Source organism: Grammomys surdaster, unplaced genomic scaffold (genome assembly GCF_004785775.1).
Source record: "Grammomys surdaster isolate TR1022 unplaced genomic scaffold, NIH_TR_1.0 166, whole genome shotgun sequence".
NCBI lineage: Eukaryota > Metazoa > Chordata > Mammalia > Rodentia > Muridae > Grammomys > Grammomys surdaster.
In genome coordinates, this window is record NW_021604614.1 from 7268872 (window position 1) to 7394074 (window position 125203).

The 125203-nt window shown below is 49.0% G+C and overlaps 2 protein-coding genes across 7 annotated transcripts in view; both read right to left on the reverse strand.

Moving 5' to 3' along the window:
* Nucleotides 1–7909, reverse strand: part of Mmp17 (matrix metallopeptidase 17) — a 21489-nt gene extending 13580 nt beyond the window's left edge. The window contains exon 1 of the mRNA XM_028766240.1: nt 7754–7909. Coding sequence (XP_028622073.1) covers nt 7754–7909 — 156 coding nt within the window. The remainder of the gene's footprint in view (nt 1–7753) is intronic.
* Nucleotides 7910–18822: 10913 nt separating this feature from the next.
* On the reverse strand, nt 18823–87315 carry Sfswap (splicing factor SWAP). 6 transcript variants are annotated; one of them, XM_028766252.1, is made up of 19 exons: nt 86950–87292; nt 84392–84561; nt 83663–83794; nt 81570–81655; nt 74953–75178; nt 73649–73761; nt 72418–72553; nt 47576–47816; nt 46153–46281; nt 45453–45546; nt 44149–44230; nt 38912–39142; nt 37646–37836; nt 33806–34071; nt 28822–28974; nt 27675–27800; nt 20741–20914; nt 19674–19746; nt 18823–19209 (listed from the first exon to the last, which is right to left on the reverse strand). In XM_028766252.1, exons 1-19 carry the CDS (start codon nt 87165–87167, stop codon nt 19144–19146), a joined length of 2907 nt encoding a protein of 968 aa, XP_028622085.1. In that variant the 5' UTR covers nt 87168–87292; the 3' UTR covers nt 18823–19143. The 6 variants fall into 6 exon arrangements, with proteins under 6 accessions (XP_028622085.1, XP_028622084.1, XP_028622089.1 ...); XM_028766251.1 differs by having other exon boundaries at nt 44065–44230; XM_028766256.1 differs by lacking the exon at nt 28822–28974 and having other exon boundaries at nt 44065–44230; nt 84439–84561; nt 86950–87315.
* Between the last annotated feature and the right edge of the window lie 37888 nt (nt 87316–125203).

Below are 125203 nucleotides of genomic sequence, written 5' to 3' on the forward strand. Positions count from 1 at the left end.
ACACACACACACACACACACACACACACACACACACACACACACACACACGATGTCAAGACTCCCTGTCAAGCTCACAGGCTCAAGCCAGGGTACCAAGGCCTCATGGCTGCTATTCCCTCTTGCAGGGAGCCTCCCTGGAGCTTCCTCAGCCCATACATGGAACACCTCAGGGGGAACAGGTCCATCTCCCAAGAATGAACGTGAACGGGGAACAGAGAGGATTGAGGTCCTCCTCCAGGAGGGTCATTCTTTTCCCTCTAATCTGGGATGGCAGTTGGTGCCATCTTGTCCAGAACAGAACATACCTGGGGACTGGCAACACTGCACCTGCAATCTCAGATGCCCTGCCCCCACCAAGAGAAAGCACAACCTTTTGCCTGTTGGTAGCCCTTCCCTCCCCATATCCAACCAAGTAGTTTCTCACAGCCCTAAGTCCTGAGAGGGGCTGACTACTGTGGGCATTGGTTTGGGGAGGTGGGTAACTGTCAGTGCTGGCCTCAGGTGGACTCACAAGAGGCAGCCTCTGACAACATTTACGTATCGTCACAGTATAGGGGTGTGAAAGCTCACCCATCTCTAGAGGGCTGAACCCCAAACACCCAGAGCTTCACACTGTCATCTGAGACTAATAAATGTCAAATGAGGATAACAGGCCACTGAGGTGGCGCTTAGCCTTGGGGACTTAGAGCTGCCTAGGCTGACAAAAGCCACCTAGAGGACAAGATTTCTGCAGAACAGGCAGCCTTGACCAGCTCCTTGCAGCTAGCAACCAGTCCCTTATCACCTCACCTGACCCGATCTTACCCTTGAAGGTGTACAAGCCCCTCCCCACCTCGACATCTGCGACAGGGTGGCCAGAGGTAGGACCTCCTCCCCAGTCTCTTTCTCTCCCCAGTCTCCTAATACCTATAGAGCCGGGACCCACACACCCTGTCCTGGGCCGCTGGCTTCCTGCTTGCCTGCCTGGTCCTCCTTCCACTGTCGCCACGGAGACAGACCCGCTGTCTCCAGGGCAACGGAGGCTGCAGCAGGCGGGTGCTGTGAGGCTCAGGGTGAACCTTCCAGAAGGCCACTGGGGAGTGGGAGGGGCCAGGAGAAGGGGAGTCCCACCCCCAAGGGCGGATACCCTTTCCTCTTAGCCCAGTCAGAGAACAGGACCATTACTGCAGACCAGTACTGAGTCAGCTGGCTGGGCAGTCAGGGATTCCTGCACAGATGTAAACACGCAGGGAGTGACTGAGTGAGTGCCGGGCCCCCTCCTCTTCCCCATCTTGCTGTTGCGTTTATCACCATTTGACACAATGTGCATCTTTTTACAGCTCTAACGAGGCATAATATATACAGCGTTAAAATCCTTCAGATGGTTTGAGCAAATTTATAGAGTGCAGCCGCCGCCCAAGCCCCTGGTGCTGACTCTACCCAACTGTCTCTGGGAACTTGAGCAGCTCTGCCCACAGCCTTGGTCAGGTGCCATCTGTGGCCCCAGAAGCCTGCGGAGCTTGCCTGGCACTGGGGCTATTGATGTTAAGCTTACAACCACTCCTCATCCCTCTCCAATTGGACCCACCAGCTGGAGGCAAACAGATCCTACCAGCCACATCTCATAGGTAGGGAAACTGAGGCAGGCTCAGAATCTGAATTTAGATTCTTGTCCTTCTAGCCAGTGTCAGAAGCAGGAGCAGCTCCTGGTGTGTGTGTACATATGTATGTATAAATATATGTATATAAATTTTGTGATAATTACTAATGCATAAATGATAACTCTAGGTGCCGTAGTCCACGGGCAGGGCCACCTTTGGTCACCTACTCCTCCTACCTACTGTCTTCTTTCCATCAAGCCCCTCAGGCCCTTGTAAGGGCACCACCAGTGGGAGCCTCAGTTACAGGGGAGGAAACTGAGGCCCAGATGAGCCGGGTAACCTGTCCACAGTCACACAGCACACGGGATACATGACTCATTTATTTATTAATGAGTGCATATGTGTACAGAAGCCAGAGGATAGCTTTGGGGGTTACCCTCAGGAGCACTGTTTAGCTCCTTTGAGACAGGGTCTCTCACAGGCCTGGAGTTCACCAAAGAAGTAGGAATATTTGGTCACAAAGCTCCAGGGATCCCCCAGTTCTGCCTCCCCAGTGTCAGGAATAAAAATATATTCCACTATGCCAGGCTTATATTTTTATTTTATAATATATATATATATATATATATATATATATATATATATATATATTTGATGTGTTTGTGTGTGGTACCTGTACATGAGTGCAGGTGCCCATGGAAGCCAGAGAGATCTGATCCCCTGAAGCTAGACTTACAGGTAATTGTGAGTCACCTGTTGTTGCAACTGGGAATTAAATGTAGGTGCAACATACATACTTTTAACTGTCGGCCACCTCGCTAGGCCCATGACCAGCTTTGTAAACATGGGTTCTGGGGAGTTGAACTCTGGTCCTCATGCTTGCATGGCCAGCACTTTACTGGGTAGACCTCTCTGCAGCCCCTGAATGGCTCTTTTAAAAAGACAGACGCTAGCAGGTAGCCGGAGTGATCCCATGTCTATTCCTGCCTGCCATGGGCTGGCTGTGAAGAGCGCCAGGCAGACAGGAGCAGATCTGGCCAGAAGTGTGCAGAGTGGAGGAGAGGACAGAGAAAGATCATGCACACAGTGTCGCAGCCTGCTTTGGTCCTGGTGACAATGGCTCCAGTGACCCTGAGCTGAGGCCCACTGAATGCTTCCTACTGCAGAAGCGCCACACAAGCCCCAGGACGTGTGGAGGACAGAGGGCGCTGGGTTGAGTTTGGTTCTGTTTTCTGTGCTCTCCTTTGAGCAGAGTGGGACACTGTGCAAGTCGGCCCGATGAAGTGTGCGCTACTGTGACCCTATTTTACAAATGAGGGACGAGAAGCACAGAGAGGTCAGGGCACAGCCCCAGTCACACAGCACGTGAGTGCAGAACTGGCGCTGGAGCCGTCTGGCTCCTGAGTTTATCCTGTAACTGCTGCAGGGGAAGGGAGGGATGTGACAGAGGGGACAGTTAGCTGGATGTTCAGGGAAGCTGCTCTGGATAGACACAGGATTGTCTAGGTAAAGGAGCCCTGGGAAGAACATTCATGCCGGGAAGGGTAGGTGTGAGCTTTGATGCAGAAAAGCAGCTATGCATCAGAGTGAAGGGTCTGGGGACCGGCCCAGAGTGACACTTGGAGCTATGAGGGGATGCCAGGCTGTGTGCCTACCACACATCCATCTTTTCTGCATGCCATTCCAGCATGCTTGAGACAGTTCTCCATGTGCCGGCACTGGCCTGTATGCAGATCAGTGAAGTGTTACTAAAAGCTCTGTGTTTATAGCTAAAGTGAAAGGCATCTAACACACCTTAGATAGCCCCCAGCAGTGTTCTCACCGGAAAATGCCCAAACACCGCAAGCCTCTGGAATGTCCCTAGCTTCCCTTCCTTAAGTACAACCTTCGAAAGGAAAGAAGACTGAAGGCCTGTTATCTGTTGGGTCACAGAGCAGGTAAACTGTAGCATGGGACCCAGCTCAGATCTAGGTAAAAGGGTCCCACATTAGCTATCCACAGGGTGGCCAGGTATGGTGACACATACCTTTAAGCCTAGCACTCAAGAAGCAGAGGCAGGAAGACCTCTGGGAGCTCCAGGTTAGCCATGGCTATAGAGTGAGACCCTGCCTCAAACAGAAGCAAAACATGAAGCAGGGGACATTGAGATCTGTTTCCTATTCTGTGTGTGTGTGTGTGTGTGTGTGTGTGTGTGCGCGCGCGCTAGGGCAGAACTCGGGACCCTTCACACGCTAAACAAATGACCTCTTCAGTGGTTGGATGAAAGTGACCACCCCACACCAGGCTCATACGTATGAACACTCGGTCTCCAGCTGTTAATGGAGATTAATAAAATGGAGATTAATTACAGATGTTACTGCTGTTTGGGGGAGGATCAGGAAGTGTGTTCCTGGGGACCTGGCTTGAGGTGTCAAAAGAATTGTCATTCCTAGTGTACTTGCTTGCTCTTTGTCACCTGAGATATTGAGCTCTCAGCTGGTGTGGCAGCCGGCGAGCTGTTGGGTCAACCTTGCTAACGTTACCTCTACCCCTCTGGGGCCGTGTCAATAAACACTTTCATTTCGAAGTTACCTTGGTCACAGCAATAAAAAAAAAAAAAAACCTAAGCCAGCGGTTCTCAACTTTCCTGAGGCTGTGACCCTTTAATATAGTTCCTTATGTCGTGGAGAACACTCCCCCAAACCATACAATTATTTTCATTGCTACTTCATAGCTGTAATCTTGCTACGGTTATGAATCGCAATGTAAATATCAGATATGCAGAGTACCTGACACATGACCCCTGAGAAAGGGTCATTTGGCCCCCAAAGACATAGATTGAGAACCACTGAACTAAGACCAGCTAAAACTAACACACAGCCTCATCCTCTATTTTCTTGAGACAGCGTCTCGATAGGTAGCCATGGCTGGCCTGGAACTCTCTACATAGACAGGTCTTGAACTCTTAATCTCCTGAATGCTGAGATTATAGGATTAAAGGTACATACACCACCATGGCCAGAATTAGTCCTTTTAAAGAAGTAGTCTCACATTGCTTGGGCTAGCCTTGAGCTCCGTGTAGCCAAAGATGACTTTAAACACTATCCTCTTCCCTCTGTTTCCCAGTGCTGGAATCACAGGTGTGTGTCACCATGCTTGGCTTATTTGGAGGCACTAGGGGTGGCAGCCAGTGCTCTGTGGACAGCAGGCAAGCTACAGAACTATAACTCTAAGCCTTCTTTCCACTTTAAAAGAGAGTCACTCTGTAACCCATGTTGGCCTTAATATCAATCCTCCAGCCTCAGTTTCTGTGCAGTCACAATGAGTGCCTGTCTCAGCAGGTCTGGCTCAACCTCTAAAGTTTAACCACCTGGCTACCTTGGTTTGGATTCACAGTGAACAATTGTTAATTCCCAGAGCACAGCTATGAGGATAAGGGGGGACTTCCTGCATGGGGCTATAGGAGCTGAGGTCCACACAGGAAGGTGATTTAGGCTTCAAGAGGGGGACACACAGGCAAACCCTACACTCTATGTCCCTGCCTTCACTTGTCACCACTGGTCCTAACCCCCAGGGTCTTTGTTTATTTGTGGCCATCCTTTGCCCTAGCAACTAGCCCTCAGTTGTGGGCATATTTGCGATGAAGATCTGAACCTGCCCTGCTGTGTGGTGCCAGCAGCGGGAGAGACTTTGCAACGGGAGACTTCTGAGTAGAAACTTGCTGGGACTAGCTGCCACCACGAAGGGGCCTCTCAAGCAGACTCCTAGCATCCACAGGCCATCAGATGCCATGAGTGTTTGGTGCTGCTGAGACATGGTAACACAGCATCCACTACAGGGCCAGGCCGGGCTCAGTGGTATGACATTTGTAAATGAAATATGAGGGTGTGACCAGACAGCAAGAACCTGCAGAGCCAGGCAGCGGATGAAACACTCTCCAAGACAGGTGGTGAATGAAAACCGAAGGGTGTGCGACCTGGGGCCTGATCTGGCTGTCTGAAAACTGTCCACTTCCCCATGGCTACCCAGCGGGACACTGAAAAGGCCGCCAGGATGCCACTCTCTAGAACCTTCCCTGGGGTTGCACACTTTGCTGTGTGCAAGCACTCAAGAAATGGAGTAACAGAACAAGGCCCACTGAGCTGTGAGGAACCACATCCTGGGTGTCCTTCCAGGGGGCCTGGGGGCCTCTTCTGGGCTTTATTCACAGACGTTCGCCCCTCCCAGCCCAGCCGTGAGTTCAGCGGTGTCTGGCAGCGGCTGATCACAAACACAAAGGCGTCCTTCTCCTCAGAGGCATCCAGACCTGAATAAGCTCAACAGCCCGCAGAGGGCGGTCTGAGGGGCATCTGAAAGCTCCCACCCAAAGCCCGCCCATCTTTTGCAGCTCAGTGCCCCTGCACCCCAAGCTCTTAGGTGCCATTCCCCAGAGAGCCACCAGAGGGCGGCCACCACCACCACCACAGGAGAGGGGAGCAGGACCCGGTTTCCACACCCGAGAAAGGGTATTGTCCTGGTCAGGGGGCTGCCTGCTGCACCCTCCTGCCTTACCCAGGATTGGACGACAGGGTTTTGCTGCCTCTGGCAAGCCCGGCATCACACACCCTGGTTAGTAAGATCTTCAGGGTGCGAGTGGGCTGGTGACCCTGGGGTGCTCAGGAACTCAGTAGGGGAGGGGAAAAGTCGGACGAGGCCTACAGGTGCCAGGGAGGAGCCAGCCCCTCCCCAACCTCCGAGGTCCGGCTGCTGCAAACTTCCTAAGTGCACTGGGCCTGATTAAGAACTTGGATGGGCAGGGGCTCTCTCGCCTTGATTCCACCTCAGTGTCTCCTGTCCCCTAACCAGTTCCTTTTGAGACACCCTGAGAGCTGAAGAAAGAAGGGGTCTGGACTCTGTTGTCACCAACCAAAACTGGGTCTGTATGTCCCAATGGTCGTGGTATTGGGGTGCCAGCTCTGAAAGCCTAGGATCAGGAATGTGAGGAACCCCTATTTTAGAGACCACTGGAGTAGGAGGAAGCCACCTCAGGGGACCCTCAGACATCTGCAAGTGGGCAGAGAAAGCACGGAGCCACTGCCATCTCAGATGCCTGGGGGTGGCAGAGCCAACCCCTCTCTTAGACCAGGGGCAAGTGTTGCCAAACAGGGGGTCGCTCCCACCCCAGTGTCTCCTCCAGCATGAAATCTCCATGACACCTTGCCTACCAGACCTGAGGGTGTAGGAGTCCTCAGTGCCAACCGCCCGTGGAGAGCGGACTCTGCCAGGACCCCATTAGGATATTGGCTGGTTTGTGCCAGTCAGGAAGCCGCCCCTGGCCGGGTCTCCAGATCTTGGGAGCCCAGGCCAGGGCCTTCTCCTCCTCCTCCTCGAAAGCGGGCTCTATTCACCGCGCGCGCCTTTGCAGAGGGCTTCGCGGGCCTACGGAGCCATAAAGTCTGATCGAAACCTTCCGGGTCTCCTGCGGGTTTCCAAACCCGACTTCAGTCAGGAGAGTGGACGAGAGGTGGGAAGAACCCGGTGCCCTGCCCCCCCCCCCAAGACAGGGGTGCCCAGCTAAGCTCTGGCAGTGGGAGTTGGCGGGATGCGGACGGCAGCGGGCTTGACACGGCAGAGGTTGTCACCCGCACCGGCGGGACAAGGCCGATCGCTCCGGAGGAGGAGGAAGGAGCCGGAGTCGCGGCACGCACGCCGTGCAGGAGGCTCTTTTAACATCCTCGGCGGGGCAAACTCGGGAACCCCAGGTTTTCAGGACGCCCACAGGCGCGTCCCCGGCCTGGAGTGCGCGCCCCTGACCTCCCACTCCGGCCGCGAAGCTCGCGGGGCGCACCGCTCCGGGAGTCTGTGACACTGGTCACCCCGCCAGAGGTCTCTGTGGAGCTGCTTTTAACCAGGGACCCGGCTCCGACTGGGCGACCACCTCCCCGGGGCGTCCGCGGTTGTGGCGCACGACCGTACGGAGCGAGAAAGGGACCTGCATCCTCCTAGACCTGCAAGCGTGCGCCTCGCGCAGCCGGATCCCCAGCCTCAGTTTCTCTGCCTTGCAAATGGGTTCCCCCCACCCACCCCCGCCCGGGATTCGCGCACCTCTCCGAGAAGAACAAGGGAGAGTCTCCCTTCTCCCTTGCACCTCGTGAGCGCCCGGGAACTCGGTTCTCAGGTGCCCAGGGTCCCGTGCCCGCGTCGCACACTCACCACCCCGAGGCTGAGGTCCTCCGCGCGGGGCGCGGGCGCTGCGCAGCCCCCGTGGGCCGCCAGCGCCAGCACAAGCAGCAGCGGTGGCAGCCCGGGCCCGGAGCGTGGAGGGCCAGGTCCCCGGGGGGATCCAGGTCCCCGCGGGCGGCGTCCCATCCCGCTCTCCCAGGCCGGGTGGCGAGGGTCCCCGCACCCGCCAGCAGCCAGCTCCGCGCCTTGCTCGGCTCCGCGCCCGCACCGCTCCGCTCCGCGGGACTGAGCCGTGCGCCCGCCCGCCTCCGGGGCAGGGCCATGCTAATGTATGCTAATAAGATATCGCCCCGCCCACTCCCTTAAAGGGACCCCCCCCCCTCGCGCGGGCGGGACCGGGTAATGTGCACGGAGGTTTGCCCTCCCCGAAGGCTGGAGCACTGCCGCAGGCGGGGAGCCGGCCCATCCGGCTGCGAGTGTTCTAGAGTTCCCTGCCGTCCTCTGGACGCGCCTCCCCGGTCGCCTGCTAGAGCTCTCGGTCTAGTTTCAGGTCACTCAGGACCTGGGGACCGCCGCAGCGCGCGTGATGGGCACACGGGGGAGCCCGCGGGCCACAGAGTCCTGGGGCGAGTGGGAGTTGAGCAGCCCGATGCGGAGTGATCGGAGGTGGGGGAGGGGGTTAGTGTGATACAAGAGGGTGTAGGAGGGAGCGGGGGCGTGGGGTGGGATGGGATGGGTGAGAGTGGGCGGGAGTGGGGGGCGTAGGATGGGAGGGCAGGCAGAGAGCACACCTGAGTCCTGTATGGAGCCAGCCTTGGGCCCAGAGCATCTTTTCCCTCTAGTCCGCCAGGAAGCACCTGGCCTCGGCTGCTGAGGGTCTGCAGCAGGTGTGAAAAAGGAGAATTTGTTTTGAGGGGCGGGCTGGACCCGTTCGAGCTCCCTGAACCGCGACGGAAAGGAAGGCTATAAATAGCAAACATTAGCTGGGATCTGGCACCCGCTCCGCACTTTACAGATGAAATTTTCTTTCTCACAACCCTTAAGAGGTGGAAACCATAGTTCCCAATTTGTACACAAAGAAACTGAGGTCCAGAGAAAATAATCCCTAAGGAGGGGACAGTGTGGAGAGATAGACTGGAAACTGGCTGGGCCAGGGGGCGGAGTCCCAAACCAGCGCCCACCCTCAGCCCCCGCCCCAGTTTAGCTTCTCATCACCTTGAGGAGCGACGGGGTCTCCAACCCTTCCCCACGGGTCTCTCTAGTCACTCGGTGTCGTTAAGATTATTGTTTGCAAAGAGAAACTGAGGTTCAGGTGATGCCCCTAAAGGGGAGGGTGGCTCCCTGCTTCAAAGACCATGGTCTCCCCCAACTCCCAGCTGGTGCCTATCCAGTCCCTGTTGCTCTCAGAGTCTGGGTGGTTTGGGGAGAAGGTTAGATCCTTCACATGCTTGTAGTAACAGCTGAAGATGGGTCCAGCATAGACACTGTGTGTGTGTGTGTGTGTGTGTGTGTGTGTGTGTGTGTGTGTGTGTGTTTGTCTGGTGTCTGTGTGTGTGTGTGTGTGTTGAGGTTGAGGACCTTGACTTTGAGAAAGCCCTGGAGGGCCTGTGGCCCAGGGAGTGCCCAGCCATCCAGCCACAAGACAGTAACATCTCCGAGTCCGTGGGAACGGACTTCTTATCAACCCGCAGAGCAGTACTGCCCACAGTTAGAAATGGGTCTTCCGATCTCAATTAACCTAATCTGGATAATCCCTTCAAGGCGTGCCCTGGAGGCTAACCTGATCTAGATAATCTCTCACAGGTGTGCCCCCAAGGCTTGTTTCCTAGGTGATCCTGTCTGGTTTACAATATTAACATCACGGGGCGTTAGAAGAAAGCTCGGTCCCTACTGAGAAGACGGAACATTGCATTGGTAGGCACTTTGAGATCAGCTTCAAAGCTCGGGTGGTCTCATTTTCTGTCTGTTCCAAGGTCTCTGGGCCTCTCCTGATTGATGTCTCTGTGAGGGAAGGAACTTCAGAAATGCAGAGCAAATGGAGGGAAACGGCTTCAGGCATGGGTAGTTCAAGGGGTTCTGGTTTCAGACACTTGTCCTCTGGACTCTGCCAACTCTAACAGGTACCTTCTCTCAAGGTGCCCTGCCTCCCCCCCCCCCCAATCTGGCTCTGGGAGTTTCTTCCAGGTCTTCTACAGTATGGCAAATGTCCACTTGACACTACAGATATACTCTTAGTTGGACAGGACTCCCATGCCCAGCTTGGATAGGGGTCTTTGTAGTTATAAAATTGAATTGAGACTTGGAGATGAGCTCACTGGGGATTGTCCGGGTGACCCCCAAATTCACTGTCGAGTGATTTGATAAAAGCAGTAGAGGCCGGGCATGGTAGTGGGGCTTTGAAATCCCAGCATTTGGGGAGGCAGAGGCAGGAGGAGGGTGAGCTGCAGGCCAGCTTGGCTATAGAGTTCTGAGAGGGTTTTTAACAAAACTCCAAGCAAGCAAACAAAAGAACAGGGGAGAAGCCACGGAGAGTTTGTTGGCTTACAGACAATTTCACTAGACTCCTCTCAGGGACCTACCAACAGAGAAGTACCCCAGCCACCTTCTCTCTCTCCCCCCCCCATCCTCCCCCCTCTCTGTGTATTCTCTTGTGAGCCTGGCCATGTGATGGCCTCCAGATGCATTCTTCCCACAGGACCTTTGCACCTGCTTTGTGTGGGGGGGGGGAGTGGGGATGGGTCTTGCCTTCTGATTGGCTGAAAGCCTATGTCTCGGATCTCTCTGCAAATGCTTGCTTCATCTCTAAGAAGCACTCCTTGCCCGACTCCCTTTCACTCTTTCTTCCTGTCCTTCTCTATTCCCCCTTTCTCTGCCCTGTGGCTCTATCTGCCTCTACCCCTTCAACAGGTCCTCACTCCCCTCGGTTCCAAATAAACCTCCCTTAACACCAGGTCTGTCTCATGGCATGACTTCTCAGAGGGACACCTTGGCGTGGGTCTGCCGGGTCCCCCTTTACCCCCGCTGCCACCACATTGTATTTCATAACAAACAGGGTTGGCCACATGACCAGGGAGGTAGAGGGTATGATGTGGCCACAAACAGCAACCCCAGGGTAGTGTCACCATTCAGAGCTGGAGATGGTTCTTTCTAGCCAGTGAGTCTGTGGCCCTTTGCCCTAGGCCAGGGGTCTCAGGTCCCAGAATTAGGAAGGTTGAGAATCACTGGTCCAAAACCCCCAAGGCACCTCCTACCCAATCTCTAGCTTCACCCTAGCTTCCGACAGGCAGACTGCTGAATCAGAGCCAGGCCATCAGTTCCAAAGATGACTTAGATGTCATCACCCACAGCACGTTCTACAAAAGGTGCTTCCTGCGCTTGGAAGACAAATCCAGGCTCCTCCTCCCAGCCCCGTGGCACCTTGCTCTGTTCTGATGTCACCCTGCTTGTTCCCACCTGCTTCCCCCATCCCGTAGAGCCCCTGATCTCTCCTGATGGCTTCCAGATGCACTCTTGCCACAGGACCTTTGCACCCGCTTTGTGTGTGTGTGTGTGTGGGGGGAGTTGGTCTTGCCTTCTGATTGGCTGAAAGCCTGTGCCTCCGATCTCTCTGCAAATGCTTGCTCCATCTCTAAAAAGCACCCCTCGCCCAACTCCTGTTCACTCAGCATAGCTTCATTCACACTCCAAGCAGCCATCCCCCCACCCCCCACTCCCTGCTCTGCCATCTGTTTGGGCCTGATGTGTTCACTGCCTGGCTCCTGGAGGCGTCAGCCCCAGAGGGCAGAGATATCTGCCATTGGGCTTAAGAGCTTGCTAGTGCCAGGTCCAGTGCTGGAAACAGTAGGGGTGGCAAGAGGACCCCACTCAAGCCAATGTCACTTGTTTCCCATCTCACATTGCACACGTGGGCAGGAGCCTGGTGATGTCATTGTTAGCACCCACTTGGCCACTCCTTCTTTGCTTTGACAGGAATCATGATATTCCATCCTAGGGTTGGCAGATCTGAGCCCCAAAGCTTAGGGGCTGGGCTGGCAGACCCAGAGACTTATGGCTCCTGAGACCTGGGTGGCCTATCGTTGCTCCAGATTTTAGATGACGGAGACTTAAGGTTCTCGATTTTCCGTCACTCCGAGCTTTAACCACTGTCTTGAAACTTGGCAGCTGATGTAACCAGCTTCCAGTGGCAGTGAGCAGCGGGGCACTGTCTCTGAGTATTGCATTTAGCAACGTGTTGGAACTTCAGCTTCCTGGCGCCCAATTCTGCAGAGCTCAGGCCTTGTGCGTTGGGATCTTTCCCTGGTGCCGAAGGTTTTACGAGCTCTCAGAATTCTCCCAGCCCGGCCTTTCTGGCAGCCTTGGCTGGCCGATTCCTCCCCTTCTCCCTGCTTCTGCTGTCCCACATTTGTCTCTGTTGTTTCTGCTCTCCAGCGCTCTGCCCAGGCTGCTCTCTGGAGTCCTGCAAATCTGTAGATAAGAAGACAACTTGTGGAAGTCTCTATCCTTCCAAAGTGTGAGGTCTGGGGGGATTAAACTCAGGCTGTCAGATTTGTGTGGAGGTGGCTGTACTTGGCAAGCCGTCTCTCTGACCCAACTTTTTAAAAATAAAGATTTATAATTTATATTTATTTACTCAGTGTGTGTGTGTGTTCGTGCATGCATTTATGTGAACCATGAGCATGCAGGAGTCCGAGGAGGCCAAAAAGGGCATTGGATCCCCCAGAACAAGAGGGATGGATGGATGGTTGTGAACCACCCTGTGGGTTCTGGCAATCCAACCTGGGTTTTTTGTGAGAGCAAAAACTGCCCTTACCCACCGAGCCATCTCTCTAGCTCCCCAACCAAAGGTTGGTTTTTTGTTTTGTTTTTGTTTTTGGTTTTGGTTTTTCGAGACAGGGTTTCTCAGTGTAGCACTGGCTGTCCTGGAACTCACTCTGTAGACCAGGCTGGCCTCGAACTCAGAAATCCGCCTGCCTCTGCCTCCCAAGTGCTGGGATGAAAGGTATGCACCACCACTGCCCTGCCTTGTTTTTTTTTTTTTTTGTTTTTTTGTTTTCATCTTGTTGAGGGATTTGAAGTTGACTCCCTAACTCCTGGCTCTGGCTGTACTCTCTCTATGGATTTGAGGGCTCTAGCATTTTCACAGTATTGAGACCCGGCAGGATTGCTCCTTCTTTGAGAGCCGGCAGGATTCCTCCTTCGTTGGCTGGCTTGTGTCACTGAGCATGTGAAGGTACAGCCACGCTGTAGCCTGTGTCAGAGCCTCCTATTTTTTTTTTTTTTTAAAGACTGAATGATATTCCACCGTCTACAGGGACCATGTGCTGTTTACTCTTGGGCTGTGTGTACCCTCTGGGGTCACGCTCTGCCCCTTCACTTTCTTCATATCTCCTTGACAGCATCTCATACACACGGGCCCCTGAAAGTCCTCCCTCGTCGCCCCCGTGGGTTCTGATCCCGTGACCTATTCTGCCCCCTCCATCCTTCTGGTTACCGGGTAACCCCCTCCCCCAACCCCCAGTCCCATGCTGGCCTCAGCTTAACCTCTCATAGGCTTCCTGGACACCCCTGGCAAGCAAGCTATAGGCCTTCCAACCCATTGGCCAAGTCTAATGCTTTGCCCTCTCCCCGCTTTCCCGCCTTCCGGAGAGCTCTTGGCCCAGAACCGTGGTCACCTCATTTACGTATCTCTTAACATGTTATTCTAGAGCTATTCATTCCCAACCATAACAAGAAAGGAAATGTCTTGCACTCCCTCCCGCCTGTATTAACGCCAATGTCTAAATACTGCCTTTGCAAGTGTTCCGTGCCTCCAGTTACTGCTATCTCTTGTGGAGGAAATAACAGAATATCAATCATGAGACATTCTGGAAGTGAGCTTTGAAACCCAATCATGGGAGCCCTGAGGCAGAACGATGCCTACCAGGTACGCTGCCAACAGTGCCACGCCTGCCTCACTCCCGCGGAAAAGAGGCCACGTGTCTCAGTGATGCCACGACCCCATCCTTCCCGATGCACTCTTGCGGCCTAGTAGGGCAGGTGGTTCAGGAAGGAAGCAGAATGTGTAACAGGAACGGGGTCTCGGTCCCCTCGCAGGCAGTCAGATCGCCGGCCTTCCTTCTTGACAGGCATGGAATGTGCAGGTTGTCTTCATGTGCATTTTTTTTTTTTTACAATATGATTCTAAATTTAGGATACTTGAGTCATAAAAATATTGTGGAGGCAGAATAGTGTGTTCTGAGATTTGTCACCAACTTCTACCATAACTACTTATGCTGCCACTGCTCATGGGGACTTAAGGGACCCTTACATCAGATTGAACCAAGAGTAGGTATCATAGCATATGACTGTAATCCCAGAATTTAGGGGATAGAGGCAAGTGGGTCAGGAGTTCAAGGCCAGCCTCAGCCACATAACAAATTTTAGACCAGCCTGAATTCACCATGTGAGATCCTGTCTCAACAAAACGAAAGGAAACGAAACAAAACGAAACAAAACAAAAGCTAAAAGATTTAATGAGTGGTTCTTTTTGTTGTTGTTGTTGTTGTTGTTTTGTTTTTCGAGACAGGGTTTCTCTGTATAGCCCTGGCTGTCCTGGAACTCACTCTGTAGACCAGGCTGGCCTCGAACTCAGAAATCCGCCTGCCTCTGCCTCCCAAGTGCTGGGATTAAAGGCGTGTGCCACCACCGCCCAGCTTAATGAGTGGTTTTTAACAACTGTTTTTCTCCTAATGTTGTCAGGCCAAAGATTTTATCCAGGCAGGACATGATGTTTAGTGACTATCTCCTCCTGACAGTTCAAGATTTGGGTCAAGGGGCTGTCTGGTACAATGTTGCTAGCTAGGACTTGGCTCATATTTTTGGGCTTTTTCTGAGGTGGACTGCCATGTCTATGAGTTTGCAAAAGAAGAAAAAAGCCATGGCAGAATTTATATTCCAGTACGAAAGAATCTGTGAGTTAGCCAGGCGGGTGGAGGCACACTAGAACTCTGGAGGCAGAGAGGCAGGCACATCTCTGAGTTCGAGGCCAGCCTGGTCTATAGAGGGAGTTCCAGGACAGCCAGGACTACACAGAGAAACTCTGTCTTGGGGAGGGGTGGGGAGAGAATCCGTGACTTACCTTGGAGGGTGGTAGCCTTGACCACCTGGTCAGAGTGTTTATATCTTTGCTGTGTGATGTTATTCAGCCTGTTCCATCCCTGGGGGTGGGGGAGGGAGGGCAGCCCCACCACCTGCAGGGTGGGGAAGCAGTTTCCAAGTGGTCCCACGTGAGTCTGCTGCACGGTGATGTTGTAGCTGTCTTCTTAAACATGCTCAGTGATGTTCGCCTGGTGACAAATGACCAAGCACACACACTGTTCGGAAGAAGCCTCTTAAGTGACATGTGACTAGGCTTGAGGGCTATCTGTCCTCTGGCTGGGAGCTGACCTGAGGACGGTAGGTGTCCGTGTGAGGGATGAGTACTCCCCATTTGTCTCTTTCCCATTTACTTTGCTGTCTTTTATGGGCGTCAGCATGGATTCACGGATATTGACTCACACGCTAGAATCTATTGCGACGTTAATTAGGTTGCTCCTATTGTGAGGGCTCTTCAGTTGGCTCCTCCGCTAAGCTCCGCCTACCCAGGATGGCAGTCATTTGGGGCACTTCTGAGCCTTGCTTCTACCGCGCCCTTCCTTTCTAGCCTTGGTGTGAGCCAGTTCTCCAAGGAGTCCTGTCACCGGGAAATGGACTCAGGGGCCAGTCTGAGCATTGGGTGTTATTGCTACGGGGGTGGGGTGGAGGGCTCTGAGCTGGTCCTTCTCTCCCTTCGTTCATCTCTCTTCAGCAGAATGCTAGCTCTTACTCCCAGCCCCACACCTACCCCTACCCCACTGCTTTTCTGTTCCCCTCATTCATCTCTGCCTGTGCCATCCGTTCCCACCCCGCCTCCTCTCCTGTCTCTTCAGTTCCAACACCTGCCCAGTGCTCTTGAAGGCTTCAATGGTCGATGGACTTTTCTGTATGCTGGCCTCCCACTGCCCTCTTGGGGCTGAGGCGTGCACAAATCTGGGGCTGCTGTGTTTTTCATCTCTCTCCCTGGAGGCATCTCTATGGGAAGGATGTTCCTGGATGGTCCCAGTAAACCTGAGCAGAGGGCGTGGCCAGGACAGTGAGGCCTCCTCCGGACACACTGAGCCCTAGGCTGCCAGGTGACAACAGAGGCACCCTCAGGAGCCCAGGGGGCACAGGTCACACATGGCCTACAGTGTAGCCATTCCATTTGTTTTGTGTATACTTTTGAATTGGAAGATTGTACCCCAAAGGAAACCTGGGTCATTTCCAGGTTGGTGAGGGGATCATCCTGGCCTCATCGCCATGTGATGTCCTGGGCAGGACACAGAGGCTTCTGTTCTGCCTTGAGAGGTGGGGGGAGTGGGGAGCCCCCCAAATGCCTTCTCAAATCTGCTTCAGATGTCCATGGTTCCCTAAACTGTGCCTGCGGAGCAGCTTATGAGCCTGTAATTAAAGCAACTCTTCATGCCACTGAAGTGAGACAGTGCAAGCTGTCCCTCAGGGTTTCTTTGCATGGTCTAAGATGACTGGAACCTCAGTGGACACAGGGGAGCTCAAGACATAGGCTCTTTGACCCTGTGCAGGGCCGGGGTACGTGTGTCATCACCAGCCCTTGTATTATGGAGTGCGGTAAACCCCGAGTATCTGGACCTAACCTCCTTGGGCTTTTTTTGGGTAATAGCACTTCTTGGGTAACCACCTCTGAGGTTGAATGTCCCCACTGGACACATGGTGGTGCTGGCTGTACCCATAAAAGCTGTCCCCTGAACCTGGACAACTGAAAAGGGTGGAGACGGCTGGCTGGCTGGGGCTGGCAGGACCACTGATGTGTGTCTCTCTGGGAGAGTGGGAGGAGGCTTCATCACAGGAATAGCCAGCAGCCTGTAGTCATGAACGCATGGATCAGCTCCCTTACAGACAAGGAGGTCACAAAGGAGGGTGTGCAGGGACCAGCTTTGTCCTGAAGAGGGCTTGGCCCAGCTTGATGTTTATTTATAGGAAGAAGGCACTTGGGGTCCTGCTCAAGTTGTCCAAACACACCCCACATCCTCCCGAGTGCTGTGCTCTTGAACCTGTCCCCAGGTGGCACCACTCTAGGTCCTAGACATCTCAAAACAAAGATATTGTGAAGTTCCTCATTCCATCAGGAGCTGACAGAATCCCACACGGAATTCCAAAAGAAGAGCACTAGTTATTGTCACCCACTGTGCCCTCCCGTGACAGAACAGGCACATTCAGATCAGAGAGGAGAGGCTGGCACTGCTCTTGATGTGGACTCTCGAGTGACACCTTTCCTGCTGACACTGTCAATCCTGGCTCACAGTAGAAATGACACAGCAATGAAAGGGGACTGCGTGGGATAACCAAAGACAAGACACAGACAACCACAGGTGGCACCGAGCAGTTGGCCCTGCTTTACTGGGACAGCACCCTGACACTGTCACAGTATACATGTGACATGCTCTGGTAGAGCATGATTCAGTAATAAACAGCCAGTAAGCAGATCATGTAAGAGCAACATAAAGACGACCAGGTTTTTAAAACAGATAATTATTTTTACTTTTGTGTGTGTGCCCGGTGCCCACTGAGGCCAGAAGAGGCATGCAATTCCCTAAGTCTGGGATTACAGACAGCTGGGAGTTGCCATACAGGTGATGGAAATTGAACCTGGGGTCCTTCGTTGATCTTAGCCACTGAGCCACCTCTCCAGTCCCCTCTGCCCCCTTTTGGAACAGGTTCTCACTACGCAGCCCTGGCTGGTCTGGAACTATGTAGAACAGACTAGCCACTTCATCTTACTGATCACTCAACATAAGAACTCAAAAGGAGCTCCTTCATCCTGGCAAGGTGGTACACATCTGGGAACTTGGGATGTGGAGGCAAGAGGATCAGGAGTTCAAAGTCATCCTTGACTACATAGTGAGTTAGAGGCCAGACACAAAATAAATGTAAAAAAAAAAATCTACAAACAAAACAGACAGGAGCTGACAGACAGACACATTTAATCCCAGCTTGTGGGAAGCAGAGGTGAGATCTCTGTGAGTTTAAGTCCAGGCAGTGATACTCTGTCAACTTCCAACAAAGCCCTTCCATTTATCTGATTCTGTGTAAGAGTCTAGAATCGTGAGTGTGGCAGTGCTTGTCACCTTTGGTCAGCACCTTTGCTCTCTAGACGTATCCCATACTCGGTGGTCCCCATAGGCAGGTGAGTGTGTGTGTGCGAGAGAGAATACAATGTTTTTCCCTGAGGTTTGTGCTGTGGACAGGGAGGAGTGGCTGCCTAGGAATTGGGAGACTCAGATTAGGCACGCTCAGTAGTGTCAGGGAGTCCTCTGAGGACATCTTCAGTACATATGTATATAAAAGTCACCATTTGTGGCTGCAGCCACTGGGGCTAAGGAGGCGGAGGTCTGGGCACTGATACAAGCTGACACACCTGAGGGAAGGAAGCACAGAGCTAGCTGCCACCTGCCTGCTGGGGATGACTAGGCATCCCTCGAACCCCTGGGTACCCAATGGAGGAGCCCAGCAGTTCCTTTCGGTTGTCGGTGCATCTCTCATGGACACTCATTTTCCTGCCCTGCCCACATCAGCCTCTGGAGGCTCTGAGTGTCTTGATGGAAGCACCAGGCCTACAGTGAGGGCCACTGCTCGGAGGAAAGGAACCCATTTCTGGTAGGGCACATGGCAGAACCTTCAAGGGAAGTCTGAGCAGCACAGAAGAGTCCGGAACAGGCTCCAGTGTCAGGATGGAAACGGGGCTCTGGTCTCAGCCTAGCACAGCAGGTCTTCACTTCTGATGTCAGGACCCTGTGTGCTGAGCAAAGGCCTGAACGGAGGGACACACAAACCTGCATCTTCACGGAGCCATCAAGAGCCTGAATGTTAGGATGACCTTTGACTGACGGGCCTGGCAGTGCCTCTCAGGGGCACAGGTGGGACATCCCAGCGCACACCCCTTCCACAGGCACTGGAAGGAAGCCTGCTTTCCCCACACGCTGGCTTATTAACTGACAGACATACCAAAGGAAGGAGCTGTCCCAGGCTGCTAGCTAGAAAAGGTGTTCTTCCCATTTTATTTGATAATACATTTTCACAGAAACATGATATATTTACATATATACAGGTAAGAGACTGCTGGTCAAAAATTTGAAACAGAAAATGTCACCAAAAATTTACAAAAGCCGCCGACTGACCCAGGGAGTCGGGCTGGAGAACCTGGATGGCCGCCTGTAGGTCGGCGCGTGTAGGTCGGCGTGAGCTGGCAGCTCAGCTGCTGACCTCTGGACCGTGGCTGCTCTGAGCAGTAGCCCAGCACCTGTGGCCACAGCCGTGCTGCTCGCCCGGGGCTGCTCCATGGCAGGCTCTCAGGATGCGCTGGTTTGCAGGTTTTTTGAAGCTGCGAGCATTGCTCTTACTTTGGCCATGAGATCCTGTGTGGGGAGACATGAAGGAAACCTGAGCCTCTTGCTGACCAGATTTGTGAGGGCCATGGTGAGGACAGGAGGCAGAACTTCCAGCAGCCACGCCTTTGAGTCATGTACGCAGCTGTGAACTCTTTCCAGGCCATACAGGGATCAAGGTCACCCTCTCTGTCTTGTCACAAACCTCTCACAGCTGTGACCACATGTGGCCCGAGGGTACAAATGTGGACTAGGATGGCAACCCCACGGGACATGAGCTTCCTTTGGAAGATGAGACTCCCCAGGAAGTAATTCCTTCCCCTTCCTGCTAGGCTCTGACCTAGTGATGGACTATGGCAGGCCAGCACCAGAGTCAATAGGTAAGCAGCCCAAGATTTTGACTGGGTCAGTACTGGTGAAACAAGTAGGACAGTTATCAGAAGAGGAAGACATGGCATTACAAAGGTGGAAAGGAAAGCAGAGCCCCTTCTTACCTGAGTTATTTTGCTCTGCACAGAGGAGACGATTGCTGAGGAGATCTGGCCATCTTTTTCCTGAGAAACCCCCCTAATGCAGAGGAAAGAACAGAGGCTCAGACATCCCAGCATCAGAAGGGCAGTTCCCATTTCCTGTAGAGCACAGCTTCAGGTCCCTGTGCTTACACGGTGAGCATTTGCCCCACGGAGCCACCTGCCCATCCCGGGAGCATGCATTTGTGTAGCTGCTTCCAGGGCCTCATAACATGAAACAGCTCACACTTTACCAGCAGCATTACGTAAGCGCTGGGAAAGGGGGCTAGGGAAGGGGCACCCGCAGTAAGGAGCAGGCTAGGGAAGGAGCACCCGCAGTAAGGAGCAGGCTAGGGAAGGAGCACCTGCAGTAAGGAGCAGGCTAGGGAAGGAGCACCCGCAGTAAGGAGAAGGCTAGGGAAGGAGCACCCACAGTAAGGTGCAGGCTAGGGAAGGAGCACCCTCAGTAAGGAGCAGGCTAGGGAAGGAGCACCCGCAGTAAGGAGAAGGCTAGGGAAGGAGCACCCACAGTAAGGAGCAGGCTAGGGAAGGAGCACCCGCAGTAAGGAGCAGGCTAGGGAAGGAGCACCCACAGTAAGGAGCAGGCTAGGGAAGGAGCACCCAAAGTAAGGCTGCTGGGATCAGAGCAGCAGCCTCAGTAGCTTTTGCTTCCCATGCAAGGCTTCCGTGGATGTGGACAGCACCCATGTCCTGGAGCTCCCTACACTCCTTCTAGGATAGGCCTTTCAGATGCTGACCCCAAGGTGAGCTGTGTCCCTCATGGAGCAGCCCTGGACCACTGAAGATCCCTGGACTTCAAGGCCTGATTGTTTGGTAAATGCAATTCCCACAGGAATAAACTCCTGAGATCCTGTTTGTCACTGAGACCCACCAAGTCCTGCATGGCACCTCAGGAGCTCTTTCCCTTTGGAAGGAATCTGGATGCCTGGTAAGGCGTGGATTCGGGAGTTGCCTACAGTGGGTGCTGTCCAGGCCTGGCTGCCCTCCCCTTTGCTCCTTCCCACTGAGAGCCACTCAGCAGGCATGGCTACCTGGAGCGTTCCTGGGAGGAGCCCCGGCTCTCCACAGGAGAGATGCTGGCCGAGTGGGCCGAGTGGGCCGAGGGACGCTGTGCTGCCTGTTTCCTCGGGGATGTTGACTGCGACCGGGCCTTGGCCTTGGTGCGAGACCGTGAGCGCCGTTTCTTCTTCTTCTCATGGGGACTTCTGAAAGGGAAGTGCTCTTGTCAGGGGACATGGAGTGCTGGACAGGAGGGCAGTCTGAACTTGCGTGACTTTTTTTTTTTGAGACATATTCTAGGATGGCTATGAACTAACTATGAAGCTGAGGATGACCATACACTCATTTTCCTTCTTCCTCCTCCCAAATTCTGGCATTACAGAATGCACGATCGTGTGTGTGTGTGTGTGTGTGTGTGTGTGTGTGCGCGTGCGTGTGCGTGTGCGCGCGCACGCGTGCGCGTGTGTTACAGGCAAACTGAATAAGGCATCGTGCATGGCGGGCAAGTACTTTAGCAGCTGAGTCTATCTCCAGCCTCACATGCATGCTTAGACAGCTGTAATCCTTCAGTCAATTGAGCCTGTGCAGCCACAGAGTACAGGGTGTTAAAAGAACCATCCAGAAGCTAGCCTCTGCATAGGGGAAGCTTAGTCCTAGGGAAATGTCTGGCATTTAATGTATGACGAATCATCTATTTGCATTGAAAATACCAAGATAACCACCAAAGAAAAGCCTCTAGGAAAGTCTATTCTGCTTTCTCATTCATGTCAAACGATAAGAAATGATCAGCCAAATCCTGTGTACATCAGCTTCATCTGCTGAAAACACAGAAGGCAGCCTGGGCCCTGTTCTGGGAGTGTCTGATATACGCAGTGCCAGCTCAGCTCTGGCTACTGCCCAGTTCACATCACAGCAGGGCAGGGCTCCCAAGCCTATCCGGCCCCATTCCACTCCTTCTGAGGGCTCTGGCACTGTCTAGCTGTTTATACCATGTACAGATGTATGTACACATGAACACATGGTGGGCAGACCAGGAGGGTGCATACTTGGTGAATACCTTGCATATCCCCTCAGAGCACCTCCAGCACACAGGGTGGTAGCGCCACTGCCAGCCTGCATGCCACCTCCCACAAAGTCCGTCTTGAGATGGTCTGCAGATTTCTCACTGCCTCCGAGGGCTCCTCCCTCCCTCCCGGGCTGCAGGACCCCACCAGGCAGCCTTCCTGCTCAGCTGTACCTTTCACAGTGTGTCCACTTAAATGGGAACACTGATAAATCATTGTTGGCCATTTCTCTCCTGTGACCACCACGAACCCCCAGCTCTGTGGCATTGGGGTTTCCAGAGGAATCACAGAGGCCCTCCCCAACCTGGCCTGGTCCTCTATCCTCCAAGAAGGGCCCACTAAAGCCTGTCCACACTGATCGACAAGGCTGAAACAACTGTGACACTGGGCTGCATCCTGTTTCGTATTAGGCTGCGTGATTCCCCTCTATTTCTTTGGTGCCATGATGCAAAATGTTCCTGCCTAATGAGAAGGTATGGCTGGGGTCTGCAGCATGCAGACTCCATGGATGTGCCACACTCCATACTCAACTCCAGTGCCCACAGGTTTTTACAGGCTGACAAGCATCAGCAGTCGGCCAGTGGGCTCCACGCAGGCACCAGACTCCGCACAGAGGCCCCTGTGAGGCCAGCTGTGTCATTCCAACCAGTGTTCCAGCCTGGCTTTCCGTGCAGCACCCAGGTAAGAGCAGACTCCTGGGCCTGAGGAGCACAGCTGCCTCGGGGATCCAGCACAGCTTCAGTCATAACCAAAGTCCAGAAGGACAATAGCTTGTGACTGAGATTTAGCTCCAGGAAGGCAGTGTCCCTAGGCTGGAGCTGTGGGTGGCAGTCTGGTGTCCTTTGGCAAGGAGACATGGATCTAAGAGGAAATGGTTCAGATACTGGGCACACGCAGGGTGAGCTGCTGGGCTGGGGTGTTTGTGTACACAGATGAACTGGGTTTCAGAGGGGGCAGCTCAGGATGGTCAGGGCCACAAAGCTGGCCAGGGCTGTGTAGCTATATGCTATATACTGAGTAAGAGTGAATGGCTTCCTAACCAGAACTGAACTGTGAGCTTGGCTTGGTGTGTGTGTGTGTGTGTGTGTGTGTGTGTACGTGAGCACGCGCCGTGTACACACTTAAGAGCAAATATGGAGGTCAGAGGATGACAGGATGGTTTCCCATTCTTCCACCCTTTCATGAGCCCTGGGAACAGAGCAGGTTGCCAGGCTTGCATAACACAGCGCCTTTACTTGCTGAGCCATCTCATCAGCCGGTTTCATCTTAACAGTCTGACCTCACACAGGAAGAAGTCAAGCTTTTGCAGTTTGCTCACTTCTGAAGTGGCTGAGGTGCACTTTGCAACTTGGCCTTCTGTGGTGTTGCTGAGTAGCCAAAGCAACACTGCAGCCTGTTGTTCTGGAACATTCCCTCAATGTACTTTTCAGCCTATGCCAGTCTTCACACTCAATCGTGACGTCTTCTTTTTAGCAACCAACCCCCGCACCACTCTCTGTGGGGCTCTGCAGTGCTCCCAAGTCTCCTGCAAAACTGGACATGCCTCTACTTTCTTACACCAACACCAGCACTGTCCTGTGTGCAGTTTCGGTCACCTCACATCTCCTTGTTTCTTAACCAAATGCTCTCAGTGCACCCTGGGGGAAGAGCAGCTATGAAATCCGGCGGGTTTACCTGTAACCTGTAAGAAACAGTGAGCCGTGGTGCAGCTATGAACACGGGCTGGCAAGCACGCTCACCCACTCACACTAAGCAAACGCATGGCCTCACCGTTTCCCTTAGTCCCGACTGGCAATGTTCAGCAGCTTCTAAGTGTACCCTGGTAAGTGTATCTCTGTGCCTCAGTGGCTTCTGGTCAGACACAGGAACCTTTCCAGGGGGACTCACCACACGGTCTCTTGCTTATCTCTGGAGGCAGGTATTTGACTCTGATGACACTGATTATATCACATTTTCCTCCCATGGTGGGGTCTCTTCTGTGTTCTTTTGAGTGGGTGTACACGTGCGTGAGGAGGACAACCTCAGACCTCATTCTTCAGTTGCTATCCTTATTTATTTATTTATTTATTTATTTATTTATTTAGGACAGAGCCTCACTGTGGAGCCCTGGCTGGCCTTAAACTCAGAACTCTGCCTGCTGAGTTCCAGGGGCCTGCCTCTGTTTCCCTGGTCCTGTATCACAAGCACGTGCCATCTGTCCGGCTTTTTACCTGCATCCTGTAGACAGAACTTGGGTACTCCTGCTTGTGTGGCAGATACTTTAGTCTCAGACACACTGTTTTCTGGTTCTGACTTGTGCATTTAGACTAAACTGCACTAACGTGTGTAGTTTGTTCTTTCTCATCCCACTAGAGAAGTCTCTGGTCCCCCCTGACCGCTTCAGGGCTGTGGTCTAAGCACAGGCCCAGGCCACAGTGTGGGCTCTGAGGGAGTTACAGTCAGTGCTTCATGATGAAGCTTGACTTCACCTTCCATGGAAATCTAGGCGGTCAAAGTCCTCCGCCTTTGTTCTTTGACCATCCTGGTCTCAGTCTGTCTCCCAGTTCCTCCATTTACAAGTCTGTAGGCCATTCCTGCTTGATCAACCTAACCACAGATCCATCAATTCTTTGCCTATGTCCTGCGAACAGCCCTTGACTCTGCCCCTTCCCGCTGCCGCTGCAAGTGGTCTCACCTCACTTTCATGACCTCCTTGCTTTGACCCTGCCTAGCTCCTTCCCCACACTGCTGTCCTCTTGTGGTATAGTTACAGAAAGCCACGTCTTTCCCAGCTGGCACCTGCACAGGAGAAAGGCCATACGTTCACATTACCCAGTTCCAAACATGGTTGACACTTCTCTTGGCGAGAGTGAATCAGTGTGCTGTAAACCCATCTGTGGCTTTCCATACTGTCACAGGTCTCTGGCACACTGTGCTGTGGGAAGAGAACATTGAGCACCAGTGTCCTGGTCAGTGTTGTGCCCCTGTGCGCTGGCCATGGCTGCAGAACACTGGTGTCTGCTTTCTGCTTGCCCTGTATTCTGCTGTTTCTCTTCTAAGCCCTGGAAGAGCCATCACTGCATTTTGCACATATTTTGAACATCACATCCCAATGATAAAACGCCTGCCTTGGAGTCAGCTGTCACCTTCTTGCCATTAGAACGGGGAACTGCATCTTCCTCGCCTTTTAAAATCTCCCGTTAGTGTATTTATTTTTAAAGTGTCTTTTTTTCCCTCGAGACAAAAGATCCAGGCTAGCTTCAAACTGGCCATGTAGCAGAGATGACCCCTTTACTCCTGCCGTCCTCACCTGCCACCTTCCTATAGGCAGGCCCTGTTTATGGCCAAGACTGAACCAGGAGCTTGAGTCCTCTACCCACTGAGCTCCATCCCAGACCCCACACTGGCTTGGAGGTTCCTGGAGTCTGTCACAATCAGACAGAATAAGGCAACAGGAAATTGTACTGTCTACCTGTCCAGAGCAGTGCTGAACAAGAGAGGGGCCAGCTAACAACAGAGGAGGGACAGGAACAGAAAGTAGCCATTCTTGCTGTCACTAACTAAGGTGGCAGGAAACTGCTGGGAGAAGGGCTCCCGTGCTTGCTCAGTGTCCACTGGAAGGTGAGCTGCTTGGTCAGAGGTCAAGACAGGAGCAACTTTAGCTGAGGGACCAGGTGTGTGCGTTATCACCAAGGCACTCCTTCTGTGCCAAGTACCACAACCCTGCAGCACTGTGGGCCTGCACTCTTTAGCAACGTAGGAAGGAAGGGCAGTGGGTGGAGCCAGAGGGAAGCAGAAGGGCACAGCAGCCAGGTGAACTGCTGACCACATGTGTGAGGTGCTCTCAGTACCAAGGTAAGACCCGTAGTTAGTGGGCAGGGCAGTGGTGGCGACCCCAGCACCAGGGAGGCAGAGGCAGGCAATCTCTGAGTTTGAGGCCAGCCTGGTCTACAGAGTGAGTTTTAGTACAGCCAGGGATACACAGAAAAACCCTTGTTTTGAAAAACAAAAACCAAAACAATCCCGAGCCCTTGGTCAGCACGGTAACCAGTCTGCAGGCCAACGCTTCCGGCTGAGTGCTATGAGCAGCAGGAGCACACTGTCCTTCTGCCGGACACCAAGGAGCATGGAACCGAGGCCCACGCTGCCTCGGCACCGACACTGAGACGCAGTGAGGGAGTGCTGACACAGGACTAGAGGAGCTGGACGGCAGGCAAGTGGAGCCGCTGCAGGCTCTCAGCGGCTGCTCCTGGGGAAGCAGCAGTGCTCAGCTGAGGCCCCCAGGGTAGCTGTCTGCCTCTTCCCTAGGAAGACAGTGCTGCAGCAGAAGGGCCAGAGGCTTCCTAAGCCCTATGCCTAAGACGGAATGGTTCCCAGCACCGTGGACACCAGCCCTCTACCACCTTCTCCCACCATCTCCCTTTAACGTAAGGGTTAGTTTGAGGGCAAGGCAAGAATTCTGTTGAGAAAGATCTTTGGCTGTAAAAATTAATTTTAGACCGTGCCCTTTACATATACCAAAGGTGATGATGAACTTCAAATGTTAAACCACTTGTTTCAGGAATGAATTCTGTGTACTGCAGTAGCTGGTAGGATTACCAAGGCTGGAATATAATTTATAAATACGAACTTGCATAGCAAACCTTTGCTGACACTCATCAGCCTCAAAGCTCCTCTGCTGCCTTTTCGGGTTACGGAAAGTAATTTCCTTCCCCAATCAACAGCCTATCCTGTGAGCAGCTAACGGGCTGTTTTGTGCTACTTCACCTTAGGCTGCCTCCAGAGGCGGGGATTCTGTGGCCACCACTGAATCCTCATCCTATAGGTAGCACTGTGGGCAATGGCTGGGGCCCGGAAGTGCATTGCTCACCTGTAATCCAGGACTGCTGCCTAAAGATTCTAGCCCTTTCTACCATGACAGGTAGAGAGGTCTGACAACTCCTGTCCAACTGGGAACTAGAGCAATGCATTAAGTGACACTAGGTGTTAGACAGGGACACTCCCTAGCAGCAGCCATTCTGGAAACATGGCTCCAACATCTCCCAAAGGCTATACTTGGTCCCTAGAGTGCTGCTGCAGGGAGGGACCTAGTGGAAGTTAGTAGGTCACTAGGGACATGTCCCTGCAGAGGAATGGGACCAGGCCTTCCTTTTTGCTTCCTGGTAACCAGACAAAGGCCTCAGCCCTAACACATGCTTCCACAATTGACTGACAACTCTCTGTAAGCTCATTCCCTCAGGCAGCGCGCTACAGAGATGGAGGTGAGCAACACAGGGACAGGAGCAGGCAGCACAGAGTAGACAGGCTTCCCAAAGTGAGACAGGAGCCAGAGAAAGTGCTAGAGCTCTAGACAGGTAAGTGCAGGGCAGCCTGGGGCTCTTACTAGGTGGAGGTGCCAGGAAACTATGTCTCACAGGGTAAAAGGGTGTCCCTGGCTACCAGGGCCCAGATTCAAACTTAGTGGCGGGGACTTCTGCTCTATAACCACGTTGGCTGACCTGTTATCCTTAGATTGGAGACAGATGCCTAGAAGCGGTCCAGAGCCTGGACCTATTCTCTGCCCGGTCACTACCACACAGCACCCAAGCTCCAGCGGTCATTACTGGAGACCAAGCAGGACTGAGAGACCTTGGCATTTTCCTAGTTGACGTCTATTCCCTGAAGACAGCTAAGAGGAACTGGGGCAGATCCAGCAAAGACAGCAAGAACCCTGGGCTAGTGTTAAGAAAGAACAGGGTCCAGAGAAAAACTCTGTGAGGGTTCCACAGGCACGGACACACTGTGCCCTGGAACCCACATGATCCCAAGAGACAGCACTACTGAAGACCGGGACTGCACCCTTCCATTATCTGTGACTGTTTCACACAGGTGACAGACACCAAGACTTCAGACATGTTTTTCGCTGTGACACACAGTAGCTTACCTGGAACGGGTCCGTTTCCTGCTGACTCCAGGGCTGCCGCTCATCCGGTAGGCTGTAGGGACACTCCTGTCTTCCCGTCGTCTCTCAGGAGAGTGAGCTCTCCTTCTTGGGGACCGAGACCGTGACCTAGACAGACAACAAGGTGGACTTTAGCTCTGTCTGAAGCCTGGTCTGAGTGGTGCACACCTCCCTAGCATGAGGCAAGAGAGGCCCCTGTCTGAGATGCAGGCTGCGCAGATGGGCCCTGCATCCTTACGCCAGCTTGGAGGCAAAGCCCCTCTCCCCACCCCTACCTACACTACAGCAAGGCTCAGTCCCCAGGAGGCTGAGCCTGAGCTTCCCTGCTCCTGCCTCGTGCTCTCTCCCAGCCTGAGGCTTTCAGCTCCCCAAGCCACTCCTACCCTCAGGCAGGGAAAGGCGCCTAGATATTGGCAGTAGGGAGAAACTAAAGGTTGAGAAGCCAAGAACTGCAGGCTGTACCTTGCCATTCTTCCTGTCACTCATCTCAGGCCATATGGCAGGAGGCACCAGGACCATACTGCAGACCCACTGGCATGAAGCCCAAACCCTGCACCTGCTCAACACATGATGCCCTCGTGACAGTCTGACTACTTTATGTCTATGGGAGGTTTTATGGACTAAACACCACCTATGAATACTTACTCTTTTTTGATTCATGCCGGGATATACTCCACAAATGGCAAGAAAGACCCTCAAGTTCCTCGTACCCTTGGTGGGTAATGGAGGTCCTTAATAAAGGGTTCCTCAATGATGGCTTGAGACTTTTACTTTAGTTCTCTGACCATCTGCTAGTTCAGGAAAATCTGCAATAAGCAGAAATTTAGGGGGAAAGCCCTACCAAACTCAAACTTCTCTCTTTGTTTGGCTTTTATGACAACCTACTCAAAAATAATATTAAGAGAGTTTGATTTCAAAATTTGAGAAAGTTCTACATTGAATCATTCTAAGCAGAATGAATTCCTCCCTCCCAATAAAAACAACACACAGTTGTTCAGGAATCAAGTTCTGGTCACATCCTGGTCCCCATGAGCCCATGCTGGCCTCTCCAGCAGGGCTGGTCTAGGTGGTGTCCTCCCCAGAGCTTCCCTAGGCTAAACAGACTACAGAGGTGGGGGCAGTCAGACACCTTGCCGGTTTACCAGGTTTCCCCTCAAAAGAGCTCCAGGAGTCAAAGCTGCTCGAGGCCGAGGCTGCCTGATACCTCTCCTGCTGTGCTGCCGCCACTGCCGAGCTGCTGGGACAAGGCTCCACACTCAAGATCCCTGGGGAGGCTGAGGGCCTGCGGTCGGAGGCACATACTTCACATTCAGAATGAAATGTGCCGGGCTGGGTGCTACCAGAGCCATGAGAAAGCTCCGCTCACTCAAAGCTTTAGCACCTATGGATGCTTAGCATAGAATTCTACAATAAACTCAACAATTAGGAAAAATAAGTTAGTTTTAAATGCCTGCAGATTCAAAACGTTGAAGTACAATACTGTTTTGCAGCGGCCATTAGTATTATGAATTCCTCAGGACACAGTGGCTGTTCCCAGTAGTGTTCAACTCTTCTGGGAAGGAAGCCCTGCTCAGAACAAGGCACCAAATAACAGCTGGTAATTCGGTAGGTTTCACTTTAATTAAGTAAGCCTTAATGCTTTTAATTCTGTTAACCAGGCTCTTAATATTGATGCCAGGACAGGGCAAGAGCCAGGAATTCCAGCCTACGAGTAAATCAGTAGTTTGATGTCACCATAGGCCTTCTTAAAGAAGACAAACTGGTCTCAATTAAAAAACTTCCAGGCATAGTGCAACAAAGACATCCTTTTCTGAATGACCATAATGCTTTGCTCTTGGAAGCAGGAAATTTTTAATGATAAAACTCCAAACTAACTGTCTGAATGCCAGTGTCTGCACCCACACAAACAACTTGCACTGCTCCTCTCCCTGCTCCAGGGCTTCTCACAGCTGTGGGACATCAACAAGTCACTTGGCAGCCAGGCTGTGGATCTAACCCAGTGGGAGCTGGCTACGGGTGTGAAGGTTAACTGCATTGGGCCAAGCTACCCTCTGTTCATCCCATTCCCAGGTTTAGCATTGTGAAGCACAAGTATCTGAGCCTTGCCTGGCTTGGCCACAGGTCAGTCCAACATAAAACTACTGTTATACCCACAGGAACACAGGAAGTTCCAACCATCCCATTTCTTCCTTTAAAAGGCAGGTCTGGGGGATTAAACTTTCTTTTCTAGTTTGTTAGAGTTTACCCTTCGGAAACGGATAATAAACACTCACCCACTAATTTAAAATGAAAATAGAATGTCAATTTTATAGAACCTCAATGCCTCTACAAGTTCTTTGTGGCTTCTTTCTTTTTTCTTTTTCTTTCTTTTTTTGAGACAGGGTTTCCCTGTGTAGTCTTGGCTGTCCTGGAACTCACTCTGCAGACCAGACTGGCCTCAGAGATCTGCCTGCCTCTGCCTTCTAATTGCTAGGAGCAAAGGTGTGTGCCACTACTCCCAGCTTTCTTACCAAATGCTAAATAAAACTAGTAAAGCCAAACAAAGTCGCATGACCTTGCTTGCACCCCTCCCTCATTTGAAGGAATTTATGAAGTTATCCTTAAAGAATGTCTGTATCCAACAGATCCTCTCCAATGGCGGGTTCAACACTCCGAACACTGAGGGAAAGTGACTTCGGAAGTTAACAGGTAAGCACACCTTCACGCTTTCCTGGTACAGGTCAGTTCAGTAACACCCACACCACCACGCAGGATTTACCTGCGTGCCTGCTGCTTCTCCTCAGTAAGACTGAAAGCTGTACAGCACAAGAGCGAGCAGGAGCCACACCATGGGCAAGATCTACCCTTGCATCAGTGCTGACTCAAATCCTCATAACCACCATGCGTTCTGAGGTACTGAGCGTTCGTTATTATAAAGAAGTTGCCTTTGCAGATCCAAAGCCACCTACAGTTTGACATATGGAGTAAGCAAGCTTCTGTCCTATGAGCAGGTCACACAGTAGACAAAAATCATACTGTCCTGCATTTTATGTGGGACCAGAGCCACTTAATATAGAGAAGATTATGCATTTTGGTTGCAGTATGCTACCACAGGAGGATGCCAACAACTGCAGCATTTTACTTTGAGCTAGCAATCATTTAAAAATGACCACTTAGTCTGTGTCACGCCTGAAAAACACGTCTGGTAAAGATGTCCTACTGTAGGTGTTACCATGGTAATGGGCTCCTCTACCTGAAAGGAGAGTTAAAGACAAGACAGGACAGTAGCAGCAGCCCTCCCTTCACCATGGTCAGAATGTCAACAGCTAATGGTAGTATGAAGCCCGCTCTCCTGTCTCAGTCACAACTGCAACATTGTATTTGGTGTTTTCCCGTCTTAGTATGTACAGCAGGTTGGCCCTAGACATGCTCCCACCTCAGTCTGAGTGCGGAGATCATAGGCATAGCTACTGCGCCTGCCACAACCACGGCTTTCCAGCTGCTTCCATCCTGGGAATGAGAGTGCTGTCAGGGTCTGTGGTGGGCAAGCAGCTCTGGTTTCAGCTCGGGAAAATATGGCCCTTTCCCACAGCATGAGCCTCTATTTTAGCCTCTTGCAAGAAGGACAAGAGGATAAAGGCTGAGGCCCGCCATGCAGCCGAGGACAGTGTGGTGTGGACAGACAGCAGCTAAAAGGAGGTCACAGTGAAAATACTATTACTCTGCAGCAAGCCTGTGCCTTGTCTTGGTATTCTATCTAAACTATAAAACCAAACACTATAGATGGACTTATCTCCTGCCGTAAAGTACCTGGGCTGCTTAACCAGATAAACCAAAAGGTTCTTTTTTGATCCCACCTCAGCCACTGAAACGAAGTTTGGGGACTTTGAGAATAACCTGCCCCTGACACTGTAAAACATTTTCGCCTAAGGTCAAATTAAGATAAGACTGGTGGCCTAATGTCAGAGAAGAAATAATGGTCAGAAAAATTTTGGCTTCATTTTGTCTTTTAACTGAGAATTAAACTAAGGAGTAGGGGTTTGCTCCTTGGACCTGTAGACACTCAAGATGTCCAGACACTGGTAAATAATGCACCTGTATAAAATATGCACATCAAGTCTACCGCAGACTCAGGCTGGACGGGCGGAGCACAGGTAAGGAGTTTGTGCCACACTGAGATGAGCATGGGTAGGTGCGGCGAGCCAGGTCTGGGAGCCCTCTGTTGGCTCAAGGCCTGTGAGTCACGAGGGAATTGTTCTTCCCTTTGAGCCTTTGGAGATCAGGGAGAGCTGACTGGACAGAATGAGGTCGATGGACCTATGAGGTTTGGATCTCTAACACATGTTCTAGGAGTGTTAAAAAATAAACATATAAAAAAATAAAGGACACCAAAACTGTTCATTTAATTAAGAAATAGCAAGGTGTGTGTATAGTAACGGTTCAAAAGTGTTGCATTTTTAAGAACTAGAGCCGGAAAAAAAAAAAAAAAAAAAAAAAACTAGAGCCGAAGGCTCTCTGTGAAGACAAACATACCCCAAATGAAAACAGGAGGTCAGACACTTGTCAACCCTGGGCTGGGTGTGGGTAAAGGAGGAAGCACACCACTTTTAGCACATCAGAGAGAACACTGTGCACTGTGCACCCAAGGCATAGGACACCAGTGTCTGTGAATACTGCTGACACCACCCCAGAAGAAGGCTGAGTATCAGGAGTTAGTGAATGCTGGGTGTGTGAGCTCATCTGATCAGAGTGCAGGACACCGTGGAGATCCAGGGCAGGGTGAGAACTGAAGGCTGGACAGGAGCTCTCCATCACACTGCCGGATGCTGAGCTTCACTTCTAAGCCTTCCAAGCGAAGGGGATGCTCTGGCATCCTTTAAGAACAAGTTTACTAACGCTGTTGCCAGCAATGCTGAGCTGCTTGCTGGACCCCTGGCACCTTACGCACTGGGCTTGTTGGTAGACTGTTAGAGAGGCAGCAGGCTGAGGAGAGGAAACAGATGTACACTGGTGCCTCATTTACATTCACTTCAGACACTGTGCGGAACAACTGAGCACAACCTGAGGGGAGGGCTGCTGCACCACTTCAGTCAGAAGCACTCAGCACAGGAAGTTCACTCACACAAAAAACTCCAGCATGCCAGCCTATGAATTTCTACAACTCAACACAAGTGCCAGGTTCACCTCATAATGTGTACAACACTGACTCCCCACTCCTTAGGAGGCAGTCTCCTGTTCTCAAATCTACTATATGGTTGAAGAGCTCTTGAACACCTTGATCCTCCTGCCTCCATTGTCCAGGCACTAGGATCACAGGCGAGTGTCGCCATGCTCACCTACAATTTCCTTTTTTGCAAATTTTGGTGGGAGGGAGAGGCTAACTCTTTCTCTATGTGACTGTGTGTGTGAGTGTGCCTGTGTGTAAGCCAGAGGGCAACCCTTGGGCTCTTCCTCAGCAGCCACTCAGTGTGGGGTTTTTGCCTGTGTTCTGATGTTAGAGGCTGGTCTCACTATGTAGCCCCAGTTAGTCTACAACTTGCTCTATAGACCAGGTTGGCCTTGAACTCAGAGATCCCCCTGCCTCTGCCTCCTGAGTGCTAGTAAAGGTTTATGCCCCACACCCAGCCCATTTACCGTACTCTATGAGACAAGCTTCCTCACTGGCCTGACTTTCTCTCAGTAGCCTAGGCTAGCTAGACAACGAGCCCCGGCTGTACCCACTTCCCCTATGCTAGAGTTAGAGGCAGGCACCACCAGGCCCAGCTTCCTCACTCAAGTCCGCACGCTCTGCATCAGGGGGTACTGACTGAGCTACAACCCTGCTGCTGTAGCTTAGCCTGGCCTTCAACTGGAGACCCTCTTGCTTCCACCTCGAGTGAAGAGGGAAGCATACGTAAGGTATGCAGAGATAAGCAGCACACACGAGTCATTAACCGGCAGTGACCGCTGAGCTCTGACAAGCCTTGACAAGGTTTGCTGAAAGATCTCCTTTGGATTTGCAGGACACACACACGCCCTCACTCACACTCCAGCCTGTGCTCATTTTAAACTTTGCTGGCTTTACAGGGTGCCAGGAGGAGGCTCAGAGTGTAGGGCAGACAGGAGCAAGAGCGCATGAGTGCTGGCACACCCACCTCGACCGCCGCACTGTCCGGTAGGCACTGGGCAGGGCGTGCTTTGCTTTTGAGTGGGATCTAGACCTGGGCTTGGAGGACGAGTGGTACTTGGGGGAGCGGGACCTCGTCCGAGACCGTTTTTTGTGCTTCTTCTTCTTTTTCTCTCTTTCTTCTTCTCTTGGTGGGTCTCTGCATCTGCTTGAAGGCCTTTCTGGAAGCTTTCCCTCCAACAGGGGCAGAGTTCTACCGCCAACCAGCAAAGGACAGGGCATGACACCAGTTTCCTGGAAACAGAAAAGTGAATGTGTAGGTGTCAACAGAGAACACACCACCCCGGGTAGATACTTATTGTCTCTGAGGAAAGACCACCTTTCAGTGGTTATATATAAGAATCCCCTTGCTGTGTGAGCTGGATCACACCTATGACTGAAGCATGTGGGAGGCAGAGATAAGAAAACAGCTTTGAGTTTGAGGCCTGCTTGGACTACAAAGTTAATTCTAGACTGGCCTAAGTTACAGTGAGTTTGTCGCAAAAGACAAAATCTCTCTGGCCTTTCAGGAGAAATGTAGTTTTAACTAGTCATTGAATACATGGAAGAGTTCTCATTCCGTGCCTGGAAGATTTAACAGTAGGGTTTATGGAAAACTTCAAGGTAGATGCTGTGTGACCAGCTCCCCAACCCCATCCCCCACTGCCCCAGCTGTCTGGAGCCCTGGGATGGAATGAGGACAGAAGTGGTGTCCACATGCATTTGTAAATCTGCAACTGTGGGTAGGAGGGCCTGGTCTTGCTACTTTGCTTGGGCCCACTCTGGAGGCAGCTGGTGAGTAGCCCTGCACATGACTCTTACAGAACTGCTAGCTCACAGTGAAAAGCTGCCCAGTGGGCTGAGCTGAGGCCACATGGCTACCTGTAGTTGTCAGACAGGAAGGAGGTCTCTCAGCCTTTCCCTGAGCTCCCTGCAGCTTAGGCCACTATGCTTAACTACTGACAGGCTTGTCATCACTGATGCAGTATTCTTAGCTACTGTACAGACTGCTTAGAGTTAGTGTGTTATTAACCTTGCTTTCTTCTTTTAGATAGGGTCACACCTGTGTAGCCCTGGCTGGCCTGGAACTCACAGAGATCTGCCTGAGTGCTGGGATTAAAGGTGTGGGCCACCATATCCATCCAGTAATATTTTTCTATGTCAATGAGCATGCTTTAAGACATCACTTAGAATCATACCTGGATATGTAAAATCATCTCTAAGGATCAATGGCACTGGGCAGACCAGCAAGTACAAAAGGACCATGTTACATGTGCATGGTGGAATGCTGCCCTGTGGGCACCTGCCCATCCCGAGGAGCTTGCTGAGCTAGTTTCAGCCCTGACAGATCTAGTAGTGTCACCTGTGACCTTCTCTAATATCCTTTTGGAGCCTGTAAGAACTCCTGTCTACACCTATGTGGCAAATTGGGTGAATGTGCCAACATCTGTAGGCCAAGTACATATATCAAGGTACTTGGCAAAGTCAAGGGCAGCATATTCCACCAAGTTCCTTGAGATTAGTACCACTTTGGGTTTGACTATCATCTATAGAGTATTTACTATGAGCCCTTTTGTTTCAAAGCAGTGAGACACTTATCACCAACTGCTCTCCTCATGCACCCTTTCTGTTGAAGCAGTCCTGCTGAGATAATCTTCGCGTGCACACGCAACCAGGGAGACCATTCCAGAGTCAAACACCCATGGATTACAGACAGGGCCAAGGCTGGCAGACAAGAATGGAGCCACTCTGAGAGAAGACACAAGCTGGGTCAGCACTGTGGTGCTGCCAGCAGGCTGATGAGAAACGACTGACAGACCGAGTTCCCATTGAAACAGCCAGATTCTGAGAACACACAGTGAGCCTTGCAGCCATGACTTGTTCTTATCTGCAGATGTGGCTTTACACATTTTAAAAAAAATAACCCTTCTTTATTTATTGTACATTATCTGTCTCCTTGTGTGTGCATGTGTGTGGAGGTCAGAGGACAACGTACCTTGTCATCTTTCTCTTCCCACCATCAAACTCCTGCTGATTAGTCTTGGCAGCAAGCAGCTCTATCTACCGAGTCTCCTCACACTGTCCTGTCTAACACTCACTCCAACTCTGAGACAAGGCCTCATGTAGTGCAGGCTGACTCTCAACTTGTCATAAGCAAGGATGACCCAGCCCTTCTGAACCTTCTGCCTCTAGCTCCGTGCTGCTGGGATTACAGCATGCTAAGACCCTGTCCACGCCAGGCAAGCACACTATCTGCTGAGCTACATTCCAGGCTTACAGATGTCTTAACCTCTGTTCACTGTACAAAGGATCATGAAAGAACAAGAGATTCAATCAGGCCTCAACCCCAACCACCCCACCCCCCCCCCCCAGTCAGGCCCTTGTAAGCTTCACTGTCTCCTCGATACCAATGTCTCTCCATAGCTGCAGAGCCCATGCTCCTGCATGCCCCACACCACAGCGCCCCCCTCACGAGTGCCTTCATGCAGGGCCACAGTGCATAATGGCTGCCCCCAGCTGTGTGGACTTTGTTCCTCCATTTCTGCAGGAATAGGCTTTGTCTGAGGGACCAGAAGAGTCCATCTTTGTGGGGCTCTGGGAAATGGGGTCATAGTGCCCTAGTGGGGTCCTGCAACCTCTTTGAAAAGCTCATTCTGGGAAGGGCAGTGCTGAGGTTACCCCAAGAACAGAAGCACTACAAAGATGCTAGGCGGACATTGAATCAGCAGGTCTGGACACCCAGGAGGTGGGGACTTTAACCACAGGGACACTGCTGACTCCAAAGGTCCTTACAAGTATCAGTGTAATTACAGTTAAAAAGGGTGGAGGAGCCAGGTGTGGTGGCACATGCCTGCAACCCTGGATTGTGAGTTCTAGCCTCTTTTGTCTTTCCAACAAGAGCAAACCAGAGCAAAGGGCTTGCTCTGCATTATGAAGGAAAGTCAAGTGAGGCAGTCTGAATGAAAATGGCCCCCACAGGGTCAGCCAGAGCGACACTCTTGGGAGGTATGGCCTTGGAGGAAGTCTCACTGGGGGTGGCCTCAGAACTCTCAGGTCCTCTCCAGCAGCATGTCTGCCTGAGTGCTGCAACGCTTCCTGTCATGATGATAACAGACTAAATCTCTGAACTGTATGCCAGCCTCAATTAAATGCTGTTCTTTATAGGAGTTGTGGTCATGGTGTCTTTTCAAAGCAATAAAACCCCAACTAAGACACCAAGCATAAAGGATATTTAAAGACACCTGGAGACAGACAGGCACGACCAGAATTTTCACTGAACTATACACAGCTACCGCCAACAGTGTTGACTGAGGGTTCCAGGAGCATCCTAAGGTACTTAGGAGGAAGCTGTCTGGGTTCTCCATGATCTCGGTGTTGACGATAATCTCGAGGCCTTCCACGCACTAGTGCTCTACCTCAGAGCTACACCCAGACAAGACATGGGTGGCTGCTGTTTACCTTTTAGAAAAAAATTACAGCACAATACAGGATAAAGGTGCTGGCTTTGAGATCTCTGCTCCCTCCCAGTGTAAGCTCCACATTGTAATGTGGCTGCGACCACTGAGGCCCTGCTCTGGCCATAAACTGGGCTTCCTGCTCAGGATCCACACCTATGTGTTCTGAGATTGCAGCTTGAGTCTGGTCTGTTTATAGGGTAACTGGCACAGGGTCTCCTCAGACTCAAGACTATGAGCAAGATCTGTGACTATGCTGGAGGCAGGTGCTAGGCTGTTGGCATGTGGCTCAGGCTGGGGCTCCAAAGCCAGGGGTGAGTTTGGACCAACTAATCAACTACAAACCCAAGCATGCCGTCGGACATCCTACGTACCTCAACTCCAAACGTATTCTCCTCAAGTTTTCCAACTTCCGCTTCTGGAAGAGGATTTTTTAAGGTTTGTAAAAACAAAGCTGCTTTCCTTTTACGTTCAGCCTGAAGCTGCTTCTCCTTTGATTCCTTGGATGCCTGGGCTAGCTTTTCCCGAGCAGCAGCAGCAAGACGGTCCTCCAGCTTTTGTTTTGCTAAATAAAACAAGAAAGGCAGAGTCTACAGCAAGCAGCATTTCATTTCTGATTTTCATAGGCACCTTCCGGCTATACAACACTGCCATTTCAATACTAACCTCAAAGCAGGTAGAAACCTGGGCAGACTAACATTATCAGAAAAATAAACTTATTGTGGCTTTTTGGGGGAGGTACACTTTATTTTCAAAGGCAGCGAGGTTGAAGGAGTTCCATGATGGCAGGAGCTGGGCTTCACAACAGAAATCACAGAATGGCTCTCAAGCATAGGAGCCCAACACACTCCAAGTCGGCATGTAATGATGCCCTGTGGCAAGTGTCTGAGGGCATGACAAACTGCTGAGCTCACACACAGGGAGAGCAGGCGCAAACACACCAGTGTGACTGGAAGTGTTCTGAGACAGAGCACCTGTGGGCCCACGGCATGCTCTTCTCTGGAGGACACTGGTTCCAAGCATCTCCTTTAGTCAGGTCTGTATGGTCTGTTCATGCATACCCAGAAACACATTCCAAGAAAAGCAGTAAGAACAGGTAAAAGCACAAATGCACTCACTGAGTAGCCACTTCACTGTGGAAGACGACTATTTTGGAGGGCAGATGTCCCCAAAAGGCTAGGCAAGCATTGCAGCAGTTCCAGCCCCAGCCCGTATGTGACTGGCCATGCTGTGACCCATGAAGATGAACCAGGGCTAAGAAATCAGCTCTGGCAGGCATCATCTTCAAGGGCTGATGGTTCTGCTGAAAGACAAGTCTCACAAAAGGCCGCTCCCAGTATGGTGCATTAACCAGAGCTGGGCGTCCAGGCCTGGTGTCTCACCCCGGGGCTGTCGTCCAAGTACAAAGTGTGTCTCCATTAGAGCCGACCGCTTAGCGCATTAGGCTGCTCTGAGTACAGATTGCCAAGGGCACTGCATCAAGCTAAGGAGTGCACAGTGCCATGGCAGTGCACACAGGACTTTCAGAATGCTCCTGCATGGCTCCAGGCTTTAGTTTGCAGTCTTAGAATTTCTGGCTTAGCACATAAATCTTATATTTGTCTTCTTTCTTTCAAGAACTTTAAAAGCTATCGACAAACCTTGCTTAGCTTCTAGCTCCTCCTGGGTAAGCTGAGGTTTCTTCTCCTCCACAACTGCAGAGGGTGGGGCCGAGGCTGGGCTGGGGTTGGCCACGCTGCTGGTGCTTTCCTGGCATTCCCTGTTTTCCTCATCTTCTTCACTATCATCGTCCAGCTTGACGCGGTTTTTTTCCAGGGGAAGTAGGTCATTTTCTTTGGCTTTGATGGCAAAGCTTATTGGAGCAAAAGAAGCTGTTGGGAAAAGGTGACAATTGTGACGTATTTTTAGGCACCAGAGGCAGAATGCGCAGACACTGTCACAGGCACTACCACTTGCAAGAGGGATAGCTGACAGGCAGATGGCATCTGCTGTGAAGGCACAGCATGATGTGAGTGTTCATGTGCGTGTGTGTATGTGGTCTACAGGTGGGAATGTAGTCAAAGGAGTATTGTTTAAATGTCTGAGGCAAGACATCAGACTGGGTGTGCTGTCTGAAGCCTGCTACCATGGGCAACGTAACAATACTGCCATAGCCACCTTCAGTTTTAAATGGTCAACTTTTGTCATTTTCCTTTTAAAAACATTATTTATTTAGTGTGTACATTTAAGAGCGAAAAGACTTACACGAAATGTTAATGGACTCACTTATGAGTTGATACGAAAATACAAGATGATATAAGAACACATACTGTTTCCAGAAAAAGGAACAGCTCTGCAGATCATGACAGTAAAGTCCTAGAGCACTTGTCCACACTTAGTCTGGAGAGGCATTCACAGCCAGACACAGAGCCAAAGCACCACTGTCCCCAGCACCTGCCCAGGAACCTAACTAAAGAGCCACCTAACCTGTGTGTCTAGATGCCCTGCCTCACTCAGTGCTGAGGAGACTATCAGGTGCTCCACGCCCCATAGCACTGCAAGAACCAAGAGGCCAAGGTTAGGAAGCTTCTCCAGCTCAGTCAGCATGCCCAACGGCCTTGGGAATTCTCCTGGGGGGATTCTGATTACACAATTTGTATACCACAGCTTGCATCATTACTGATCCTTAGCTCTTTCTCCAGGTGGCCAGGACCTTGTGTGATCCAGCTACCCCTGCCCTTCTGCACTGTACAGAAGGCCTGCACTGAGATGGCCATGCTTGCCTGCTGCCTGCAGGATCCGTTCCTTCTGGCACATCTGATCTTCAGGACTGGGTCCAGGAGTGCCTCCCTAAAGCACACCCACAGCCTTACAGCCGCCTTCACTACCTCTGCATACAGCTGCATGTATGTATTTGGAGATGAGGTCTTAGCCATATTGCCCAGCTTGGTCTTAAACTTCCGAGCTCAAAGAACGCCCCTGCCTTAACCTCCTGACGAGGTGAGAATGCAGGGGAATGCATTTCCCAAAACCCTGGATGAGTGATATTAACAGTGTTTATTAGTTACTGTATATTGTTCTGGTGTGTTGTTGTGTAAGTGGAGACCTGAGGTTGGTGTCTTCCTCTGTATTCTTGATCTTATCTGAAGCTGGTATTTACCAGTAGGTATCCTGGACAGCCAGTGGTTTCAGGGAAAACTGTTTCTGTTCCCCTGCGCCCCAAACACCAGGGCTCCAGCCCCTCCTGGCTTAGTAGTAGGTGCTAGGGACAGGAACTCAGACCCTCACCCTTGCCAGTAAGCACTTTACACACAGAACCATCTCCTCAGCCCCGACACTAACTAAAAACACAAACACAACAACAACAGACCACCTGGTTTTGCAATTTTGTTTTAGATTTCTTTATTCTACGTGCATAAGTGTTTTACCTGCATATATGTACGTGTACCATGTGAACACCTTATGTTCTTGGGAGTCAGATGAGGGTGCTAGATCCCCTACGTCTGCAGTTACGGATGCTGTGAACTACTACGTGGGTTCTGGCAAATGAACCCAGGTCCTCTGCAAGTGTAAGAAGTGCTCTTACCTCTGGAGCTGTCTCTCTTCAGCCCCAACTACCAATTTGAGAAGAAAAACCAGTGTCTTGTGTAAACAAACCCGTCACACTAGCTATGTAGTTTTCTCTTCTGAAGAATGCCCTCGGTCCATTTTCTGACCTAGAAAAGCTCTTTCTATAGGAAGGACATTAACCCTTTATCTTCCAACTTATTGTCACTTGGACATTTGCTTTTAACTTTATTCTGGCTCTGCTTTCCTAGAACTATAAGCTGCTGATTTCTGTCTGGCTTCAATTCTCTGATCCTAAGATTATGTATGCTAACAATTCCTTTTCTTCCTGCTCCCCTCTCTCCCTTTCTCTGCAGGGTCTGTCTCACGGAGGTTCATGAGGCTGTGGCCCTGAGCTTCTGAGCCTCGAGTGCCGGGACCAGGAGCATGCACTGCCCACACTGACTGCACTCGACACCGAACTTCTGGAATCACTGCTGCTAGATACCTTAGTGTTATTAAATCTTTAAAAGTGAAGGGGCTGTCGAGATGGCTCATTGGCGGGGCACTTGCTGCAAGCTTGGACAACCGGAGTTTGATCCCTTGGACACACATGGTAGAGGAAATTGCAATTATCAATACAATACAGAAGTCCCAAAAGCACCAGTGCTTTCTCAGTGCCCAGGAAGGAGTGACCACACCAGAGCCCTGAACAGGTCTCACTGCCCATGTCCCATCCCTGCGTTAGCACATCACCAGATTCCACCCAATACTCTAACATCATGCTTCTCAGTGCTGAGGCCTACAGAACTCCACAGAGCTTGAGAGCTTCTTAACTCCCTATCTCCCACACGCTCGGAAGGAGCTTTCCTCACAGAAATGGTCTGGTTCTCCAGGGTGAATTAAGCCAGACTTTAACTTGTTTTGGCCTCTTGCCTGGTTCTAGCGGCTGCTAACCAACCAGTATTTCAAAAAATCTGCCAGACTAAAAATCTGTCAGGTTTTCTTTCTCTTCTTTTCTTGAAATAATTTTGGCAATTTATGTTTTCTTCGAAATGGTATTTTTCCATGACTTGAGTTCTTTTCCATTTAAGGTGATGAGCATGCTTTGTGTATTTTAAAAAAGATTTACAACTTTGCGTTCATATTTGCATTCTTTTTCTCTTGAACACACACAACATATTTTACTGTTTTTTAAAAATTACTTTCTCAGTAATTTTTCCTTTAATTTTTAGTTCCTTGTTTCTGCTTTCTGTATGAACGTTTTATAGACTTTTGAGGGGTTATATCAGCAAGCTTGTAAGGGTTGGGTTCTCGGCCTGTGCCCACTGGCTGGGCTTCCATCCCAAGTTCTGTTCTTTTCCATTCTGCCTCCCATGCCCCTCTTGCCTTCGTGACAAGGACTGAACATACTCAAGCCACATTGTGCTGAACCCAACTCACTTCCCTAGGTTCTTCCCTTCAAATGTTCACTTAATTTTTTTCTGTCTTTCTTTTTTTTGGTTCACCCAACATAAAGAGGTAACACTATTATCTGCTTTGAAGTAGTATCTTACTGAAGCTTTTGCCCACAGCAGTACAGTGGACAGAACCCAGGGACAAGCTCTGTGACGTTCTTGATATCCTTGTTCTCATGGACTCAGGACTTCAGGGTGCTGACATGCCTGCAGTCTTCTGTCCTTACATTCAGATGTGCAGAGAAATGAGGCACTGACTTGCTTTCTCTCCTCTTCAGGAGCTGTTTCTACCTGTATGAACTTCTTCCACATCTGTCCCTTCCTTTGAGACTTCTGAGAACTTCCCAGTATGTCTTCTAGTCATTCTGACCCTGGTGATTTCATTGTGCTTAACCTAGCAGCATTTCTGAGCCGTGTTCTGGAGTTGTCAGCTTTTCAGTGGCTAAGTTTTATGATAGTCTCAACCTATGGATCTGTCCTGATACTCAGGGCTGGAGGCTCAGCCCCTGTCCTCTGAATCTCAGCAGGGCTGTGCTCCTGTGTCCTGCACCGCAGAGGAGCAGGCCTATCTCTCCAGGCCTCACTGCAGAAGGAGTGTTGTCAAACACTGTGCAGCTTGTACTCACATGTCAGGCTTCTCCTGACAGGGAGAGCATGCTGGTTCAGCAGCTGGGCCTGGGGCTCCTTTCTCTGCGGCTCCGCAGGTACCCCAGGCAAGACCAGTCTGGAGGGTGGCTCCTAGATAACAGCCACCTCCTGGATGTCCCCTAGCTAGTGCCAGCCTTCCACCTTCTCCTTGCTGGCAGTGGCTGTCCTGTGGAATCACTTGTCCATTCTTCTCTTCCAGTCCCAGGTGGATGGCCTGTCCTCCCAGCATGGGACAGCATCTTGAACGGCTTCTGGTACAGAAACTACTGCTAGTCAGTCACCTGACTTTCTAAACAGTGCTTTCCTAGTGACAGCCAGATGATTGTGACTCTGACTTCACTTGGAGGCCACTCCAGGCCAGGCAGGAGATCGCTGTCTGTCTCCCTTGCCATTCTTCTGGCCAGGCTTGTCTTCTACTGCTGCCGCTCCTGTACTAGCCACTGCTCCCCAAAGGCTCTTGTTCCTCTGTTTAATCTCAAAAAGCCAACACTAGGTAGGTAAAGCATCCATTAGTAACCACAGGCCCCAGGGGAAGCCAAGTCCCACATGCTGTGTAGTCCACCTCTCCAGACTGGATGACTAGAGCCACCAGTCCTCAAAGCACAGCAGGGTCTCATTTATCTCTGGACACCCTTTTCTGTGGTCTCTTCTCGTTCTACCACAGGGCTCTGCTAAACAGCCCGAAGCAGCCTTTCTCCTCCGTCTTCCATTGAACCAGCCACTTATACACATCTGTCCTGCTAGACTACATCTAGTCAGTGATAGGGCAAGGAGACCAAGTGTGAGCGAGTGCAGCACTGCCTGACAAGGGTGCCCCAGGGAGCCACTTGGACAAAGAAAACAAACCTCATCACAACTGTTTGGGCTGGAGCTGGAAGCTCTTGCCCAGGATCACAACTGAACACAGTTTTAGAGGGAAGATGAAACATTTGAAAATTTATAGACACATCCACTAAATGATGTAAGTTAAAAGCTGACGGGTCCCCAGACTAGCTTGTACCTTCTGGGTTCCAAACACCATGTTGGAGAAGCAGGACAAGGTGAGCATGTCTGAATATAACAGCTCTAGAAGGCAAGCCCAACAAGCCCCCATGGTTTGAGGTACCTAGTCCTGTCCCTCAGGAGGGAAGCCATGAGGCCTGGGCTTCACCAGGACAGCGCACCTTTTACCAGCTTCCCGTCCACGGTGCTCTTGCTGGACCCAGCCTCCTTCTTCCCGCTGCCTCTTCCCCCAGTCTCTGCCATACCCTCAGGAGCGCAGTCCTCTCCAGCTTCACTCGATTCTTCAACAGCGGTTTCTGTGGGAGCCTCTTCAGCTGTTGTTGCTGCCTGAAGAGAGAGATATCACTGAGTACCGTTACATGTTAACATGTAACATGAGGCCGGGCATTGGTGGCACATGCCTTTAATCCCAGCACTTGGGAGGCAGAGGCAGGCAGATTTCTGAGTTCGAGGCTAGCCTAGTCTACAGAGTGAGTTCCAGGACAGCCAGGGTTACACAGAGAAACTCTGTCTCAAAAAAACAAAAACAAAAACAAAAAAACAAAAAAAACCCCATGTAACATAAGCACATGTTACATGTGAGTGTATTCTGCAGTACACACATGTAATCCCAGCACTCATGAAAAAAGGGCAAGAAGGTCAGAAGTTCAAGGGCATCCTTGGCCAAACTCAAAGAGGTTGAGGTCGATGCTACATGAATCTCTAAAAAACCATCAAAACACTCAATTTCCCAAGCCACCTGCAATGACTGCATTTCCTTCCACATTTCACATCATTCTCTTGGGGGAGTGTGTGTGTGTGTGTGTGTGTGTGTGTCTGTGTGCGCGCACGTGTATGTGTGTAATGGGAAGTGGACCCAGGGCCTCTGGTATGCTAGGTAAGTGTTCTGCCCCTGAGCTGCATCCCTAGTCCCACTGCATTCTTTTAGTATGACAGACTACACAGTTGAAGGAGTACCTTTCTTTAGAAGCCTGGTCACTAAGGACAACTTCAAGTCACAGTCTCCCAAAGACCACAGAAGAACATGCTATTTCAGGCCCAGCAAGTATTTCTGGCAGAATAAGCTCAAGAGTGTCAGGACAGGGCAAAGTACCCCGAGTGTAAGGGACTGTGTGCGGTGGCAGCCGGTCCAGCTCTATCCCTGGAGGACAGTCAACAGCTCCAGCATATACACCATGAGGTGCATTACAGAGCAGTCTAAAGCAAACTGGGTGCAGCGGCACACCCGCAAGCCCAGCACTTTGAAGGCAGAGGCAGGAGGATCAGTAACTGAAGGCTAGCCTGGGCTACATGAGACCATGTCTCAACTCTCCTTCTCAGTATTGTCAAAGTAGTCTCTGATGCTTGAAGCAACAGTGGTTTTTGTTTGGAACACGCTTGACTGCACAAATGATCACCGAGGCATAAGTGGGTGGGCACTTCAACAGATCCAAGACAGTTTCACCTCCTGAAGGGATAGGTCAGACACAGTGTAGACCTCGGAGTCAAGAGGAAGTCCCTTCTGCACCTGTCATCAGCGCTCCATGCCTCCCCTACCTTCAGCACATACCTGTGTGCTACCGCCCCCTTCCTTCTGCAGGAAGAACTGCTTCTTAAACTCATAGTAGGCGTTGTACTGGTGCCAGGGCTGCAGGAATTCAAACCTGTGAACAGGGAAGGATCTGGTGATTCAACATGGCCCACTGCAGCCCTCAGCGTTTCCACATGTGGCCTGTACTGTCCTGGACAACTCATAAACACTAGTCAGAACAACTTCATAGATTCTCCATGGCTTCAGTCCTGCTCTATTCACTGACATGTGAATTGGGCAGAGGGCTAACCCACCTTCCAGGGTCATACCATGGGAGAAGATGCAGTCAATGTTTTATGCATACTGCCAGGCATAAGGGATAAGGACCCTTGAGAAGTGTGAATGCCAGCATTTCAAACACCTACATTATCACCACTCAATAAAGAAGACAACAACAAAAGCCCTCTCCAACTCTAGGTAATTTAATAAGATGAACAAAAATATGCCTATCTAAAGATAGTTTAGGGAAGATGAAAGCACAAAAGAATTCTGACAGGGTTAGAGAATGCTAAATGAAAAAACCCCAATCTCATATACCTGGCACACTTCTAAGTTTTTGACTTTTTTGCAACATGGGGCTTGATCCCAGAAACTCATAAATGCCAAGCAAACATTGCCACTGAAATTCACAAATGCCAGGCAAACACCCCAGCCCAACACTCAAACCCTTTCACTTTACCTTTGATCGTTCTTGGCTCGAACACTGGTCTCAAATTTAAGGCCATTTCTAGCGACGTACTCTGCCAGCTTGTCAATCACAGGCTGGATGTCAGGGGGCGGGGGTATGATGGCCACGGGAGCAAGCGCACTGTGGAGAAGAGCCGGTGAGCAACCTGAACTCAGCATGGCCCAAGCCCGGCATTGGCAGCTGGAGGGGCCTTTTGGGCTCAACCATGTAAGAGCAAGACTCTTGGTCTAAAGACAAGAAGCCCCTTAACCTAATGAAGCCAGCTCCTATATCCCAGAGCACCACTGCTGGAGTGAGCTTACAAGAGTGGCATCTTGTAAGCCCAATAGGCAAGACTCTATCTTAAACAAAACAAACAAACAAACAAAAAAAAAAAAACCAGGACAGTGGGGATTAAAGAATGAGGTCCAAAATCCCAGAGCTGGATTCAAGTCTTCCTCCTAATTAGCATCCGCCTTTAACTATGAGCTACTTCTTAGGAACAAAACAAGGAAAAGTCATTAAAACAGGCAAGAATGTGGCTCAACATCCTTCGCTGTGTTTACTTTCTCAGCAATGGCCCTGGAAATCATCCCCCAACCCCTCCCACATGCTAGGCCACTGATCTACTTCTGAGTGACACCCCCAGCCCACATTTGACTTCTTAGAATGATTAGAAAGAAGGGTTTTATAGTCAAGTATTTCAGCAGCCTTTATGAGTACACACACACACACTCTCTCCCCCACTCCTGTCCTTCTGTTATTGCTGGTTCTACACTAGCTGCTGTACGACTGTTCGACGCAAGCTCTTGGAGCCCTCCCCTCATCCATCAGTATGAGACCCTTTGAGTTCTGACAAGTTTAGTCCACCTCACTTGAACTCCACCTAACACCGCCCAGCTGAGGCTTCAAACATGACAAGAACAGCCCAGAATTAAGGAGCAGATATGGGATAGGGCCTGAGAGCCACATTTACATCTGGTTAGATTTCACCGCTTAAGAATCATTTTTGGTACTGAAATGGGGCTTGCTCTGTAGTCCAATATACAGATGACCCCGAACTCTTGATCCTCCTGCTTATGCCTCCCCAGTGCTAAAAATACAAGAACAGAACAACTACATGTATTATTTATTATCTAGCTGGCTTGGAACTTTTTCTTCTTTTGAGACAGGCATTCACTGTGTACCTCTGACTGGCTTACTCTACAGATCAGGATGGCCTTGACCTCAGAGAATGCCTGACCCGGCCTGGCTGAGTGGCATTAAACTTTCAATCCTTCTGTTTCAGCTTTCCAAAAGCTGCAAGTACAGGTGCACGGTATAATACTAATAAATGAATGATAACCATGCTAATTATGGAGACGTAGGTATGCAATCCAGACCAAGAACACTGGTCACTGTGGCAGCCATCATACTGAGCAGGTGGCACATATACCTTGTGGTGGTGGTTGTGGAGGTAACCCCGCTACTTGATTCAGCTGTGGTTGGGGGTGGAGGAGGTGTGGTCCCAGGAGGCGGTGGTACAGTGGTAGTCACACCAGGTGAGCTGGACACAGTCACTCCAGCAGGAAGGGTACTGTAGTAAGTGGCCACATCGATCCCAGGTGGGGGTGGTGCCAGGCAGTAGGTGCCATCTGGCAGCATGTAGTAGCTGTAGTACATGGCTGCCACTGTTGCTGTAAGAAACAGGGTTTGTAAGCAAGAGGCCAATGGCAGGTGAGCCAGCTACAACATTTTGAGCCTCAAAGGCTCATGTTTTAGATACTTGCTCCCCAACTTACGGTGTCATTTGGGGAGGTTTTGGGGCCTCTAGGAGGTGGGGCCTGGCTAGCTCTCTACTTCCTGTCCTATCACAATATGAACAGCCACTGGCTCTCCCATTCCACCATGGACTTAGACTCTCTGAAACACTTAACGTTGTTCCTGTCAGTTATTTGATCACAGCAACGTGACAATCATTAATACAACAGGATGGCAGTCGGTTAAGAAAGAGACCCCAACCAAGTGCAGCATCTACTCTGCCCAGTCCAACCTCGCTGCTTCTGTGTCTGGAACAATGGACAGTAGCAGACAGGCACAGAACAGCCAGTGTTAACAAGTGTACACTTTTGTAAATAACCCCCTTCCTTCCTTCATGAACTTAATACACAGAGTGAACACCTCTGCAGGAATGACTGCTGGGCAGCCCTCTCGCACCTGGCTGCTCAGGCATCCGTGCACAACTCCTTAACTCTTCCTCTCTCCAACACCAACGACGGTTTTTGGAATGTTTTTTCAGTCTCCTGTTCACTTTAGAAACTGCTGTCCACATGAGCACCATGGGGCTGCTATATTCAGCTCACTAGTCGGCTGTCTCTACATGACCTCTGGCCTTTCCTATAGTCAGCAGTGGTCACTATCAACTTCCAGCTCACTTTATGCACAAAGGACAGCAACCTGCTGTGCTAACAAAGTCCTGAGAGGTACCCATTTCCTTTACAATTGTTTTTTTTTTTTTTTAAGATTTATTTATTTATTATATATGAATACACTGTAGCTGTCTTCAGACACACCAGAAAAGGGCATCAGATCTCATTACAGATGGTTGTGAGCCACCATGTGGTTGCTGGGATTTGAACTCAGGACCTCTGAAAGTGAAGTCAGTGCTCTTAACCACTGAGCCATCTCTCCAGCCCCCTCCTTTACAATTGTTAATAGATGTCTTTTTTTTATTATTTATATTCATGAGTGTTTTTCCTGCATGTAAGTATGCCTGGTGTCCGCAGAGGTCAGGAGAGAGTGTCAGATTCCCACCTATACTGGAGATACAGAAGTTGTGAGCTGACAAGTGGGTATTGGGGATCAAACCCAGGTCCTCTTAAAGAACACCAAGTGCTCATAACTGCTAAGCCAACTCTTAGCCCTACTCATGTTTTTTGGGGGAAAAAAATGTTCAAATCTAGCACTGAGCACATAAGGCTAATGAAGTAACTGGGTCTTCATTTCTAATCCTCGTCCAGATAAATAACAATGCTGGCTACACAGGGAATTAATTTCTTCTTCATTAGGACAGAAATGAAGGAATCTGACTTTCACTTGTTCACAGTGGTGCAGTAAAACACTGTGGATTGGGCAACACATGGCTGCTCCTGAGGTAAATACACAGTGGGGTACTAATGTCCCAGAGGGGAGGAGACGGGCTTTCTAGCTCAGGCTGGGAAGATGTGTACGTATGCAGTCCCCACACGCTGTGGACAGACACACTTGTGGTTGGACTGACTCACATTTTATGCCATACATATCAAGTCCCCAGTACCAACCCAGACCAGTGTTATTTACCAGACTCCGGTACACAGGCACAGCGATAACTAAATATTTCATGGGGTATGTGGCCCAGTGCCTTTCCACCTCTACTCACAGGGCCACCTACTACATCTCTTCAGATGGCGGGGCTGGCAAGACAGCCTCACTGGCACCTCTGTTTCCCACCATGTTGTGCTGACAAGACATCCAATGCAGTAACTTGGAGACCCACCCTATAAATACCTGATAATACTGGACAACAACATTTGGTGTCACCTGCCTTCCTCTGACCTCTTACTCCACATGACACTCAAGACTTCAATTCACACCTCAGAGAGGATACTCGTGCGACCTCAGGACTCCAGAGGTAGGGCACCGACATAAAGCACCTTGTATTCTGGTGCCACACAGACTCAGGACTCATGCTGTAACCACCATGCACCTGCTTCTCCACACTGCTGTTCCCAGAGCTCCATGTACAGTGTCTGGGAGGAAGCTGGATATGCCTTTCCTGTCAGGGTCAGTGGACAGGCCCTCAAAATGGCCTGAGAGATAGGCTTCTCAATAATCCTGAGCCTATTAGCTCATCCTGTCCCTTGGATTTTGGGTCTTGCTACTCCAAAAGCACACAGGTCACCACTCTGTTGCTTCTGCCTCTGGTATGTACAGAGGCAGGGGTACACACACACCTGTGGTAATTCCCTGCAATGCTAAGACTGTGGGCCCACTACTGTGTGCCCCAAAGGAGGCACATCTCAGAAACAGTGACAAGTTCTTGGCAGCTCCTGGTGCATTCAGCCAGTAGAGCTTAGCTGTTCTGTTCTCACATAATCCAGTGCTGAAACACTGCGCAGTGACAACAGCTCACACTGGCCCAGTGCTGGCTAAGACTCTCCATGACTCCACACTCTGCAGCAGGGGAGTCTATAGCTCAAGCATTCTGCAGCCTTGTCATCAGCTAAGCCCAAGGCACAGGTTCCTAAGCACCCTACTAGTGCTAACATCACACACCAAGGAAAAGTATCGCTGTCTCTGTCTCTGTCTCTCACACACACACTATCATACACATGAAAATGTCCCACACTCACAGGCTGTCTGATTTTATATGTAAACTACAGATACACTACTTGACATTTTATAATCTTACTCTAAATCCTTATGATAGAAATCTTTCATAAAACTTAAGTATGTTTTCTAATATCTTTACAAAAACTTAGTTTACATTAAAAGCCACCTAATGATTTAAGATTTCAATTTTGCAAGATGAAAAAGGTGCCAGATATCAGTCAAGTAACAATGTAGATGTGCTTAATACTACTGGGCTGTCCACTCCAACACAACTCACAACATTATCCAAAAAGTCACACTCAGAATACAGCAAGTCATGAGGTTAAATAAGATGCTATTACAAGAAAGAGGGAGTGCTAGAGAGTCAGCTCAGTGGATGAGAGTACGTATTGCTCTTGCAGAGGTTCCAAGTCTGGTTGCTAGCACCCACATTGGCTAGCTTATTACCGTATATAACTAACTCCAGTTTCAGGGGCTCCAACTCCATTCTTCTGGCCTCCACAAGCACCGAAAACATACATGCAGAAAAACACTCATGCATATAAAAGAAACCCCAAAAAACCACCACCACCAGCACCACAACCTTTGAAAAAGTGGCATCTGCTACAGAAGATCTGGATGGTGTAGTCATACAGTGCAGGTACCTGGCTCAGGGCTGCCTGTGCTCTTTGATGCTAGGCTGCCATCCCTAGGATAAGCCAGAGGCCTTGCTGCCTCAGCATGATACACTGAACTTTCCAAGGGTACTGCTTATTTCTCCATCTTGACATGGGGTCTTGCTCTGTTCCCAGAACGGCCTCTAAACCTTGTTCTCAAGTGAGGACTCTTCCTCAGTTTACTGAGGAGACAAGCCTACAGGAACAAAGCACTATGCTTGACCAGGACTGGGTTTTGAAGTGAGTGAAAATAAATGTATTTCCTGAGTACTGCAAAAACCCACACCAAATGAGCCAACAGAGAAACTCCACCAGGTGCCAGGCCATCTAGACAACAGTAACATGGAAGGGTGAGCTGCTAACATGGAGGCACATTTGGAAGCACTTTTCCAGCTAGTCACAAGCTTACAGGGCAAGGCTGGTGCCGTCTGCCTAACCATCTTTTATTCTTTTCTTGAACTTGCTTTGTGGAGAATGGCCTTGAACTCCTCATGACCCAGGCTTCACCTCCCCAGCACCGGAATTACAGTGTGTCACCACACTCAAGTTTATATAGCGGTGGAGACTGCAGCTAGGGCTTTATGCCTGCTAGGTGGCCACCCGACCAACAGCCCTGTCTAATCATCTTCCAGAGCCCTTCAGCCCTTGCACAGGTGTGTGCTAAGGATCCTGTGACTTTCCTAAGACACAGCTATGACATTAAAGGAGTCATGTTCAAAAACTCACAGGTCACCAGCTGAGAGCTTCTGAGGGGCAGCAGTGACCCTGTCCCTGGGTCTGCACACTGAAGGATGGTGCAGGGCCCCTGATTCTGCCCTGAGGCTATGTACCATTCAGGCCATGTCCTTCAACCTCCTTCCCACCTCCAGCTGGCTGACAGGCACTCCTCAGCCTTTTCTGAGGCTAAAGGCTTGCCCTCTATTCCTGCCTCCAGTCCTGGGCCGCATCTGTCAAAGAACTCTTCACTCGGCACTCTTATCTGGAGAGGTCATCCATGTTCCAAAGCAACTGTGTCCAGAACTGCACTGGGCTTTCATCTATACCCTTCTGTCCTGCAGCTCTGGTCTAGGAAATGTCATGCCTCCAGTCAGATTTCCTGGGCCTCTTGGCTATACCTCTGCTCAGTATACAGGCAAGCTTCTGTCTGAGAGGTGTGCCCACAAGCTCCTTCTTCCTCCTTTTCTGGGGCCTCTGTGAGAATCAGCCCGGCTCATGGCAGCTTTCTTAAGTCTTTGGTCAGTCCCTGATTAACCTTTCTAGGTTCTTGGTTGGAAACCGTTGTGTGGCCACTGTGCTGTGGGAACATCTGCCACTGCAGACAGCACCGACCCCTGCATGGCTATTTATTATTACACACAAACACTCAGAAAGGTTTAACTTACAAATCAGTCACACTAAGGGTGACAACAGAAATTATCTATGGAATTAAACTACTACAGTAATAGAAATAACAGAAGTTAAGTGAACAGGCTATGCTGTGCACACCCGTCTTGGTATAATTTAAGATGAAACAGTATACTTGTGATGGGTAAGGCAGTATACTTGTGATTAGGTAGCCTGGGCACAAGGATGTAGCAGCGCCAGACGACTTTAAAAGGATTATTTGAATGTAAACCTCTAGACACAACAACGAGGACAATTCCTAAGTAACTAGTGGGAGGGTAGAGTAGCATACACAGCCTGGATCAGCTGGGCAAAGGGACAATTCAAGTCTTATGGGAAGGTCTGGGACAGTTCAAGATCTTATATAACTCATAACAGTGCACAATTTCAAAATTTTGAGTTGCTTATTTCTGGAATTTTCCATTGAACATCCTCAGACTGGATCCCATGGAAAGCAAAACTGCAGATGCAGGGCCTGCTGTCTCTTCCCTGTTTCCCATCTGTTTTGTTCTCTAGAGTTCCAGTGCCAAATGGAAAGACTGCGCAGGCATTCCTGACATAGCACTGGCGTGGACACACTGTTCCGTGAATGCTCCTGTTGTACAGGAGATAACAGGCAGTTTTGGCCGAGGGCAAGGGCTGGGAAGTAGAAGCATAGAGCACTCCAGAACTGGATGGAAAAACACATCTACACCATACTTCTAGGTCTACCCCACTATCTATCCAAGGATTGAAATAAGAAATGTGTCTTCCAGCATGGTCTCTTGTAGGAACTTACTGGAAGATGTGCCCCAGCGAACAAACAAGAATGCCAAAGAAACAAACAAACACAGGAGCTACTACAGTCAAGTGATGCAGAAGCCACAGGAAAGCCTAGGGCTAAAGGCTGAGAATACAGCCCCAGAGTAGAGTGGCAGACTGGAAAACAGCTGCCAACAGCCAACAGACAGGTGCACAGTGACTGATGGACCAGCTTCTTTCTGTCTTTGGCTTCAGCCACCGGCACTGAGGCTTGGAAAGATGGCATTGTTAGATCCTAAGATGATTTCTCTTGACTGGTGGGTCTATATGGGTATTTCCAGAAAGGATTAACTGAGGGGAGAGGACCCTCCCTCAGAGTACCTGGCATCTTTCTGCAGCAGACCAAACAGGAAGAGGAGGTCCAAAAGAAGAAGCACTGCTGCTGCCCAGCCCGGCTTTGCTTTTTGCTCGTGAGTGCATCCAACTCTCCTGTTACTGCTGCTATCCATCATTTGACTCAGCCTCTTCAGCCTTGCCACATGGGCAGAAGACCAATGACTCCCAGTACTCCTCTAGGATTTCAGTGGGGACTCCAAAGGCATCTGGCAGCCTTGGGGACTGTGCACCTATATTTGGTTCTCAGTCTCTTCAGTGGGTAGAGAGTTATAATTATGACACTACCCAGACCAGTCTGTGTCAGCCCCATGATTCATCTTGTAACATACACACTCTATTCTTTTGTCAAGAGAACCATGCCTAATACAGACTGTGGTCCAGAAATGGGTCCAAAATAACAGCAAAACCCCTGTAACAAGTCCAGCTGCTCTGCCACTTGGAACACATGATCCAGCAAACCTGATGGTACATGTTTGGAGCCTTTGAGGACTGCACAGGTGAATCACAGTGGAGGCCTTTGGGACTTTGGAGCAAGGCCCTATTCTCACCTACAGACAATGATTTTGAGAGACAGCTCTTGGCCTGCTACAGGGGCTTTGTGGAAACTGAGAATCTACTAAGTTACCACGTGACTTGAATTGCCCATCATAGGCTAGGCATTACCTACCAAGCCATAAAGGTTGGACATGCAAAGCAGCAAACCAACATCAATTGGAAGTGATATTTATGTGACTGAGCCCAAGCCAGTCGTAAACAAAGTTGCTCAAATGCCTATGGTTCCTACTACTCCAACAATGCCTTCTGTCCTCAAGCACTACCTCATGAGGTACGCTCTGTGACTGGATGACTAAAGAGAACAAAAGTAAGGCCTGGTTTACTAACAGTGCTACCGTATGTGGAGTCCATCCCCCAGAAGTGGAGCGCTAGCTGCGTATTACATATAGTGCACTTCTGGGACTACCCTGAAGGACAGTGAGAGAAAATCCTGTGGTAGGCACAACTCTGGGCAGGACACAGAGCTCTCTATTTTGAGTATTATTTTTGTTCTCTCTATACATGCGTGCATGCTACTGGTGTGCACGGAGGTCAGAGGACAACCTGTGGGAGACAGTTTTCTCTTTCCACTATATTGGTCCTGGGAATTAAACTCAAGTTATCAGGCTTGGTGGCAAGCACTTTTACCTCAGTAAGCCGTCTTGCTGGCCATATACAATTTTTTTGAACAGATGTACAATTTATACACTGACACACAGGGCATTCCCAGTAGTTTGGATGAAGAGCTGGGGACTTGGAAGGAGCATGATTGGAAAATTGGTGAGACAGACATTTGGGGAAGAGGAATACAAACATCTCTGCAAATGAAGTGAAGATACTTGTGTCCTCTGTAAATGCTCATCAAATGGTGACATCAGCAGAGAAGAATGTCAACAAGCAAGCAGGATGGCTTGTTTTGTAGACAGAAGTCAACTCCTTTCTTGGCCATTCCTGTCACTGCCCAATGGACCCATGAACGAAGTGGACACAATGGCAAGGATGGAGACGACACACGGGATCAACAACTAAAGCAGCTGGCTTGACAAAATGGTGGAATGGCCTTTTAAGGACACAGCTACATGGCCAAGTAGGTAGCAGTAGCCTGAAGGGCTAGGGCAGAGTCCTCTAGAAGACTGTATATGCTCTGATTCAGTGTTCAGAATATGGTAGTTTCTCTTGTAGCCAGGATTCATGGATCCAAGAATCAGGGGGTAGAAATGACAACAGTACCACTCAACACTACCCCTAGTGGCCCACTAGCAACATGCTGCTTTCTGTTCCTACAATTCTATGCTCTTCTAGCCTAGATAGATGTCTTGGTTCCAGACAAAGAACTACTTCTCTTAGGAGGCACAAGAAGCATTACATGGATTCAATTAAACTGAGAGCTAAGACTTTCCCCTGGTCACTCTGGCTCCAGGAGTCACAGTGTTATTAGAAATAACTGACCCAGGCATCACAGAGAAACTGGAATTCGATGGAGGAAGGAAGAGTAGAGACTTTCTTGGTGTGACCACGTTCTGAGTTAAGTCTGAAACTGCAACAACTGGATCCAGGCTAGATGGTAAATGAGCCACAACCTTCCAGGAGGCTGAGGCAGGGAGGACATAAACTCTAAGCCTTCCTGGGTTACGAAGTAAGTTTCAGGCTACTTCCACAGATAAAGAAACAGGACTTGCTGAGTATATGAGCTGGGCAACAGAAAAATATAAACAACTAACCAATCACAAGAAATGTGATTGGTCAAGTAACCAATCACAGAAATGAGAAATGTAACTGCTATGGATATTTCTGTCTTACATTGTTCAAATGTTCATGGCTTTGTATGTATGCATTAATAAGCAGATATTTGTGTTTTCTTTCTTTTCCTATTCTATTACTATATAACATTAAGAAAATGTCAAAACTTGCCGGGCAGTGGTGGCGCACGCCTTTAATCCCAGCACTTGGGAGGCAGAGGCAGGCGGATTTCTGAGTTCGAGGCCAGCCTGGTCTACAGAGTGAGTTCCAGGACTTTCAGGGCTACACAGAAAAATCCTGTCTTGAAAAACCAAAAAAAAAAAAAAAAAAAAAAAGAAAATGTCAGAACTTAAGTGTTGCCGTTCTATGTATCATATTTAAGTTACAGGGTATAATCTGAAAACATCTGCTCTGGGGGAAGAATTGATGTTTTTCAGTTGCACATAGTACACTTCCATCACACCATGCTGAATTATGACTTTGTATTATCTTAATTTGGAAATTAAGTATGAGTGGCTGCAGGTCAAGTTGTCTAGGGGTGGACTCGTGATGCTTAATCTTGTCAACTTGATGGCAATTAATGTGACAGAATCTAGTAAGCAACATGCCTCTCGGAGAGTCTGTGAGTGCATTTCTAGGAAGGATAACTGAGAGGTGACCCATCCACCAAGTGGGCAGCACCTTCTTATGGGTATACCAGATACATAATGGGGTTTGAGGCCAATGTGTTGCATGTCTATGAGCCTTCACTTCTTTCTATCTTTATTTTTATATGAATGAGTGTTTTGCCTACATGTATGAATCAATATGTACCGGATACCCTCAGAAGCCAGAAGAAGATGTTAGATCTGCTAAGACTAGAGTCACAGGTGGCTCAAACTGAACCCAGCTCCTCTGAAAGAGAAGCCAGTGCTCTTAACTGCTGAGTCAGCTCTCCAGTCACTCCCCTTCATTTCTTGCTGCTAAGTCCGTCTAACTTAACTCTACTGCTGCTGTGACTGTCATCTCAGCATCTTGTTGATATCAGACTCCAGCTACTTTAGCTTTCCAATATATACTGAAGACTAACAACTCTGGAATGTTTCAGGTCTTCAGCACCACACTGACTGCTGAAGTATCCAGCCACATGCATTCAGCAGTTACCAAGTTCTCATTCTCTCTGGTACACAGAGAGCAACTGTTGGATTACCCCACCACTATTGTGCAGGCTGCTGTAATGAATCGCTTTTAGAATATATTTTTATGTACATACCTTCTACCAGTTCTGCTCCTCTAGAGGCTCAAGACAACCAAAAGAAAAAACACCAGGTTGGAGTGTTAAACTCTGGGCATGAGAGAGCTTGAGGGGCACATGTGAGTGAAGTCAGATCACTGTCTGTTGCAGAAGATCCCAGAGCACCTAACTTCAGGATGTGGAGGAACAAAGGTGTAGCCACAGCAAAGGTGGGTAGAGTCTACCCAACATCAGAGACCATGATTTAAGTAATCCTGGAACCCAGACTGGTTCTGGGAGGTGGAGTGCAGACACTTTCCAGAACAAGTATGCATTTGACTTTCAAAGTATAAATATGCCCTACTCTAATTAAAACAAAAACTTAGCATATACTAATTATAATCAAAGAAATGAGAAACATCTTACCCTATTCATCACATTCTTGAGCTTACAGCAAAGAGGAAGCACATTACTGATACTTTCCCCCAATACTGGTGATTAAACAAAGAGGTAGGTGTGTATGTGTGTGTGTGTGTGTGTGTGTGTGTGTTGCATGCACACCTGCTAGGCAAACACCCTGCCAGTGGGCCACATTTCCAGTACTCTTTCTAATTTATTTACTTTTAAGTGTGGTATGTGTGGTGTGTATGTGCTACATGCATGCGAGAATGTGGCTATCAGAGCAGGACACTGGGTCTCACCCTCAGTTGCCTTCTTGTTCTGAGACAGGGCCTCTCACTAAATCAGAAGTTCACCATTTTGGTTAGGCTGGCAGGCCAATGAACTCCTGGGATCTTCCTGTCTCCAACCCCGTGCTATGGTTACTGGCATGTGCAGCCATGTCTGGCTTTTACGCATGTACTGGGGATTTAGACTTAGGTCCTCATGCTTCTAGACCAAGTGCTTTTAACCACTGAGACGTCCATCTTCCTTTATTAGTTTGAAGCAAATTCTCAGTAAGTTCCCCACGCTGGCCTGGAACTCACTCTGTAGAGCAGGTAGGCCTTGATCTTACATTCTCTTTCCTCAGCCTCCTGAAAACCTGGCATTAAGGCCTTCGATGTTCCCTATCAGTTACCCTTTGCCCCCTACCCGTTTGTGAAGGATGTGTGTCAGTTATCTGGATACTACAGACTCCTCAGTACATGCAACCAACAGGCTAAGTCATCTGAACAACAGGACAGTTTCCAAGATGGAGCCATGGGCTCAGGACCCTTGGTGAAATGGTGGTGAGGTTACTGCTCCTATCAAGATGTGAAGAACCAAAGAAATCTATTAAAGTGTGGGGCACATGGCTGCTGACACAGCACTGTGATGAGGAATAGGCTGGCAAACACAGCTGGACTTGGGAATTTCTACCCAGGACAAATCAATCCACTCTGAAAGCAGACACAACGAAGGAGAGTCTTTGAATGAGCACCTGACTGCCTCTTGCCCACCGCCGGCCAAGCAGCAGAGTGTGCTGAGAAGGTTCCCTGCTGCTGTTTGAGAAAACTGCTGTGCTAGTCTATGGCTGACCAGTCTCAGCAGCACCTGGAGTTCACCCTCCCAGACACGCCATCCCCTGGCACATTCCTAGTCGAATTCTTCGTTAGCACCACTGGCAACCTTGGCTCGACTGTTAATCCTTCCACCACCTCCCCCACCCCCACCCCTTTACCCACCCACTTATCTATTTTGCCCTCAGACATTGGCTTTTCCTGATTTGTATAAGAACTCTCCTGTCACCCCAAATACACGGATGCATTTCCGCATGAAGCTAACAACATAACATTTTATGGAAGAACCAGAACAAAAAACCAACACCAAGTGTTTCCCAAGAAGAATGGTATACTAAAAAGCCAGCTTCTTAACAAAACAGATTTCTCCTGAAGTGTGCAGGGCTCCATATAAAAACAGGGGAAATGAGAATGTAACTGCATACTGCTTGGGCAATGAGGGTTCCTTGAGACTGTTACCGGTGATGTCGCGAGGGTGGCTGCACACACTCCAAGATACAATCATAAGGTAAAATTTCCTGACATTGTCGTCTTCAGAACACATCCCTGTGGCTAAGTGACATATGGATACTTAGAGAAGTTACCTCACAATTTGGGATTGAGAGTAGAGGTTTCTAAACATCTGTAGAAAGACAGATATTGGGGGGCTGGAAAGATGGCTCAGTGGGTAAAAGTATTGGCTCGCCATGCCAGACACCAGACAGCCTGAGTTTGATCTCCAAAAGCCATACAGTAGGAGAGACCTGATTCCTGCAAGTTATCCTTGGACTTCCATTTTTATGCCATGACACACTCATACCCACACATATACAGATACACAAAAAAATTACAATGTGTAACAAAAAGAAAGACACAGATTGTGTTTCTGTGTACTTACGGGTAAAATTGAAGACATTATGTATACCTTATATAATGAGAAAAATAAAGCAAACAGCCAGTTTTTCCTTCTTGTACTCTGGCCGCCTTGGTGTCCGGGCTGCTGGGTAACTACAGACATGTGTGCTGATATGCTCAGCTCCAAATGTCCACTTTGACAGAACTAAAACTATCATCAAAGCTGCTGCCAAGGGACTGTTACTTCCATCAGTCCGGGTGGACATGGAGGAGAGTGGCACTCTTCTTGGGTTAGCCTCACCTAACAGGGCTGGGGCTGGTGTCCCTGTTATGAATGTCTTCAAACCACAGGCTGCACCCACCACACGTCTTATGCAGACATGGGCTGCTGAAGCTCACTGTGGCTCAGCTGACAGCTCTGGCCAAGGGCTGCAGTGCTTTCTACAGAAACACTTATCTTTGTTTTCTCAACACCATGGGTTTTGTTTCAGCAAGGCAGCTTTTTCTAACAATCTGGTTAGAATGCTTTTACATTTGGTATCTGAAAATTTCCAAGTCTTCCTGAAAGCTGAAAAAGTCAGTGGGGTAACAGCTCTTCTTGATCCCACAACTGTGACTTTCTTGATTTTGTTTGTTTTCAGACAGGATCTCACTCTGTAGGCTTGGCTGTCCTATTTGTGGCAATCCTTCCCCCTGGTTTCATGCTCTTTTCTATCCTCGTGATGTCAGTGGCTGCACCCCAATATCTTACAGATCTACTCCTTACCACTGCGATACTGTACACACCCATACTATTGTGACCAAAATCCCAGGTTAAAGTCCATAGGGAAGGAAGGAAGTCATCTTGGCTCATGGTTTCAGGGCTACTTAGTTCACACTATGGTGAACAGAGAAAAGACTATGGAAAGAAGCCAGGACAAATGCCATGTCCTTCAAAGGTCCCACCTTCTCACTTCTATCCCTCCCAATAATGCTGTCATATTCACAGTCATCAAGAAACTACCTCCAGATTAGATCAGAGTCCTGTCAATCCATTCAACTGTGGAGACACATCCACACAACCACTGCGGTGTCCAACAGTGTCCTTCACTCCCTTCAGTCTCTCAGGAAACACTCTCCAGCCAGCCAGCAGTGTGCTTTGCTCACCCCCTGCACCTCTCAGCCCAACCAAGCTGGAGATCCAGGGCACTCGCTCACTTCCCTATTATCCACAAGGTAGCCACTTCCACAAGGAGGCCATCACACCACAATGCAAAACTCAGGCAAGCTTGTAGGTGACTGGCTGGGAAGGCTTGCTCTGAAGTACCACAGCCTGGCTTGCTGCCAAAAGCTGTCATTTCTCATGGCTGTGTTTTGCCAGGACCAGTGTCAGGATGGTTATTACCATAGTAACCTCAGAGTCAATGAGCAACTCCTCACCCTCTTCTCCCTGACAACAGATGCCTGTTGCTATCTGCATGCTGCAGCAGGTTCTGTGAGGTGAGTGGATCTCTCTTGCCTCCGCAAGGCCCTACTTCCTTCACACTAAAAATTTACCCTCGGGAGGCCACGGTGCCTTGAGCACATCTGTTGGCACCAACAGCAGTCACTGTCACTGCTGAGTCATTCTTTGTCAGGACAACAAAGTTCACAGAGAATGGATGCTGCAAACCTTCAGGGTGTCTCTCCAGAGGTGGCAGAGAGAAGAACAGAGCTGAGAATCCACGTCTCTCTTCTCTGTGCAGTCAGCTCAGTTCTTTACATCCCTCGCTTCATCCTCTGAACTCAGATACCTGACTCTCAGGAATTCCCAAACGATCCCTTCCTAGTCTTAAGCAGTCAGTACTTTCTGATACAGAGTCTTCCACTGCAGAGGGTAAAAATAAGGTCAAGGAGCCTCCAAACGCCTTATTATATACACTGTCTACAGCTTTTAAATAGAGAAATGTCTCTGTCCTTCTCATTTCTGCAAGTGCATAAGAACTGACGGGCCCAGCACACTGATTCGAGCCTGTCCCATCACAGCAGACAGTTGCCAAGGTCTGCTAACAGGGTACACACACTATGATATAGCGAGAAAATGAACATCATTTGCCACATACGTCTATCTGCCCTGCTGAGGCTTCCAGACAAGCCAGTGTCTCACAAACTGTCCCCACGGCCAGGGAGATGGCTCTGTTATGCAGTGCTTTCACAAAAAGCATGAGGACCTGGGTTCAAGCCCCAGAACCTATAGAAAAAATACATAGTGCGGTGGTGAGTATTTATAAACCCAGGGCTAGGAAAAGTGGTACCAGGAGGATGGATCCCTGGGACTCTGGCCAGGCTGTCTAGCCTAACTGGTGAGCTCCAGGCTATTAGCAACACTGTCTTAAAAGGGGGAAACTGTGTAGGCATTTCTAAGATCCTCTGGCCTTCACACAAATGCATATATATACAAAACCACAAAATCAATCTCTCTCTCTTACACACACACACACACACACACACACACACACACACACTTTTAAAAGAAAGCGTCTTCAAGAAAAGACTAGTTTTGGCATCACCAGCCTGAAAATGGAAACTGGAATGACTTCTGCAGTCATCCATGAAGGTCACATCTGGGCCACCAGATGCATCTGCAGTATCCACATGTTTAAAACAAACAAACAAAGAAACAAACAAACAAAAATAAAACAAAAAACCCTTTCTTTTGTTGGATCAGATTTCCCTCCAGAAAAGCCTCTCTGAACTCAATTAAAATGCACACGAGTAAAGGTGAGCACATGCACACATGTGGAAATCAGAAGCCAACGCCATGCACCTGCCTCAGCTGACATCCTCCTTAACTGCTTCCCACCTTATCATCATTTGAGACAGGGTCCCTTCCAGGCAGCACGATTTACTCTAGGCACAGCCATCTCTCTGTTCCGGACGGTGGGTGTGATGTGACCAGCTGCTCTAAGCTCTGGCCACTGTGCCTTCCTTGCTGTGATGGACTGAGATCTGCGACAGTGAGCGGCACAGATCCTTTCCCTCTGCAGGGGGTTTTCTGCCAGGATATCTTATCACAGCAACATAAACAAGCAAGGCCAGAAGCTAAGTGAATAGAGAGGATCAGGCACTGTCAGTCAAGCAGGGGTCAGTGTGGGCTTGCCGTCTGGTTTTTAACAGGCTCCAGGTCCTATTCATATATTTAAACAACTCAAGGGAAGAAAAAAAAAAACAAACAAGGAAAATCATTATTTTATTTTACAATATGGAAAATATGTGATTCTCAAATCCTGATGGCTACACAGAGATTCTGTATTGTTTCTCTGATAGCATTTCATGTAGAACTTGTAATCCTCCTGCTTCTACGTCTTTTTAAACATGTGGATGCTGCAGATGCACCTGGTGGCCCAGATGTGACCTTCATGGACGACTGCAGAAGTCATATCAAAATATTATTATTGTCCGACTATCTTGCTCGTGGTGACGTGTTTGGAGGCTGAGTCCTAAGAAGGTCTAGCCCTGAGCCCACTGTCCAGCTTAGAAAGAGGACCGAAACGTGTGAGCACAGAAGCAATGCAGCATGAACAGGATCACAAAGACAGAAATAATCACCTGATGCCAAAGAGAAGCAAGCCACAACCAGGGAACAGGACACTCACAAGGAAAGAAGCGCAGATCAACAGCCAGAAAGTGGTACTGAAAGTGTCCAACAAACAAGGGACCAACAGCTACTAAAGGCACACATGCAGACTGACTAAGCAACTGACACTGAAGGCAGAGGCAGTCCCCCGGTGCTCATAGCACATAGCTAGTGGGTAGGAAGATGATGCTGAAGCCCTTTCCTGAACTCAGGGCTGAATCACTATGTTGTAGGTGCATGTGGCTCATTAGATGCTGTGTTGCTATGTCAAAAGGCAGCCAACACATTCAAACATAAAAGAAGTTAAGAAAACAGCATCAGACTCAGCAGACAAAAACCAGTCAACTAGTAACACCGGTACCCACCAGCCCAGGGTTCTCCATGGTGTCAAGGGTTACACTGGGCTCTGGTTCACAAGACTCCGAGGGACAGAAACTGTTACCTGAAAACCTCACACCCAGGCCCAGACATGGTCTTCTTTTATATGAAGGTTGAAGGCTGGCTTTTTTCTTTCTTTTGAAACAGTCTCACTCTATGTACGTGACAGGCTGACTTTAAATACAAGAGCTTCCTGCCTCTACTTCCTGAGTCCTCTGAGTACAGTAGCTACCAGGTATCCTCAATCAGTTACCAGCAAGCATCTGTTTCTCACTTAAACCTCTGAAGAGCCCTTGAAGAAAACTAGCTTAAAGACTCAAAATGTCCAAGAGATGAATTACATACGGACCTCAACTGGAGATACTGTGCTGGGAAAAACAATCTGGCCAGCCACAGAAGTGAGATTATGCAAGCAGGAATTACAGTTACAGACAGAACACATGCGTTCCTCACACGGCCCCCCCACAAGAAGCTAACATGCCTAACAAAAACCAGGAATCAGGGGTGAGCAAAGGGAAAGTGATCTCAGAACCTTGGGATGTGCTAGGCGAGGGCTGCCCCACCGAGCTATTAACAAGCCTTGGGAAGGAAATAACTTAATTTTAAAAATTCACAGGAATGCATTCGCTCTCACACAAAAACACGTAAACACCACCTCCTGTCCTTACTGGGGCTGGGGCTGATCCCGGGGTCCTATGCCCGCCCTGCAAGTGCTCTCCACCTCTAAGCTCCTTCCCCGACCTCTGGATCTCCATCTCTGGGCTTCTTGAGTGGTGAACAGCCACACCTACAGTTGTTCAGCACTGAGTTTGGACCACAGGGTCTGACTGAGCTTCAGTAAATCTTCCCACCATAACACGCTGCTCAGGTTTTGCTGTGCAGCTGTAGGGCATCCCTCTCCTCTGAAGTGAGGTAGTGCCATGGGCTTGAGCCTCCTCAAGGAAGCTCATGAACGCCAAGAAATGCTGTACCTTCCTTGCTTCTTCCTACCTTCCTTGACTAACAACAAAAGAAAATGCCACAATCACAGCAACCTACCTGTTAAACACTGGGACATGGACCAGTGAGATGGCTGAGTGGGTAGAGGGGCTTGCTGCCAAGCCTGCCAACTGAATTTGACTCCTGGGACTCACATAGTAGAAGGGCAGAACTGACTGCTCCAGGTTATCCTTGGAGCGCCCCGCATGTACTATGTTGCACGTGTGACAACACATATAAATTAAAAAATATAGTAACAACATGTAAACTAGGATAGGGCTCGGGAATGGCTTAGCAGGTAGAACTGCTTATGCACAGTCCTGATGCACTGAGGCTGATTCTGAGAACCCATGCCAAGGTAGAAGTACTGACCCCACACAACTGTCTTCTGACCTTCCACAAGAACACTGTGGCACACGTGTACCCTTGCTCACATGCAATTGTGTGTGCACACACAGAAAATTTAGTCACAAGGAATACTTTAACTTTATTAATAGAACATTACACAAAGCATTGTTGGCTCTGACAGCGGACAATATTTCAGCATTAATGCCTCTTACATAATTTAATTATACTTTTCTATGAGGACTTATGCTAAGTAGCCAAGTAATAAAGAATAGGGCTTGAAAAATGGTTCACCATCAAGTTAAGAAATAAAAGAAATTGTTAATTTCATACATCTTCACTTAAAGAGCTTCTAGAAGAAATTTCATAAAATAATAAGTAAGATGTTCTTTTTCCCAGGCTGCCCAAATCTGGAAAAATTAGTGAGAAGCCAGCCACAGGAGCTGGGGTATATCCTGAGCTCCTGAGTAAGCACCAAAGGAAAGAACCACTAGCTCTGTGAGCAGAGACCTACAGGGCCCTGAGCCTAGACAGCAGCGGGCTGTGGAGGCAGATTACAGCTGCACGTGCATGTGAGACTGTGGACTGTGAGTGTGAGCTGTGAACACTCGCTGAGGAGTGGAACCCTCGGTATCCTGAACACTCGCTCAGGAGTGGAACCCTAGATATACTGAACACTCGCTCAGGAGTGGAACCCTCGGTGTCCTGAACACTCGCTCAGGAGTGGAACCCTCGGTATCCTGAACACTCGCTCAGGAGTGGAACCCTCGGTATCCTGAACACTCGCTCAGTTGTGGAACCCTAGATATACTGAACACTTGAGGAGTCTGGCGTACAGCTCAGTGGTACAGCTTTTTTTCTAACATGCATGAAGCCCTAGGTTTGTCCCCAGCACCACCTCGGACCAGGTGTGACAGGGCATGTCAGCAATCCTAGCTTGTGGAGATGAAGGCAGGAGAGCAGGAAGTTTAAGGTCGTCCTTGGCTACAAGGCTGAGTTTGAGGAAAGCTTGCGTTACATGCTTCACAAAACAAAACAAAAATCCGCCTGTCTGTTGCTGTTGGCAAGGAACTGCTCAAAGAGGCAGGTAAACCACCACCGCTCCACCTAGCTTCCTTCTCCCAGTTCTCAATGACACTGTGCATCTTCAGTCACCTACACAGATGTCTCTTCCACCTCACTTCATGCTTCCCCCCCCATCTCTCCTTCCTCAGAACCCATACACTCTATGGACCCCCAACAGTACAGACAGCTCTACTCAAGCTCCAGTGCTCAGGAGGCAGGCAGGGGAGCAAAGTATCCAAGTAGCTGCCGCTATGCTCCAGTAGACAGAGGCACCTCAGCTTTTGGCACTACTGAAGTCTTACTTAGAATGGGTATCCTTGGAGACTAACAGGATATGCTTTGGATGTGCATGTTAGAATCTTATACCTAATGCCATTCACACTGCCTGCTTACCCCCATAATCCCTCTGATAAAACCACTGCCTGTCAGTTTCCACTTTGCTGCAGTGACGTCTCTTTCTCCATTCAGGCCCTTTGGTCATGATGCCCACGACTGTGTGTATGACATTTCCGAGTCCTCCAACCCAACTATGCCCTGATGCACTGTGGGGCCTTCCTAGGCAAGCCATCTGAGGCGGCTCTGAGGGGACTGTCACTTATTTCCCATCTAACTGTGAAACTTATTTGTACATTAAACATTTCCCCCATTTCCTTAACAGTTTCATTAAAAACAAAAAAGCATTAGTAGACATAATCAAGTGTTGACAACTGGCTTAAAGTGGATGTCCTTTCTCCTGCCACACTCTTTCCTTACGAGAGCCACCCCAGCCAGGCCTCAGCCACAGGGCTCTAGCTGGCTCTGTTTTCCAGACACTGTTCTTGACCCCTGGCTGTGCCCACTTTCAGGTTCTCCTCTGCACTTCCCTCTGCAGAGCCAGCTAGTGCTGGGCTCTCTGTGCTAAGACTGTAGGCGCTCCCTGAGGGGCAGTGGTTCCTCCTGACCCAGCAGCCTGTGCATGACACACCGGGAACAGTGGGCTCCTCTCTGGAAGGTTGAAATTTTTGCTTTTTACCAGATTTTCTCTTAAACAATTTCCTTTCAGTTAAACTTATTGTAATTATGTATCTGGTTAAATTTTATACCAATACACAATTTAAATAAGAAGAGAATTGCTGTTTCTGTGAATTTAAAGTTGAATGCTTTGAAAAAATTAGATAAAAAGCCAAGTGCTTTAAAGAGCTACTGTGCAATTACAGGAGGAAAAGAAACCGTTGAGGCTCCAAATAACAAAATAAAAAGCCTACACTGCAGGGCCGCAGCACTGGCTGCCTGCCTGCTTCCCACGACAGACACCCTAACTGGGACGTAAGATGAGGAAGGTGGGGACAGGCTTTTCTGGAGCCCAAGGAGCAGCTGTGGCCCAGAGTTCAAAGGGTGGAGAAGAGCACATACAAGCTCTTTAAAAGAAAAGACAGTGGGCCAGTAAATGGGAAGGGTGCTCGCTCCCTCGCCCACCAGCTCGCCCTCCCTCCCTGCAAGCCTGGCAATCAGAGTCTGGTCCCAGAACCCAGGAAGAAGAACCAACTCCACTAAATTGTTCTCCCACTGCCACATGTGTGCTGTGGCGTATGTATATGCTCACAGTGCATGAGAATGTGTGCGTGTGTGCGTGTAAAAAAGATACAGAGCAAGCCCAGCAGGCAGGGCTGGTCAGCCTGGTGACAGTGACTCTGCTCTCTGAAGTCTGTGTCCGATCCACACTACCATCTGCAGACCTGTTTTCAGTATGTTTGTTTTGTTAAGGCATCAACTATTTCATAGGCTTCCAATAGCAAAGTCATATTTTGTTATGTCTCCTGTATTAGACTTGTTTTGTTTTGTTTTTTGAGACAGGGTTTCTCTGTGTAGCCCGGGCTGTCCTGGAACTCACTCTGTAGACCAGGCTGGCCTCGAACTCAGAAATTCGCCTGCCTCTGCCTCCCAAGTGCTGGGATTAAAGGCGTGCGCCACCACTGCCCGGCTTAGACTTCCTTTAAAATTTCTTATATTCTGCCTTACTGTTGTTTAGATAACCAGGGAATTTTTTAACTAGGAAAAGGAAAAAAAGAAAGACAGTACAAGACAAGACCTCCACAAATCACCGTAGGTTTTACTTGATCACTGCAATGTGAAATCTTAGAATACTATAGAAATAACTATTTTCAATGTTTCATTCAGAATATAATAAATTACCATTCTGTATGTACAAATGGGAAAACCAAGGCCTGCAGACGTATGGCAACTCATGCAGACAGGGCCTCACTGTGCAGCACCCCGTCTGCTGCAGACAGGGTCTCACTGTACAGCACCCCGTCTGCTGCAGACAGGGTCTCACTGTGCAGCAGCCCCGTCTGGCCTGGAACTGTGTATAACAGGTAGGCTTTGAACTCAGAGATCTACCTGTCTCTGTCTTCCAGGTGCTGAAATTAGAGGTACAAGCCATCAGACTTTATTTATGTATGTATGTTTGTTTGTTTCTATGTGTGTTTGTGACTGCACAGGTCAGAAGAGGTGCCAGATCCCGTGGAGTTGGAGTTATAACCTCCTGACATGCATGCTGGGAACTAAACTCAGGTCCTCTACAAGGGTAATATGTGCTCTTAACTGCTGATCCACATCTTCAGGCTTCTTCTTAACGGTTTAAAAGTTACTCAGTAGTACCCGGGAGCCTTGTGCATTCCTAGAGTAAAGCAAGAGGGCACAAGAGCAGGTCAGGCCTGACCTTTATCTACAGGGGGATCCACATGTACTGACAAATGGCTGTTTAGCACACCAGTACAACAAACACAAAGTAGATAAGCAGGGCATATATGGGCCTAGAGAGCCATCATGACCCTCTGTCCCTCTAACCACAGAAGCTTTGCACATCTTTCATATTAACAATCCTCTGTGTCAACCTCTCTATCAGCCAGACAAGCTGTAACAGAAACCAGTCACACTCACTCTGTGTGAGTCCTGACATTGCTACCCAAGGCCTCACAGTCACAGGCGCTCCCCTGCTCCTGTCCCGTTGGTTAAGTAGTAAGGCTTGGTGGACACTTGCCAAGGCAGGAGCAAGGTTATCGAATGATGGTGATCATTTACACATATGCACAAGTCTCTCTTCAAGTGTCATTCCACTCCTCTCTAGAACACTGTGGTTAAGACGGAACTCCAAAGAATCTGCTAGATTTAACCTTGATACAAACTGGGATAAGCCATAAGCCACTGTCTGTAGGCAAGGTTCTGAACATTACAATCAATTACCCAACTGTGAGAGTTTACCAGTCAAACCCACTTGATGGCCATAAGCTGAGGGCTGGTGGGCCAAGCGCTTGCTGCGCAGGCTTCATCGCCTGAGCTCTATCCCAGGCCCTAGTAAAGGTAGAAGAGCACCGGCCCCACAGGCACCACTCTGTCACACACACACAGTCATAAGGAAACAGAGATGCTGGAAATAAAAAGAACAGTGGGAGAAAGGCTGCTGACACTCTGTACAGGACCCAGCAGTTTTCTCTGTTAACACTTAAGCAATTTAATCACTCTACGTGGATGGATTCACCACAAAGGAACTAAAATCAACAGCCACAATTAGTTTTCCTCTACTTGGCTGCATTTAAGTGCTGTCCTAATGGTTGGCTACAAACCAAGTTCCACCCAATTGAGCAGAGCCAGCATGGCTCCAAATGACCAGCAATGGGCCAAAGAAACACCAAAAATTCCATATTCTGGCCACTTCACGGCAGGTGACAAAGCCTTTGCCAGAAATCTGGACTCAAGCAACCCTAACAGCCTAGCTAGCCATAAGCCAGGAGAAACAAGCTGAAGCAGATACCCACAGAGACAAAGTACGGAGGGAGGCAAGCGTTCCAGGCAGGTACCTGGCAGAACTGGAGCCCTGGAGAAACCAAGACTGTTCCTAACTGCAGCAGCCCCACAGCCAAGGATGCTGGGACTTTTCTGATCGATTCTGGGCAATTTCATTGAGACCCTGATTCTAAGCTCTAGCCACCAGCCTGTCTCTGTGGTAAAAAACTACAGAGTCCACTGTTGCACCCAGTGATTTTCTTGATCCTGGGCACAGGGCTGTGTGGCTCTGAGGGCCGTGGTCCTTGCAGATGATAAAAGGAACATATCTGAAATCCACCAACCCTATGGATATCTGTCTGCTCTCACCACCTCCAGGTATCTAAACAGCCCACTCTTCCTTATTCCAGGATAGCTCATCAAGGCCTAATGTCCTTTTTGGTCAAGGGCAGTGTGAGCAAGACTAGCCCTCAAGTAGAACACAGCAAGCCCAGGATTTCCTCAGAGCCACAGGAAGGACTGTGGGGCCCTAGGGCCCTGTCTTGAATCTGCATGGTCCTCTGGTATCCCACACTGGCAAAGTTTGCCTCAGGCCACTCTTCTCACTGGACTGCACATGATGAGTCACCACAGGGCTGGGATGAGTCAGCTTGCTCCACTATCCTGCTTGGGCCACAGGGTCTTGGCACAGCGTACCACAGCTGACCTCTGTGTGCACTGTCCACCCTTTAATGATGGAATGAGTTTCACTATTCCCAATTTCTACCTCTCTCCTCTATGGCTATAAAAGGATACAGGAACATGAATAGACAATGCATTTGAGTCTTGGAACAGAAATGGAGGGATGGACAAGATGGATGGCTCAGTCTGTGAAGTGCTTGCTGTGCAAACATGAAGGCCTGACTTTGGATTCCTACCACCCACGTACAAACTGGGTGCTGCGACTTGTTCCTGGGGGTAAATGCAGGATCACTGTGGATTGCTGGCCAATCAAAAACAGTAAGGTAGAGAATAATCCAATCCAGGAAGGAACCCAACATCCACACATGTACACACATAGCTTCAAATGCACACACACACACACACACAAACACATACACACCTACCTCCCTAACTCTATGAACACACACTTAAAAACCAGAAAAGCAGGTCACAGGCGTCCATGAGGTGGGGTGGGTGCCAGCACACCATTCCCTCTATGGAGTACAACCAGACTGTCTGGCAGAGCCTCCTGCTGCACTGATTAGGTCCTTCATGAGCTTTCCCTGAGGCTACACAGGGCATGGGACAGGCAGGCTCTGCACCTCTTCCCAAGCGTGCACGCCAGCAGTAACTGCCAAAGTGCTGCAGGGATAACTGCTGCTGTGGGATATGCAGCAGGACGTAGAACATATAGCCCCGCAACACGATCAATTTCATCATTTCAAGAAATGGTCTAAGTTCCAGCCAACTTTTTTCCTAGGATATGCTCACAAGGTTCCCTCAGAAATTGATTTTTTTTTTTTTTAAAAAAAGATGAGGTCTCAGTAGGGTAACCCAGGTTCACCTTAAACTCAAGACATCTACCTGCCTCTGCCTCCCGAATGCTGAGATTATAAAGGCCTGTGCCACCACATCTGGCAAGTAACTGACTTTTATACAGTCTTGTTACTTTATTACATCCAAATGCCACATCTGTGTTGACCAGTGTGGAGACACAAGTGCAGAGGAGCCAGCATATATACAGACTGTTCATCCTCAATATGGTAGCCCCCTCTTCAGTACAAGAGCCCACCCTGCAGGCATCTCAGTTCACGTGAGGAAAGCAATCTGCAGCAGGGCACCACAGGCCAGGCTGACCCTTCTTTGCTGAAGGTTTCTCTTTCACACCACACTCCCACAATGCTTAGCCTCAGAACAGCAGTGAGGCCTGATACTGAACCTAGGACAGATGTTCTGATCACTGTCCAGAGTGCTCCCCTTCAATGCTTAGAAAGACAAGAGAGCAGCAATCATGAGATTCCAAAGAAACATAATCCCCTGCACGGTACAGCCAACTCTCTCTACTCTTAGGTCCCACACGCACTATTCAAGCAGCTTGGATTCAAAATACAAAAAGGAAACGGTACATTTTTATCAAACAGGCACCAGTTTTTCCTTATCACAATACCTTGGAACAATACAACATTAACAACTATTAACATAGCTTTTACAGTGTATTACAAGTTCTCCAGGCAGGATTCTCCAGTCTGTGAGAGAAACCTTAGGTTTTCCTATCTGTTGGGGGCAAGGGATATCACTGAAACCAACCAAGCCCTGTAGAAAAAGGGTTGACTGTCCATGCACAGCAACTGTGACAAACGACCCCACATTTTCTCATCCCTGCTTGCTGTTCTCAACAAAACTGTCTGCCTAATCCTGTGTTGATACCAGGGTATTATCGGAGCACCAAACAACTCTACAGCACAGACAACACTGTGCTATCTTCCCAGTTTCCGCTCTTGTCAGTCTTACAGGGCTGAGCTGTGTTCAGCACAGCAAGGTTTTGAGCCATAGGTGCCACTTCCCAGGCTTTGCTGCTCTAGCCAATCCTGAGCTAAAGGAGATGTCACTGTGGCTTTGGGAAGTAGGGTTGGCTGCTGCTTACTCTTCTATCCTTGCCTGACTCATCCTTTCAGGAATGTGGAGTCACAGGGCAGGCAAACATGCCCTCCAGGTCCCTCCCTCCTGGACCACAGAGGAGCTCTGGGGAGTGATGAGGGAGTGCATGAGGTGAAGGGCGGCGGCTGCGAGCTGGACACATAACAGGGCACTCTGGGTACTCACAGTCGGCCGTGTACTCCACCTGGGAGGGCTGAGCAGGTGTGCCATCTGCAGTGGGTGGGGCTGGTGCTGAGCTGTCAGCCTGTGCTTTACGGACAAGGGCTGCTAGAGGGTGATCCGGGTCCACCACCTTCAAGGGCTAAGGACAGAGAAGACACGTGGTCTTAGCATTTCTACGTTCTGAACCATGGACAACTTTGCTGTTGAGAAGTTACTCAACCTTACAGTACTGTGGGCATGCCTTAAGAATACCTCAGGACACATTCAGATAGAGTGAAAGCTGCCACTGCAGAGGCAGTCACTGACATCAGACCTAGAAGAAAACAACAGGAGCTGGGAGGCCATGGAGGCAGAACTGAGTCCAGAGTCAGAACCACGCCTGAGCACAAGAGCACTCCCACAAGCACACTTGCCTTGAGCCTGCCTGCTGCACCTCTGAAAACCACCATCCTCAATCCCTCCCCTGAACATGCCACCACTCCTGAGAGCATACACCCAAACACTCTTGCCAAGAGCCACTGTTATTTAAGCTGGGGACACACGCAGAGGTCCTGCCCACTTGGGGTCAGTGCTCCATCTGGCAGTGAGGACCAAAGGAGCTAAGTGGGTTTCATCTCCATAACAACTTCTAGGCAAAGAGCGGAGGAGCATCAAGACCAGACAGCAACTCACCAAAGTGTGCATGACACACTCACACAAACATCATACTCTCTCCTTCCTCAGTGGGGCTTCTCATCAACAGCTCTCTCCCTCCCCTTAATCAAGAGACAATCCTCCCAGGCATCAACTATACTCTGTGACTGTGGAGAACCTCACAGATTCTGTCTTCTATATCACAAATGGCAGTCTCATCAAGATGAGAGGAGGGCTAGAAGGGAAAGAACCTATTTAGGAACTGTCTATGAAGGGAACCAAGGCTTCAGGAAGCACACACTTTAAAAAACCTAGAAAATTCAATCCTACTAAATTCCGATCCCCACAACAAAACAGCTTCCAAATCTTCCCCGACACTATTTATATAATAAAACAGCAATTGTTTGCTTGCAAGACCTGTAATGTAGGCACGTAGGAAAACAAATGCTTCACTACCACATGGAACAGAGAAACGTAGACACCTCAGTGATAAAAAAAGATACAGCTGTACCAGGAAATGGCAGGCTTTGTGTTTTCAAACGTAAAGGAACAGCAATTTCATGACACTGTAAACACAGCCTAGTGAGGAGGAGATAAAGACCTTCATCAGCTCTTCCAGGCGGCTGCTCTTCTTGGAAGCAAAGAGAGACGGGTGCAGGTAACTCCCATCTTCCTCATCATCTTCCTCTTCGTTGTCAGAGGTTGGCCCAGATTCTGGAATTGAATTCAAGATGTTGATTATCGGGTTTGATGGCACACACTTGCAATCCCAGCATTCGAGAGGCAGAGGCAGGAGGAGAGCCATAAGTCTCTGGACTAGCCTGAAACTCTACCTCCCAAAATCCTTCATTTTGGTTTAATTGTTAACATGTATTAAATTTTCACTATATTCTATAAATATGCTCATCAAGATCATATTTAACAAAATTCTGCTTGGTGACGGGTACTTTTATAACTAATCCTACCACTTGGGAAGTAGAAGCAAAAGGATCAGAGTTCAAGGCTAGCCTGGGGTTCATTAGCCACAGTTTCAAAGACCAAAATAAACATGGGGCTAGAGAGATGGCTCAGCAGTTAAGAATATTAGTTGTTCTTCCAGAGAACCTATACTGGAAGCTCACAACTGACTGTAACTCTGGCCCCAGGGGACTCAAAACCTTGGCTTCCACGGGTACCCAACAGATGCGGCATAAACTCAAAAAGACACAAACACATACATGTAAATATATAGGTTCCCCCCATCTGAAACTAGGTTTCTATGTAGCCCTGGCTGTCCTAGAACTCACTCTGTAGACCAGGCTGGACTTGAACTAAGAGATTCTCTTGCCTCTGCTTCCCAGGTGCTGGGATTAAAGGTCATCACTACGGTCTGCCAGATAAGAAATAAATCTTAAGCAAACAGACAGACTGACTGACTGACTTTGGGAGCCAGTGAGTTTGATCCCCAGAATCCACCTGGTAAAAGCAGACAAATGACTCCTGCAGATTATCTTCTGACCCTACACATACGCCATGGTGAGAACAGGCCCACATACAATACAAATAAGTAAATATTAAATAGCAACACAGAGCCGGGCAGTGGTGGCACATGCCTTTAATCCCAGCACTTGGAAGGCAGAAGCAGGCAGATTTCTGAGTTCGAGGCCAGCCTGGTCTACAGAGTGAGTTCCAGGACAGCCAGGGCTACACAGAGAAACCCTGTCTCGAAAAACAAAACAAATAAACAAACAAAAAGCAACACAGGCTGGGTGTGGCAGCATAGGCCTTTATTCCCAGCATGGTCAGAGAGCTGGATGTGAGTTTGAAGCAGTGGGGGAACTCAAGTTTGTGTTTCAGTCTTGCTCCTGAGAATGGGACCCTCATACCTCCACACCGCCCACCCCACCCCGAGACAAGCCCACGTACTTTTCTTCTCCTCACTCCTGCTCTCAGCTAGCACCGTGTACCGTCCTTCCTTCATGGCTTTCTGGATGAATTTGTAGTAGGGGTTGAGGTAGTGATCAAACCGCAGGAAGTCGAACTGCGAGTTCCGTGCTTGCTTGGCCTTCAGCATGATCTCGAACTGTGCTCCCTGCTTGCACACGAAGTTGGCTGTGCGCTCGATGATGGCATGCATTTTGGCTGTTGGTGGCTAGGGATAAAGTTGTGTGATCAGTCTATGTATGCAACGCCCACACACATGCACATACAAATAAGTTCTGTGATTTAATAAAATAAAACAGCTTGGTTTTACTGTTCCAATTCAAGAATAAGATATTTCAAGGCTATCAAGCTGGCTGAGCAGGTGAATACACTTATCACCAGGTCTGACAACCTGAATTCAATGACCGGAGTCTATATGGTGGAAGGAGAGAGCTGACTCCTGAGAGCTGACCTCTGACCTCCACTTGTGTATTGTGGCACATATGTGCCCACAATGTCCCCAAATAAACAAATGTACAATATTTTTAATATCAACAAACAGAGTTTACACTAGAAAATTACATGGAAAAAATGCTTATGTAACCTCAGGACCTCATACCTTATAAAATAAAAGTGGCTCAATTTCTGAAATTTAGTGGCTAATTAATAATGTCCTCCTCACTTTAAAAAGAAGACATGTCAAGACCAGCAAGATGGCTTATGGATGAAGGTGTCTGCTGCTAAGCCTGAGACCCTGAGCTCAATCCCTGGAAGAAGTGACCCCTGTATGCTGTCCTCTGACCGCCACATAGATACAGTGCTGCACGGTGTCCCCCTCCACCAATCAAATGAATTGTAATGGCACGTTTTTTGAAAAGAAGAGCAATGTTTATAGTTTTAAAGTTATCTGGCTTCTCAATAAACTAGGTTCCGTGTTAGAAGAAATCCAGTGTGCACGGGGACATAGGCCCTGACACAGATTTTCACCAGCTCTGGCTTAACAAAGATTCACTTGCAAAAGGCCGTTCTATAAACATGTCAAGGATCAAGGATCACTTCAGCATGACCCACAGAGGTAGGCATGACTGCACCACACCGGTTCTTGGTGGATCAGATCAACTTGCTAGCTTCCGTGTCTTAACAGCAGGTGCTATGATAACACTGTGACTACAGTAGCTCAAACACAAAAACATACCTCATTTTCTGTATGTGTGTGGGTGCTGTAGTGGAGGTCAGAAGACAAATTGCAGGAGTCAGTTCTCTTCTACCACATGGGTCCCAGGAGTAAAAATCAGGTTGTCAGGCTTGATGGCAAGTGCCTTCACCTACTGAGACACCTTGCCAGCCCCAAAGTATCATATAAACATACCTCATGATCTACTACCAGGATAAAAACAAAAACAAAAACAAACAAAACAAAACAAACAAACAAACAAAAACTATTTCTCCTGGAGAAAGCCATTTATAATGGTTAATTCTGTCGACTTGACACAATCTAGTATCATCTGCCAGACGGACCTTTGAGCATGCCTATTGAGGATGATCTTGATTACTGTTAACAGAAGTGGGGAGACCTGCCCACTGTGGGTGGCACCACACCCTGGTTTGGATCTTGGACTGTAAGTAGAGAAGCAGAGCTGAACAGCAGCAACATTCATCCCTCTTTGTTTCTGATTACAGATGCAATGTGAACAGCTGCTTCAAGCTCCTGCCCTCTTGCCTTCCCTGCCAGGACAGGCTGTTCCTAGAACTGTGTGAGATTTAAGCCCTTTCCCACTTAGGCTGCTTCTGTCAGGATACTTTATCACAGGATCAGAGACTAAGGCAACATTCTTTGCATCTTTACTATGCAGATCTTACATTCTCTTTCATTTAAAACCATCACTACCATTCCAGCACTACTGAATACTTAGTAAGCCTGGCATAGTGTCTTTTGATTCCAGCACTCAAAATGCAGCGGCAGGCAGAGCTCTATGAATTCCAGGCTAGCCAAGACCATATATTAAAACACTATTTCAAAAACAGAACAAAACAACAATGTCACAAAAAATAAAATAAAAACAAAACAACAATATCAACAATAGCTATAAGGATTGGGGTACAGCTCAATGGCAGAGCACATGCTTAGCATCCACAAGGCTCTGGGTTTGAACTCTGGCACTAAATAATCACATACAAGCCCAAACAAACAACCAAACAACTCCCCTCCACCTGCAAACAACAAAAAACTCAAACCCACAACCTGTTATGTATGCATATCACAAAGACTACATGGCAGAAGGGAAATGTTCTGGTCTCATCTATGCCTAAGTCCTATGTTGAGAGCCTTCTCCCTGGAAACTCCATCAGCTTGGCCCTAAACTGGGCAGTGGGACAGAGACAGCCACAGGACAGGAAGCCCAAAGATTAGATTTCCCAAGAACTATGAGAAGTTCTAGACAGAACAGGAAGGGACAGTTTAGGAAGGTAGTAAGTAGGGAGGAGTCTGTGAGTCTTCCCAGTGAGAAAGACAAGAAATGTTCTGTCCATAGGTCCAAATAAATGCCAGATCAGTCACAGGACAGACAGACAGACACAATCATGGAAAAACTACCAGGAAATGTGGTAACTGTCTCCCATCAATTGGAAGTGGAAAGAAGTTCTCCCAAACCAAGCTTCAGAACACTGTGGCACAAAGGAGAGAGAGACAGAACTTCGGCAGCATGTGAAAATTATCTGGAGAATCTAACACTGACACAGGACCTGGTGCTAGAGCAGCACCCACAGGTGGGAGATGAGGGCCCTTTCTTTTTCACAGATGAATGGACAACAGTCAGGAAAGCCCAGGGTTTCTCCTATGTCACGTGACTGGGGTTACCAGATAGGAATACAAACAAGCACAGACACACCAGCACAGGCCTAGGGCACGCCATGGCCACAGAAAGTGGCCCATGAAAGACTTAAATGTTACATACAACACCTAATAAGTCCTGTCTCTCCTTTCCCAGTGTCCACTGTATTCTTATAGAACATGTTCTAACAGGCCTGCTAAGCAGCAGAATTTCTGGGCTCCTAGGCCTGACCAGTGGTGGGTTGCAGAACCCAGTAAAATGCAATGTTAACCCCCAAGGAAGCCCATAAGTCCATGAGCACCTGGAAGACATCATTCACAGCTCAAGACTCATGACACTAGGTGCAGTCACCCATGTTTGCCATCTCTAGTGTCTTGGGACTGAGGAGGGAGTGAATAGACGGGCTGAACACAGGACTCCGCACTTCGCCTTACAAGGTTTCACAGGGCAACATTGCAGCCAGAACAGGTGGCTAGCTCATGTATGGGACTCACAGAAGGACACAGGGTTTTAGATATCTGGGAAAGAGACAGTCAGGTTTTCTGTTTTTCTTCCTTTGGAGAAGAAAAACACATCCATAAAAGTACCATTAAAACAAAAACAAAAAAACAAAATCAGAAGTAGTGGGTCAAATCTTTAACCCCAGCACTCAGGAGGCAGAGGTGGGGGGATCTCTGAGAGTTTGAGACCAGCCTGGTCTACAAAGGGAGTTCCAGGACAGCCAGGGCTGCACAGAGAAACCAAAAACCAAAACCAAAGCAAACAAACAAAACAAAACAAACAACCCCCTCTAAAATCCAAAGTCAGGTCAGATCATCTGAAGAGCCTGGGTCTACAGGCTCACAGGTTTGGATAGGGCTGGAGAGTCAGTCATGCCGGCATGAGGACTGGGAGGGAAGCAGCAGGAAGCAGGCAGTGACCCCAGGTGCGTTGTGTTCACTAGGTTCTACCCAAGAGCTCCGTGTGAACCGAGGGCTCCGAGAGCATGTGCCTCCTTGCCCACCTCTAACCCAGCTCAAGGTCTCCCACCCTCAGCTGCCACAGCAGCACCTATCCACGTAAGCGATCCACCACCTATGCTTAGTCGCCAACCAGAACTGCTGCTACCAACACCACCCGCTAATGTTTCCCATTGCCACCACAAAGGCAGTATCCAGTCCACTGCCATTACCATGCTACAGTTTTACCGTCTACTCAATGAAGGCCCAAAGCCACACCTGACAGTGAGACAGACGGAGGAAAGGCTAAGGAGACACTCAGCCAAGAACTCAAGCAGGCTCTTCTTTTACGAGCCACAGGCACTGTATTCAGGGACCTCTCAAACCATGATACTGGAGAACTGTGGGAACAGAACAAGGCTCCCTTAACTGTCTGTGGGTTCATGGTAACTATTAAACAGCTTAGTGATGTTTACACAGCTGTTAAACCCTGTAACAGGAACTAAGCCATCAACTTTCTATTGTACCTATGATGGTTTGTATATGCTTGGCCCAGGGAGTGGCACTATCAGGTATGGACCTGTTGGGAGTAGGTATAGCCTTGTTGGAGTAGATGTGTCACTGTGGCCAAGGGCTTTAGGACCCTTATCCTAGCTGCCTGGAAGTCAGTATTCTCCTAGCAGCCTTCAGACAAAGGCGTAGAACTCTCAGCTCCTCCTGCACCATGCTGTCTGGACACTGTCATGTTCCCGCCTTGATAATGGGCCGAACCTCTGAACCTGTAAGCCAGCCCCAATTAAATGTTGTTCTCATAAGAGTTGCCTTGGTCGTGGTATCTGTTCACAGCAGGAAAACCCTAAGACAGTATCTTTGTTTTTATATTTGAACAGAGATTAAAAAAAATCTTTAGTGTGAAAAACAAAAGGGCTGAGAAGAAGGCGCAGTGGAGAACGAGCTTGTTGCACAAGCACGAGGACCTGAGTTCAATCCCCAGCACTCAAGTGAAGGTGAATGGTTTCTAAACCTGAGGGTGACTCGTAGTTTCTATTTGCAGAAGTACACACACACACACATATATACATATACACATTATACACACACACATACACACACACCCCACCTCACACTTGGGAGATAAAAGAAAGAGGACCCCAAGTTTGAGGCCGACATAGGGTATATAAGATAAACCTCAAAAGATGGGGCAGAGGCAGGAGAGATGGTTCAGCATCAAGAGCACATACTGTTCTTGAAGAAGATCCAAGTTTGAGTCCAGCACCTTCAGGCTCACACTTGCCTGTAACTCTGTTTCCTTCTGGCCTCCTTAGGTAAATGCATACATAGCTAATGTTAAATAAATATATTTAGTATAAAATATAGGTAATATAGCAAATGGTTCTTTAGGCTCAATTTCAACAGGATAGTCTGCTTTGAAATTGCAGAAACACTATGTATCACAACAAATATGGAATGGAAAGATGGCTTATCGATTAAGAACACTTCCTGCTCTTCCAGGGAGCCAAGCTTGATCTCCAACACCCATCTGCATTAGGCAACTCCAGTTCCAGAGAATTTCACACCCTCTTTTGGCCTCTGAGGGAACCTGCACTCATGTGCACAAATCCCCACAGATGTGTATACTTTAAAATGAATCTTTAAAAAAAAAGCAAAACAAAACTAAACACTGTAAAACTTAGAATATTAACTCTTCAGGTAATCATTTCCTGGTCTCACCAAAGCAAAAAAGTTAAAAGAAGGAAAGACGGAAGCAACCATAAACAGTAAGCACATAGAAATTTCTACCCAGATCTGTAAAAGACGTCAAAAGGAGGGTAAGGCACCACCTTCCCTTACAGGATGCAGGAAAAGAGCAAGAACCTCAAGTCCATGCTGAACTGAGGGTGGCCACACCAGTGTGGAGAGTGTCACAGGGGCTGCGGGTGAGTCATGGTGTCTCCTGTCCACCTGATGATCTACACTGCCAAGCACAAAACCTGGAACAGTTTTACCTTTGACACTTGCCAGTGAGTGAAAATAATGTCAAAGAAAACACGTTTTCCTGACACAGAGCCTCAGGAACCCTTCTCAAACATGACTTATAACCATTGGGCTGCAGGCACACGCCTACTGGAGGCACATGCTTGCTCCTGAAGCAGCACTTGGGGGATGGAGAGAGGATCAGGAGCTCAAGGCCAATCTCAGCTACACACTGAGTCTGAGGCCAGCCTGGGTTACATGAAGCTCAGTTTCAAACCTAATTTAAAGGGGACTGATAAAACAGCTTATCAGATGAAACACCAACAGAGACAGGGTGCATTCACACAGCCCTCCCTCTGCTTTCCTCATCCACGGAGGGCAGCCAGGACACATCACATGGACCCAAGAGTGTCCAGTGAATGTTTGGCAAAGAGCAAGTGCCTCTACAACTAACTCATAGCAAAGTCAGAAGCAGGAACTCTGCTGACCATAAGACTGCCCTGAGCACAACAGTTCCCAGATTGGTATGTAGATGGCGGCATCTCAGCTGGAACCTGGCTTGCCTAGTAAATCTCCAGCCCCCTTCCCACCCCCTTGTTTAAGGAGATAGGGTCCCAGTCTGGAGTACTTAGGCTGACTTGGAATTTGCAATCCTCCTGCCTTAGCCTCCCAAGCCCTAAGACAACAGCTGTGCACCACCACACCTGGCACCCATTTTTCTTCAGAGGTAAGTGGGCTGTGCTCTTTTTTCTACAATTCACAAATGATCTTGCAGCACAAAGCATCTAAACAGCGGCTGAGTTTTACTTCATACTCTTACACACCACAAAGAGCAGCAACAAAGCACTGGGGGAGGCCAGTGAAGAAGCACACATACCAGCTCCACGTCAGATGGGACACTCAATCCTAAAGGAGCAATGAAGGGCTCTTCATTTTCTTCCAAGTTTTCAGCCTCATTTTTTTCTGTTAAAAAAAAAAAAATGAAGAACCTCAGCACGATGACCAACCAACAGCAGGCAAGGACACAGCGTGGGCTTTTCCTGACTCTGTACTGGTGCACTACTCCTTCTGGAAACCCCTTCCAGCTTCCTGTTCCATCTTTTGAACAGCACCATTCATGGATTCCACAGAGGTGGGGGAGAATCAACAACAGGAGCGTGTTTCTGGGTCAGGTGGAAATCTGCACTCCAGTCTGGGTGTTCTTCAACCCCAGGATTCTGGCCATAGGCTTCTGTTACATCTGTCTTTGTCTGCTTTAGTGAAGCCCAGCTCACTTCCCTGGTGCATGGCCAGCTTCCCCAGGACACAATGCTTAAAGCTTAGCAGACACTCAGTAGATGTTCTGTGACTGTATGTGTAAATGTGGGCAGGAGCCTGCCACAGTGCACATGCTGTTCCTGTAACCTTTAGGCTACTGAACAGGGACTCTCACTCTACCTCCCATCTCCCATAGAGGCTCCTGTTACCACTCTCCAGTTTTCACATGGATCCTCATAGACGTGCATCTAATTCATTTACCTTAGAGCCCTGATGAGTGATCTTAAAGTCATTAGTGTCCTCTGACATTACTATACACCTACTATCTCAGTCTGCTCTGTGCTAACTGGGTAATTTTCTTAGCATGCTGGGGACAGATAAAGCCTAGATCTTCTCTACCTGAGCTAAATCTGCCTCTCCCAGGCTCTTGTTTAAGACAGATGCATTAACGGGCGTCAAAACCACCTCCAACTATTTCTGTGGATCCAAGATAGTAACAAAGGTAACCAAAGTCTGGAAAATTCTATTCTGATCACCAAATTGTAAAACAATCAAGTCATCTCCTCCCAACCAAACTACCCTCTTAAAAAAAGAATGAAGATAAATTTTTAAACCTCTTTTTATCATGTCCATTTAACATCTGTCTGCGATATATTGGACAAGGTCCTACACGCTACTCCTTTTCTGAATTCTAAGGCACTAAATACACTTCAATGGCCAACTGAATACCAATTTATACGTTATTTGTGTGTGGCTGCACAGTGTGTGGAGGTGAGGAAACAACGTGTGGGAGTCTGAAGTCACAGCACCGTTATTGAGAACAGCTTATGTGGCACTGATGCTCTCAGGGTTCACAGAAGGACTCTGCTTACACCCTAAGTGCTTGGAGCTTTGACAGCGCTATTTCTTTATGGTCAAAGTTGCCACATTAGCCTAGGGAGGACACTGACTTCAAACTTTAATGTTATACTAACAGTCTTGTCTTTTCTTTCATGTCAATAGCCCCTTAGAAGTCTTTCCACTGGACGCTTCTGCTAGAAACAGGATATGCAGAAAGAGACTCATAGGAAACCTAGGAATATTAACAACTGCTAGGCAAAACTGATATTCCCGAATGGATACCCACTATGGAAGTGGGGTGGTCAGAGTAAGAGTAGCCTCCATAGGCTCATGTATTTGAATGCTTAGTCACCAAAAAGTGGCTTAAAGCCACTTCCTATAACATTTCAGAGAATTAAAAGGATCAGAAGGTATGATCTTGGAGGAAGTGTGTCACTGGTGGTGAGGTGTGAAGTTTCAAAAGCCCATGTCTCTCAGCCTAAGGATCAGTATGTCCTTCTCGGCCATTGCCCCAGCACTTGTCTGCATGCTGATGTGCTCCCATGATGATAACGGACTAAAAGCCTCTGAAACTGTAAACAGCTAAATGCTTTCTCCCATAGGAGCTGCCTTGGTCAAGACCTGATGACGAAGACAGGGAGAGTGCGTGTTCAGTGCAGAAGTAGTATCCCGTAAGAATTCAGTGAGACCCATCCTAAGAGGAGCAGGCGAGAAGCCTCTGGATCTGGGCAGTTAATCAAAGTCAAAACTGCTATCTGTCTATTCTGCTCACAGCTCAGCTCCTAGTCTCAACAAGAGAAGGCCCCTCACTAGCATCCCAGACGGCTGTGCTGTGGTCACTGCCCACCTGGAATGGGCTTTCCTTCCCCTCACCTCTCTGTTTCAAAGGCTCTTCCTCTTCCGTGGGCTCTGACGGGTCGTAATAGTCACTGCCGTAAGTGAACCCTACGGCACTGTAGTTCCCATCCTCCGCCAGTGCTTCACTCAATCTTTTGTATTCTTCCTCTTGAATAAAAACGAGAATCTTATTAACAAAAATAGAAGTTTACTGAGAAAAACTTCATACACTTCTAAAGTGCAGCTACTATCAGTGAAGCATACAATACACCTTTTCAATCTTTTTTTTTGAGGAAAAATGTTTCTGGAAACAACACTTGGTATCTATCGGCATGTACTTTTTGCCAGTATGTGTTTACCCACAGATAGAAGAATACACATCTTTTATGGAAAATTTCTTCCTGCTGAGGAAATTTTAGGATTAAGAATTGTATTAAAGATCATTAAGGCAAAGACAAGAACATCGATTTTCATTCATACGATACTGTTAAAGAAGAACAGTTAAAGAGTTTTGTTTTTTGTTTTGTTTTTGGTTTTTTTTTTTCAAATCCCAGTCTGCCCTCAAAAGCTGGGAAAATTCTCTGTGGCTCTACATATAAACTATCCTGAGGTCCTCTCAGAACGCAAAGACTCCTGTTTTTCCAATCCACTGGGTACTGTCAAGATAATATCAGAAAGAGTGAGTATAAAAATGAACGGAGTAACTTTTTAAACACTTAAAATTTTAAAAAGGTGTGGCTGAAGTAAGTCTTTCTTGAGCAGTACCTTGCCTTGCCTCCTCCTCAAGCAAGTCCGTATGCAAGGCTAAATACCTCTCTTCATCACACAGCGCCTCTACCCGCGCCTCCTCTTCCGACAGCTGGTAGTCTCGGTTCCACGTGGCGTACTCAGCATCGTATGCAGAGAGGTCATGCAGGTGACCACGCCCGTCGTATCTGTAATGGGAACACGCTGGTCACTGGAGGGAAGTCTACACCCATGCTGGTTGCTTGTGACACTCTATGCACATACTTACCAATTAAAATAATGAAATAAAAATATTAAAACAAATGCAAAGCTTCACATTTATACTTAACGTGACTAGTCATCTCTCAGCTACTTTTAAACTGGAGTAATCGTAACAAAGTCTAAGCACCTCTCTACAGCACAACAGAACTTAGAGCTAAAGGCAGACAGTCCTTTAGGGCAGAAAACGTATCCCCCTTGCTAGCAGTTCTTACCATGTATGCTTTGGTCAACCATTCAGTGCCAAACACTTGCCAAAACATCTGTTCTCAGTAGTTAAATATTACAGCTTACATTCACACAGACCGAGTCCATAAATACCTATCCGACAGAACCAAACGGGCGAAATTTCCTCGCTTCTTCCTGCTAGTCTCGAACTCTCAGGAGAGATCTTCACCAAAGAAACGTGCGTCCATTGGAGGTAAAATCTTGGCTAGGCTCGCCCCTAGCCACTTGGCTGAGGAGAGAAGTGCTGGGTTATGTGGTAGAGAGACACACATACAAAGGAACAGTGACATATACATGCAGTTTAAGGAGGTTCACTGCAAACATGGCCAAACCATCGGAAGGCGCAGCATCAGTATGTCCCTTTTTACTTTAAGTCCCAGGATGAAGACACATCGTTGAAGACCAACGGGCTCTTTACCAAATTTAGGACTAAGGAGAGCACTTTCTGCTATGTCTGAACATAAGACTCAATGGAGATGCTGTCAATGTACAACTGCCAGACGACAAATGAGTCAGTGAAGTTTAAATCTCAAATTTAGGTTGCACAGGTGAATGTGGAGTGACAAACCAAAGTTTGCATGATTTATCAATGTTGACTTTTGTGATGGAAACCAAATTAAGGAAGGAAAATGTACACCACAGGAAAAAGGCCAAAAATTCCTGGGAACCCCAATGGTTTTATTTTATTATCAAAATCTGCTTAACTTTGATGTAAACCTCCTTAACTTACAAATGTATTATTTTCAAATATTACACATATACATGTGTGGTGTTTGCTCCCCACCGGTTTTGGGAGACCTAACTCAAATCATGCACAGAATGATATGGAACCTGTATATGGAGTAGAGGTTTTAGCATTTGCCCAACTTTTTAACAGTACACATCACCACAAGTGCCTGGGAAGCATCATCACTTGCTATCAACCGCGGGTCAAAGGCATAGCACATTCCAGCAGAGTGGACCATCAGATCCAGAGCCGATCTGATCTGCAACACCCCCTTCACAAGTCCTTTCTTCCTAGATCTCTCCCCAGATGGAGATGTAAGGGATCGTAAAGGCCTACTGGTCATTAACGTGTCCGTTCTGGCCAGCTCAGATGTAATCCCTACAGTCATGCAAGTTCCAAGTCTTTGCAGAATCCAGTTTTACTTGTCTCAAACGATGGGTTTCCTTCACTTGGAGAAAACCACTCCACAGCTTATTGGATGCTCACAGCCTTTCAGTCCTGGCCCCAGAAGCAATATTGCCCAACGGAAGGACAAATACCCAAACCCGGGATGGTGGAGAAGGAAAGAGGGACTGAAAAATGAGAAGAGAGGTGGGGAGCAAACCACCCAATCATGTAATGCCATCCTTTTCAAATCAAACACCTTCAGAAATCCACGTTCCCGCCCCTTTACCCTCAACTCAGGGCACCCTTAAGTGGGTGTGATTTGAAAAGAAACAACACAAAGGTAAACCCAGCTCCACCCTTCAGCTTTAGAAGACAGTGAAACCAGCTCTAAGAACGCTACCCCTAAGAGCAAGGTCCGCACGGGGTCGACCGGCTTCCAACAGACAGCAACTTCACCAACTACCGTGGTTGGTCAAATGGTCGCATAACCGCGGGGAAGGGCTCGCTGGACGCCAAAAGTCAAGCCGGCCAGAGACGGTTCAGGCTAACTCACGGGGTCCAAAAGAAGCTTCTACCCACGGCCTCGGCGTGCGGCGCTTCGGAGGAACAAAGCGCACTCCCGGGCTCCCTCCCGCACAGCCAGCGGAGGGACAGCGGCACCCGCCCCACGGCGCGGGCGGGAGGCCCGGGCAGCTTCCACCGCGCTGAGTCGCCAGCAGCAGCCCGGGCTCGAGGGGTTGCGGGAGCAGAGTCGATCCCTCCGGCGACGGCGCGGCGCGGCGCCAGCTCTGGCCGGAGCCTTAGGGCCGGTTTCACCGTCCCCTCCCCCCGGACGCCGGGGAACGTGGGGGCAGGGAGGCCCCCGAGTCCCCGGGCTCCGCAAAACCCCCTTTTCGGTCCTGGCCATCAAGTCAACATCAGGCGAAATCAAGCGGGCGAGGGAGGGGAGGGTCGACGGGTGGGGGGAGGAACCGACCTGTCGATGAGGATCTTGTGGTCCCCCATCCAGGGGATGAGGTGCTGTCCCTGTTCTTGGGCCAAAGCCCGCTCGTCGTCGCGGAACAACTTGCAGGCATAGCCGAACACCAGAAGCTCCACCCGGTTGCCCCCAGTGCCGGTGCCGCCGGGCCCGGCCTCCTCCTTCACTACGCCCTTCCTCTCTGGCTTGGCGCGGCCCCCGCCGGCACCGTACATGACAGCGTCCCCGACGTCCGGGCCGGTCTGCTGCTGTGCCGAACAACGTCCCTGATGCCTCGCCTGGCCTACCCCCTCAGTCAAAGGCGCCGCATCCTCTTCGCAACTTCAACACAGCCGCCATAGCGAGCCACAAAATGGAGGAAACGCAACTTCCGGTAAGAAGTCCGCCCTTTCCGGAAGTAATAGTGGTAGATTCGCCACGGCCACAAGCCGTTTGAACAGCTGAAAAATATGTAGACCTTAGTTTCTGTTGTCCAGTTTTATCTTGCGATGGTAATTTGTGTTTATGGAAAGAAATTTATTTCTGCTTTTTTTGGAGGCCTCCTAGGATATGGCGAAAGTGCGGTTTGTGGCCGTGCGCCAACTCCTGCTGTAGCTGGAGGGTGGCCGCGAGGTGTGGAGGCAAAGTGGTATCTTGTTGGGAGCGCGTCTCAGCTGTCCTAGTGAGACAAGTGGGCTTTTGCTCATTTCTAACATCCCGGTTTTTAGATCACTAGGAAACCTAGCCCTGGCCGTCTGACTGAGGTTTCCAAGACTTGTGAGCCCTAAATATTCGAGGTGGTGGGCAGTAGTGGCACGCGCCTTTAATCCCAGCGCCTTTAATCCCAGCACTTCGGAGGCAGAGGCAGGCGGATTTCTGAGTTCAAGGCCAGCCTGGTCTACAGAGTGAGTTCCAGGACAGCCGGGGCTAAACAGAGAAACCCTGTCTCGAAAAACAAAACAAAACAAAAATTTGTTTGCCATAATTACTAGGTTTCTATAAGAGCAGGAACTTCTCTATGTAGTATAAAAACACTGTAGTTCTTACCAGCTAGTAGTCTCAGTCCTGAGCTGTATTTTAGGTTGTATGACATGATCCCAAGTCACATACTCCAGGGCAGTTGGCATGGTGTGTGCTCAGAACCAACCAAGGCTGCAGCAAAGTCACGTGACACAACACAGCTCACTGCCAGAAATACCTGGCTTCATTATACACTTGATTTTGAATTAAAAAAACACATCATTTTGTACTCAAGAACCTTTTACTATTGTCTCTGACATATACATTCGGTTACATGACCTCATTTGGGATATGGAGCCATAGTTTAAGAAATAGCTGGGGGCAGGAAGATGCCTCAGTTGGTAAATGCTTGCCTTACACACATGACTTCCAGAACCCGTGCAAAAAGTATTGGATGTGATGGTGGTTGCTTCCAATCCTGGTGCTCTTGAAGTAGAGACAGGCTGAGGTGTTGGGTTCCATGGCCAGCTCACCTGTTTTACTTGGTGAGTTCTAAGCCAGTGAAAGGCCCCATATTACAAAAAGTAGGTGGCACTTGAGAAATGGCATCTGATGTTGTTCTCTGGCCCCACAAGCCATTTGAGTTTCATCTAAGTCTTCCCTAGGAACCCAATGCCCTTTAACATTAAGTTAGTGACTTGTGACCACCTAGATAAAGACCTCCTGAAGGCTGCCTTTGGGGACTACATGCATCTGTAATTTAGCTGAGGTAGCTTGCACTGTTACTTCTTGCCCCAGGCGGCTTGCTATCTGAGCCTTGGCTGACTGACTCACAATGAGATCTAGGCTTGTATTGTCCTGTGGGCTTTATTTGTGAGAAATAAATTGTTTCCTTTTACTTTGTTGCACGTGGGTTTTCTGCCTCACTGGGCTGAGACACACTCCTAGCGAGCGTACACTGAATGCGCCTCACCTTGAGCTTTTGTGGCCTCTGTGGCTTGCTGTGTTTGGAGGCCACCACTGGCAAGCCCTCCTAGGTTCCAGTCCCACAGTTTATGTTGTGCTCTCTGAGTTTATTTGAACTTTTTTTTTGGGGGGGGGCAGGGGGAAGTTACAAACTAATATAGAAATCTCAACAGAAACTGCCGTGTTTTATCTCACGGGACCCTGGCTGGGTTTATCAGGGATCTCTTGTATGTAAAATCACCAAGAAGACCTGGAATCATAGATTGGTCTTGATCCAAGGAGGTTAGAATGCTTCTGTGTGGAGTTCTGTCTAGTGGTTCATATAGCTGATGTGTACATAAGAACTACAGATTCAGTGGGCAAACTCCAGCTTTGCCTTTTTTTTTTTTTTTGAGACAGTGTCCTGTCCAGCAGGACATTAAACAGGGTCTGGGGAGATCACCTAAGAGAGAATGAGGAAAAACAGGTGAACACAAGGAACACAGCTTGTCTATAGGCTGATCAAACCATAATTTTTACTTTTTTACACACGGGTTATAAACACAAAAAGGCAGGATGTGGGGAAGGGGATGATGCAGGAGCGTAGGTGTTCAGGGGGAGTACAGATATCTTCCAGAACAGAATATCAACTGGGTGAAGGTTCAGGGGACAGATCACTATGACTCCGCCTATGATTCATTTGTCCTTATCTAATTTGGTACTATCCACTAAGGCTACCTATCTACAAGGTCTATGTATTCAGCCTGACAATTTTCCACCAAAGCTGCTTGTTTACAATAGCTTATAGCCATCTGTTTCAGTGTTTTTCCACAGAGACCCAAGACTTGGTGCTAGCAGGCATGTATGTCAGGCCTATTGCTGATTTTAGACCTATGGCTGATTTTAGGCCTTCAGTGTATAAGCAGGGCTGCTCCTGACAAGACAGAATCTCATGTAGCCCAGGCTGGCCTTAAACTTGTAATGTAGCCAAGGACTACCTTGAACTTCTGATCTTCCTGCATCTACTTCTTGAGTGCTGCGATTATAGGGGTGGACCTGGTTTCTATAGTTCCGGGGATGGAACCAAGAGCCTCATACTACTAGGCAAGCACTTTACAAACTGAACTGTATCCCTAGCCCTAGGCTTGGGTTTCACACTAACTTTAGAGGCACTTGGATTAAACCACAGCCCCTGAGCTTGCTAAGGCTGCTGCTCTCAGGAATATATGACCTATTTCAAAGGAAACTTGGTGTATACATAGGTGACTTTCTGACATCAAAGGGTCAGTAGCTAGTAAAGACAGGTCAGTAGCTAGTACAGGCATGGTGAAGGATTAGTGATTTCAGCTGGTGATTTGAGCTGCCTCAGAGATCCTTCACCTCTGCCATCTTCACCCACATATTGAGAGAAGCTAGTCCACTTGTGGGAAGTAGAGCAGGTGGGAATGTCCTGCCAGTTAGCAGCTTCTCCACGGTGGACTTCCTAGGAAGAGGCTAAGAAGCTTGCTCACTGCCCCAGATCCTGACCAGCTGGATAAACATTCTGCTGTGGTCAAGGAAGCCCCATGGGTCATGTTCCACACAGAAAGCAGAGCTCATTGTCTTCTGTTTTCACAAGGCTGAGAGTCAAGCTAGGGAAACATAGGGTAAACAATGGATGTTGTAGCGTTTTATAGCTACGTGGTCTTGTGTTTCCCTGGCCTGCCTCCAACTGTGGTGAAGGAAGGCCTTTAACTTCTGATCCTCCTGCTTCAAAGTACTGAGTTATAAGCATGACACACCATGCCTACCTTTATGTCAGCGGTTCTTAACCTTCCTGTCGCTTCGGTCCTTTAATGCAGTTCCTCATGTTGTGGAGACCCCCCCACCATGAAATTATTTTTATTACTACCTCATAACTGTAATCTTGCTACTGTTATGAATCGTAACGGAATTATCTGTGTTTTCTGATGGCCTTAGGTGACCCTTGTGAAAGGGTCATTTGACCCCTCAGGTTGAGAACCACTCCTTTATATCCTGTGTGTGTGTGTGTTGGGGGCAGGGGGGAGGGAGAAGGTTCTAACCCAGAGCTTTGTGTGTGCCAGGCAAGCACTTCACCAGCTAAGTCCCAGCATCCTGTTTTGCTGTTTTGTTGAGATGAAGGTCTCAACAAAGGTAGCCTAGGATGACCTTGATCCTCCAGCGTCAGCCTTCAGAAACCCCTGTCGCCACAAACGCTCACCATCATGTCCTTAAAATAAAAGTGCCTTGGTTGCAGTGTGCCCCAGGCTTCCCTTCCTCTGCTTGGCATTTTGACAGCTTAGTTTGGAGATGAAGGAAATGGAATCACGCCAGATGCAGTGGCTGCACACTGTCTGGCAGAGGAGAATTTTATTTCTGAGGTAAAGACAGGAGCTTATCTCAAATCTTCACAATTAATTTCATCTCCCCCCCTTTCTCTCCCTTTTCTGAGAGCGTTAAGCCTCAGGGAAAGAATAACAACAACAACAACAACAACAATTTTTAGATCCTAACAACTATGTTTAAATTCTCTTCCTTCCCCTCATCCCCAGTGAGTGTTAGCTGGCCTAAGAAGTCAGCACAGAACACACCCAGACACCAAATTCTTAGCACAATGGAGACTTATTACTCTGGAGGTGGGGGTGGGGGTTGCTTCTGGGTCAGACAAGACAGCAACAGGTGTTTCTACAGGCATGGTTTTTAAAGGAGAAAAAAAATAGAAGTCTGTGTTAGGATGAATTAGTAAATCCTGATTGAACATGTTAGCCAGCGTAGTCAAATAAGGAATTTTGATTGCTGGAGAACCTTGGTGATTTAGTCAAGCACAGGGAAGTGGCCAAAATAAAAGAACAGACCTTGGTGGCTAGCTTCAGAAATGTCATCTAATGCTTTAGCAAGGGAGAGGGAAGGTGTGTGGGCAAGACCTCCAGGTGCAGTCATGTTTGCCGTTCAGACCTGTTGGAGAGCCCTTCCACCAATTCTGTTCCTTAAGTTCAGGAGTGGCTGAGAGGGAGGGGCGGGTAGAAATTTAAGCCTGCGCTCAGCTCATTTTCTCCGTTTTGTGAAGTCTGGGACCCCAGCCCGTGGGGATAGCGCCACCCACAGGTAAGCTGAAGTTTCTCACTTCAGTTGTCTAAGATAGTCTTTCCCAGGCATTCGCAGAGGCTTGCCTTCTAGGCCACTAAAGTTGTCTATCAGTCTGAAGTATATCACCAGTCCACTCCGTCTTTGGGCCACTGACAGGAAGTTTAGGTCTAAATAGAAAGGAGGAGGTATGCATAATTAAGCAATCCTAGCTGGGTAGTGGCTGCATATACCTTTAATCCAGAACTCAGAGGTGGTCGGATCTCTGTGAGTTCAAAGACAGCCTGGTCTACAAATTAAGTTTCAGGACAACCAGGGCTACACACACACAAAAAAACCCTGTCTCCAAAAATTAAAAACCAAAATAAAATAAAACAATTTAAAAAAAACAAAACAAAAAACTAGTTGACTTCAGTCTGACCTGCAAGATGGTCTACCAAGTTATTGGGACTGTGTGAAATCTCTTAGTCTTCTTCCTTCCTCATTTGTAAACCTGTAATTTTTTTTGTGTGTTTTTTTTTTTGAGAATCTCACCAACAAGAGTAGGAAGCTCATTCACAGTCAAAACACATCTTCACTTCCTTTCGACCTACATATAAGAAGAGTTTCCTTGACTCTTCTGACTTGCTTTTATCTGTCAGCCTGCAATTCTGTCCAGTGCTCCTCAGAAACCACAGTGTGCTCTCATTTGTGGAAACAACAACAATTGTTTTTCAACAATTCTTTGAATGATGTATTCAGAAGTCAGTAAGACCATATACACAGCCAGTGTGAACACAGTCAAGGGTAACTTTCTCACGAAAGGTCCACACCCTTTCAAATCCATTTTAAAATGTTCCCCACTTCTACTCATGTGTGTGTGTGTGTGTGTGTGTATGTGTGTGTGATATGTATGCATGTGTGTGTCTGGAAATCAGAGGACAACCTTGGGTGTCAGTCCTTAGCTTCTATCCTGATTGACACAGGGTCTTTTGTTCACTGTGGCACACACCAGGCCAGTGGGCCATGAACCAAAGGGGGTTCTGCTGCCTTTGCTTCTCATCTCCTCATTGAAGCACTGGGGTTACAGACCGGTACTACTACATCTGGCTTGACACGGGTTCTAGAGATCCAGCCTCAGGTCTCCATGTTTGCAACACAAGCAATTCACCCACTGAGCCATCGTCCCAGCCACTAAAGACTTTTCCTTTTTTTTTTTTTTTGAGACAGGGTTTCTCTGTGTAGCCTTGGCTGTCCTAGAACTTGATCTCTAGACCAGGCTGGCCTCAAACTCAGAGACTCACCTGCCCTGCCACCCCTTTCTTAATACATTCCAACTCTGGCCGGGCAGTGATGGCGCCTTTAATCCTAGCACTTGGGAGGCAGAGGCAGGCGGATTTTTGAGTTCGAGGCTAGCCTGGTCTACAGAGTGAGTTCCAGGACAGCCAGGACTACACAAAGAAACCCTGTCTCGAAAAACCAAAACCAACCAACCAAACAAAATATTCCAACTCTGCTTCATACTAGACACCCTTTTCTAGGGTGAAGACAAGAACCTCATTTTCACCTGAAGGAAGTTATCTGAGGAACTCTTCTAGGTTCTGCGTGGGGCTGCATCTTCTGCCTTTGCTGACGGGATTATACAAGTCCCTTGGTCCCTTTCCAACTTAGCTGCAGTACCAGAGCTGAGAGAATTAAATTCATGTCAGATCATAAAAGAAGCTCCATTACTTCTATAGCGGAGGTAGAAGCCCAGGAGACTGTAAGAGATGCTACGACCTGCAAGTCTTGGGTCAAATGTGTCTTTGTGACTGCAGTCCCTAGTGAATTTATAATTGGCCTGTCCTTCCACATAAGAGCCGATATCAAGATTGTCACTTGATTCTTCAAGGGGACCCCGACTGCCTTGCCCACCCATCTTCCCATATAGCCTAGTGTAGCTTCAGACAAGAGAGCCTCAAACTTAGGATCAGCGCTGGATCATGGAGTGAGCATGCCTGGCTCCAAAGACCGTTCTTTAGGCTCCTCTAGAGACATTTCGTCTGTGATGTGCAGCAATCCATAGCTGCGACAAAGTGCCTGAGAAAATGAACTTCAGGTAGGAAGGGGTTATTTGGGCTCATAGTTCGGAGGTTTTGGTTCATGGCTACTTGGTCCATTGTTTCTGGGCAGTGGGCAGACCATTATACCAGGGAGGGTTTGAGGAGGGGTAGAGCTATTCACTTCGTGGTGTTTGGGATGGGGGGGTTGGGGGGCACAGAAGGATGGAGCGGAAACAAACTTTATCCCTTAATCCATATGGTTTACTTTCTCCAACTAGGCCTCACTTCCCAAAGCATCCCCCATCTCCCAGTAGCCCACAGTTAAGCTATGAATCCATCAATGGATTAATCCTCCAATAGGGCCAGAACCCTAGCTAGCTAAGACCATTGCCACAGTGGGGACCAAAACGTCAGCACATGAGCTTTGGGGGAGCGCTTCAGATCCCATCCTAGTTTGCTTTCTGTTGCTACAATAAACATCACAACCCAAAGGAACTATGGGAGGAAAAGGTTACTTTGGCTTATGGGTTAGAGTCTATCACTGAGGGAAACCAAGGCAGGAACTCAAGCCAGGTAGGAATGGAAATAGAGATGGTGGAGAAGTACTGCTTGCTGACTTAATGCCTAGTTCAAGTTTAACTACCTTTATTATACAGGTTACATCCTCATGCTCAGGGATGACAGGGATCACAGTGTGTAGACCCGCCTCCATCAATTAGCAGTCAGGAAAATGTCCCACAGACATGCCCATAAGCCAATCCAATGGAGGCAGTTCCGCAGTTGCGATTTTCTCTTCCCAGATTGACAAAAATTCTGACATATTCAGACCATGATACCCAGTAACAGCTAAAGTTACAGGAGGGAAGACCCCGAACTAGCCCATCTGGGCTGTGAGAGGACAACCAGGAGAGTCCTCGTCACCAGCTCTACCCTCTCCATCCCTGAGTGAGGACAGAGAGGCAGACAGGACCCTCTTCTCCATATGACGAACATGCCACATGGGTCTGTGGCTTCTCTTGGGTTCCTCTGATCAGATTCTTCCTTTGATAACTCAGCTTGGATCCTGCTACCAACCACAGGGCCCTTATGCAATTTAGAAAGGCCACTTAGTGTATGTGACAGTCGCATCCTTTCACCTTTGTCTCCCTTTGGATAGTGTACGTACGACCTACGCCACCTCGCAGGGTGGCCTTGACTCAGGTTTCAGGAAATGGGCTCAAACCAGCTAAAGTTACAATAAGTTTCCCCAGCACTTTCCTTGTAGAAACTCATCCTCAAAATGATGGTCACAAAGATAGATGGCATAAAAAATTTATCTGAACAGTGGCAACTCGGGAGGCAAGGTAAGTGTGGGAAACAGAGGATGTAGTTTGTAGGAGATGGTACATCATGCTCGCCGCATACCAAGCAGGCATTAAAGAGCCTGTAATGTATACAGAGACGCTGGAACAATGACACTCATTACGGTGCTGTGTGAAACACAAGATCGAGATGAATGTCTGGAGATGGGAGATGGCTTAAGTAAGTTATGAAACATCTTACAATGGGACACAGAGCCATTAAACATAATGAGGGCACCGAAATGTAGCCATTTAGGATCATGTAATATTATAAAAATGCCCTAAAAATGCTGCTGTTTGTGTGTGCATGCGTGGGGGGGGGGCAGGTGTGAGCAGGTGCGTGCGGGGGAGGGGCAGGGTTGCATGTCCTTGTTTACACAAACAATCTCTCCGAATGGGCCTTACAGACAGGATGATCAATGCTGTCTTCAGATAGTTCAGCAAGGTTCTGTGAGGTCAAGACAACAACGGTGTAGCAGAAGGCCGCAGGGAAAGGCTAATGGTTATTAAAAGCACTTACTGCTCTTCCAGAAGATCCAAGTTCAGCTTCCAGCCCCATAGCAGGTGCTCACAACCACCCGTCTCCCCAGGTCTGAGGAATCTGGTCCCCTATTCTAGCCTCGATAGGCATCCGCACACACAGGACTCCTGCAGATGAACATCTGCACATAAATACAAATAAAACTTTATTTAAAATGTAGTTCAGCAGATAGAGACAGAGGTTCAGTCCTCAGCATTGTATCAAGTGGGCACCGTGAGCAGGCTTGCAATCCTAGCACTTTGGAGGTAGGGACAGGAGGCTCTGGAGTCCAAGGCCAGCCTCAACTTCATAGTAAGTTGGAGGCCAGCCTGTGCTATATGAGATCCTGTCTCAAAGGAATGAAAACAAGAACCCTCTCAACAAACAATGAGGGATTTTTTTTCTCTCCTTGTAATCATTTTGTACTTTACTGTCTTGAGTCATGGGCCTATCTTTTCGGGGTTGGCGTGGAAAATGAAAGCAATAAATAAAAGTGTAACTGTTGCAGAGCCAGAAGCTCACCCAAGGTCCTTGGTGAAGTACCTTGGTTGTGGTGGAAGGCCACTAGCTCTGGGCCCAGATGTCCCCTCCAGTGTCACCCCCAAGCAGGCAACCCTTCTTCAGGGCCTACAGTGTTTCATCTCCTAATCTTTAGTCCTCTCACAGATAGTTTTGTTTGTTTGTTTGCTTGCTTGCTTGCTTAAGACAAAGTCTCCCTCTGTAGCCCAGGTTGATTTGGACCTCACTATGTAGCACAAGTTGTCCTCAAACTCATGGTAATCCTCCTGCCTTGGGATTATAGGCATGAGCTAGAATCAACACACCGCATCTTCAGGAAGCTGTAGCGGTTGAGAACAGTCTGGGTTTCCTGGGTTGCTGGATCTAGGAATGCAGTGTGCACACAGAGTTCTCCCGTCAATGCTCCTTTACTGACCCCACACATTACCACGACGCTAGGTTAAAGCACATGGTCCTATCTCCATGCTATTGGCTGCTCACCCTACATTACCCACAGTTCATCAGTAGTCCTCCAAGCTTCTTTCCTGTCCCAGTGTACCTGAGTGCCTCTTGGTTGTGACTGTCTCCACAGCCCTTATGCTCAAAGATTCGGGCAGGTTAGAGAAGCCAAGAGATGCAGTCCCAAATTCTGGTCCCCTTGGGAGAGGGGATGGTCAGTGCCATGTTCTTGTCAGTGCTGGGCCAGTAGAGGTTGGGTAGGGAACAAGGTTGAGATCAAATAGAGAGAATGGGTGAGTTGGGGAGTTGGGGCACTGGCTCCGGAGGGACCTTCTTGTTACTGGATTCCATTTTATTGATTACTCATCTTAAAGCAGCCCGGAGCACATGCCCTAAGTAGCTACCAGTTGGGGATTTTATTTTGTCTTTTTTTTTTTTTTCAGAGCTGAGGACCGAACCCAGGGCCTTGCGCTTGCTAGGCAAGCGCTCTACCACTGAGCTAAATCCCCACCCCAAGTTGGATATTTTAATAACAGCTTTTCAAGGACTCCCATCTCACCTCCAGAACAGTGCTTTGAGCCTCGGAAGATATCAGTGGTCAGCATCACACCCCAAGCCAGTTTCCATCCTTTTTCATTAGCCCACCGCAGCGCGTGCAACCTGAAGGGCCGTGTGCAACCTGAAGGGGCGTGGCAGCCTGAAGGGGCGTGGCAGCCTGAAGGGGCGTGGCAGCCTGAAGGGGCGTGGCAGCCTGAAGGGGCGTGGCAGCCTGAAGGGGCATTTCAGCTTTCCCAGTCGAGGATCCTGAATCCCGAGATGAGGCAGTGAAGCTGGTAACTCGTCTTTTAGCATCTCCAACACTCACTGGAATATTCTGGAAATGTCCCGCCTTCCTATGTGGCTGGAGGCATTTATTCTGTTTAAAGGCTAGGCAGTACTGTTGGAGGGAACCTGATTAAATTGTGTTACTAATTTTTCCTTTGGAGGACAAACATGGGACAATTGCAGAGACTCAGGAATCTCCTAGGCTAGAAACAAGGCCCATTGGACCTTGGGGAAGATCCTTCCTTATCGGATGCATAGAAACCCTGCTAGGAGATATCTGTCTTTATACTTCATGTTCTAACTGTCCCCAAAATGGAAGGATAAGATGGACAGGACGGACAAGGGGCCAGCTCTGCACAGTGCAGGGTCTCCTGGTACTGGCTCTTGCTATGATAAACACTCTAATCAAAACCAGCTTGGGGGAAGGAATGGGTTTGTTTGACCATGTCACAGCTCATCACCAATGGAAGCCAGAGCAGGAACTGAAGGCAGGAAATGTGGAGGTAAGGACAGAGGCAGAGACCACTGAGGAATACAGCTTACTGGTTTGCTCCAGGCTCATGTTCAGATACCTCTTTCTTTCTTTCTTTCCTTCTTTCTTTCTTTCTTTCTTCCTTCCTTCCTTCCTTCCTTCCTTCCTTTCTTCTTTCTTTCTTTCTTTCTTTCTTTTTTGTTTTTCGAGACAGGGTTTCTCTGTGTAGCCCTGGCTGTCCTGGAACTCACTCTGTAGACCAGGCTGGCCTCAATCTCAGAAAGCCACCTGCCTCTGCCTCCCACGTGCTGGGATTAAAGGCATGTGCCACTACCACCTGGCACCAGATACCTTTCTTATTCTGCCCAAGACAACCTGCCTAGGCATGGCAGCACTCATAATGGGCTGGGCCCTCCTACTTAAACAACAATTAAGAAAATGACACATAGACATGTCCAGGGGCCAATCCTACAGCGACAGTTCCTCAGTTGAGGTTCCCTCTTTCCCGAGCATGTCAAATGGACAACAGAGATTAGCCATCACACCAGCTCTCCCTGATAGATCCTGGTTTAGTCCCAATAAGCCACCTGTTTACTATCTTTGTTTCTGCCCCTTCCCACTTCTGCAGCTCATCCTTCAGTGCCTCCCTTATGAGGAGATCCTCCTTGGGTTTCTAACCTCCTTAACCAGTGTGGCTCTGTATCTGAGTAGCACCTTGCCTGGGGACAGAGATGCAGAAGCGATGGTTGCCCTGGTTTGGGGGAGGGGGAGAAGAACGCTGAGAGGGGGTGGTAGTTAGAAGAAGAAAGGGTTAACCGTCATCACTGCTGGTCCCGGGAGTTCTAGATGCCCAATGAGATGTGTTTCTCGGAGAACACGGGGCTTGCTTCCATGTGTGATGATGAAAGCCATGGGCTGTTTCACCTGAGTAACACTTTAAGCCTCTGGCCATGGGGACTCCAGCTGTGCAGTTCTGGCTTAGGCCGAGGGTTCCTGATGAGGTTGGGATACAGCTTCCATCACTCAGGCTGAGACCAGAGGCTCTGCAGCAGTGCCTGCATTTCTCCCGCAGCAGGGTTTGCAGCAATTATCGCTCCTGATTGATGCCGCACCATTTCCTCTTTGATTTACGGGCGAGCAAGGTGGCTCGGTGGGGCCATGTGTCCACGACACGATAATGACTTTACTTCAGCAATGGATTCTAACCATGTTCTGGAGGTGGGAAGGGAACGTCCTGTGGCTGGCTGGACTGGAGCAGACAGGCCTTGGTCTTTGCATACTGGAGTGTTAGGGAGAGAGCACCAACCACCATCTCCAGAGCTGCAGGAATCTTAGGGCTCAGAAAGGCACAGGTTCTACTGCAATGCTCAGACCCAGTTTTTCCTCTTGAGGTACAGACAGCTCTCAGGGCCTCACTGTGGCTTCTTAGGAGAGAGTGTGGTGGCCTCATGCTGGCAATTGTGGACCTGTCTAGGGCCTGAGTACATGGCAGGAAGCTGCTGACATGGCTGTCTATGCCCTTGATGACAGACAGTGTGTTGTTTATTCTGAGGCGGTCTGGGACCGCTCCCTGTCCTCGCTGTCTTCTACTTCGACTCACTCAGGGAGCCTAGAGCAGCAGTTCTCAACCTTCCTACCTCTATGGCCCTTTAATACAGTTCCTCATGCTGTGATGACCCCCAACCATAAAATTGTTTTCATTGTTACTTCATAGCTGTAATTTTGCTGCTGTTATGAATCATAATGTAAATAGCTGTGTTTTCTGATGGTCTTAGGTGAACCCTGGGAAAGGGTTATTTGATCCCTCCCTCCCAACAAGAGGGGCTGGACCCACAGGTTGAGAACCACTGTCCTAGAGCCAGTCAGGCTGGGTTGGGGCAGGAGGCTGAGGCAGAAACATTGTTCCAGGGTTGGATCAGCTTGAGGGGACAGTGTCCAAGACATGTACCCGGCTCCTCTTTCTCCCTCTTCTTTAATACCTGTGCATTTGTCATGTGTTCATTGACAAAGGTCAATGTCAGGTATCTTCCTTGATTGCTTGACACCATCTTTTTTGAGACAGGCTCATCGTTGGATTTGAAACTCACTGATTTGACTAAACTGACTGTTTCAGCAAATACCAGGAATCTGTCTGTCACTGACACATCAGGGCTGAGATTACAAATATATGCTAGCCTTTTCCCACTCCAGACATGGGTACCGGGGATCTGAACATAGGCTCTCATGTGTACACACTGAGCCCTTTGCCTATTGAGCTGTCTTTTCGGCCCTCTCTTTAGTTTTGGAATGTCTCACTCTCTAACCCAGGCTGGACCTGAACTCATGGCAACCCTCCGTCCTGTCTCAGCCCTTATTGATATTTGTTTGTTTTAAATTTGAGTAGCCCAGCAGGTCCACTCATAACTTCCCACACATCTGCTCCTCTGGCCACCTCTGTCCCCCCCTCCTCCTCCCCAGTGTGTGGGCACAGAGGTAGCCATGACTGCGGATGTTAATGGAGCTTGACGGGGTGTCATGTCTTTGTGTGATCTCTGTCTCTTGTGTTGAAGGTGACTTAGTGGTGGATTCCTCAGGGTAAGTGTGTCATTAAACCAGTCTGAGCTCAGAACTCTACCTGAGCCAGTGCAGATCACCCCGGATCACCCAGCTCTCCACTTCCAGAAGTTTTAAGACAAACTAGGAAACAGCCTTTTACCCAGGGCTCCTGTGAAATGACCCCTCACTCTAGTCACGGGGTCATGGATGTGACATGCTGTTAGATGCCTGAAGGAAGCTGGCTGTATGAAAGAGAGGTTTCCTGGCAGAGGGAACAGCATGTGTGAAAGCCCGGAAGAGGAATAACTAATAGGTTCTCGGGAGCCCTGGGACTTCCGGTGGAGGGAAAAAGAGCGGAAGCGAGTACAGCGGCATCATAAGGGCACAGCACAGGAGTCCTTGAAGATCGTAGCCACCAAGCTCTGGCACGGACTATAATTTTAGGAAATCAAAGCCACTGAGGTTGGTGTGGCTAGGAAGGGACAGGAGTTTTGGATCCCAGAACTGTTGTTCTGCCTCCCATGGCTCAGTGCACTCGCTCAGGCACAGAGAGAATCTGTGCTCTTGCAGGACGGCTTGCTCCACGGGCACTGGGCAGGGAGCTAGTCTGGTCTAGCTCTCAGGTTTTATTGGGTCTAATCATCACAGTAGAGAAGCAATCCTCCCTGATCCACAGGCTGAGTCTGAGTCACAGCGATCACGGCCCTGATTAGTACTGAGTTCACAGAAGTGGGGCTCGGAGATGCTCCAGGGAAGGCTGGTGTCTCCTCATCCCTGACGCTTCAATCACCTCATGGCATTAGCCTCTTGTGCTACCTGAAATGGGTCCCAGGTTCTGCAAGGACAGAGCCTGATAGGGAGCAGGGACCCAGGGCTCCTAGCAGAAGGTCTAGGTGATTAGATATCTGGAGGGGTTATGAGCATCTGCATTTGGTGATTGACAGTGATGAAAGCCCCCCTTTTAACGATCAGGTGGGGGTGAGGGACTGTGACATGCCCCATGCTCCATGTCATGACTCCTGCCTAACCTTTCTCTATAATACAGTGCCTGGGACACATAGATTTTATTAAATGTTTGTTACTGTGAGGCACGGTAGTATTAACCGTGTACACACTGGAGTGTGAGATCTAACTGGGACATATTCATGCCATCAAAAGTCATTGTCTCCATGAAGCAGCTGACCCGCGCCCCCCCACCCCGTTGTCCTTGGCAACAACACTTTATTGTTTCTCTGGGTCTGTCTGGCTACGTTAAATCATGTAAGCATAATTGCTCAGTTCCTTCTTTAAGACTGAATACTATTCCCTTGAATAGATGTACCACATTGTCTTCTTCACACATTCAGACCTCAGGATAATTGGACTGCATTCAAAAGAACTCCAGATCCTGCCCTTGGATTCCCTCTGGCCCAGCAGTGGGATGACAAGGTCCCAGGCAGGCCTGCTTGTAGATTTCAGGGGAACCGCTAAACTGTTTCTCAGGGCGGCTGCACCAATTTACACTCTAATTTCTCCAAGTCTTTGCCAACTTTTGTTACTTTCCGATTTCACTTTTCCACAATGGCTGCTCCAATGGGGTGAGAATGGCTTACTCTGGTTCTGATGTTCCCTTCCCTCGTTACTGATGATCTTGAGTGTCTTCCAGTGTATCTGATGGCTGTTTATGTAGCTTCAGGGATGTGTCTACTTAGGTCTTTTACCCATTTTCACCCAGGTGGTTTGGTTTTTTTTTTCCTGTGGAGTGGCAGAGGCTGTTTTGGAATTAACACTGATCACGTATATGGCCTGCAGGTATCTGCTTCATTCTGGAGGTGGCCGTTGCCTCTGACTCTAATTTGTCAGCTGCCACTGAAGTGGAAATTTATGGTTTCTTTGGAAATTCAGTTATGTCATATGATGTTTTGATGTGGCAGACAGGTGAAAGGATGTTTTGCTGAAGCAGATACAAGTGAAAGGATGTTTTGCTGAAGCAGACACATGAGAGGATGCCTGACGTTTAGAAAGAATATAAATACCTCCCACAGTGGGGGGAGGTTCCGGCCTTGGTTCACCTTGCATCCAGTTGCTGATCTTAGCTTGTCCTGACTTTGGACAGAGTAACTTGCCAAAGAATTTCTTATGCTATTCTGGTGGCTTTTTGCTACTTCTACAGACGTGGGCCGATTAATGGAGCCTCATAGTTTCTTCTGGATCCAAGTGCTCTGGCTGATTCTGTGAGTGTTGATTGCTGAATGGACTGGACTGCCGCTGCTGATTTGTGTTGGTGTTTTGCTAGAGGACTGGACTGCTGACAACAAAGATTGGAATAGCCCCAAAGAACAGTTTCTAAACAGGTCCACAAGCCCCATTTCCTATTAACTCTTTTTTTCTACTGCCTCTGGTGGGTGATGTTCTAGAAAGATTGTAAAGCCTTTAAGAACCCTTATTAAAGTAGGTTCTGAAAAATCTGAGCCTAAAGCCTCCCCCACCCCCCAAAGGAGTCTGTGGGTCCTTTGAAATTCTATATGAATTTTATTTCATTTTCTAGATCTGCAACGGGGGGGAAAGGCCTCGTGATGTTGGCAGGGATGGCTATGCAGATTGTGTTGGATAACAGAGACATTTATCAACACCAGTCTCCCAACACCAGACATCTTTCCACGTGTTTTTATTTTCTCTCAGCAGTGTTTGCAGCCTTCAGGGTTGAATACCTCGTCTCTCTAGCCAAGTCCTGTCCTAGGTGTGTGACGTTGTCTTCACTGCTATTGAAAGTAGGATTGTTGCTTAATTTCCTTTGGGGATTGGTCATGTCACTGTCTCAGAACAAGGCTGGTTTTCATGTTCTGTTTGTTCTGCTACCTTTCTGACCTCGTTCGCCCATCCTGACATTTATGGTGGTACTTGGGGTTTTCCCTGTATAAGATCATGTCATGGGCAGATGCAGCTTGCTTCCAGCTCCCTCCTCTGCGGTGGCAGAAGGAACATGGCAAAACCTCCCCCTGGTGCAAGGCTTCGTTCTGTGGGTTATTATGAGATGTGTCCTGGGGAAGGTCTGTTGCCTCAGGAAGAAGGTGTGTCCCTGGGCTGTGCGGGGGCACTGTGTCCATCTGGACAACAGATTCTTCCAGTTCTTCTATTTCCTGTGGCCTCTCTGGCTGACCACCTGATCCTGGAGGTGGCTGCTTCAATCTGCTGCTGGGCTAAGCAGCCATGAGATGCCCTCACTCATACCAAGGATGCTTCATCCATCGGGGCTTACCTGACAGGTGCTAACATAGTCACACACTGCATCTCTTGCCGAATCCTCTCACACCAGGTCCTTCCTGTCTCCTGTAGCAGGCTTTCACTGGGTGCCTGTTTTGTCTGACACACCCGTGGTCACCTCGGCTCTCCTCTTGCTTGTCATCTGTATGAAATACATCTTTCTGTCTCTCCCATTTAAATCTGTGTATGTCCTTATGTCTAAAGTGAGTGTCTTCACCCAGATTGGGCCCGTCTAAAGGAGATGCAGGGACAAAAATGGAGCAGAGACGGAAAGAAAGGCCACCCAGTGACCAGCCCAACTTGGGATCTATCCCATACACACACCAAACCCCAACACTATTACTGATGCTATATTGTGCTTGCAGACAGGAGCCTGGCATGCCTGTCTTCTTAGAGGCTCTACTAGCAGCTGACTGAGACAAATATAGATACTTACAGCCCAACCTTTGGACTATGGAAGAGTTAGAGAAAGGACTGAAGGAGCTGAGGGGAATTGCAACCCCATAGGAAGAACAACAGCGTCAACTCACCTGGACCCCTCAGAGCTTCCAGAGACTAAGCCAAAAACCAAGGAGCATACATGGGGTGGTTCGTGGCTCCGGACACATGTGGAGCAGAAGACTGCCTTGTCTGCCTCAGTAGGAGAGGATGTGCCTAATCCTGTGGAAACTTGATGCCCCTGGGTAGATGGATGCTGGTGGGGGAGAGGTGGGGGAGGGTGGATAAGTGGGGGAGCACCATCTCAGCGGTGGGTGGATGGGGGATGGGGTGAACTCGGGGAGGGGGCAACTTTTAGAATATAAATAAATAAAGTAATTTAATAATAATAATAATAAATAATAATAAATAAGCAGGCTGAGCAAATGATGAAGGTCAAGCCAGCAAGCAGCAGTGTTCCGTGTTCCTGCCTTAGGTTTCTGGGGGATTACCTGCTGCCAGATGCAGGAGACATTTTCTTCTCCTGCCCCAAATAAATAGAGTGCCTTCACACATGTATCTACGCAAAGACTTTTCAAAAAGACAAAAACAAAAGACATGGGATATGGCTCAGTAGGTTAAGTGTTGGCTGTGCAAGCACAAGGATCTGAGTGGCTGTGCAAGCACAAGGATCTGAGTTCAAATCCACATAACCCATATAAAAGCCAGACAGGATAGGACACCTGCATTCCCAGTGCTCCTAGAGCATGATGGGAATCAGAAAAATCCCTGGAAATTCATGGACCAGCTAGCCTGGTGCACACAGCAGCAAATAATAGATGCTGCATCAAACAGGTGGGCAGTGAGGACTTACACCCAAGGTTCTTCTCTGACCTTCACACATGCACTGGGCCTCGCGAGCACACATACACACACGCGCCCGCGCAGACACACACACAAGACACAATAATTATAAGTAAAGTTAAATGTCTTGAAAAAAAATGAATGAATAAATAAGCTATTTTCCAGACAGCTTGTGCCTGGGTTTTCTTTTATTTTTGTCCAGCCGCTCTGCCTTTAGCTAAGGAATTTGGTCCTTTTATGTCTCAAAAGAAATTTGGCCAGAAACACACGAGCTGCGCACAGTCACTGGCTGTTTAACCTTCTGCTTGTCCCTTTGTCCTTCGCTGCCCCTCCTTCCCTCCTCCCCTCTCTTGCATCCTTCCTTGCTGTCTGGTTGATTTCACAGGACCTCCTATGGCATCCCTTCCCTGTGTCTTCAGTAGCACCTCTCACACTTACTGTGGGAACCTCATAAAGCGCTTTAGAGTTGTAACATCCTGTCTTAAATCATTAGCAGCCCGACTTCAGTCACTCTGCCCTCTCGTGTCCCCTGGGCTTTATATCAGCTCATCACAGGTTACAACTCTTTGTTCGTCATGTCCATTAACACAGAGGCACGGTGGCCTCTCAAAGCCAGGACCAGTGGCTGTTCTTTTATTCTATTATTCTTTGTGTGTGTGTGTGTGTGTGTGTGTGTGTGTGTTATACATGGCAAATTCATGCTATATATGGGTACATGAATGTATGCAAGTATAGATGCTATGTCTACAAGTGCATGTGGAGACCTGACATTGGTGTTGAATGTCTTGTTTTTTTGTCACTCTCCATTCTATTTTCTGAGGTAGGGTCTCTCCTAACCCAAACTTTGCTATCCTAGCTGGTCTTAGATAGCTGGCTTGCTTTAGATGTCTCCTGTCTCTGCCTCCTAAGGGATGGGATTACAGGTGGTTGCCATGTCCACCCAGCTTTCGTGAGAGTCCTGGGGATGCCAACATCAGTCCCCATTCTTATAGGACAAATACTGTATACAGTGAACCAACCCCCCAGGGTTCTGATGCAGTCATAAGGTCCCCAGGTCCCTTGGGGAACTAGATGATGAAGACCCACTGGATGAAGCGGGGAGGCGGAGTCTTCCTCCTTGGGAGACAGTGCCAGCTCCCAATCCACTCACTGCTTATAGACCTAGTACCCATTCAACCTCAAACTTCTTGACACTGGCATCCTTCAACACTGGTGAATTCTTTACATATTGATGTGATGCCTTACTCCCTCGTGTCTTGCAAGCTGTGCCTGGTGGCATCACTGTCCCTGCCCTGTACATAGTGGTAGTATCTCATAGTGGATGGATCAGCAAGAACCTTGCAGCTCAGAATGATGATTGTGGGAAAGTGGTCATTCATTCATTCATTCACTCATTCATTCACTCACTCATCCATACTTTCATCTCTGTGGTATTCATTCAGCTACAGATCCCGTCAGGATGGGACTGTGGGCTCAAATGTGGCTAGGGACCATCAAGTGTTGGGGGCAGCAGGTGCCTAGACAAGAGCAATAGAGAGGGCTGCATCTCAAGTACAAGAGCACAGCAGATATAAGACGCAGGATGTTGGCGGCACCCCTACTCCATAGTAGGCCAAGCACTAAGTGTTCCAGGGAAGGTGAGGCTTCCAGAAGTCACACTGGCTGCCAAATCTGAACATTGCTCTGTACAGGACAGTTCTCCTAAAACTATCCTGTTGAACATAGAGAAGATGATAGTGAGCTCAGGCACAGGAACCTTGCTGAAGCATCACAGTCTCCATGGCAACTAGGGTTGAAGGTCCAGATAGGACAAGACTCCACCTGTACTCAGCAGAGCTGCGCCAGCTGCAGCTCACACATCCTCTGATAGCCTGTTGTGATGAGAGAGATACGGTCAGTGTACAGGCTAGTTACTGACACAGGGCATTTCTGTGGGAATCTACTGCACTCTAGATGCGAACAAATAAAGCCAGAGGAAAGCAGGACACAGGGATCTCATGTCTTGCCCACTTTAGGTCCCTGACTGGTTAGGCTGTGCTCAAGGATCAGCATAATTTAATGGCTGTTGGGGAGTGGACAGGAATGAGTTGAGATCTGTGCTCTAGCTTCCCTTCAGCCCTTCTGATGGGACTTGAAACATGGAGGTTCTGAGGATGGGGTCTGATGACGTACAGATGATTCAGCTACACACTCAAGATCACTACCTGAGAGCACTATGCACTACTTGCTGTTCTGCATACAATTCCATCAGCTTGTCCAGTTGTACAACATCTGCGTTCATGGTACTCATCATTAAACCGACTTTCTTCCCTGTTCTTCCTGGTTCCTAGTTCGGCTTTGTCTTCAGGGTCACAGTTCTCCTGCAGAACTCCAGGGCCTTAAGTCATCCATCATCAGCCATCCATCATTTCCACTTATCCATCTAGCTATTTGACCATCCATCCATCTATCCATCCATCCACCCACACATCCAACCTTCCATCTATCAATCCAACCATCCATCCAACTATCCATCCATCTACCCATCCATCCATCTACCTAAACATCCATCCATCCATCCATCCATCCATCCATCCATCCATCCATCAATCCAACTATCTATACATCCATTTACCCGATCACCCACACATCCAACCTCTCATCTAACAATCCAACCATCCATCCAACCATCCATCCATCCAATATCCATCCATCTACCCATCCATCCATCCACCTAACCATCCATCTATCCATCCATCCATCCATCCATTCATCAGTCCAACTATCTATACATCCATTTACCCAATCACCCACACATCCAACCTTCCATCCATCAATCCAACCATCCATCCATTCATTCAACAAGACTTGAGCAGCTCCTACATCATAGGCGATGTTCTGAGCTCTAAAGTCTATCAGAAAAATCTCCCACCATTCCCTCCCTCCTTGAGCTCCCCTTTGTAGGAGAAGAAACATAGGCCATTGTACATATGAATGAAGAAATGAGGCACATTTAGGGTCCTAGGGTCATCAAGAGGCAGAAATAGAGTGGATGGCAACATCAGCTGGAGGCTGGAACCAGATGGTCCAGCCTCTGTGTGCACCTCTATAGGAAGAGCAAAAGGACAAGATGGGACACCATGGGTAAAAGAAAGAGTGGAGACTCAGGGTCCTCAGCCAGTGCAAGAGAAGAGGCAGCAGAGGGGTGCCAGGCATTCACTCTACCCTACATACCTAAGAAATTTGTCCCTCTTCATTCAGCAGTTATAGATTCAAGACTGAAGGCTACCTGGTAGTTGTTTGACAGTGGGTGGGGAGGCAAGCATCCTGGCCCACTCCTTGTTCTCACCTACTCAATACACGTCACAAAACCTGAGATGTAGCACTGGCCATCACAGGAACAGGGACCCTACAACTACTGAGAACCGGCCAACACTTCAGTGCATACACACCATGCCTGCCATCTCCACACGCGACTTTCAGACTCAGAAGTCACGTGTCTGAGCGACTTCAGCAGCCATGGGGAGGCGAACTGCCATAGAGCCTGTAGAACAACTGCCATGGACACTGGGATGTTCTTATGTGTCCTTGTTACAAATCATGACAGTTCTTGCTCATTCCCTGGGTGATTAGAGCCAATTTTACATTACCGTGTCCTCATCGTAAGAGGTAATTATCTTAATTGCCACATCTTTAATGCACTTTGAATTATTCAGCTTTAAAGTTTTAAGCCCCTCCCCCCATGTGTATGTACACATACCACAGCATACCAGTGGAAGTCAGAGAATAGTTGAAAGAGTGAGTTCTGTCTACTCTGTAGGTCCCAGGGATCAAACTCACCTCTTCAGGCTCAGCAGCAAGCATCTTTATCCACTAAGCCATCTGGCCAACTCCTACACTGCTCTGCTTTAAGCTGTTCTGATATAGTGCCTCATAAAACCAAAAGTGTCAGATTACCCTAAAATGATTGGTGGGCAGTGTCAGGAATGCCCAGAATATGATATGTGAAACTTTAGGTCCAGCTCAGTGAGCTTGAATTCCTTGGCTGCCGTCTGCAGTTAGGGAGAGATCCATCTGGGATCTCCCTCAGGAAGATGTTCCAGGGTTCCACCTTACCCATGAGAGGCCCTGCCTGCTTCTTTCATATGTCTTCTGAGAAAGGGTGATGGATGGTTGAGAGACCCAGGTAACCAACCAGAATGGTCATGGCTGTAGCTTAGGCACATGGGACAAAAGGCATCCTGCCAGTATTAGTCAGGGTTTTCTACAGTCACAGGACTTATGGAATGTACACACACAAACACACACACACACACACACACACACACACACACACACACACACACACGGAATGATTTACCAACTGCAGTCCAACTAATCCAACAACGGCTATCTGTGAACAGAAAGTCTAAGAATCCAGTAGTTGCTCAGTCCCCCAAGGCTGGATATCTCAGCTGGTCTTCCATATATACTGGAAAACCAGAGAAGTAGGTTCCAATGCTGGTGATGGAGTGGATATGCTAGCAAGAGGACGACCAGCAGTTAGAGAGCAAAATCTTCCTTCTTCATGTCCTCATGAAGGCTTTCAGCAGGTGTGACCTGGATTAAAGGTGTGTCTTCCCCTGTCAAGAGCCATGTCAGAGGTGTATCTTCCTACCTCTGAGTTCCAGACTATGGATTCATCCATTTCAAACCAAGCAGAAAATCTCTCAGAGTTCTGCCCTCCATTTCTGGATTTGTAGTTCACTCCAGCTGTAGTCAAGTTGACAACCAGGAGTGGCGATCACTCTGCTTTACTTTACTGGGCTTCTGGAGTGTGAACGTGTACACTGAGTTCCATGTCATAGGAGCTCCGGGTCACAGGCAATTGGAGGATGATGTTTATGGGCTCCAGGTGGAGCCTTCTGAGCTGACCACCATGGAGGACCAAGTGTCAGTTGAGCCCTTTCACCCTTTGCGGTCAGTGAGGGACAAGTCTCAGGGTGGGACAGTCCCTCCTGGTTTACCATTGAGGAATCTTAGGCACAGGCAGGTTAGGAATCTGGACCAAGTCAACCTAGGATCTGAGAGGCAGTGTGCCTTCTAGAAGACCTACAACTGGTGACTCCTCCTTCCCTGCAGTGGGGACCTGGGTTAGCCAGCAGTCAGATGAGCTCGGCAGCACGCTGAACATTGACATCAGTGTGGGTCACTCTGCTGCCCTTGCTGTCCTCCTTCCTGGCTGTCTCTGTCCTGAGTCCCTTACAGGAGACCGGATGCCATGCTTGGACCTGGCTGGGGCCTGTGGGGGAAGGCAGGCTATCCTGACTCCAAATGTTGGATTCTGTGAGGCAAGCTTGTCAGTAGAGGACAGAAAAGCGACATGGTTTGGGCTTGGCAGATGTTGACATGGGGCACAGGTACCCTCACTTGACCCTGGTGGAGCCACCTCTGCTAGGCTGGGAACAAGGAGACAGTTTCAGGAGGCAGATCTGTGGCCCATTTAGTTACTTGACCTGGAACCAAGGAAGCTGCACAGCTGGCGCAGAGGCCCTGGGGCTCTGGGATGAATCTTTCATGGGACGCCAGGCCCAGGGGGCCCTGTTCCCATGTTTCCCCACGGCTGTGCCTGCTCTCTTAGGTCCTGCCATCTGGGAGAGGAGCTGCTCCTATGGCAGGGGAGGGGCAGGGCTTCTGCTGCTTCTTTCTATGTCCCTCTCTAGCAGGGATGGTCCAGCCCTATATGGCTCCATAGGGCCCCTGATCTTCCCTGTAGAGGACTGGTCCTTTGTAACCATCCTTCACTCCTACATGTCCCCTAAAGGCCATAAGCAGCTCTGAGGGGGCTGAGAGGACACCATCTTCATCCCATTAAGAGCTTCAGATTGAACATTGCAGTTGGGGTGAGAGTTAGACTTTAGGTTAGAGTCAAAGTCGTCCCAGGTTCTCTCCTCCCCTGGTGCTGTTGTCAGTGTCCCATGTGAGTAGACAGCAGATGGTCTGGCCTGGGGTTCTGAGTCGCTCTGCGAGGGTCAGTGAGACCTTGCTTAGGAGACACGCCTGAGTCTACAGGCTTGCTTGTTACTATAGCGCAGCCCATCCTGACTGATACATAGCACCACCCCCTGAGCCAATGACCCCAGCTATCAGATGAAACTGTGGGGACAGACAGAAGGACATCACAGGGCCCTCATTTACAACACCACACACAACAGTGGGGTCAGCGGTGCCTCGGAAATGACTGTGGGTGTAAGGGTCAGCACATCCCGAGGTCCCTTGTGAGCAAGGGCGTCACTGCCCAGTGGATGACAAGAGTGTCTGAGGAGGCTGGACTGGCCTTGTCCTGGTTTACAGAGAGTGTGTTTTGTTTCTCAGGCATGAGACAGGACATTTCCGAAGCACTTGTCTCTTTAAAAACCTTCCTCCCTCAGAAGCCACATGCCCGAGAAGCTCACTCATTTTGTGCCTGGATGAAATCGGCTGTGGCATTTCCACGGGGTTGCTCTGATTCATGAGGCACCCTGTACATCCGTCCTCTCCTTGTCGGAGAGTTTTAATTCATGAACTTGTTTCCAGAACACGTGTGATTGGCAGGGAACGGAGAGGATGACATTTCTGAGATGAACACTGGGGATTCTTCTGGGTCCCTGTGCTTCTGTCCCGCAGTTGGGAGGCCCTACCCAGCACACAGAATCAGCAGGGAGGGTGGGCCAGTGTCTCTGATCACCCGGGTCTTCAGACCTGGGCCCTGCACTGCCCTTGGTTGTCATGGCCTTGGGAAAGAGATGGTCTCTGCAGGGGAAGGACCACCTGTTAAGGATGTAGGTGCTTTTCCAGCCTCCTGCAGGGTCTCACTGGTTTGAGGTCATAGTCCTGAGACCCAGAGGCTGAAGCAGAGAGGGGACAGATACTCTTGAGATAACCCTAACTCCAGGTTTTAAGAGCTTCATCATCTTCTTCCACGACACCTGATCTCCTAGAACAGTGGTTCTCAACCTGTGGGCCTCAATCTCTTTGTGAGGGTTGCATATTAGCTATTCCACATATCAGATATTTACATTCTGATCAGCAACAATAGCAACATTACAGGTATGAAATAGCCATGTGTAGGACCATGAAGGGATTATTTGGTCTCCCTGGTAGAGCACGGGTTTTGAGATAGCCAGAGACCCAACTGGTGTCCATTGCCTGTATAGGGTTGGCACATATCTCGCCATGCCCGGGATTCCAAACTCCTGACACGAAATCTATGATCTCCATTTAACCTGCACTTTGCAGTCATGTTTGGCTATGCAGCCCCTCCCAAAGGGGTGTCACCTAACACAGCGAGAGGGCGTGACTACAGGCTTTAGCTTCGAGATTTCCATATTCATAAGTTACCGAAAGGCCAGAGGGCGTAGCCAATTACTTATTCCTTCCCAGTCCCTCCTCTCTTCCCCCTCCCTACTTAAGCCAGGCCCACTCTGGCTTAAGTGAGGGGTGCACGTCTAGACCTTCTATCACACACCATGAACAATAAAGCTTTGGAATCCACAGACTTCTTTGTGTCATTGGGGCCTGCCGTTGTGGAAAGCCTCCTTAGGTTTCCGCCGCGGGACTTGCAGCCATGAACTAATTTTATGGTTGGGGGTGGGTGGGTCACCACAGCATGAGGAACTGTATTAAAGGGTCACACAGCTTTGGGAAGGTTGAGAACCACTGTTAAAGAACATCACATAGAGTTTCACTGTCCCAGAAACTGCAGCAATCCCGCCCAAGGCCAACAAAGGAGCCTCAGGGATGGGCTGGGGCTCTAGAGACAAATCAGTGAGGGAACTGACCAGCCCACAGGGAGCCTGGGCAGCCTGGTTGATGATGTCCAGACGAGAGCACAGCAAGCATCCTCTGGGCTTCTTGTCTGGGGCCCTGGCAACAGGTGCTCTGGACCAGGAATAGGCCTGGGAGAGGGTCTGTCTTTGTCCTCTGTGTCTCTCAGCTGCCTCAGTCATTATTTGTTTCTAGAACACAGGGGTCCCATAAAGCAAATTAAAGTTCTAATATTAAGTATACATGTTAGTATTGGGCTTTATTTTTTAGTTTTTTTTTTGGGTGGTGGTGGTTAGTTTTTGTTTGTTTTGTGTGTAGTGGGAGGGGTTTGTGTTTTGTTTTTGAGACAGGGTTTCTCTGTGTAGCCAGCCCTGGCTGTCTTGGAACTTGCTGTACGGAGCAGGCTGGCCTCAAACCCACAGAGATCCACCTGCCTCTGCCTCTCAAGAGCTGGGATTAAAGGTATGCACTGCCATTCCCCAGACACATGCGACAAATGCAGTCCAAATACAGATATAAGATCATTTTCCTCGTGTGATAAATCCTGGTTCTCCTGGAGGGTGACTAGAGGTAGCCAACCACACCTGGAGTAGGAGGAGCTCTTAGGGTTCGGGGTATGGGTGAGGTGAGGAAAGCCGTCTATGAAGAGAGAGTGTGGCCATGAGCATAGTAGCCACAACCTCAGCCTCCTGTCTAAGACCTGGACCCTCCACCTTCCTGCCTCTCCAGCCCCCACCCCCACCCCCACCCCACCCCACCCCCCTGCCGGCCGCAAGCCTGGCTCAGAGATGTTCAGATGTTCATTGTAGGCTGCTACTGAATGCGTGGCTGTCAGTCTACATCACCGACGTGTGCTGTATGCACAGCTGTCACAGACATCACTATGAGGCTGACTTGTCAGAGGAGGAGATGGTGACCCAGGCTGGGAAAACAGGAGGCTGCAACCTGGGGTCTGCAGGAGTCCAGGAACTGGTGGGCGGCGTCTCCTGCGCCGTCACGTGTTAAGTCGGCTCACCCGGGAAGTATAAAGCAAGTGTACTATGGCTGGAACCTGCTGTGGGTCTGGAGCCCGGAGACCACTCTGAGACCCTGCCAGTGTGCAGAGCTAATTTTCTGGAGGTGACCGAGCTGTGTCTCCTCCCATCTGTGACTTCACCATGCAGTGCTCCACCGAATCCCAGCCAGAGGGTTCCTCTTGACCCCAAATCCCCAGGGCCCAAAACACTCCAGCTCAAAGCAGTCGGGGAAAGGCATTAAAATGGAAATTGCTAGGACAATGGCTTACTTAGACTGCCTCTGCATTCGCTGTAACAAGCCCTGGCTCAGACCTGTGTTAGTGGAGAAATCTCCACTGGTTGTGGGTGGGCAGGAGACGCAGGTGAGAAAAACTCATTTCTAAGCACCGTGGGAAGAAAAGCATTTATTCCACCCTCTCAGGCTCAGTTGTCTGGAGACATGTGAATTAAGTTAACTGGTGACCAAGCACTTTTTAACACCCAAATGCACAGTGAGGCTTGAGGGTTTAGATGCAGCTGGGTGGTGGTGTGGAGTGTGGAGTGTGGAGGGGCACTTGGGAGAAGACACAGAGGCTCTGTCGAAGATCAGGGGCCCCCAAGAGATCAGGGGGAGCCATGGTGGTTAGAGCTCTGAATTGGGTTAAAACTCTGATTGGGATGAGGACAGATGGATTCCCGGAGCAAGGACCATGTTCCCAGCTGTCTTGGTTCCGTCTCCAGTTGCTTTGGCAGAATACTCTGACAAAAGCAACTTAAGGGAGAAGGGGTCTATTTTTTCTCACAGTTCAAAAATACTGCTCATCATGGTGGGAAAGTGACAGAGGAGAGGCGGGGGGGACTTGAGACATCTATAATCAAGGAGCAGAGAGACAAAGAGTTGTGCTCTCCTTTTTATAGGACTCAGGTTCCCCAGGCCAAAGGATTGGTGCTAACCATAGTGGTTGCACCTTCTCATCTTAGTCCAGTAGAGATAATTCCCCACAGGCATGCCCAGACATCCATCTACCCGATGATCTCCAATCTCGGAACATTGGAAATTGAGATTAAGCATCACACCAGCCTTCTCCGTGGCCTCCTGTGACCAAGCTGACTATTGCTGGACAAGACTCCACGAGCAGAGGAGACTTAGCATCAGAGGCAGAGTTCCTTGGGGTGGAAAGTGGCTAGTCATATGAACTAAATATGGGGATGCAGGAATAGCAATAACTGGTACATTTCAAAGAGCATTTTTGGGGGGCTCTGTCCAGTATTGAACTCTGTCGTGTCACCAAGTCTCTTGTTCCTGGAATGAGGCATCATTCCATCTGTCAATATTACCACCACCCTCATCACCATCATAGCTGTCAACATAGTCACCACCATCACCATCATCAGTACCACCATCATTAGAATCACCATCAGCATTATCCTTAGAATTGCCATCATTATCACCATCCTTGCCATCACCAACACCATCATCAACACCATCACCACCATCTCCACCACCATCATCAACATCAGGACCACTGTAGCCCCACCTGTTCACACTCTCCATTCCCTATACAGTTGAAGCTGGATCACCTCGATCTGCTCTCTCCTTCCCCTTCTTCTTCCTCCCCCCCCCTTTTCTGCTGTTCTTGGAACATGGCTTCATAGTGACTTTCACAATCCATGTATGAATGTCTCAATATGAGATCTATGTTGCACTGAGGACAGCAGATAGCTGTTTCATGCTTGACTTCCTATTAAAGTATGTGCCTGGTCCAGCCTCCCTTCTGTTCGGCGTCTTTGCCTCTCTCAGGTGAGCTGTGCAGGCACCCCCTCCCCCCCCCACAGTCTAGCAAGGTTCAATCACTCACATGTATGTCCTGCTGCTCTTTTAAGCCAAGAATTGGTTATTTCTAATAAGAAAGATATTTTTTTGCCTCTGTGACTCTTTGTGATGTTGGTTAATTCTGCTTTTCTATGTAGATTAGATAGCCCTGTCTTCCACAAATGCTGATGAGTATGTTTCTTCTTGGGTTTGTGTTATTTATTTCTTGTCTTCTGCAGTTTCCAGAACTTTCACCAAATGTCCCTGGCATCTTCGATGTGCCCACGACTTCAGTGGTGCCTCTGATGACCTGCTGTGTGAATGACTGTCTCTCCCAGTTGTGTGAACATCACACACTGACAATGCCCTGGATTTCATTTACACCTATTGTTACAAAAAGTTTTAAAAGTCACACTCGATTTCTGGTGATGAGAAAAGAATGCTGGACAAATTCACCCAGCACTGGGTGAGCAGATTTAGAATGTGTAACAGTGGCCTTGTACTTCACATTAGCTACTTGGCCTCTATGAAATACGTTAGACCCACTCCTTGGCCTCATTCTCCAGGTAAGGCCACAGTCTACCCCTCGGAGGACCCCAGTGCCCCGTGCAGGGTCGTGCTCATACAGGTTTGACAGACATGTGATAAACTTATCTGTGTCCTATCTCATGGACCTATGACCAGCCTCAGTCTGCAGCTCTCAATGGAGTCAGGTTTGTGGATGGTAGAGGTGCCACATACTCAGGGTGGAGTCAACTTTCCCAGCCTCTGACAGGAAGCATCTTCTAGGTGGATACCACTGTGCATCTCCAGTGTCCCTATTGTGTCCCAGGCACTTCTCACAAGGGGCAGAATACTGATCCTCATCTCGGAACTCATAATTGGTTTCAGCACCCTCAAGAAGGCCTATGGTCACATGATCTGACATGAGGCTTAGACCTGAGCCTCTTGCAAAAAGAGGTCATCTAATTGGAAGAAGTATGGAAGAGAGAGAAGAGGAGTCTGTGTGTGTATGTGTGTGATGTGTATGTTTGTGTGTGTGTGTGTGGCATGTGTGTGTGTGTGTGGTATGTATGTGTGTATGTGTACAGTGTTTGTATGGTGTGTGTGTGTGGTGTGTGTATTGTGTGGTGAGTATGGTATGTGTGTTGTGGTGTATGTGGTGTGTGTGTATGTGTGTCTGTGATGTATATGGTGTATGTGTATGTGGGGTTTGTATAATGTGTGTGTGTGTGTTGGACTTGGAAGTGGTAGGGAAGGACAGGGAGGATGCTGAGGAAGGAAAGATTGAGAGGTTACTCCAGGTAGAGTTCTCTGCTCTCCATGTCCAGAGGCTGGCTCATCCTGAACACCCAGAAGGGCAACATGGCTGGGATCACACACAGCCCCATCTACACCTCGGTTGCCGTCGTAACCCAGATAGCTAACTCAAATCTGTGTGCAGGGTCTGCGATACTGTGAGTGTTGCTACAAGGAAGGTCAGCAGGGTGTTTGTTAAAGGACAAGCTTTCAGAGAAGGCCCCGAAATGAAGACCTGCCTCTCAGGAAGGTTCTAGGTCGAGGCCTCTTTCACTTGCTTTTCTTAGTCCCCTGCATGCAGCGATGTCTTCCCAGCTCCATTCCCATCTCCGATCCCTCGACGTTCTACACATCCCATGACAGCATCCACATTGGTTCCTCTTCGCTTCCTGAAGAACATGTTTGCTCACAAATACTTACCACTCTACTGACTGACATCGATTTAGGGATCCAATTACCATCTCTTCAAATGAAAGAAGCCAGGCTGACTCTGTAGGTCTTGTGGTCTCTTTGACCCCTCCTGTTTGCTCAACTCTACCCCCCCCCCCACTCTTCTGAACCACCAACCAAAGAGCACACAGGGGCTGGACCCAGGCCCCATACATATTTGTAGCAGATGTACCGCTTGGTCTTCATGTGGGTCCCATCACGATTGAAGCGAGGGCTGCTTCTGATTCTGTTGTCAGCCATTGGATCTCCTTACCCTAAGAGGACTGCCTGGTTGGGCCTCAGTGGGACAGGATGCGCTTAGTCTTAACTGTGACTGGATCTCCCAGGGTTGGGTGGTATTCAAGGGGGGGATTCCTCTTCTTTGTGGAGGAGAGGTAATGGGAAGAGAGGCTTGTAATGGTGGGACTGGGAGGACGCTGGGGCAGGGGGATCAGGATGTAAAGTGAATGAATGAATAAATAAATAAATAAAGAAAGAAAGAAAGAAAGAAAGAAAGGCAGGCTATATTTTGTAACAAAATAATTGAAAAATTCTTTTTTTTTTTCTTTTTTTTTTTTCCTTTTTTTTTCGAGACAAGGTTTCTCTGTGTAGTCCTGGCTATCCTGGAACTCACTCTGTAGACCAGGCTGGCCTCGAACTCAGAAATCCGCCTGCCTCTGCCTCCCAAGTGCTGGGATTAAAGGCGTGCGCTACCACCGCCCGGCTTAATTGAAAAATTCTTAAAAAGCCAGACTAATGCATGGCTGGTTGGTCAATACTTCTTCTGTTCTGACAACATTGCAAACCCCTCCCACTAAGACGTTAGAGCTATCAGGACTCTGTAAGGGCACTGGTGCTCAAGCCTCAGTGTGATCTCAGAAGCAAACAAGCAGAATGATGATTCTAACCCCTGGGGGCTCAGCAGCGGACAGGAATGGTTCTCTCTAGAAGAAGCGAATGGCCTGGCTAATCTGCCATGTTGAGAGCCAACTTAGGGCCTCCCAGACCAAGCTCTTGTCTCCTGTTCCACTCCTCTGCTGGATCCCTGTTCCCCAGACATGGCACAATGCTCAGAACCATGGCCCATCTGAGATGGGCCTCCATACCAAGCTGTGAATGATGTGACTGTGTGGGCTCCATCCCCCTTCTCTCCCGGCCTTGCAATGGACACCTTTGTCACAGGAAGTGAGATAGGGAGACTTAGTTCCAACATGGGCCTGTCCATGTCAGAGCAGGGGATTTGCAAGCTAGAACTTCATCCCCCAAGCCAACACACTAGTAGACAGCAGACTAAATTATGCTCAGTAAAATAGTCACAGTAGCCTCTACAGGGACACCCTTGAGGCTTGACATGGCTCAGCTCCCACATCTGTCTGTGTTATTCTATGTCTGCATTATTTATTTATTCAATAAATATGAGTGCTCTGTCTTCACATACACCAGAAGAGAGCATCAGATCCCATTACAGATGGTTGTGAGCCACCACGTGGTTGCTGGGAATTGAACTCAGGACCTCTGGAAGAGCAGTCAGTGCTCTTAACCACTAAGCTGTCTCTCCAGCCCCTATGTTTGCATTATTAACTCTCACACTTGCACATTGCCTCCTGGGAAGAGCCTTCAGGAATCTCTCTGCCATTCTGCAAATAGACAAACGGAGGCTCGGAGCAGTCTCTGTGTGCTTGGCATCCTGCCGTGGAATTGCATGAGTGTTCCTGGGCTGTGTTCTGTTTCATTGCTTAGGTTCCAGATGTGACTTTAGCTGACATTCAAGCTGGAGCTGCCTGAAGCCCATCGGGAGCTTGAGGTATCCTGTCTTTGATTCTCACTGTCTCACTTGACCAGCTCTGTCTGGGGTGCCCATCAGGATCCCAATACCCCCAACACCCCCCATCCCCCAACTCCTGCAATCCTGAAGGTCCCCATGGCTGCTGCCTGTTCTGTGGGCACCTCCCTAGCTTCAGTCTCTCACCCAGTCACCAGAGACTCCTCGGATCTTGCTGAGGTGCAGGTTTAGTAGATCAAGGTGAGATTTGTATCCCACAGGTTCTCAGAAACTGATCAGTAAGAGTTCACCAATGGAAGTCAGACAGCTACACAGTGGAAATCTGTGGCTTGTCAGGACTCCAAGCCTTTAGGGGTACTGCTGAACTTTGTGGTGTCTCCAAGCTCCCCAAGCATCTTTGTGGGCTCTGGAAGAAGGAGCCTTCTGAATCTCTCACATTGCTCTCCCAGACGCCCCTGGGCTTAACCGATACCAGGCGTGGACGAGTCCTAATAGTGAACTCAGAAGGCAGAGCCCAAGGCCAGGTCCTAGCAGAACACATGTCTGGATATCCACAACCTAGGAACCCCCTCTGGCCCTGATCCTATTAGGGATAGCACTAAGGCAGGAAGTAGTTCAAGTGTAGACCTATTCCCTCCTAGATGTCACAGTCCCTGGAACCATTTTTTGTTTGTGGTACAGTCTCTGGCATATCTAGACTCAGATGAGAGATAACTAATGCCCGTTTAGTTGGGCTCAGAGAAGGGAGGGGAGGAGAGACTAGTTGAGCTCAGAGAAGGGAGGGGAGGAGAGACTAGTTGAGCTCAGAGAAGGGAGGGGAGGAGAGACCACTGAGGTCTCTATGCAAATTATAGGCAGATGAGCAGGCTATGTTGGCTCTGGATGGCTTGTTATCCCTGGCTGGCTACCTTCCTGCTGGACAATGAACCTGCAGTAATCTCCACTGCTCATTCAGTTTCTGGGAAAAGCATCTCAGCTGCCAGAGCTGTGGTGGGTCCATCAGATTGAGGCTGGGCGCCCCTATGTGTTCACTGGGGGTGGAGCATGTATCCCTATTCCTCAATCTTCAGTATGTATCTCATAGCCAAGGTTTGTCCTTCTCTGGGACACCTCCACTGACCATAGTGCAGAACATAGGAAACTCACTCTGGGGCACAGCAGATTGGACATTGGGCAGGAGGCTAAAGATCATGAGGAAACCTGAGTTAATATACATTCACCCAACCATAAGACAAGTGAGAAGGAGAACTAAGCTTCTTGGTACAGTGTCACTGTCCTGGCTAGTTTATTGTCAATGTGGCACAAATTAGAGTTATTTGGAAAGAAGGACTCTCAAAGACAAGCTATAAAAGATTTTCCTGTAGACAAGTTCATGGGAGCATTTTCTTAATTAGTGACTGGTGTGGAAGGACCCAACTCATGGTGGATGGCACCGTCCTTGGGCAGGTGGTCCTAGGTACTATAAGAAAGCAGGCTGAGCAAACCATGAGGAACAAGCTAGTAACCAGTGATCCCCAGTGGCCTCCACATCAGTTCCTGCCTCTAAGTTCCTGGCCTGCTTGAGTTCCTACTCTTTTTCTCCCCAAGTTGCTTATAGTCATGGCGTCTTATCACAGAAATAGAAAGACTAAGACAGTCAGCAAGACACATTGGAGTGCCAGTTGGTAATATTGGAGACAAAAGGAAGCAGACAACCTCTAGATGTGTGGTCAACAATGCCTGGAGGGCCTTAATCATGGTACTGACCTCTAGCAAGTGAGAGCAGGTAGGACAGTCCGGAGCCTGAGCTGGACCAAATGGAAGAAGACAGAAACAAACAAGGAGACTAAAGGAACTACAGCAGAGACCACAGCCAGGTTGAGGTCTGTGGAATGCATAGGGGTAGTAGCAAGGTGATGGTGGCAGGGATGCAGGGCGGGATGCAGGGCGGGATGCAGAGTGGAGATGCAGGGCGGGATGCAGGGTGGGATGCAGGGCGGGATGCAGGGCGGGATGCAGGGCGGGATGCAGGGTGGAGATGCAGGGCAGGATGCAGGGCGGGATGCAGGGTGGAGATGCAGGGTGGAGATGCAGGGTGGGATGCAGGGCGGGATGCAGGGCAAGATGCAGGGCAGGATGCAGGGCGGGATGCAGGGCGGGATGGAGGGTAGGGTTCAGAGTGAGAGCGATGATGAGATATTGATGCAGGAGAGATGATGACAGGTGAAAGCATGCTTCAGCACAGTAAAAATCACCCTCTGAGGAGTCTGGTCAGGTGTTGGGTTGCTGGGCTACATGTGTTCCATTCTATAGACATGGAGTTGATACAGTGGTAGGTGCTGTCTCTCACTAAGAAGCCCCTCATCTGTAGGTTACTCTGTCCATGGCTCTGGGCGTTGTCTGGTGATCCCTAAGAAATTGTCACTGTTCCTGATGATCTTCTGAATGGAGACCATTTCATCATCATTTGTTATTGATAACAACAACCCACCCTAATTCAACTCCAAGGCGGGTGATAGCAAGGCTATCCCAAGGGGAGCAGTAGGTGGCCAGGAATTCAGAACTCTGATTTCTTTTCTTCCCTGGGTCACGCCTCTTCTGGAGTAATGTTACTCTTAGGTACCTCCTCTCTGGTGTCCTACTGGCTATCCTGTGTACACACCTATCATGAGTCACATACAGTCTCTTACTGGCGTGTGATTAGTCCTGATGAAATCCCATCCCTATCCTACTGGGGGAGGAGCAGGGTGCTGATTGTCTGAGAAGTGGCCCTGTGATCTGCCCCTGGACTGGAAAGGATCTCAAACTCTAGGAAAGCTGACTGCTTGGCTGTGCTGTAGAGGAGCACAGCCAGGCAGTGGAGAGACCTCCAGGCTACACAGCATAGGACATGGAGACATACAGACAGAGAGATCCTGCATTTGGTCTCAACTGTATGTAACCATTGGGTCCATTGTCCTTGAAGATGCCAGTCTCTGGGTCACAAGTCAGCTGAGGAAGGAGACACTTGGGGTGTGAAGGATGCTTGCCAGGGCCCTTTCCTTCTCACTAGAGCTTGCCAGGAGCCGAGGATCTCCATGGAACAGCAGACAGTGTTGTAAAAGTGTCCCCAATGATAAACTGAAATGCGCAGCTGTAAAGTCTGCAGGAAGCACACACAGTAAAGCAATTAAAGTGATGTCCTGCATTTGGTCCCAAAGATGGGATGGATGAGGATCGGTGAGGACATGCATCCTTTACAATAAGTGTCAACTGACTATTAAAAATTAATTCACCAAGTTACAGTCAGCTCCTGGGGACACATCTAAATCATTTGAGCCGTAAGGATCTGCTAATCTGGGACTCCACCCTGATCAGCACAAGGAAGACCTGCCCTTGGCAGCTGAGGTGCTGGGGCTGTCTGAGGTCTATGGGGTCTACAAAGGCAGACAGACAGAAAGACAGACAGACAGACAGACAGACAGACCAATATAGCTCAATGTTCCTGCTCCTCTAACACAAGCCTCTCTTAAAAGGGTGTTCTTTGGGAAGGCATAAAGGGGGGTTGGACTTAGATCTTCCAGGTTCTTATCTCAGATCCTTTGCCTGGGGCAGAGAGACAATAAGATGTGGTGAGACCCCATGGAAGATACTCAGCCCCATGTGAGACTCCCCCTGCCCTTGGTCTGTTGGCATGTATTCTGTGATGGGACTACTCTCCATCCTGTGAGTGCTATGGTTGATGTTGACTGGTCCACTCTCATCTGATGGGCCCATGCTCCACCCTGATTGGCCCACACTCCAGTCTGTATATTCCACGCCCCATCTTGATTGGCCCAGGTCCATCCCGCTTGCCCATTCTTTTCACTCTGTTCAGTCCGTGTTGACAGTCCAAGATCCTGAGGCGTATTATCCCAAACAGCATGTTTTGTGTTTTATAAAAAGAAAGGGAAGCCAGGGATATGTTTGGTGGAGGCCAGGTATGGTGTGGGGGAGGGGGTGCCTCTGCCGGCCGTGCTGGGGCATCCATTTCTCCGAGGGACCAGCCGCACGACAGATATAGTATGGAATAAAGTTTATTTAGGGCATAGGAAGGGGAGTTGGGAAGGGAGAACACACACACACACACACACACAGAGAGAGAGAGAGAGAGAGAGAGAGACAGAGACAGAGACAGAGAGAGAGAGAGAGGGAGAGAGACAGAGACAGAGACAGAGACAGAGAGAGACAGGGAGAGAGGAGAGAGAGACAGAGACAGAGACAGAAGACAGTAGAGGAGTAGAGACTGGCCTGACCATGAACACGTGGAGAGAGAATGAGGAGGGGAATGGGAAGAGAAAGGGTAGAGAGGGAAGAGAGGGAGTAAGAAGAGCAAGAGAGGGAGGAGGGGCAAGCAGCCTCTTTAGTCAGGCACACCTAGCTGTTGCCAGGTAACTAACTGTGGGGCAGAGCCTAGAAGAAATGCTAACAGTGCAGGGTGGTGGTGGTGCATGCACGCCTTTAATCCCAGCACTTGGGAGGCAGAGGGCAGAGACAGGCAGATTTCTGAGTTCGAGGCCAGCCTGGTCTACTGAGTGAGTTCCAGGACAGCCAGAACTACACAGAGAAACCCTGTCTCGAAAAAACCAAAAAAAAAAAAAAAAAAAAAGAAAGAAAGAAAGAAAGAAAGAAAGAAAGAAAGAAAGAAATGCTATGCTAACAGCATGTACCTCAGACTTGGAAGGAGTTGGGAATCCACCCACCCCTCACCTCTTTGTAGCATGTCCCCAGAGGAGTGACTCAAGGGAAAGTAGGCGTATGACATCCTTAAGTCCATGGAAGCCCTTTGACTCTCTCCAGGGAGAAAGTGCTCCTGATGATCAAGCTGGGATCTGAGGGGGAAGTTCATGTTCTTTTCAAACCTGAAGCTCCCTTCACTGACACACTCCTGCCTATGGCTTGCCATCTCCTTCCTCGAGGGCAGGACTCTGCTTCAGGAGTGACTGACTCCTTCCTGTTGCCATCCAGGGACAGACTGTACAGTCCTGGAATCTCATCCTGAACTTGATTTATAAAAGCCAGGTGGATATGCTCTCTGTCTTCTGAAGCTGAGATCTCCTCCTCATGTCCACCCAAGGTGGAGCCTTCCAGAGTCTCCCTGTAGAGGCTGGCTGCTTCATAGAACCTAGCAAGTTAGCTGTCCAGGACTAGGACAGGCGAGTATGACACCATGTGTGTCCACTTCAGCTGCACAATGACCAAAACCCCCAAGTAGCAACTGTCCTCTAGGTGACCCCTTGTGGGAAAAAAGATTCCCTCAGGGAGGATTCCCAGTCAGCCCAGGGTCAAGGACCCAGTAGCGTCAGAGCTGTTTGGTTCTATTATCTGTAACACAGGCAAATGATGATGGTGTCTGCTGTGAGGAGCGCAGGATTGGGGTCCTGAGGACTCACACAGATGGTGATTAGGATCCATGGTGCCTTCTGGTGCCACCTGCAGTCATTTATGTCAGTGGCAGAACACACATCTGTGAGACACAGAAACCTAGTGTCCCAGCTTGCTCCCAGACCAACTGCTTGCTGTCGGAAAGAGTCTGCCGTAGGTACTCATGATGGTTTGAGAAGTAACTTTTGACTTGTGACCCAGGGGCATCTAGTTCCAGGAGACCTGACCTCATGGAACCTGTCAGTTCTCTAATCTCTCAGGTGCCCACACTCACGTGTCAATCACGTGCTCAAGGTCCTGGATGACTCAGACAACTAGGCATTGAGCAGTATATTCATCTGGCTTCCCTCTATTGGCATGACGTAGGTGCTTCCCCAGAGTCCATCACCTTTCATGGGGATGCTGAACCACCTTGGAGAGCAGAATGATGTGTGGTCAAAGCCTTGGTCCAGAGGAACAGTCTGGCTTTTTTTTTTTTTAAACACAAACCTGCCCCATGCCCTTAATGCATACAGAGCAGTGAGTTCTACTGACCTCAAATCACATCTCAGATCAACTCTGTGGCTATGGAGAGGGAGAGAGAGAGAGAGAGAGAGAGAGAGAGAGAGAGAGAGAGAGAGAGAG

Excerpts from the sequence above, each read along its gene's own strand:
- Sfswap (XM_028766251.1), bottom strand. The coding sequence starts at position 87,167 with ATGTACGGTGCCGGCGGGGGCCGCGCCAAGCCAGAGAGGAAGGGCGTA. Across the intron at positions 39,143-44,064 it reads GGACGGGAAGCTGGTAAAAG|CTTCTTTTGCTCCAATAAGC; the intron begins GTGCGCTGTCCT and ends TTTTCCCAACAG. Across the intron at positions 20,915-27,674 it reads AGGAAACGGACCCGTTCCAG|AAGTCCCCATGAGAAGAAGA; the intron begins GTAAGCTACTGT and ends CTTCCCTTTCAG.